This window comes from Solea senegalensis, linkage group LG10 (genome assembly GCF_019176455.1).
Source record: "Solea senegalensis isolate Sse05_10M linkage group LG10, IFAPA_SoseM_1, whole genome shotgun sequence".
NCBI classification, from domain to species: Eukaryota; Metazoa; Chordata; class Actinopteri; order Pleuronectiformes; family Soleidae; genus Solea; species Solea senegalensis.
The window spans coordinates 15,492,508-15,618,155 of NC_058030.1; the positions used below are offsets into that span (position 1 = coordinate 15,492,508).

Genomic DNA, 125,648 nt, shown 5'->3' on the forward strand with positions numbered 1-125,648 from the left:
ATTATTTCACTGTTCTGGTTCAGTGGCTGAATTTGATCGAAGAGAGAAAAATGAGCCCAACACAGATCTGATTTCACGGTAACTGATTTTTAATGTATATACTGCTTATTTGTCAGGTTGACACTCTACCTTATCATGCTGCGGTCAGCCATTATGTCTATAAATTGAGCGCTGAGCTTCCGTCAGTGTTGTCAACAAAGCGCATGGATACGAGGGTATTACCTTCTACTAACAAATATGAAAAGAAGGCTATTCAATTTGGGATGGTTATTGCGAAAAACCTGATTTTACATAATTGGAAAATGGACTTTGTGCTGACATATGACTTGTTGCTGGGCGAGGTATTTGATAAAACATGGGACCCTGTGTTGAGATACCTTAAGGGGTAAGACTTCCAATCTTAACACCTCACTGTGCAGTATAGGAGTTTGCATATACTTCATTTTATTCTCTTATTTACATATTTTTTTTCTTTTCTTCCTATGTTCTGTCTTTTGAAAAAGGATAAACATATTTTAAAAAAAAATAAAAAATCACATCAAAAGCCAACTGGTGCCACTTTATTTGAACCACGGTGCAGCTGTTGCCGCCGCTGATCTCAGCACACATCCACTCAAACGGACCGTCCCTTCCTGAGACCTGCCTTTCAGGAAATCCTACAATGCAAGCGAAACCCGCCTCTGTAGCCGCATGTCGTGCATGTGTGTGCGATGACAGAGTTGTACAAATAAACAAAAAGTGCAGCATTGTTCAAAGTCTCTCATTGATTGGATCTCATTTGACTGTTTTTTTAATTCATATCTCAGGACTCTGGACTTAATAAAGAAGGGGAAGTAAAGCAAAAGGCTTTGTGGCAAGCTTTATAAATAGTCCTGGATTAAAAACACTAATACAAAAACAAAAGCCAATTTCAATAAGTGCTGCAATTATGGAGTTCACCACCATTGTCTGGCTTTAATAACATGGTATTAAAAACCGCTCTCTGAAACTGTGCCCACAGACCTATGCCTTTTATTTGCAACTAACTGGAAATAATGCCTGATAATTGCCTCAGGCTTATTGAGGCAGCTAATTTCAGCTCTTTTCAGAAGGCTGAATGGTCTGTGGCATAGGGGCTGTGTAATGATTGATTTATATGTCAAATGACAGCTTTATCACATTGTCATTTCCTTGCTCTTAAATCTCTGTTTAATGTGCTTGTCTTACACAAACTGCACATAAATAATTGACCCGAGAAGTAACATAGAAGTTGTACATAGAATGTTACTTTACAGTGCATACAGATTATCAAAGTCTCTATGATTCATTTTGAGGAGGAACTGTGTTGTTTGTTGTTTGTCATTCAGCCTGTAACTTCTTTGCAGAAGAGGGCAATTGTTTTGCCCTTTAAAGTAATGCTAACATTCCGTCATATTTGGGTGTTTTTAAGCACCCTTGTCTTAAACCACTTGTTGTGTTTGCAGATTCCTACAAAATGGGTAGAGGTTGATCCACAGCCTTGTTTTTTGGGTTCCTGTCTTAGCTTGTTAGCATGTTAAACAGGCGACAAACTAGCAGCAGGTCAGATTAGCCTGACTAGATGTTTTATTTCTCTGGTTGCATTAAATACTCAAAAAAAAACTGAATGTCTGAGTTGAAATTACAACATGAATACACTCAGAGGGAGGAGAGCTGGGCTGGATATACTGCAGGAGAGTGGATGATGAGTCACAGGTGTGTAAAAACATGTGCGCACAAACAGGTTTTGCACCACCCCTTTTATGGTCACCGCATTGACTTCAATTCATTTGTACGGCCGCCTGACAAAAGCCTTATTTATCCCTAACCTTGACCTCACAACAATTCAAATGTTAGTTAAAGCAGTTCCTTAGAAATGAGGCTGTGCCTCATCAGGATCAGGTTTTGGTCTCCATGAGGACAACTGGTCCTGACAAGATCAGTGTAAATGCCAGAAAAGGTCCCAAAAAGCTAACAAATACAAATATACTCTGCTGAACATGCTACAATAACATTGTATTCCCTCAAAATGTTTGTTATCTGGTCGTTAGCAATTAGTAGCAAGCTCTTCAGCTAGTTTATACATTTTTCCTGGATTCAAACACATTTGCAGATATAAACCCTGCAGGTATCAGATTCCGAGGACACAGGATGAGATGTTATTATCCTTGGTGCAAGCATTTCCAAGAGTTCATGAACAGTGACCTTGCTAAAGAAGAAAATGATGGGATTCCTTAACTTAGTGTCCTGCTGGTTACCGCGGCAGCAAAATGCACTTCAGTAACATGTTGAAGATGACCATGGGTTTTGCGTTGATTGTGGATGAGAGAAGAGGAAGTGGCGTTGTTGATGTTGAAGATGAGTTTCATAAAATGTTGGGCACGCATCATCAGTAGTGAGATTCATAGTGTTTCCGCCTTTAACACTATACACTCTTATAGAGCATAATCAAACATAAGATATATACTACCATTTCTGGATGGTATATGAGATGTCCTATATATATTCTATATTTAGAGGACTGTAATTAACATGAACAGCAGGAGATAATGTTGAGCCGGAGATGAGTATGTCATTACTCTGACATATATGAAGCCATGGTTATTGATATAAGAGAATGGATTCACAAGCGAGGAGTGATACGTACGTCTCAGTCTGTTACGGCAATGCTGTTCCTACACCTTGCTTCTTGTTGTACCAATGTTGTTTTTATAGGATAAAGCAACTTTTGCTGCTAACTTGCCAGAGCTTTTTGTTCACAGCTCATACGCAAGTCAGCGCCGTGTGTAACTGTGTCATCATTTCCAGAGGTCTGAGTTTTTTGCCTGTCCAGATGAAAACACAGCCTCAGCTGGAGTGATGTGTCTGCACAGCCAAGTTTTATGGTTGTAGTCTTAGGCAGTGGGAGCTGATGCCGCTAAGCAAGCAATTGGCTGAGCTGTGTCTACTCAGTCGAGAATGTGATGAATGGTTAGCTGTGTGTACTTTTTCTTGTTCTCTGTAGGAAATTTGACCTTTAAACAAATAATCACATCAAACATCAAAAGGGCTAGAGCAACAAATGAGATCTTGCATTTCGATCACAGTGGGGGGAAATGATGCAGTTATTGCTATTGTTGTGTTTTTTTCTGGCTGTGGCAGCTAACTTTTAACTTCTTTGCCCCTCATTCTCTCTGCAGAGAGTCTTTGTTGTCTTTACCCAGTGGTACAGAATTGCAAAGCCTGCCCGCTGTCACATTCTAATAACCTTTGGCCACCAATTAGAGTTCTGATCACCATAGAAACAAGTAGAAAATTGCAGCGCCTTACGTCTATCTTTGTTGTGACTTCACTGGTAAGGATCAGGACATGATGAAAAGTACGATATTACTCTCAATTTGCTTGTTTTACTCTATTTAATGTCTTGTACGAAGAGTCAGCTTGGGCTCAAGTGAAAGTAAACTCATGTCCAACGTTAAATAAAGCAGCTTTTGGCAGACAACTTTTTGTATTCATAGCTAATACACCGGAGCCCATGGAGATTTAACTGATTTACAGCGAGTTGGTGAGCTTAGATGTGAGTCCTCTGCCTCCCTGCCAATAACACAAGTGTATTTAAGACATGAGAACTTACAAAAACAGAATAAATCTATCTTTGTCATCATATTTTCTCCGGAAAAATGTTTGCGTCATAGTGACATAATTCACCAGTGTTTGATGCTATTAAGAAAGACGATGACCCTTTTAGGTTTGGTAGCTGCACCTAATCTGCTTATCATCACTATTATGTCTCCAGAATGCCAACGCACACATCTACAAATTAAACTAGTCGTGTACCTTTGGTTCTGAAAGTGTTTTCCTTACTAAATGAAAGCAAGAAAGGAGTTTGTGTGTGTGGGAATGTATTTTTTTCTGTTATAAAGGTCCAAAATGACAGTTCAGTCACATTGTCAAAGATGAAAAAAAAAAGAGAGAGAGATAAAGGGATGCTGCGTCAACATAAAGCAGAGGCAACAAACTGTAATTGTATTGTAATATGTGCCCTTGAGGCTGTCAGAAGTGTTGGGTTTTTTTGACATCGAAAATTGAAGCACATGTCGAAATTTGTGCTTTTAACAAAACAGCCTTTCACACCCACATGTCCTCAGCAGAAGAACAACAGGACATGGGTTTGTTTTCATAAAACCACCTTGCAGCTGTGTGAAGAATCCCGGGACTGGATGTAGCATAACGCTGTTATGCACTCCAAAACCTATTTGATGGGGCTGCGAATAACAATTACTTTAACTATCACTCGATTGATTCTTTTCTCGATTAATCTTGAAAGATTCTCATCAGTGTTTCCTGAACTGAAAATGATGATAATCCCTTATTTTGTCCACAGACAAATTATTTAGTTTTAATGATTTATTTGTTACATGGAGCAAAGAAACCAGAAAGTTTTAGTCCCATTTGGCTTAAACTTGGCTAATTGTTTTGTCAGTTGCTACTGGTTAGCACTCAGACTGTGCAAACCTCCGCTAAAGGTACTTGGTTTCTCGTCCAAATCCAATGCAACGTATACCCCATTAGCACTGGTCAAAAATCGTATGAATGGGTTCTGACCAGTGGGAATCTAGCATCATTTTTATTCAATCACAAGTCAAATGACTCGGCAAGAAACATCGGCTTTGGCCCCAACTGGAATCATTGGAAACGCTTGACTCATGTGAGCTATGATACATTTATTTTGTCTGTTTCATTTTGAGCAGGAGTTTAAATTCTAGCGTAATTTCTGGTGCGATGCTAAGAGTTGCCTTCATCTTCCTCCCGTGAGCTATGACTATTTTTAGCAAAACTTACTTGGAACTGGAAGTTTAATCGAGGGATACCAAAGAATAATAATGGCTGTTGAGTGTGCAAACCTCCGCTAAAGGTACTTAGTTTCTCATCCAAATCCAAATCCTCCTTGGTGAAGGATAATAAGCATCTTATACCCAATTTGCACTGATCAAAAACCCATGTAATCATGGGTTTAAATGGGTTCTGACCAGTGGGAATCTGTTTAATTTTTATTCAATCCCAAGTCAAATGATTCGGCAAGAAACATCGGTTTTGGCCCCAACTGGAATCATTGGAAACGCTTGACTCATGTGAGCTATGATACATTTATTTTGTCTGATTCATTTTGAGCAGGAGTTTAAATTCTAGCGTAATTTCTGGTGCGATGCTAAGAGTTGCCTTCATCTTCCACCCAGTGAGCTATGACTATTTTTAGCAAAACTTACTTGGAACTGGAAGTTTAATCGAGGGATACCAAAGAATAATAATGGCTGTTGAGTGTGCAAACCTCCGCTAAAGGTACTTAGTTTCTCATTCAAATCCAAATCCTCCTTGGTGAAGGATAATAAGCATCTTATACCCAATTTGCACTGATCAAAAACCCATGTAATCATGAGTTTAAATGGGTTTCTGACCAGTGGGAATCTGTTTAATTTTTATTCAATCCCAAATCAAATGATTCGGCAAGAAACATCAGCTTTGGCTCCAACTTGAATAATTGGGAACGCTTGACCCATGTAAGCTATGCTACATTTACTTTGTCTGTTTCATTTTCGGCAGAAGTTATTTCTGCGTCATTTCTGGTGCGATGCTAAGACGTGCCTTCATCTTCCTCCCGTGAGCATAGCAGTGAGCTGTCCGTGTTTTTAGCAAAACTTGGAACTGGAAGGTTGATCAAGGGATACCAAAGAATAACAGCCAATAATAGATTGTCACTGAGCTCCACTGTGGTTTTTGTGACATCACATTTGTGACATCACAGGGGTGAAAAAGATCACTTAGGGTTCAAAAATACCCACTCATTTTAGTGTGACACAGACTGAAGAGGAATCTCTGAGGGGAATAGAGGCACTGCAACATCTGTCTTATTCATGTGCAGTTAAACTTTATAAATGTGCATATATGGTGAAAGGGGTACACAACTTAAAGGGTAGCTATTAAGAATGGACTCTACCGGTCCGCTTTCCTTCACACTGATCCTGAAACAGCCGTGCACATCTGAAAAATGACCCTTTCTCACTCAGGCTCCTCAGCTACCAACGCTCGACGCATTCCAGTCTGATTGGCTTAGCTGTTGGCCCAGAGCCCAAAGGGCGTTTCTATAAAACTCTCAATGTGCTGAAAGCCAGAGTCACAACGCAAAAGGGGCTCAGACTCAACGGTGTGTTCTAACAGGAAGACTGATTTCTATCTCAAGTACTGTGCCTAAAAGCTCTGGAAAATGTGTAAGGGATTAGCTGCCTTACCTCAAACCTGTCTTGAAAGGTGAGACCAGCATCATCATGTTACCTTTCCTGTTTTAACTGTGTGTGTTTTTTTTAGAATTCCAAAATGTTCTAATGTGTTTTGAACATCTTAAAACTTGCTCTGGTCTAAAATGTTGCCAAAGGGATAGAAAAAATATATGAATAATTTGTTTACTTGTTTGTTTATTCCATGCTAATGTCTGTCGCAGGTTAAATTTTCTCATTTAAGAGCCTGAGGGTTTCAAAATCTAAGCTCTGAAATTTTAAAATGAACTTCTGTTCCCTGTAAATGTTTTGACCTCAAGGACAATATTGCATCTGTTATGCCAACTTTTTTCATGTAAACTGATGTTTTATGCCTCTGAAAACAACAAAAGTATACAAACAAATATTTATTTTTAGCTGAAAAACAACATTATGACATAATGCAGTTATAACAGCATTAATTATTTTTGCTAAATGTATTTCTACCAGAGACAAAATTTAGAAAAGAAAAAAAATATGCTTTGTACCAGATTTAGCTAGTTTCATATAGACTTATGTTATACTGTGTTTGAAACATTATACAATTTAATCTTAAAGTTAAATTCACTTTTCCCTCCTTTTAGATTTTTTCGTTGAACCAAATCTTTAGTGAAGCAATTGAATTTATGTGGATTATGTAATAGATCAGCCAACGCACATGCTCGCAAATTCAAAGCTTAGTGTCTTATTTAAACAGAATAGAATAGAAAGAGGATGGTTAATGTCATGAATGTTTGACTAAATGTCATGACTGTGTTAAAAAAAACAAAAAACTTTTCTGCTTTTTGCCGTCCAGGGCAAAGGAGATCAAGACAAAGTTGGGTGTTTTACTGCAGAAGCCAGAAAATGCCATCGACCTCATCATTCCTTACTCGGAGAAGCCGGAGAAGAAGCCGGAGAAGCTGCAGAAGTGAGTGTTTCCCCTCAGAGAGATGAACTGTGTGGGGCGGGGTGGGCCGCTCGGTTGGTCAGTGTTAAGCAGATTGATTGATGGTAAATTGAGCGTAAATTGGCCGAGCAGAGCCCGGAGCAGGTACAACATCTGGGGATCAAAGGACGTTAAACCTCTCCATATGCCGGGCCTGGGCTTAGATGTTACCGCGAGATGGCACTTCCATTCTTATCAGACATTACCACATAAATCTGAGTCAGTGGTGAACTACACTTTCAGGGTAGAACTATTTTACTTTGGTTCGCTGTAATACAGCATTTGACATCTGCCTCGTGCCTTTTAGTCATGAAAAATGTCTTTGCAGAAATGCATTTGTATTAGTTTTTTATGCAACTTGCACCTCCCAAGTACATACACTACTAGTTCTGTCCTTTACAGAGATTTTACTCACTCACTCACTCACTCAGTCACCTGCCACTGGTCTGTCTTTGCAATTTGAAACACTTGAATAAAACATCAGGAAAGTTCTCCCAAAGGTGACAGAATGCTTATGCACATACTTTGTAAATGTTTACAGGCTAAACCCCGGCGTCAGAAAGCTCCACATGAGTGGTCTGACACGCAGCATCACATGCAATCTATTCCTGGAGGTTTTCCAGGCCTAAATCTTGCAGCAGTTAAGACGTGATCAAAGATACAGTCTGATTTGGCGAGACTTTGGCCTGACATCACATTTTTGAATATTTATAGCTTGTTGTTTGAAGCTTTTCAGATGCAGAGGATCACTCGCATCCTCCTCTGCGCTGAGCTTCACATAATGTTCCCCAATAATGAGTGAGCGCTGAAGGTTATATAACAAGACCTGTTTATGGCCAAATTTAAAAAGGTTACATTTGTCTGAGGCGTCTCTGCCGTCATTTATTTCCTCGTTTTTAAACCGGTAATGTATTGTGTTTGTGTATCAACCATGGCAGTTCTGCACAGTTGTATTGACTCATAATTGTATCCAGTTTTTCTAATTTGAGGTATTTTGTGCACAGGCCTACTCCGGAGGAGGCTGCTTTCTGGCGGGAGAGTCTGGAACGAGTCCTCAACAACAGCTGTAGGTCCAACTTTCTTATTCTTTCTTTAACTTGACCACACACACACTGTCAGGACCTAAACTCTTACCCTCGCTTTAACCCAATTACAGCCAAGTCCCCCTGTAATCTGATTTGATCTGATCTGTTTACACAAAATGAAAAAAATCAATCCGTGCAACACAATTACGCGCGCGTCATTGTTTCTTTTGTTTGTTCTCCGTGTCTTGGTGTTTTACATTAGTCGTTTCATTACCTTGCTTCCTTATTCTCAGTCTCTTGTGTTAAAGGGACAGTGTGCCAATAATGGCCCGAATGCTCCGAACATATAGGGGGCAGCATACAATCCCGAAATTTGAGGTATCATCACAAGAGACAAAGGAAAATAGGTCACAATACGATGGGCTGTACACACGGTTGCATTATCACAATTAAACGTTAAGCGTGCCATTATAGCAGAATACCGTCTTACAAAAGGAAAACAGGAAATGCTCTGGGGCACTTCCTGTTCCAAGGCACAAAACACAGTAACAGGTCACAGTAATTATAATGGGCTGTACACGAGGTTGCTTCATCACTGTTAAGCTTATACATTTATAGCAGAATCCTGTCTTAGAATAGAGGGTCCAAAAGTGTACATAACATGATTAAGATTAAGATAAATTATTATAAGACCAGAAAAAAATATAATATTACAACACAAGAACAAGCGAAGTGTGCATCCCGTCATGATGATCTGTTGTTCAGTCATTTCATTGGAAATAAACACTGACTGGAGAAGAGAGCTTAGCCTTTGTAATTTCCCCAGATCACAACAGACTTTAGAACATCTGCGAGAGAGTTTGAAGATTTAAGGAAGGTTTGTGTGAACATAAAAGATCCCAGCTGGGTGCATTTGTTTAATGACATATTTGAGCAATTTGTCCAATCAGAAGTGAAACTTTTGAAGAAGAAAAGAAAAACAAAACCCTCAGTCCAAACAAATAAAAATCCTTGCTGATGTCAAAGTTCACGTTCACTGGATTCTGCTTCAAAAAGTACTAATGCACAAAAATGGAACAACGCATCTCGCCTAAAAAGCAATGGGACAAATCCCATTGAAGGTGCGAGCAGAGAGAGCGTGCTGTGTACGGGCCCCGCTGGAAAATCACAGCCAGCCTTGGGGTTTGCCACACAGGTTTTTTAGGCGTTTACGTGACAGGTTGTTTTCCTTAGCTTGAGTGAGACTGATTTCACACCATTTTACAACAGCCATTTTAGTGGCAACAGGAGCGGGAAGACAAATGTTGCACTGATATGAACACCACCCTTTTAGGAAGAGACTCAGTTGCTTCACCGCAACGGGGCGCCTCCGTCTTAAAACACAAAGCATTAAGGTATTCATTAAAGGAATACTTCACAGATTTACATTTAGCTTTGTATTACTAGAATAGGGGTAGTATTTTTAAATAGGTGTGCTTCCCAACCTCAGTTTTCCCTGAGTTGAGAAATATCTTCATTCTTTTCTTTGTTATGTGCCCACCAGTGACACTTACAGTCCTGTAAGCGTAACTGTTAGCAAAGATGGCGGACACTGTTTACATTGTGGGAATGAGGTCCCGTTCCGTTGCAGTTTCAAGCCTCGGACCAAGGCTCAGACCATGTGTCACTGGTGGGCACCTAACAAAAAAAAATAAGGTTTGGGAAGCACCATTTTGTAAAAATACTACCCCTGTTCTAGTAATGCAAAGCTAAATGCAAATCGGTGAAGTATTCCTTTAAGACAGTGATTCTCAAACTTCTCAAAGTGGAGTAAATAGTCAGCTACAGAGGCAGATTTATTCCCAATAAGATAATTTGCTGGAGGGATTACATGTGTTATTTGTTTCATTTTCTACACACTCCGATCACATACCCTGATCTAAACAGTAAAACACTACTTTTACTTTTCCTCCAAGTGACACCAGACTGGACACGTACCACAGTTTGAGAACCATGGCTATGTACAGGCTTCAGAGCATTATTATTATTATTATTACCTATTAACTCCCTAGATTATTCAAAGATGTGGTCTAATTGGAGTAACATGCTCTCTCTATCTGTCAGGTACAATACACACAAGAATATGGTTTCCGTAACAGCCGAGCACCTCTGTTCGCTTGCTATTGTACGCCTATAACAAATACAGACATGCTTACGCTTTATTAGGTGACATAATCTGCTTTATTGCTTTGTTCCCATAAAATAACCTATGAAGATATAAAACGGTTGAAATACTTTTGACACAAAAACACTGGCTTCACCGCCAACATGCAGGACTGATGATTAACTCTAATGGTTAACGGCATTTAGCCGTACATGTAAACTCTGCTGCTAATAAGTGACTAAAGTAGTTCCCGGGCACGAAAACAGACGCATGTACAGATGTTACTGACCAGCTGTGGGTGGAGGAACAGTTTCCACTGCAGGGCTCAGTGGGTGGCACGGAAGCATTTCCAAGTAGCTCCTTCAGAGAACTGCAGCGCGGAGAAATGCACCGTACACGTCCCCTGCACCAATAATCTGTATCACTCTGCATGTGTGTGTGTGTGTGTGTGTGTGTGTGTTTATGTGCCCACTGAGGCCATGTGTGTTATGGTAACATCTCCAGGGAGAAATTTAAACGACGCTGATGTATTGCACGGTCGCCGCAAAGTGACGTGACAGGATGATTTACGGACACAGAAGTATCACATTAACATTATTCTTTATTGGTTCTGCCCTGTTAATTCACAGGAGACTCTCGCTGAGTTATTACCTCTCCCGTGTGGAGCCACCGCTCCTTTATTTCAAGTCAAAGGTTGCATAATAATGTCATGTACCAAAAAAAAACCAAACATGTAGTGTAATGAATTAGAATCTGACAACGCAGGACGCCCTGCAGTATCTTCTTATGTATCGCCTGTATTAATATTAATAATAATATGTATAATAATCGTCTGTCATAAACTTACCGTAAAAAAAGCTGTTAGATTGTGTTAACATTATTATAAAAAAGGAAATAGGCCTGACGGTGCATAACATATACAACGACTCCTATATTTACTAGTATAATTTGCAGTAGGCGCCCCTAGCCATTCATGTTCGTCTGTAAATGAGTAAAGGGTTTTTTAAAGTTGTCAAAGAAATCATGATGTTGTCTTTTCAGTTCTGTTTCCCTCACCTACGAGGAAAAGAGGCTACCGTCTCATTGTCACTGTGTTTTGTTTAGGTTTTTCTAGGAGAGGGGGTGTCTTCCCCTTCCTTTTTGTGTTTCCTTGTCGTGGTCTGTTAAGGACCAAAAAACAACAACAAAAGCAGCTTGATTGCAGCTCATTGCTATTTTGAACCACACCAGCCATTTAGATTAAAGATAAAAGCCTGAAGCACAATGCTTATCATCTGCAGCACATGTTCATTCAAGACAATGAGACCTTTCACAGACATTGTGTTAGAAAATAAAGGCTTTTTTTGTTGTTTTTTTCCTGAAATGAGTGGTTGAATACTTTTGAATATTTTTTTCACTTTACTTTTCGATCAATTTCTGGCTAAATTAGACATTTTCTTACCTTTTATTCAAGGAAATGGGGCCATTTTGTGATGTTTTTTCTCTCTTCACTGGTTTGACTCCACATGTAATGAGAGCTTTCAGGCACTGGCGGCGGGCGTGTTGAGATAATGTCCTCTTTGGCTTGGCGTGTGCTATAAATGCACTGTAATGGCTCATTTTATATATATTTATATTAATGGACTGTTATGGAACAGTGCCGCAGTGCCCTCGTGACATCTGACATCGAGTACGCTGCAGACAAACAGAGCGTCATCAATCCTCTCATGTTGTCTGATTAGTCGATACCGTAATGAAGACTCTCATGATTTATAAGAGTTTTAGGCAGACTAGAAATAGTAATAATAAAAGAAGAAAAGATTTGGTTGTGACTCACACTGAGGTAATTGGTGCTCTTTTGCTGTACGTGAAGCATTTTTCGTTTGGCACACGGTGAGGGCTGTTCATTTAGGGACAGATGGTGCGATGGTAATTGGTTTTCTCATTTAATTCAGCCATATTTTAAAATGCAGCGGAAAAGTTATTGTGACGGGGGTCTCAAACTAAAATCACCTCGGCCACGAAGTGTCTAGTCCGGTATGACCTGATAATATTTAATTGGGGGCCGTGGGTTTGAGACCTCTCCATTAGAACAATGCGGGGCACCAGAGAACCATTAGCTGCTCCCTACTTTATTTATTTTTACATCGCTTGATCCAACATCCTCCCTCCCTCTCTCCAGATGGCCAGGCCGCTTTCCGAAGCTTCCTGCAGTCGGAGTTCAGCGATGAGAACATCGAGTTCTGGATGGCCTGCGAGGACTTTAAAAAGACCAAGGACCCAGTGAAACTGTCGGCCAAGGCCAAGAAGATCTACGAGGACTACATCCAGTCGGAGGGACCGAGAGAGGTCAGGGACTCCTGTAACATTTTCACATCCGAGTCAAAATAAGTCCATTAGGTGACTCGCAGTTTGTGCGCTTCGCACGATGCATGCCAAGATTTCATTTACAAGCTCCCGCTTTAATATGAAATCAACGGTGCCGACAGTGGTTCGCACATTAGTTGGCACTTATGCACTGCCACAGCGACAAAGCAGCTTGTCAAATGTGGAGTCATGGACTGACTGTTTCTGAATTTGTAGATTTCCACACACTAAAATGATGAACAAGACATTATCATGAATTTATTGATCATGGATTTATACATTGAGTAACGTAGTCCCAATTTCATATATCGCAGTGTGTTTAAAACTGCAGTGCGTACATTTTCTGTTATATTCAAGCCGCTGTGAAATGACTTTACACAATTCTGACTAAGCGCCGAGCAACTCTCTGTATTCCTCAGCGTAGTAAAGATTAGATCTCATGTGGCGTGGTGAAAATGATTCATTATATGTCAAGACGGACGGAGGCAGCAGCGACATGGGGCTAGTAAAGCCATGCGGCTGCAAGTGGGTCGGCATATGAGTGAAAGCACAAAGAAATGCCCACATAAAGTTCTGCTTATCAAAAAAAAACCTGGTCATCCAGCAGCTTCTCAAGGCCTGGAGCTGCTGGTGTATACACACAAAGGCTCCCTCCGTCAGGTCTGATAGTACTGCTTGACACAGCCTATTTTGACATGGAAGTAGAAGAGCGCAGCTACGTCAGTTCCGCTCATAAAACGCCAAATTAACAACCACAAACATCTGCAGACGTCATGTTCTGCAGCTCTAGTACATGAATATGCATTCGTTTTTTTGTTGTTTTTTTTAAATAAGTGGTGGCCTTTACAGTTTTCATACGTTCATAAGCCGCTCTTCGGTATTCGTGGAGCGATTGTGTGGAGGAGAAATGCAGGCGTGCTTGAGTGTCGGCACATGAGCTTAGACACGGAGAATGTGAAGAGAAGACTCTGCACGTCAGCGGACAACACGAGCGCGCGCCAGGGACATGTAGTACACACATGCTTACCACGTTTCATGAGGTAATGTTATCCCGGCCCTGTAAGGTTGTTGCTGTATGGTTGTTGGTGCCAGACGGGTTTGTCTGAGTATTTGAGAAACTCGCTCTGCAGGGATTTTCTGATCTCTGGGGTTTACAGGGAATGTTCCAAAATCAGCGAGTAACCAGTTAGTGACAACTCTCTGGCAGGGGTCAGGGGAGAATCGTAAAGGCTGATTTGAAATGGCAGAAAGGCATTAAAACCTCACAGTAGACACTCAAATAACCACTCAACGTGACTGACCATGAAGCATAAATATTAGCTAAAAACATGTGAAGTTAGTTTTCTCTCCGTGGGATCGAAATTTATTTGGGCTCAGACTTTACAATCAGTCACTCGCTGTTTTCAAATCAGTTATTGTAAACATTTTTGGTCTCTGTAGCCCCCTTTTCTCGGAATAAACCTCCGGGACACAGGACGTGACGTACGCTATGTTTGCATTCATATGAAGTAAACAGTGATTAAGCCAATAGTGGCACAGGCTTTGCCGTTACGATGATGAATCATCGTCTTCTGCTTCGTCGCCCCCCTCAGTTCGCTCTTGCTTCTGAAGCCAGAGGTACTGTATATGTTTGACGTAACTGCACACTCGTGTTGACAAGTGGCTGCAGTCTGAACAGATCTTGCCTCGTGGGAAAACTTGGTGACACGCACCTACCGCACTGTCTTGTGGACATTCAGTCTCAGTGGACTGATGACTGAGAGGTCGGGCTTGTAAACAAAACACAGTAGTGGACACCAGCGTCTGGTAGCAAGGGGGACATCTTTGAATGTCTGTTTGTAAACCCTCAACTTGGCATCGGCACTCAAATCTTGCCGATTATGCATTTTGTTGGCATACAGCATCGTGAAAAGCAAGTTTATCTTCATCCTCAGTTGTTCCCTTGTCTTTGTGCCCCTGCAGGTGAACATTGACCACTTCACAAAGGATGTGACCCTGAGGAACCTGGTGGACCTCTCCCACGGGACCTTTGACTTGGCCCAGAAGAGGATCTTCGCCCTGATGGAGAAGGACTCCTTCGGCCGCTTCCTGCGGTCCGATCAGTACCAAGAGCTCCTGGTCAACTAAAGCCTGAGCGGGAGCCTGAGAGACTGGGGTGGGGAGGCAGTGCGGTTTCAAACAGCAGGACAAATATTGGGACTTTAAAAAAAAAAGTGTTTCAAATAAACTAGCATTGTGTACGAGCGCACACAAGAGCTGACAAAAAAAATACAAAAAAAAAGAATGTTTTGAAGCAAAGAGAAGGACTGCCTTTTGAAATAGCCCCACCTCCCCATCTCTGTCTTTCTGTAGTTGTGAGGACACTCAGACACAATCTCAACTCGGTGTGAGACATCAACCCATCTAATCCTAACTTCAAGTTTTTAACCTCCTCACAACTGTAGAAAGACACACACACACACACACAAACACACTCACTCCAAAATTACAGCAGACAACAATTAGTAACACAAGTCCAGTCAAATGACAACATGAACAGATTTGGATGCTTGTGCAAATGATGTAAATGTAACACAGCATCACAGTTACAGCTGGACCTTTTTTTTTCCACCGCGACACTTTGATGCTTCCGTATAAAATCAATTGTGCGACACTCTTTCCGGCCAATTGGGTGCACTTCCCCTGATGCCCAACAGGGGACACGTCAATAAGTGAATTTGCTCATATCTGACTCAGTGTTATGTCGTCCAAACCCCCGGGGCAAGATGAAATATGACTACATCGGCTTTTATTTTTTTTTAACCCAAAACGATTCCACATAATGCACAATGATGTTTGGATGTTTGAAGTAAAAAGCATGGCCCAGTTTTGTCTTTGTCCTTCGTGTCTTATGGAGACAGGGGGGATTTATTGTTTCTCCAGAAATGGAAAAAACTGTAAATGCCAACTATTTGCTCATGAATGTATTTGTTGATTAACTCCAGTAAGGACCAACATATTATTAAGGCATGATGATCACGTCACTGTCATTTTTTTTTGTTTTTTTTGTTTGTTTCTTTGTCTCTTCCACGCGCTCACACTCGCTCACACTCGCTCACACACACACACTGGTTTGGTTGTGAGGCGTCCTGTGAGAGCAGTTCCTTGAGAACAGTACAGACTAGTTGGCTCAGTGGTCGAGCTCCTTGGCTGCCACTTGACTGCACGTTGCTAAGATGGGAAAATCAAGTAGGAGGGAATCTGAGAAACGAAAAGTGAACTGAGCAGTAGTTTCAAACAAAGCATGGTCTTTTTCCCATGTGAAATACCAAAGCAGTCTGTATGCTAAAAATGTTAATAATAAAGGCCCAGACATGGTATTTATGTGATTTTATGCATGGGAAACTGAACTCACAGGTTGGTTTTCGGCACTATACACTGACGACACTGGTTCACTCATATTTAAAAACACCAACGTTAAAAAATCCTCTTTAAAGGAATACTTCACCGATTAGCATTTAGCTTTGTATTACTAGAATAGGGGTAGTATTTTTGAAAAATTCTGCTTCCCCGTCGAGGAATATCTTCATTCTTTTTTATGTTACGCGCCCACCAGTGACACTTGGTCCGAGGCTTGAAACTGCAACGCTAATTCCACACTTTTTCTTTTTAGACCCACTCGTAGGGGGGGCGGGACCTCATTTCCAGAATGTAAACAGTGTCCGCCATCTTTGCTAACAGTTATGCTAACAGGACAGAAGTGTCACTGGTGGGCACGTAACAAAGAAAAGAATGAAGGTGTTTCTCAACTCAGGGGAAACTCAGGTTGGGAAGCACAATTTTTTAAATACTACCCCTATTCTAGTAATACAAAGCAAATTGGTGAAGTATTCCTTTAAGTAGCTACAAAAACAGTCACATTCAATTCAATGTCATGCTTTTGATTTTTTTTTTTAATGTTAAAACCTTAAGTCACAAGTTGCTCACGTCACCGCATTGCACTACTATAACAAACACTGATATTCACCTCATTTCCATTCAGCTGAGTCACAGACTGATGTGAGGGTGGAGCGGGAGGAGGCGTGCAATGTTAACTATATACGCGTAGTTAAATGTATACATTACATACAGTAATTATACAGTATTTACTCATTTAAAGTGTTATGCCTTCACATTTAATGTGAGCATTATTGTGACCCATCTAGATATTCAGCATTCAGCAAGTCCTTATTGATGTGATTGCTAGGAAGCACTGGAGACGCGACAGGTCAGTGAGCGACGCCATTTTCAAATCATCAGTTGATCTATGTTTTGATGAACCCGAACAGGAAGCCGTCTACGATGACGATGAAATAATCCAAATATGGAACGGTATTGACGCAGGATTGCTACGACACAGATTGACCAGTCTGCTGTCGTAACATTTTAGTGTGGAAACACAACCCGGGGCAAATCAATAAGGGCTTCAAACGGTGCTGAGTATGCATTATTCTATGTAGCCTTGCATGTATGTTTTGTAGTCGATCACATAAAAAATACACGTGTGCATACAATTCCTGAAGATGTATTTATTTGTACGTGTTAATATCTGCTATGCTTACGATTGTGTTGCAAAGTTATTCTAAAAAAAGGACTATGTAATCCGTGATTCTTTGACCTAAGAGCTGGTAAAGACTCTGCCCGGAGTCTTTTCTCTTTGATAAAGGAGGAAGCATCTGACTCTATAATTGTCACCTTGTTTTTTTCTTCCCGAGATACCTGATGGTTTTGCTGTTCGGGGAAGTTTCATGAAAGTTGAAGCGACACTCTGTGTGCCAGCGAGTAGAAGAGGAATGGGTGAAAAGACTTGAATGTAAGGCAAACTGTCACGTTATGTCACTTGTGGTGAGTCTTGCCGGGAAATAAGTTGTGTTTACTCACCTGATGTAGACAAACAGCCCTTTGTCATCTCATTCAAATCTTTTTTACGGCGTCGTTTGCGTCACCTCTTATGAGTGACAGGCTTATTCTTTCGGAACAGGCTCCAGGCTATACTGCTCAAGAAGGAAACACCGTAATCACAAACTCGTATTTCAATTTAACAGACATCAGAAGAAGGGCTGGTTTTTAAAATCAAAGGCTGCACATTCAAGTGTTCCCTTGAGCAGGCAAGGTATGTGTTGCCGGACACATGGCGCTCGAGTCAAATGTTTTAATCAAAACCATCCACACGCATAAAGAGGAAGACAAAGAGGAAGTTGTGAATAAGAGCCCGTACCCTCATGTAAGCCCTCGAGGATAGCATCTAAGAAAAGACTTGAGTCATAAATCCGTTCCCTGTGCCGATTCTTCCTCCGAGTCAACAAATCAACAAAGATGCATGTGAAGCGCATGCGACTGAAAAGCGTCAGTGACGAGCGAAAAACATGAGTGGAAACAGATGCAGCTGACGGACCGGACCGGCTGCCAACACAAACATTGTCAGAGGCCTGCAACGGATGCGTTGCTGCCGCAGTCTCTGGAAAAAGACGGGGAGAGGTCAGATGCTTTCGGTCCCCGCAGATCGCTGGTGACATTTTCAGGCAAGCACTTTTTTTTTTGTTCAATGTCAGTTCTTGGCATTTGCATTTCCGAGTCGTCGTGCCATTTGCGCTCTCTTGTTCAACTTTACGTCGATGACGTCGCCCCATTTGTCCTGCGTAGGCCTTGTCTACATACATCAAGCAATGCAGGGCATGAAACAGTAGGCGGCGTTGTAACAAACAAGGGAGCCGTTTACCTAAATATCAATTTAACTGTACAAAATTCAAGCACTTTCAATGACCCATGTCTATTTAGGGTGATGTTCAAGAGCCTTGAAAGTAGTTTTCTTCAAATTCACACACTTTCAAGGATTTCAAGGACCTGTGGGAACCCTGTGTTCCTGACAGGACACATTTTAATGGGACCGGATCATTGCTAATACCAGGTTTGACCAGGGCCAGTATTTCATGATGCTATAACAATGTTACAGGTATCAAGACCTTGGGGGAAACGGAATATTATTCTCCAGAGGTAATTTGTGTTGCTGGATTACGACCATACGACCACTCAGAGGGTGCGAGTGCTGCAGCACCTGCGAGCAAACACAGGAAGCCGTGTGCCCACTTGGTCCCTCGTTAAAAAACGCCAGCGCTCAACAACACAGTGTTGGCAACACTGTAGTGCAGGCGAGTTCTCATGTCATCAGTGCTTTTTATACACTTCTGAGAATAAGGAAAGGAAAAAGAGAAATAACAGCGATCTGTCGCCATGTGAGACAAAACAAAACGCACAGAATGTCTTCATGTCTTGGTCCCAGTGAGATCTGTCGCTGGCAACAGGGACACACCCGGGGGGATTTCTGTGCGCAGTCGGCCCCGAACTTGGTCGAGCTCACAGCAATTTCAGCTGTCAGAAACGAGTGAAGCTGACATGTTACAGTGAATTTGAATTTACTTCAGTGTGCCATTATGTAAACTCTTTATATATATAGTATATATAGTATTTATATATATTTCTTTTTATTATATATATATATTATATATATATATATGTATATATATATATATATATATATATATATATATATATATATATATATATATATATTGTATTTATTAAGTAAGTTAAACCTTGTTTATCCTTTTGTCCCTGCTGGCAGTGCATGTGACTCAGGCTGGACTATCCCTATATAATTCTCTATATAATTGCAAATAATAATTGAGCAATTATATAAAATTCACTTTTACATTTCTTGACTAATCTGTTTTACAGATTGTACAACGTATTCCTGCACAAGTTATTACATGTGAAAAAACTCAGTCTGAGGTGAGCTTGCGCTGAAGAGCCATGAAAAATTATGTTAAAAAATATTGCCATTAATTACTAAACCAGCACGGGAAAAAAGACATGAGGTCATAGCTGAAGGTGGGTAATTGTTGGTGATCTTGAATCGAGGAAACTAAATTCAAAGCACGGACAGGGCCTCAGGAGGACGGAAGGAGCCACCTTTATAGCATCAGGCCCACGTGATCCTGAATGTATTGAGCCGACTGTTGACGAGTCTCTCAGTGAAATGACACATTAGTGGTTTGGCAAAATATTCAGAGGCAGTAAAACGCTGTCACTCAAGGAACTGTCGTCCCTGATTTCCTGCAGCTGTGTCCGCGCGGGGTCAAAGGTCACCCAGGCTGAGAGCTGCTGCGTGTTTGACTGGAGTCTTGAATAGGGGGGAGCGAGTATTACCCAACAGGGGTTTGCATGTCCTAATCTACACAACATACACACACGTAGGCCCGATCAATGACAAGATTAGATTGAAAAAAGATTAAAAAACAAAGAGAGTTCGTCAGCAGATGGGGTTTCACAACTCTCTCCGCTCTACCACGCCCCCTGCTGTTTTTCTGCTGAACTGCTCTCCTTGCATTTGCATGATCAGCTTCTGCGTGGAAATGCAAAAAGAGGCACGTGAAGCAGTCTTTAGTTTTGGTAAATTCCTTTATTTCTTGGCGTTTCCTGTCACTCTTCTTTCTCCTCCCCTCCCTGCACATGTGTCCACTCCTCATGACCACTCCCCCTCCCCTGTTTAGTCACTCATTCTCCTCACCTGTCCTCCTCCCTGCTCTGCACCTGAGTCTCATCCCTCGTTAGTCTCCATGCTTGTATTTAAGTTCAGTACCTCAGTTGTGTTGAGCGTCTGCTGGTTCAGTTTTAAAGCATAAGGGTCATGTTTGTTTTTTGTTTTTTTATGTGGCTGTTTGAGATGAGGAGGTCAGGCGGTCAACATCACTCCTTATGTTGGGTTCACCTGTGTGTGGGTGGCAAACAAGTAATAGCATTGTTCATTTAGAAATGTCATCTAAATCTGTTCCGTCTGTTCCGACAGTAGCTTACGTCCATGAAGTAATGCCTTCTTCTACGCAGTGTGTCACAGACTTCTCTCTTCCTGTCCCCGGTGGACGCTTCTCCTTATCTTTGAGTTTCCTCGTCCATATCGCTGTTGGCAATTTCTTCTTTCCACAGTCGACGTGTCGTCATCCATGTGTCGGTTAAAGTCCATGTTGTGAAAGCGACGTCCAGAGACCAAAATAAACATAACTGATTGTTGTGCACGCATGAGATATTTCCAAATCCAAATACCTTGCGTTAAAAACACGTGTCTGTTGTTCACCCACTTCTGACTCATGGCCCTTTTCCACTATGGTCCCGGCTCGCCTCGGCACGACACAGTTTAGGTTGCATTTCCACCACAAACCCGCCATAAGTCTATCAACTCCACACAACTCTCTGTGTTTCCCAGTATAACGTGGTTTGGATGTGAAATTTCCGCCTTACAGTGGATTTGTTTTTATGTCATGAGTGAACACATAGAGTTCCAGAAGTTGAATGCTCCCTCAGGTCAGGTCTGATAGTTTTGCTTGACAGAGCCAGTATACAGATACTGAGATATGATAATCAAAAATCCAAAGTACTTGTACTGCGTTACTTATCACCTCTGCCTGTGGTTTGCCACCTGCTCTCATTTTAAACATGTTTGCTTTCATGTCACAGCTCCTTTCTTCCTTTCTTTCTTTCTTTTTTTCCCCTTCAGTTGGACAACACAATGTAAAACCTCCGGCGATGAATGATTTCTGTGCACAGGAGGAGAGCGTGGCCCACGGTTTATTTCTCCTTTTCATTCCTCCTCGATGTGAAGTGGACTTCACAGCTGGGGCGATGATTTAATGCGGGCGCCGATGAGAGGGTCGTTTGTATTCCAGACCCGACATCTATCACCTGCCCAACCAACCGCAGCGTGACCTTCACACCTGCTCCTTATCAGCCGATCGACGCCTCGCTCGACGGATCCTTTTTCCAGGAGCTTGTATATGTATATATATATACATATATATATGAGAATTGGGCGAAATTTGAGAGAGACGCTGAAGAAACTATCTCTACATCATAAATAACCCAAAGACATGTTTTTCCGACACACGTTACACAAGGCTGTCTTTACTCGTGTCAACTCGATAAATCCTACATTGTCATCACAGGGTGCATAGGTCATGTTGTTGTAGAGCATGTTAGACAACTACCTTCAGTAGACTTCAAGTAAAATACCCGCACGGGGTGCAGCACCTTCTCTGACCTTGTGTCATCTCTTCAGTTTGTGAATTTTGCAAAAGCGGAGCTTCTCTCCCGGCGATGCCCCGAAACTCACTTCTTCTCTCTTGGTAGCATTTCATTAAAAAGGGAGGTCCAAAAAGGGTCAGAGCATTCATGACACATTTACACACACAGAAGACTTTTAGATTTACCTAGAAAAGGTGGCAGGAGCGGCATCTGCTGTAGCCCATCTGATGCTCGAATCAGGTCAGCCTTGTGTGGGTGTGCTGCGTGTTGTCTTCCTCAGGAATAGTCTCGACGATACCACGTAATTCCATTTTTGCGTTTACCAAGAAAGCCCTGATTTAGATTCTGGACGCTCATTCTGCAAAAGAAAGCAATAAGGATCATTCTCGTGTGTGTGTGTGTGGTTGTCTTTTTCAGTCCCAATAAAACAAAGGATCCAGCGCCGGTTGAATGCAGAATGTTGGGGAAATGTTGCAGGGTTTGTGGTTTCAGGGGAACCACAAAGGCTTTATGGATTGAGGTTAATAACTTAATTACAGAGCTAGAGCACTTACTTAAAACTGAAGTGATATGTGGAACCTTGAGGACGTCATGTAGACGTGGCAAAGTGGACTTGGTATGAATACATGAAGAGGACATATGAATGAATAAATGAAGAAAACATCTGCATGAAATCGGGTGATTAGTACACTTTAAAATTCTGCACCGTTTGCAAACAAAAGACACAAAAAAAAGGTCGGCATTCAACCCGTACCTACAGGTACCGATACTCTCTTGCCCTAAAATTCAAAACTACTGGATGGAGAAAAGTCTTTGTTATTGCTCTGCATATGGATCCTCTCTCTTTGCTCCTGGGCTACTCCAGCCTGGATTCTGTTGTGGCAGACAGTATAATATTCTTACTGTCAGCAAAAACATCTTTTTGCCCAGGATAGATGACACCCTCCCGCCCCTAGACTCAGATATTCATGGAACGTGTCAACCCCTTGAATAACTGACCTGTCTGCTTCATGCTTAAGGGCGACAGTTGGCGAAAATTTGGACCCGCCCATCTTCAGCCTCCATCTTCTACTGCTTTATCCCCATCCACTCTCACATATGGTCAATTTAGAGTGTCCAATTTGCCTAAAAATCGGCATAAACCTAATCTTAACTGCAAAAAAAGAAAACGTAAAATAAATGACACAGAAATTTACTTCACTAACTCAAAACAGGGGAAACGGAAGATGGAACACACATGGCTTCACTTTCCTGTTACTGTTACCTTTTACTCAAAAATGGACAATATCACAATTATTATTTATCTTAAATAAACGAAAAAGGGTGCGGGTTAGGGCGGGTTTTGTAGTCCTGGCCTCTTCTCTTCAACCACTCATGGTGAGCCAAACCAAACGTACTAAACAGACCAAGGGCCATAACAGGAAGAAAACCTGCTCGGTAAAATTGTGCTTGCAACCTTGTTATCTGAATTTCTCAGAATAGAGACCTGGGATATAATGTGTTTTCTTTCCTATGCACTGGAAGTGATAAGATGTCCATGTCGCAAAGGGCAGGGATCGGCCACAGCGACCGATGGAACTCAACTACAGCTGCAGGCTTTTATTTTGAAAACCTAACCACAGTCGTGATCTAGAAATTTGAAATGACATCATGTTCACCGCCTGCTCACCAGTGTCAAATCGTGACGAGGCTGTCACAACCGGTCACAGACAGAAAACCAGACTCCAAAGCTCAGCTAATATCCAAACTAAGACCCTAAACCAGAGATCCAGACACGCATATATGCCCGTGTTTGCATGTTAGAGATAACGTGTGTGTGTGTGTGTGTACGTGACTCCCGGCTCGCACGCGGTCACATTAGAACACCAGATCCTCCTGTTAGGTTTGAATTAGCAGAGCTGCCTGTCGGTGTCGGGAAGGCAGGAGAGAACAATGAGCGATAAGCAGGTTAGCGGCGAACCAGCCCTCACAGTCTGAGCCTGAACAGACTCCTGCTGGAGGTCTAGCTGCAGGCGGAGAACACAAACACAACCCCCTACACTATTTCATGGAGTGTTTTTTTTTTCCTTTCTGTAGAATTAAAACAAAATGCCTTGGAGGTTGGAAAATCTAAATTTGAAGGGTATCGTTTCTTTCTTCTTGTAAGCACTGCACTGGCTTGAATGGAATTTGATCTATTTAGTGTTTTAATCCATTGAAACGGACAGTTTAAGTGTTATAAAGAAACAAGTCCATTTGAATTTGAATTTGCTTCAGTTACAACCACCGGGTCTCCAACACATTCTGCTGCTGATCTCTTTTATGTAAACCTGCAAAACCCACTTTTCATTACAGCTGACGGACAAGAATTTACACAAGCGCGGCGCTCTTGTGGTTCTTATGCATTTGAGCCGCACAGTCCAAACATGCTGTCTGACACACAACACACATAAGACCTGACAAAAATGAAATCTGTGCCTGTGCAGACACGAGTTAATAGTTAATAGACACCACTGCGTGCATGTCTGCGTCACATCAGCATCATCATCCCCATTTAAGGTGTGTATGGGGGAAAAGTCACAGTATAGTATGTCGCCCAAAATCACTCAAAAACGTCATTGTATAGTAAGTCGTCCAAAATCACTCAAAAAAGTCATAGTATAGTATGTCGTCCACAATGTAAGAATTGCCTAATGTGTTACTTCCACAGCAAGTCCCAGTGGCTAATGAGTAAAACATTTGCCTCCGATGCCAGGGGTTGTGGGTTCAAGTCCCATCTAGAACAGTCTTATGTCGTCCAAAATCGGTCAAAAAAGTCAAAGTATAGTATGTCGTCCAAAATCACCCAAAAAAGTCATAGTATATATATCGCCCAAAAATCACCAAAATGTCATAGTATAGTATGTCAGTCCGGGTCAAAAAGTCAAAGTATAGTATGTCGCCCAAATCGGTCAGCCGTCATTGTATAGTATGTTGTCCAAAATGGGTCCAAAATGTCATAGTATAGCATGTCGTCCATAATCAGTTGAAAAAGTCATAGTATAGTTGTCCAAAATCACAAAAAGTCATAGTATAGTATGTCGTCCAAAATCACAAAAAAAAGTCATAGTATAGTATGTGGTCCAAAATCACTCAAAAAAGTCATAGTATAGTATATCATCCAAAATCACCCAAAAATGTCATAGTATAGTATGTCGTCCAAAATCGGTCAAAAATGTCATAGTATAGTATGTCGTCCAAAATCGGTCAAAAAAGTCATAGTATAGTATGTTGTCAAAAACATGACAAAAAAGTCATTTTTTAGTATGTCGTCTTAAATCGATCAAAAAAGTCATAGTTTAGTATGTTGTTCTGTTATTATGAAAAACCCAGTTCTTTCTTCTGCTGCATGAAAGTTCAGGTCATTAGTTTGCAACATATGGCAGGTTGTGGTGTGAAGTCATCGATGATCCCTTACACATATAATTGGTCTCTAAGGCACCGACGCTGCACAGCTTGAAAAACTGCATAGAAATTAACCCATGCATGATGATGATGGTGGTATTATATCTGTGACAGCTGACCACACACTGAAAGAACACAGAGACAGGGATCTGAATTTAATGGTTGATGTTAAAAGTCTGTGTGAACAAGTTGTTGTCAGTCCCTCATTTATTCATGTAATCTACTTGGATTTAATGTTTCATTAACTCACTTCATTGCGGTGAAGATGGTCTGTGCAGAATTGAGTCATCTTCCATGAAGTCTACGTACACCCCAGGGCGAGACACTAAACCAGAAAATGCTTGTGGATGTGGCATTAGTGTGTGAATGGGTATTTGAATTGTGTGTGACAGAAAAAGCGGCGCACACATAAAATGAATGAATGTGTCAGTGGACGTGAATGGGGCAAAAGTGCTCCTCAAAACTAGAAAAGGACAATATAAAACGTATGCTCTTTGAACATTTCTTATAAAAGGGCAGAATATAACCGGAGACAAGGAAATCAATAAGATGAGAGTGAGCTGAAGAGGCCGCTGACGTCCACGTCACTCATCGATACACTTGGTGGTTGTTTGACTCAGACACCAGGATATTCTCACTGCGACATCACGATGAACCAGCATCCTTCTTAAGCGTTGCTTTATCCGCATCAAAAATCTGTTTGAATGGTAATAATAAGCCATTAAAATGTATTTTGTAATGTCCCATTATTGTAATGTTTCCACAGAGAAACTCCCCAGGGAAAAGCAGCATGGGTGACAGGTTTCTTTCATTTGCGGGTACTTATTTGCTGTTCTGTTTTTTTATAAACTGGTTATTTACTTTGTTGTTTTGACCCTGATTTTGTGTCCAACCACTCAAGTGACCATTAGGCTTCAAACCTTTGTGCACTCAGATACTGACCACTCTTCTAGTAGCAAATTACCTTTGATGACTGAGTGGTCGTGACTGTTTTTTGCTTCTTCTTTTTTTCTTTTTTTTTCTAAAGTTGCAGCTGCAGTCGTGGTATAAGCTTTTCTTTTCACACAGTGGAGGTACAGTGTGAGGAATATTTTAAAGGGCCCGCAGGGGCAGATGCTGTAATTATAACCCTTCAACTCGCTGCTTGTACCGAGGAAATGAGACCTTTTATAGCATGAAAGTGAGACATGGTGTTCTTTTGACGTGGCAGTTGGGAGATTTATCAACTACCTATTTCTTTCTGGAAAGTCTTGAAAATGCACATGTTTACTGTATGTATAAATAACTGCCATGTACCTTTTCAACACCATACAGGCTTGTCATATCACAGTCAGTAAGAGCTCAATTCAAGGCCAATTTACAATGAAAGAGTGCTTAATTTTTCCAGCCACTGGCTTTTTGCAATTGGAGACACTAACCCATCCTCCTCCCCTAAGGCCTTTTTTTTTTCCTCCTCTCCCACTCGTGTTTGAATCCTTCCAACAAAAGGCTTCCATCTCCGCTCCTCCACTAATGATTAGTCTTTGTAGTTTTGCCCACACATAGCCTCCACAAAACAATACTCTGACATCAATCATTTTTTTGTAAAGCGTGACCTCTGCAAACCTTTAAAATGGAAATATGTTTTTCTTTTTAATGGTAATACTGGTTCAAAATGTTAACAGGTAATTCTAGTGCCAACGATAAAAACGGACTGTGTTTTCAGCGCATGTACATAATTCATCAGCACAATTATTTGTGGCACTTGCTGTTTTTATCTTAGCACATGGCCTGCTTTTTTAAGGTTAAGGGTTTCTTTTTGTTTTTTTAATGAGCAAAATACAGTAATACAGTACAGATAAGTATCCTCAGAATAGATGAATTAAAAAACATGCACTGATAATCCTCCACGGCCTCACATTGTGTTTAGTTGCATTGATATTCATTGCCTTTTTTTTTTTTTCCTCTGTGCAACTTCCCAGCTCATCACATGCTCACAGTTGGCAGCCCTTTCACCGCAACTCCCTCACAGATCTGGATGAGAGAGAAGTACATTTCTTTATTTATTACAACTTCCCTTTCCTGAGTGAGTGTGAGGCCGATCAGTGCCAGTTGTCTTTTGAAATGGACACTGTCAGGTCTTTCGCGCATGTGAGTCTGACCCCATGAGCTTTTGCCCCGGGAGACGGAATGTGGAGCAGTAATGCAGTGACACAATGCAGTGTGGATAATTGACCCTTCTACGTCCAGCTATTCACCCACTCTAATGTGAAAACGAGAGACACGTGACTTCACTGTGCAATGCAGAGAGTGATGTAAGTAAATACATATCTGCTCACAAATGACAGGCAGAATAAATATACACCAGGTCCGGCATGGTTCAAAAATGCTCTGATCTGCAAACTACTTTTGACAAAAGAGATGCCATTTTTTTTCTTTGGAAAACATATTTCCACCTACAGGTGGCAGTGTTCTATTTCAGATTTGAAAAATCCAAACCGTTTCAAGTCTACTTTGCTGTCACGTGTTGCCAGTAAAGGTACATTTTCTTAGACTGTGTTCTTGAGTAGATAATGGCGCGGTCACAGTCTGCGTTCTTCTGAAATCTGCCTGAGATTTGGCGTAAGCAATGGTCGTTTGTAGTTTTCCCCTCACTGAAAATGATGCTTGTATATCTGTTTTCACTTCTATTATCACCATTCCTTGACTTGTTATTGCCTGTGTTGCAGACCTCAAAGCAGGTAACATAGACTTAACTGTGCTGTGGTTCATCAACAGGCTTGGAAAATTACAGATCCAGGTTTCTACACTCACAGAGACATTTGACTGTTGAATTACATCCTCCATCTCCAAACAACAAATCATTCGATTCTTTCAGGGAGTAAGCTGGCTTTAAGTGTCACCAGTCAACTCACCCTGTAATTGGTTTACCTAGAAACCAGAAAGCAACGGTTATTTCAGGCTTTCTGATGCTAGATTGACTGGCTTCAGATCTTGGTTGAGACTAGTGTATCAGTTTGACATGGACAACTTAATGCGGAGGGTGTTTCTACCACTGAAGAATATTCTAGGGTATATAATTAACCCCTGATCTTCTTTTATTTATCTACATTTAAAGAATCTTCAACCCGGCCACAATCAGTCACAATAAAAAGGCATTTAACATCAAACAAATATAACCACATTTATTTTGAAAGTATAAAATTTCACACTATAAAGGCCACTTTTCAGGGTAGATCGACAACCTTTCTGTTAAGATTTACACAGAGAAATGACGTGTTGCTCTCAGCTGCTCTAGCATACGGTCCAGTTCTGTGGCAAAATAAAATAATGCTCGACTCCACCACAGAAGTAGTTGGCAAAATCGGAATAATTTACTCGATACAGGAAAATGGCAGGAGTGTGAGAATTCCTGATTTGTACATCCCACGGAGGAGCAGGTGTTTCTGAACAATTCTCTCTCTTTATTAAACCAGTGAACAGGCACAGCTTGACATTACAGGCACTGTTTGCCTTCAACTGGGAAAGTCAGAAAAAAGAAATCTGCAGTTGACATTCTTAACAATGGCACTAGTCAGGCCACAATAGCGTCCCCGTGGAGAGAGCATCCTCTGTTTGTACGAGCAGGACGACTCCAACAGCAGAGCTCGCAGTCTGAGGTTGATGGGCCGCACTCGAGTGTAGCGTTCACATTCCTACTCAATAACTGTGACATGGTGCCCGCTGAGGTAGAACAGTTGTACCAAAAAGACTTATTTATAAAGTATACAAATGAGTAACAGTCACATGAATGAACTTAAAAGTGGAGGGGGGCTGAGATAACATCACATTTCACCCACATTTTCAGCACAACAATATGAAGACCGTTGACATGTCTGGATATTTGAAAATACATCCTTCCAGCACTCGCACACCTGCAGCTCTTTCCCTTTCTAGCATCATGGCAGTTTGACAGACACTCAAACCGTATTATTGCATCTACAAACCAGTTGGAACTACTCACTTATGAAGTCACAAGCTCACTCGGCCTCAGCCAAGTCAAACACACACTATTCAAAAGTGCAAACGGAAAAAAAACAACCAAAAGTCAACAAAAGGGAACTTAAGCAGACACTTTGTCATGTGAGAGTGGGCACATTCCCCGCACAGAGAGTACAACGTGTTCGTCGATGCTCTTTCCACGTTTAAGAGGAAAGTGTCATGTCCCTTCTGAAGGCTACTGTCTCCCCTGAAGGCTGGAATGGGCGAAGCAAGCTGACTGGCTCCAGGCAAGGTGGGCAAGGCTAGACTGGGCTGTGCAGTGCAAATAGCTGGACACCCAGCCCTCTGTGTGGACTAGGACCAGCTGCTGTCCATCAAACCCTGTGTCTCCTTGCGGGTGATGATACTTTCTGTCGATTTAAGGAGCCTCTCCAGACAGGGCGCATTGATTTTGCCCGGCGGACGGCCTCGGGGCACCGCGTCTGTCTTAGTGTGCGTGTCCGTGCTAGAGGACACAGCGTTATCCTGGGTTAAGTCTCTGTCTCTGGGGGACAGCAGGTGTTTGGGGCTGGCCTGTGCCTGCTCTGCCGTGGGGGAGCAGATGGGTGACGTGTGGAGCCACTTCAGATTATTGGCAGAGTAAGCTGCTCCAGGAGTGAGGTCGGTGACTCTCAGAGCTTTGGCAGCGGCTGGAGGATCACTCATGGTGACAGGGCTTGTGGCTGCAGTGGTGGTCATTGGAGACAGCTGATGAGAAAGAAGGAAGGAAGGTTCAGTTTCATTCAGTCAGCAGTTTGTGCGGCAGGATATCGGTGCCCACTCATTGACAAAAAACTATAAGCTGGTCAGAGTTATCGGAGAAAGCATGGTCATCTGATGTTTCCATCATATATTCAAAGTGTGTAGTCCTTCCTGTCTGATAACAACACACCACTATCTTTATGCACAAATTGATAATTGTTTGTAATTAGATCACAAACACAGTCTTATTTAGAATAGAAGCAGACACAGAGAAACATGACTTTTCATGTAAAACTGTGTGTTTGACCCTCACTCACTACCTTCATTTTATTTCATGATTTATAGCTAAGAATGGCCATCTATATGCATCTCAGTCATAAAGTTGTGGGTTTGTTAACGTTCAAATGAAAAGCCAGAAGTGTCAAGGCAAAATTACTGTAAATCATTTTTCCTTAAGAAACAACCCTCTTCACATTTCATTTTAATTAAATTCAACGTTAACAAACTAACATAATAATAAATGGATGATGAAATGATTATGGCAGGTTTTAAGTTACTGTTCTGCTCTTGTCGTGTGACTAGTTACTAATCCACTTGTGTATTCGAGGGTGTGTCAGTATTACCCACTGAAATAAATCCTCACCACTATAAAAACACACAGGAATGTTCCAGAGTATTCTGACCTTTTTTTTTTTTTTTTTTATTTCCACAGAGACACTCCCCCAAAACTACCTTTTGTCATTTGTCAGTGTTCTTGGTGAACCCGATACTGCAGTAATACCTCCGTAAAAATAGCCCTTAATCCTCCTCTGTCCCAGGCCTGCCATTAAATAATAACAGATATTTCAGTCCCTTCTTTGCTGCATTGTCACCACATGTTCTTTGCAGTGGACCTCGTCTCATGGAGAAGTTCTTACACAACAGTTATGCTTTCATTTTCACAACTCTACCTTCGATCTCTTGGTGGGAACGGCTGTCTCTGTGTGTGCGACGGCCGGTTGGTTTTGGAGTTTTACGTTAGGGAACCAGCTCTTCAGCATTTCCTCCATTTTGAGAATGATATTAATATACTTCTCTCTGGAGAAAGAGAAAGAGAGAGAAGGAGGAGAGAAAAAGAAACCAGAAATAAATACTGAGACACACAATTACACGTGAGTAGACTGGCAAAAAAAAACATTTGAGAACCACTTCAAGGAAGTCTCTCTTGCAATTGCGAACAGAGCATGAACAGTTAAAGGCTGCACTCAGCCAGCGAAGGCCAGGAAACTGAAGCACATATCTCACATGTTTGCAGCTCACACGTGGCACAATGTGCAGTAGCACTGCCCGCCTCTAAATATACACGCTAAAGCCACAATGGTCTCCAACTGCATCATTGTGAAAATGAAGTAGCTGTGGTGACGCAGCTCTTGGCGGAGGAGGGCACAGAGTAGCGCACCATTAACTCCCTCTTTTTAAAAACCAGATGGTGGGCAGGGATTAGCTTGAGTCATATGATCAGGACCTTTCTGCCATACTCCATTCAGAGCATGTTAAATTCATGCGAAAGATTATCCACAACAGTGACTGCTCAAAAAGTCACTTTGATCCTATCTGCCATTGTGTCGCAGCAGGAGCTGCCAGCTGGCAACATGGAGCAGGCACAGGGAGGCAGGGAGGGAGGGGTGGGGGTGTAGTCCACCTTCCATCCTCTGCCCTGGCTGTCTACAGCGAGGCTACCACACCCACTCTTTGTCTCCCATATGAAGGCAGCAGCTGGTGGGTGCAAGGGCTTCAATTAGTTTGTGCCACACTCAACAGCCTTTCATTGCACATCAGTGTACATTAATGCAAAACCTCACAATGGGTAGGTTTCCATCACCCGGGTTTCTATGTGCATTTTCAATTTGCACATAAAGCACCAGAAAATTCTGATAAAATCTTAAAAAAAAAAAAAAAGGAGAAAACACAATGAATAAAAGCTTTTCATACGTGAGGGGATGTGGACAAGTTAGGGCAACAATAAAAGTAAAATAAGTGTGATGGATTCGGTGAAAAAAAGCTTCCGCTTCCACATTTCACTGCACTGTAAAAAGGGCAGAAAATGTGACTGAAAGAAGGTATGAATGTGTGAAATGATGAGCAAATATTACTGCAGAAATAGATGGGCACTAGTGACAAAAGGCCATTTAAGTCATCAAGGTGCACCTTCTTCCGTCTTCTGTGGTGACCCGGCCACCTACTGCTTATCTCAGTGAACACACTCTGTGCCAATATTGGCTAAAGGACAGTGGATCAAAAAACACTCAAATGTGCTTTTCCTGTTACTGAATGTTTTGAAGAATTTCTTTTATTTTTTTTAAATTTGCAATATTAACACAAACTAGATTGAGTTTCGTTCCACCAGAACACATGTAGCAAACCTCACAGTTATCAGAAGTGCTTTTCTGTTTAACGTTGTGTTGATATAATATTGTTCTAAGGACACAAAATGTCTTATTTTTATTTTTGTGGTTATTTATTCAATGCAAATATTTTGCTTGGCCATCATCACTGACAATTCTCTGTTTTTATATTATTGTAAATAAATTAACTGTAAGTTGGACTAAATAAATGTTTTGAACATGTAGCAGTGAGTGTGATGGCGACAAGACTAATCGACAAAGAGCATAATTATTGATCTAACATGTACAGTAAATAAAACAAGAACACTTTGTTTTAGTATTTCACATGAAATTGCCCAAGGAAATATTCTGACCCTGGCACCTGCATCCCGCGAAACACCAAAACCTTTACAAACGATCACATCACTGGGACTGAGGCTTTCACCTTCGCAGTGGTGATATCATACTACATTATACCGTCTGGCTAGTGGAGAGCTAATCAAGCAGACACAAGTGTGCTGCTCCCACAGTGGAGCCTGATACATTTTTAACAAGATGCCCAGCCTCCGTGAAACCCAGCCATCTCTGCAGTAAATTTATCCTGAACATGTGGAGGCAGCAGCTCCTCACAGAGCACCCTGCTGAGAACCATGTGTCGCAGACATATTGGGAGATCACATTGACCCGTGAATAGTAAATGACATTTCTTGCCGTTGTAATTCATTTTGTGTGCTATCGTGGCTTTCGGATATATTACATTCTGCTCTGTTTGAAAGAAGCTCCCGCGCAAAAGGGGAGGTTTTTCATTACAGTGAGCATAAAATATTTGTGAAAAATGCCAAAAATATCCGGAGCTGTAACGTGATGCATCTCATTTGTTGCATGGAGCAGAGTATGTGGGTCATGTGTGGGACGCTCACCCCATGCGTGGGTTCTGCAGGACACCCATGATCCTCTGAATCCTGTCCATTGCCACACTCTCCTGGAAACTGCTGAGTCCTGGAAATGAGGAAAGTTGTACCATCAGCCATATGAAGTGGATGACTCTGTGCAGCATATGGGCTCTGTGTGTGTGTGTGTGTGTGTGTGTGAGGGAACAAACTCCCTCTGTGGTCAGGAAGTGTTGGGTCACACAAGGTTTTGGTTTTGACAAAGATCCCAAACTAAGCAGTTGCACAGCCTGTCTGAACATGGCGCTTGCTGCCAGAGACCCGCATTATACAGTACCTCACTGTCGAGTCACAAACAGTGGCTGCTTTCCTGTAGTACATTATGTTCTCACTCACCTCTGCCAAGCATCTAATTTACAAGTATTTCACCATTGGTTCAAATTCATATTGGAACGGCTGAATAAACCATTACCTAAAAATATGCTCCATTCTAAAAGATGGGACACACAGGAAATACTTCAACAATGCATGTTTCAGGAGATCATGTTCTCAAATTTCAGGGACACCTAATGTGAAACGCTGTCCATTGTTTTATTTCTCTGAGACACAAAAAAGTCAGTAAAGACAAGAGAAGAATTGAGGCACACGTGTAGAACAATGGCTGCGTTATTCAGGGTCAACAACATAAAAATAAATACGGCTGACTTACGTTCTCTGTATCTCCCTGAACGAAGACCATTCAAGATTAACGACAGAGGATGAATGTAGCACTGTAGGTCCATGCACTGGAAACAACAACAGGTTAACTTGTAGACTCACTGTCAAACACCATTTGAAATGTTGCGTAAAGTCAGTGTAATTTGAACAGTCCTAAACTCCCCCCTACTATTCTGTGGTTACAGTTCTTCAGAAAAACACGACTACTTCTGCTTTTTGCCTGGAAATGACAGAGCAGGAGGCTCTATGTAAAACCAGCGTGTGGGGTCAGTCTAGGTGACAGGACATGCTCCAGTTATGCTGACACTATACACCACCTGCTGTGGGACAGGACATGAGTCGCAGTGGTGCTCACCTTACTTGTGAAGAATTGGTCTTTCTCTGTCATGTTGGAATTGAGCTGCTGTGCCTTGCGCTCCTCCTCCTCTGTGAAGCTGTGAGGTCTTTTTAGTGCTTGCTGAGTGTTTCTGCCATTTGTTTTCTCTCCGTGTGTTTTACACAATCCAATGGCGCCGTCGTACGTCTCCATGCGACCAGGAGGGGATCCCGCGCTGCAGGGCTCCCGGACCTCCCTCCACTTCCTGTCACCCTTCTTCACATCACAGTCAGTCGGGCCCAGGTGTGGCAGGGCTCTCGGGGTTGGAGGAGCTTCTGTCTGGCTGTGCGTTCTGGTACACGGGTCAGTCTCCCGTTCGCTCTCGCTGTCCTCATTGTCACTCGCCAGCCAGTCAATGGAGTTATCCGAATCTGTAGCAGACATCCTTTGCCGCAGGCTCTAACTAGCACTGACCATCACTGACCTGACAGGGAGAAAGCCATTGTTACTATAAATGTGGCAGCACATGAAGGAGTAAAAAGGATGAGAACAGGAGTCATCGAATCCTACTCCACCTTAAATATGACCAGAAGCAGTCAAAATTAAACGTATGGTACTGATTCTAGCAAAACAGGTTCCTGAGGAATAAAACAAATAAAAGACTGCAGCTGGGCTTCAACCACACCAATGAGAAATACAGGCAGAGACACAGCAGAGTGATCGGAGCAGATGGTGGCAGTGAAAGCAAAGTTGTTGAGACTATGATGACTGGTTTGTTTTTGCAGAGGCAACACCTGGGCCAGTAAACACAGACTGGCCAGCATCACAAGCTCACACCAAACACCCCAGTGTCCACAACAACCATGTGCAGCCCAACAACACTCAAGCACTCAAATCCTTCACTGCCATTTTAAATCTTTACATCACAACGTCACACAGGAACTGTTTTTTTTTTTTATCTACCGGCCGCCAGCTGCCACCACCACCACACTCATTCATAAACACTGTTGGGTTGTTTATTCAGAAGGGACACGGGTCTGCCTCCATGACGACCGGCGCTGCAGAGTGCAGACGTCCCATCGGCAAGTGACACTTGTGTTTGTGTGTGGGGAGGCAATTTTTTTAAAAATAAGACACTAGCACTGTCTGTCTTTTCCTGCTGAATACAAGATCTCTGCAATACATTTCCTGAGTGATTAGAAGATCATAAAAGAGAGCGCAGCATTTTCAGCTCAGAGCCTATTTTTGGTGTGTGGATGGTTAACGCCTGATAAGTCATTGGTTTCCTGAAAAATTTGGGGGTAGGAGAGTTAATTGCCCCCTGGTTCTTTGTCTCAAGACGGCCACGGTCTGATCTTATTGTTGCACAGAGGAGAGGAGGGTGGAGCAAAAGATGTGCTGGTTTCACATGCTATATAACATTTCACAAACACAGAGGAGAAAAATAATATTTGCAAGTGTCCAATTGCTGGTTATAATAGTTATAATACAGATAAAATGTCTCATGTTTAAAAAAAAGTGTTGTAGGCCCTATTATTTTAAAAAAAGAAAACATTGTGTACTTAACTTAAAAGACAATATTAATAAAGGAAGCAACATATATTCAAGTAAATCATTTATTAATTTACTTTCTACTATAATAAGTATATCCACATAGTCACATGTTACTCTATCAGATGACCTGTATAGACAACATATATAGATGCAGTGTTGACAGAAGAGCTGAAATAAAGACAACACAAACCACAGAGACCGGTGTTTTTAGATGACACACGTTCCTCTTTTAAGCTTTCTATCTACCTGTATGTATGTGAGGAAGCAGAAGATGCTCAACACATGTACACTCATTTTAGGAAAAAAATGCAGATGAATTGTGATTACATCTTCCGTCCTAAACGAGAGGTCGAATGAACTTTTATCAAGCTATCGATCTGCCTTAAATGCAGTTTTCAGATCAGTTACAAATACAATCGACTTCCTCATCAGTCAAAGTAGCACTCACTGTTACGCTTACATAAAACAAGGAAGACACTAAGCGGTAGACTACCTGGAAATTTAATATGATCATTCTCCAGAAACAACATAATTGTGATTCACTATATTATCGCAATACCTTTTTTTTTTTTTGATTCTGAAGTGGGAGCGTGTAAGAAAAACATGTTATCAAGGAGGCTGAAAATCAAGACTCTTTAACATTAACATTCTTTATGTATTAATGAGATCCTGGAATGACAAGAAAAATACAGACTCCCTCTTGCAGCACATTAAATTAAAAGACTATGACTGTATGTTGGCGAGCTGGCCAAAATCATCAAGTCACTCAGTGAAATATTAACAATTTTTCTGATTAGAATGAACTACAATCAACTTAAAGTGAGTGATTTTAAATGACTTTTAAATGATTGTTTATTTTAAGTGCTTTTTACCGCGATTCGCGATAATATTCGCGATAATATTGTATATCATCCAATCCCTAGGAGAGGGGACAGAATCACTGCAATATCATATCATTAATCCACAGAAATATCTGCCGGTCACAGACCATGACTTGAGCCGGAGTCAAATTCCTTTGGATGATTTTAAAAAACGACACCCACGTCAGTGTTTCACGGCCACACACACACGCGCGCGCGTACACACACACACAGCGGCGTTGATGATAAAGATTTGATAATATGAGTGAGTATATGAGTGAATGAGTGAAGGAGCTGCTTACTTTCCCAGGATGGAGCGGCTGTTCGTGCTCTTCCTTTGTTCGTGGGTAAATCCAGCAGTAGTGGCAGCGGCGGCGGCTCCGTGGCTCGGTCGGTCAGAGGAGAGCAGCTGATGTGTTAGACGTGCGGCGTGTGTGTGTGTGTGTGTGTGAGAGAGTGAGGAGGCGGTACAGCCAGAGATCGGCCCGTGTTGCTTCTCCCTAGGCAACGTGTCTGTGGGGGCGGGGCCTGAGTGCTCCGACTCTCCCATTGGCTCCTCGCTCTGCCCCGGTTGACCAATCAGCTCGTGGTGTGCGTGCAGCCGCGGAGCGATAGGCGAGGACGGTTTACATATGCAAATGTCATGGAAATGACACAAACACGTGGACACGCGGATCGCTCTTTTATTTCAGAAGACGGGCGAAAAGTCAACTGAGGACTAGTTTTGGTCATTGTGTTGGAATTCTTCCTCACTATATCATCTGGAGGACGAAGTCGATGAGGAGGAAGAGGATGACGACAGCTACCTGGATCGCAGCATGTCTGTAAGCTGAGCAGCCGGTAAAGGCGCAGTCAGCAAATTTCACAAGCGCGAGCCCTCATGGAAGAGTTTGTTCCAGGACAAACGAACGAGACTATATTTAAACAAAGAGCGTCCAGACACTTGGAAAAAAGCTGTATCATTCTATAAGAATAAAAATACACTGGAAAAAAAGAGCATCTGGACAAACTTGAAGTAATTACATGAAATGTTAACACACATATTATTTAAAGGTCCAGTGTGTAAGAATTATGGTGCTTTTCTACTATAGGCCTGGCTCTACTCTAATTTGCTTTTCCATTAACAATGGTACATGGTACTTTTTAATACCTGCTTTTTAATACTAAAAAAGTCTGGAACAATGTCTGACACACAAGACTTAAAAATCCTGAAATCATGCTTCAATCTTTGCCAGAACATTTCTAAAATTTCAATATTCAACCTGTTCACCTGTATTTCAGTTCAGTGACGAACTGAACTACTCTTTTTAATGAACTGATTGTAATGATTCAGTACGCTGAAAACAACTGCTTTGGTCGTCACTAGTTTGTGTGTTTGTGTCGCATATAAAACGACATCACTGCAGTCTCGTGCAGCCGTGCTGCGACGACCCCGCCCACATTGAGGAGGTACTATAGTAATGGAAAACGTGTAGTACTCTCGAGTAGTACTCTCCACTCAGCCCTGCCTTTTCCTGGCATGTCATGGAACTATTGTGGCCTTCACATAGTAGACAAAATGTTCTTTTATTTTCAAAAATGTGGAAAAAAATGCAAAATGCAAAGCACATGCTTGGACATGTTTGTCTATTCTGGCTGAAACATGGAGGAACACAATGGCGTCTGTAAAGCACTTGTATTGTAATCTAAATGTGTCGGTATCAAGTTAAATGAACATGATTTCATACAAGTTGTTTGTTCAAGTCAATTCTTAAACTAGTTTTCAAGTTCATTCAAACTAAGATTAATACGTTATATGAACACAATTTTCATCCAACCTGTTTATTTTATCTTTACATTTTTATTAAAATTAAAATACTGATACTTTATTGTCTGTCTGACCACTGATATGTGAAGCACATGAAGTATGAAGAAGCATCAAGCATAAATATTCAAGTAAAGTAGAAAGTACCACTGAAATGAAGAGTTCTACAAATTGTGATGTCTGTACATGTATATATATATACATAAATATAAATATAAGATTCTAAGATTAGATTATGCTTTGTTTGAAACTGGACGACATTGACCAACCTATATGTATGTATATATATATATATATATATACATATATATGTACAGTTTATATTAACCCCAATAAGTAATCCTGTCTGTGATGCCGACACTGAGTATGTCTCTTTATTTTTGCTCTTTTTTCGTGGACATAGTGACGGTAAATGCATGACTCACAGGACCTTTGTCTGCCTGAGAGGGTGGGTTTAGGAGCCCGCTGTCAGACGAGGATCCTGCGCCTGGAGCCAATGAGTCACAAACTCTCTCATAGCAAACAAGGTCACGTGCGCTCTGGAGACACCCACTCGAAAGATATAACCAGACTCCTCTCCCTGTCTCTCCCTCAACCCATGATGAGGACAAACGGAATGTAACACAACACTTTTTTTTCTTTTTTTTTGCAGAGTGAAGTCATCACATGCAAAAAAAAACAAAAAAAAAAACAAATATGAATAATAATAAGTTGTTTGGGTGCAAATCTGCCTGAGGAACTTCTTGGAGTGTCTTCTCTGCGTTCTATAATGGGCTCGTGCCATGGCAATTAGATGCTAAGAGCTTGTTGTGGTCAGGTGATCACAGAGGAGTGCACGTAGCTACTTTAGATTTATGTGCCACAACACGAGGACACCAGCTGACTGTGGTTTTCTACTTTAATCTTTCATTTTTGTGCTGGGTGAGGGTGTCGTGCCCACCAGCACAGTGGGCCACTAAAGTAAAACTGTAATTGTCCTGTAAGCTGCTCCAAAGAATTAAACATTCAACAAACCATCTCCTGTTGTTGTGCTCCTCGCATCCTTCAGTGACATCAGACGCTGTGACGACCAAGAGCTTCCTACAGCTTCCCAGCAATTTCTTGTTTCCCCTTTTTGTCTCCAAGGCTTGCATGCCACTGTGGGATACATTATATCCACTTCAAAGCACAGGAAACACAAATGTACTTTTTTTTTGTTAAATCAAAGAGATAGTTCAGGCACATGCATACAGTACTGCATTCAAAGCTGAAGTGACACAAACACTTTAAAACGCAGAGAAAGCAGTGGCTGTGTTTATGTAAGTGGCGGATTTTCACAGCTGCTTAAGTGTTTTTTCTGAGGTAAACCGCAGATTGTCTCGGCGATTCAACTGTGTGATCCTCCGGGAACCTCCATGTATTAACATTAATCTGACTCCATTGAGCTGAGCTACAATTTGTCAAGAAGAACAACTGCAGCAATTTCCTCACAAAGGATTTGGTCTCTTTGTGCATTCTGCCATCAGGAGCTCAGATGAGTCACGCAGCACAAACAGGCGCTGTGATTTTCAATTTGTCAAAAAGGCTGGCTGATCCTGTATCCCATAGGAGCTGCATGTCTCCCTCTCGCTCTCATTCATAAAAAAATGAAAGGCAAATCAGAGACCCACACCCACTTTATTATAGGGCACACACCGAGCATCTGCTCCCACACTCGCATACAAAAGATGCAGCACGTGTGCACATCAGTGGCAGACGACAAACTGAGAAAGTTTGGAAAGCTTGCGAGGGTTGCATGTCTGTGAGGACATTTCGTTGTATAAGACGTTGCAACAATTTGTTTCTCATTTCTCAGACAGAGTCTGTTGGCCAATAAAAAACTCTCCCTGGGGTGTGAAACACTTGCTGGTGGCCTCAGTTGACTTTCCACTGCAGTGAGAAAACGTGTCCTCTCCTGTGAGTGTGTGTGTGTGTGTGTGTGCGGCAAGTAGATATGGGTGTGTATATGAGAGCGTTTAGGTGCTGCTGGCAGGGGAACATGTTTGTGTGTCTTGTCTTACTAGCAGCTGTCCTGTACTGTGCATGAGCTGTGTGTATGACTCAGCTCAGTGTAACCTGGCCATTGACCGTATGCTGTCCTCTACCCAAATGTGGTACTACAGTGACGTGCATGTGTGTGTGTGTGTGTGTATGTGTGTGTGCAGGTACTAAATTGGGACAAAAACTCACACAGGCTTTCCACGCCATTATTCACATTATCACCGTTTGCCACGAATCGCTTACCCAGGCACGGGGTTTGGTTAGGGCTGGGAGGGAGGAGAAAAACGACTGGAATGTTCCTAACTCTGTGAACAGCAACTGAAACCGCTGCTGGGAACACAAACGTAAACACAAACATGTGAGCCGTGACGGCGCTGGATCAGACCTTCAAGACACATGCACAGACTGGATGTGCAGCGTGTGCCGTTGCAAAATATTAAGTCCATGTGGTGATTCATAGCTGTGTAATCACACTGTTACATAACTTTTCCTGTAAGATCTTCAAGGTCGTGGATAAGGATTAAAACCTTAATGCGTACAGTATTATCTATCTATCTACCTATCTACCTATCTATCTATCTATCTATCTATCTATCAACCGATATATTTTACTCAAGTAAAAGTACCACTATTTTGATAACATTTTACTTAAGTCCAAGTGAAAGCAGTGGTCTAACAAGTAGCTTGTATTAAGGTTAAAGTTACTTACTAACTTTTTAACAAGGTTGGGGTTCTTTCTTGTGTCGTGCAAAAATCTCACATGAATTGTTTTTAATTAAAGGCAAACCCTTACAAATGAATCTATCTATCTATCTATCTATCTATCTATCTATCTATCTATCAATCTATCTGGATGGAACGTTCCTCCCTCCCTTCACACTTTAGTAGTTTACTCCTCCAGACATGTCATCCTGTTACAGTAAATGTTAGTTCTGCCTAGTTAACCCCCCTCACACACCAGAAATGTGACTGCACGTAGTGTGGGCATGCAGCAGCAGCAGCAGCAGTGTATCAGTGCCAGTTGTGTGTGGTAGGGCTCAGTCAATAGCATTTAGAACTGGTGTTGGAGGTTATGCAGTCAGAGCAGAGGTTATACTGGGTGGGTTTTCTTTTCTTTTTTTGGGGGGTAACTTTAAAAGGCTGGACTTCCGGGCATAATGACATGCACTTTTCCACTCCCCCTTCTGTGGTTTCTCTCCCGTCCAGGCAGTTTCTGTCAGTCACATGCGCTTCAGTGGGAGAGAAAGCACTCTGACCATTTTCCACGCAGACACTGTAGTTCACATGCAGGAAGTTGAGTGTCTGGCAGTAAAACTCCCTCTGTCTCTTTGTCTCTGTTTCTCTCCATCTCCCTCTTTCCCTCTCTTTGCATGTGTGTGTGTGTGTGTGTGTGTGTGTGTGTGTAGATCCTCTAATGTTTGAATGGCTGCCAGAGCAGCTCTAGCAACAGTGGGACATCTATCTGCAGGGCTGAACGTTACATGTGACTGGGGTATATTTTAACTGGGTTATGTAAGTGCTCCATCACACACAGATGAGGAGGGCTAAGCGTGATGCAGAGGACTGTGAGCTCACCCCGAGCGTTGCCTTCGCAGCACAATGTGCAAACTGACCAAAGTTCCAGCTCAGTGAAGGAATTGTTCAGACTGTTCTCTGATGTGATCCACCATTGTTAAAGCGTCTCTCTTTTTTTTTCAATAAACATGTTGTTTTCATGTGATGTAACATTCTGAGTTGGGTGTAATGTCATCTTATTGTGAAGGTTGGATAGGAGAGAACTTGACAGAAACTGGTAGGTTCACTCTTGTTACATTCAAACCAGTGTCAAATTCACTCAATGCTGATCAAGCCTTGATGGATTTAACGATATTCCTGTGCTGCACACAGGTAGAGATTTGATTTATGTCAATAAAGATAGAGGAGACAGCGACATTGCGCTAGTAAAGCGAGACAGCTCCAAACAGGTTGGAGTATGACCGAAAACACAGGTTTTAAAAGTGAATTTCGCTGCTCAAAAAACCCCAGCCATTCAGCAATTTGATGGGGTTAAGGCTTCTTGCACCTGCCCCTGCAGCACTGTCAGTGTATATACACAAATGATCCCTCAGTCAGGCCTGTTTGCAGATGAATGAAGCAGCATACTAAAACCAAACAGAGGTAGAATAATATCAACAGTCTTGTGTAAAGTACCTAAAACGAATGCTTGAGTAAAAGTACAAGTGTCTTACCAGAAAATGACTTTGGTAGAAGTTGAAGTCCCTTTTTTTATAATAACTCTTAAGTAAAAGTCTTAAAGTATACAGTATGTATAGTACATTTACTGTGCTTAAGTAGCAAATGTAATTTTCTGATATAAAATGCACTTCAAGACACAACCCCATGCTGCAGAGTGTGTATGAGGCTCAGTGAAAAGTGAAAAGAACTACTCTATATAAATACAGACAATTACCAACACTTCTTCTTCTGATTCAATTTGGTAGTAACGAGTAACAAAGAGAGTTAGAGGAAATGTAGTGGAGTAAGAGTAAAAGTTGCTAGAAATATAAATAACAAAGTAAAGTACAGATGAATGTTGTACTTCAGTACATTCCATTACAACACTGAATATCAACAATAACAAATGTTATTAACGTGCCCAAAGACCTCCTGCTGGATTTTCTTGGTAGACTGACCAAGTCTGGGTGTGGGTCTTCATGTGGAGAGCTGATGAGATGGCTGACAACAGGCTGGCTGCCAATTCTATGTCCAATGTAGGACTACCCACGCTCCCTCTGCTCGCACTTTAATGGGATCATTATGTGGGTGTTTCAGCGCGAGATGGTATCTAGAAGTGGTGTGATATGGGCCGATAATTTTCTCTGAGTGAGCCATCCAACCTCACTCAGAGAGGAGCAGATAATCATAGCTAGTTAATAGCTACTTTTGACCTGACACTTCATCAGAGGCCTGCTCTTGCACGACAGAAGGTTTGTGGCGTTTTAATGGGTAAAGACAGTTGTTGCACCACAGACACATACATCGGCCTGTAGCCCGTACTATCGACAATGGAAATGCAAAATAACCGCGTCGTGCCGAGGCGAGGCATGCCCTGCTAGTGGAAAAGGGCCTTTATAACCAGCTACTTGTTTGTTTGTTTTTAGTTGTTTAGTTTGTTTAAATCATTATTTCTATGTAAAAAGCTTTAATTATGTAGATATGCAAGTGCATTTTATTGTTATCTTTCTTACTTATGTCTCAATCATGTCATCTATAATAAAAAGCCAGCGATAGTTGTTGAAAGTCATAAATAATATTAGTGATGTGAGCTATGAGGTGGATCACAGTCTATGTCACAGTGCAGCTGAAGAGTCAGAACTCAGAAATTTCCACTTGGAACAGATCTTCAGTCACGGAGTTTGTTTTGTGGGTAGCACGTGTCCTTGGTCACAGCCCAGGTGTGAGGTTTCTGCTTTCCATACCAACACGGAAAAGCTTTAACAAGAGCGTCATGGATTTTTTTTTTTTGTATTTTATTGCACTGCACTTGCATAACCTTGTGAGGCCCACATTAAGGTTACAGTTCTTTTCTTTGGCTGTCATCCCAACCTTTTAAAAGAACTACCTGGCACCTTATTCAATGCTGATCAACAAAGGCCAGAGAGGAGTTTGCTTCTCCTCCATTACTTCCTTTGCAACAGACACATCAAGATGGCACTTAAATTGACGGCTGCACCCTGTACTAGTGCACCTCTTTTTATGCATGAGCTGAAATGAGGCCGTGCATATATAATGGGCTTCAAATGTCGACAACACACACTGCACGTTCACAGTAACGTCTGAGAGCTCGTGTGCAGGGATGAAGTCTTGTCAGAAACATTCACTGGCGAATGATTGCAAACAGCATGGTTCAGGTCCGCGGTGACAGGGTGCACAAGGCGGCTGATTCTCAAAAGCGAGAGATGCAGAGTGAGAGAAGCTTGGAGGAGTGAAGTGAGATAAGGCGGCGGAGGAGGACAGGTGTCAGCGTGTGGTTGCTGCAGAAAGTACATGTGGAAGGAGCATGAGGAACCTGAGGGAATGAGGGTCTGACTTACTGCTGCTGCTGCTGCATCGCCCTGGTGCAGCTCTGTGCTTATTCTGGAATACACGTGACTCTCTCTCTCTCTCGCTCTCGCGCTCTCTCTGTCTGTCTCTCATTGTCTCTCTCACGCCTCTGCCCCCAGCAACGTTTTTCTCTCACACTCACACACAAATACCTCCTGTCACTCTACGCTCAGTACATACTGTATTTATACTCCTTCCGCTAATTCCTCGAGTCGTCTTTCAGTCAATCACCTCAGCCTTTTCACCCGCCCATCTGTCCCTTATGTCATCAGTTCTTTACCCATAAGTACTCACATGTGCACCAGCGTCATCATCACCATCATCATCATCATCGTCACTTCTCCACATCATGTTTCACTGAATCCTAATTTGAGTTGTTGTTTTTTAGGTATTTAAAAAAAGGACTTCATGTTTCACATATTGGTTATGTGTTTCTCTGCCATGACATGAAGACAGCACGTGGCCGATTATGAGAATTAACATGTTTTTTTCCCCCTCTTTTTTTTCCCCTGTGCTTCAGGAAAAAGTCACAGCTAGGAACAAGTGCTGGAAGACCCAGACAGCAATTTTAAACTGCCACTGACATCACAGCTAACATGATAATGAGGTGATATTTTTTTCTGTCACTGTCAGATTTCAGTTTCAGTCCTGAGGTGCAATGTTTCAGTTTGTTTACCTTTAGTATAAAACTGTGAGCACTGTGGCCAAATACTGCTGTAGTTTACCAGATCAGGTATTTGCCATTTTTATTATGTACACTTACAAACTATCAAGTCCTCTACAGACAATACGGATATTTTGACATAACTGGTAACATTGTGGAAGGTTTTGCTCTATGCAAGTGTTCCTGTGAGCCAATGCATGCTGGCTCACACATGCTGTGTTCATGGATTTAGATCCAGACCAAGGGATCCACAAAAAAACGGATGTCAGCTTTTTCATTTAGACAATTATAACATTCCAATGTCACCCGAATAGAATATTTTGAAACTACAGGCAAAAAAAAGCAATTTAATGACTTGTATGACAATATAAGTCATCTGAATATCAGGCATATGAAATGGTCAAATGTTTGGGATTTTCCCCTGCAGCGCTTCAGTCTTCTGTCTGTGGACACTGGCCCGGCCTGTGAACTGGGCGGGTGAAGTGTGGAAAATTCCACGTTTTCTGGAAAACAAGCAGTTGCGTGTGTTTACTCCTCCGTCTCTCCAGAGACATTAACTAGGTCAAGCACAAATGAATCTGCCAGCAGCCTAAAGAGTAGTGGTGATGGGGGGAGAGGGATTGGGGGGATGGGGGGCTGCTCTCTGGGCACAAACCTCGCAGTCAGGACAAAGTTGCTGTTATCAGATTTTGCTTCAAATTGGCACAAATTGAACCACTCAAGGACACTGATCATTACAGCTTTTTATTCTTTTGCTGCATACCTCAAGGCTTTCTATTCCCATGCAGTAAAATTGTTTTCATAAATGCATTTTTCTTTGTTCATGTGAAGCTCCTTGAACTTAGAATTCACGCCTGAGCTAAGCCTATATTCTTTTAATTTATTCAATAAGATGTGTCCATGTAGTGAGACTGTGGGTTATTTCATCAGATGAAGCTTCTCGGTTTCTCCAGTCATCAATATATGCAGACAATATACATTATGTTTCGGTAATAGCAATGCAAAACCCTTTTATGTGGGTATGCATATTTAAATAACTCTCTATCAGGGAGCAGAGACAGGGAGCCACATTATTGCGCAAGGAGGACACATGATGCAATGGAAAAAATATGGTTAATTTTAGTTCTGAACCTGTCAGACACTCGTGCATGTTGGTAAAGGGGTGTGAACTCGAGGGAATTGGCCTCAAAACAAAGCGAAGCACATGAGTTTGACATCTGATCCTCAGAAAAGGCTAATTTACACGTCTGCTTTTCCACAGGGTCAGTAGGTTCAGAGTGTCACAGATGGCTGAGCCTAGGAGCTGGTATTTCTTAGGAAAGAGAGGCGGGGGGATGTCCTTTCAGCAGGTCAGTGGGTTTGTGTAGTTTTGTGTGCGTACCTGCTGCCTGTATGTGTATGCGCACTGCGGTGTATGTTAGTGTGTTTGCATTAGTGTCCAAGATTTCTTTACAAGAAGCAAATTAGTGGATTAGTGCATATTTATGAATGGAAATTTTGATTTGAAATGCCGCTTTCCACCTTACACATATTAATTACCGAACCGGCAACAATGTAATCCAATTTCAGCTGCATCTCATTTATAGATGTATGTTATAGTGGAGGGGTCAATGTAACTGATGTAAGAAGAGTAATGAGATTCAACAGCTGAGAGAGGGAAGCAGGAAGCAGGAAGCAGAGCCACAAATTACCAGCTGGACCCAAAATGACAAATGACGCTTGTGTCTCTCAACAGTTTTTCTCTTGCACCTGATAAGGAAACACTCGAGAAGTGAAGTGACTGCACACTTACTGGTGACCTTTCATTTGTCCTTGTCCTCAGGAGCTGCCTGTGTGAGGCAGTCAGGGTTTATGATTACAATTTCAATAGGTAACAATAAGAAGTAAAACTGTATTTACTGGTGGACTGGTTTTTAAAGTTATGCAATAATGTGAAAGGAAAATGTTGCAGTGCACTGTAAATACCCATGTTTACCAGGTGTCACTTAAGATAATGCAAAACGATACATCTCCGTCCACCATTAAAGAGACTACATGTACGGTGTTGTGTGAATGCCACATTCAGTCAGTCTGGGACGAGGGACGTGTATTGTATGAGTTCCATTTTTAACTGTGGGAAAAAAGCGACATTTCTTGTTTCAGCTGTAACTGTCACTTAACACGTTTTAAATCACCAACTCAACCTCTGATTCACTGCAGGTTGTTGTTGGACTTGTTCTTCTTTTGGAAGTGTTCAGCCCCAGTGTTTTCCTCGCAGCCATATCACCCATACGAGCCTGACTTAATTTTGTGACACAATTGGAACATTACAGCTCTTATATAACCCGATTAACAAAAACAAAAACAAAAAAAAAAAACATTCAGAACAAATTGTACTTGTACAAGTCACATGACGTGAATACAGTCAACCCACAAGAAAAATGCCGTTTTTGAAATTGGATAGGCTCCAGCCCAACTTAGGAGTAAAAGTTTTCAGTCACTTGAGCAGGAAAGGTATGGAACAAAGACCTTCTGTCTAATTTTACCACACCTGACCTCACCTTTGACACTGCCTATTGAGTCAGAATGTAACAGGACACAAGAGGTATGAAATGTGAGGTCTCGCTTGACCTGTCAGAGAATACATTTTCTCAAACATTCAGAGAGATCCGGCTAAAATGTCACACCGGAGCCATATGTGACCCAGGGAATCATGTGAGTGAGGTCAGAGGACACAAGGTTCACTGTGAAACACTGTACGTCAGCTCAGGTGCATGTGCAGTGCAGTGCAGTGACGACATGTAGCCTAACAAAATACTTTTATTTATAAGTGTTCTACATAAACCCCATGCCTATAAAAGTTTGGACACTTTTTTAAACACAATTTTTAAACGTGTTAAATATAAATTAATACCTGCAACACACTAAAAATAAGCTGAAACAGAGCTTTTCCACTGGATCACATCACCAATTCCTTTAATTGCACTTTTTAATCGTTTAGCAGTTGCAGATACTAGCTGTTGCAGTCTTGCAAGTGGAATGTTTATTGTCTATTCTTTCCTTATACAGGACCTAATCTGCACATCAGTGTGTGGTTGTTGTTGTTGCACCGTGCATTTTCAATTGGTGACAGATCTGGAATGCAGGCAGGACAATCACGTACACACACTCCATGTCTGTGAGAAAAAAGCCATGTGGCATTGTGAGACTATTTATTGTCACATTTTCCCGAAAGTTGCTTTCAATGATGTCATCTTTCTGCTCACCCTAAGATGACCTCAGCAGAGAGGACTCATGGCTCCTGGTTAGATAAAGGGTTTTACTTTCAGACTCCTTTAAGACTGAGAGAATCACGACCCTGACCAAACACTCAGTGTATATTAAATGTGATTATTTAAAGAGTATAGGATCACAACATGTCTTTTGCGGCTGAAGATGACGGGGTTAATGACAAGGTAGGGACAGGGTTTTCAGTTTTTTTTTGTTTGTTAGCAAACTCCCATAAAAGTATGCATGCATGCATTCAGATCAAGGCTTCTTCATTTTGTTGCGTATAAAAACCTTTGCTGCCCGTGGCACACAAAGTTGAAGATTGGCCTGTTTGCTGCTTTCCTCTTGTTCCCATAGCTTAGAAACATTATTATGCAAATAAACAGGAGTTGAAAGCCTGTCATTGTGAGATGCACGCACACATGTGCCCATGCTGTGACTCACAAGCATGCCTCATTCAGCAGTGATCCATGTTCACGTCAGAGGCGGCTGGCTGTCCTCCTACACCCCCTGCAGACTGTGACCATTTGAGCAGGCAACCTGGAAGAAACCTTGCAGTAGCAAAGGCTGTGGTCGGTGTGTCTCATTACCTGGTCACATGGGGGGCAAACGACACATGCTGTACGATATCACGGCGGCAAGCTCTGATTCTGTCGTTGCCTGAAGCCCAGCCACGAAGCACCTTCACTAGCTTTAGTGCTCCAGTTACTCCTTCACATGCTCTCCGGTCGCAGCTCTGTGGCCCGTGTTGACGCCCCGGCTGACAGACACAGAAATAGCTCCACAAATAGAGCCGTCCTCTGTCTCACAGGGGAGCAGTAGCCCCACTTCTGTGTGCTCTCGCCTCCTATTTCATGTTCGCCTCGGGCCAAAATAAGTTAGAGGAGAACCACAGGGAAATCAAATTTGGAATTATTAGATAGTACAGAAAGTATCACAAAAGAAAGAGGACGAAATGTGCGCACAAATACATATTGTTGTAAAAAAAATAAATAAAAACTGGAGTTTGCCTGTCAATAACACATCCTGGGGCATCTTAATATAAAATAAAAGCAAAATTATGGTTGCATTTACCTCGCCATACATTACCTTTACAACAGATTTTCCATAACCTGCGTGCAATGTTATGTAGTGTTAAATAAATATACTGTTGTAGATATGGTATCCTCGTTTTAACAGGATGTATGTCAAATCTAGCTGAAAGAGGATTAATACTGAGCTATATAAACAAGGTTTGCATTTAAAACTGGAATGAAATATTGATATGGTTTTCCAGTGTGGGAAAAGACTGCCAACAACTGAGTCAAACCTCCATCTGTGAGGCATTTCCTAAGCCATGTCTATTTCTCCCCGTTTATGTTGGCTTTTTGGTGATCATGTTGTGACAGACACAAACAATGTCTCACCGTCTCCCTGGAATCTCTGTGTCCTCAAGCTGTCTCTGTCCCGCTCCCCTGGAGGAAGGATGCTGGACTACATCATGTCTCCTCGTCTCCATTTTCTCTGCTGTGTATCATTTGAAAAAGATATTGTGGAGCAGTTACTGGTAGAATTTGAATATACTACCCATATATAATGGCTTAACAATTGTTTGGTCTTCATATGAACCTTAGGCAAGGGCCTTGGTGTGTGGAGGCCACCATAATACTGCTATTATACTATTATAACACAGTGTGCGTGTGTGGCCGTCTGGAGTGCCTATGGACAGCTCGTTTTAATTTCTCTTAATCTACATACTTTTACTTGTGGTAGTACTGTGAGTTCCCTGGATTTGAGACATCATATCAAACAAGTTTTTTACATGAATAAAAAAAGACTTTGGCTTATAATACTGACTCCTGCTCCTGACACATACAGAGTAGACCAAAGCACAGGCTACTGTACATTATTAAATAGAATGTGCAGAATGGACCCTGAGGGCATGGCTCACACCTTCCACAGCAGGTGTGAGATCGCACAGAAGCACAGAAACTGAATCATCCCTGCATGGTGATAAAGTATTCCCGTATTTAACAGGGAGTTCTGCACAGACATCTCAGGTTCAGAGGTGTTAACACTTGTCACTTCATGCGTCTGAAAACCAGATAAGATTTCTCTGCATTCCAATGTGGTCACATCGAAATATCTCCCACAGACAGATTGGAATCCAACTGTATCTACTGTACACTGCGTTTTCAAATATGTGGCTGTGTGCTGGACAAAGAGGTGGGAGAACTTGTGTATGGGAACATGGTGAAACAGGACTTCATCCTTATCACAATCTCACTGGCATTACAAAAGTGCAACAACAGTAAGGGGATCGTATTACGCTTACATTAATATTAAACGAGCGATAATAGAAACTTACGAATTTACAACTTGTTTATGCGCTGTCTCGTTAAAGAGAAGATAACACATGCTCCACTGTCTCGGCTGCATTATTCATCGCCGTTGTAGAGTCAGTTTACAGGCAACAACTCACTGAGACTCTTTACAATACAAAGCTTTAGGTCACAAAAAGCAGCACAGCTACTGATTAATGGCTCTGTGTCGCACAGCTCACATGTCCTGCTCACATGTGGCAGATAGGATCAATACAAGCTCACAAATAGAACACGCACAAAAAAAAGAACAGAGAAGAAAACTCAGACTCTGCCTCGTTTTATCATTTCCGTGTGTCAAAGCCTCATCACCCCCCCCCCCCATCCATGGGTGAGTCGTCAGTGGATGGATACTGGAAATGCCTACCATGACTGACCTTATAAGGCTGTCAGGAAACTGCTGAATTTGGGTTTCAGGGCTTGTACAGCTGCCCCTTTTACCACCACTGCTTCAACCACCCCCCACACCCTCTATTACTGCCAGCATCCTGCCGTCATCCGCTCATATTTCACACAGGGAAAAGACCTGTGTTGCTAAAGCCTCACACCGGCTTTTTCGCGACATGAATCCCAAAAATAACACCCTGGATTTTTTACCTGCTGTCATTCTGAGAAAGAGCATCTTCTCATGACATGGGGGAATCTGCTCCTGCTCATGGCAGAATGCAGATTGCATGTTGTTTCCATCACAGATACATCGTGACACCAACTCTGTTAAGTTGCATACAAGTAAACAACTTCATTTAACAGACTCGTTTCATAATCATATAAACTTCCTCTTGCATCCATCACAGCGGCAGGAACAGTTATCAAATGGTTGATAAAACCTGACTGACAGGATGGTTTGAACATATCTGTACTGGGAATTTCCTGTTTTTGAAAAAGCAGCTTTGTCAGTGTTTTAAGGTCGTAACCACTGGCTCATTGGAACGTGTTTGAACCCACTGAGCAGCTGCAGCATTCTAGAACGCAGAACGCCTTGTTGCTCCACAAGTGTTGCACAAAATCTGATAGATTTCCTCGAGCAAGGCAGGATTGGCTGCGTCTGAAAATGACAGGCCTGAACATGAAAACCTCGGTGCGTGTGGGGGTGAAAGGAAAACGAGCTCACAAGACCTTTAAAGCCAGTCCATTATCTCTGTTTGAAGCTAGCAGCTTAACAGTAACATAGTACAGTAACAACATGGTTACAGTATAGCAGGGTTTCTCAATCCCTGGGAACCCACGTCCCTGCATATTTTAGAAGTTTCCTTGCTCCAACACACCTGATATAATAAATAGGTCGTCATCAGTCTTCTGTAGAGCTTACTGACAAGCTGACCATTTGAATCAGGTGTGTTGGAGCAGGGAAACCTCTAAAACATGGAGGCCAGTGGGTCACCAGGACCAGGATTGAGAAACCCTGCGGTATAGTAACAATTTCTACTGTATTTTCTACCTTGGTAATAATAATGAGATCATTTTACAGTAATACAGCTACTGCTACTATCAATGTAATATCTTCACAGACACATATAGACAATTTATATAGATTATTATTATCTGACAGCAACTGTGTTGTGTTGTGGATAAATTAAGGTGCCACAAGGTATATGCAAACAAGAAAAGGCAATGTTGTTGCTTGTTCCCTCAAAAACGGAAAGGAAAAATGATAATACATTTAATTAAATCAATGGTTAAATGGTTTACAATGGTAAATCAAAAACCAAACAAACATGGCAACTACTAGAGCTTGAGGAAATAAAATAAACAGTGTTTCTAAACGGCATCACACACAGCACACACATGGAACTGGGATTGTTTGTTCTCTGTTACTTTATATATTTTCACCTGCAAGAATCTGTTTGAGCACAAACCTGCTAATAGATCCAGACTTCTGTCTACCGTCGGGCTTTTTTTTCTTCTGCTTTTCACAAAGAAAAGCTGCTCAGCGTCACCACTGTGTGCAGGAAATGTGTAGGGACTCCGCACTGACTGACCTTCCCCTCCTGAATCAGGCCACATGCCAAGTTCTTCTTCAAGAGTAGACGTTGTTCCTCTCTGGTCATTCAGATTGACACCTGTTGAGACAGATTTAAAAAAAATATATATATTTATTCAGTATTCCATTGTATGTCTTCCTCTATGACACTATTATAACTTTTACAACATTTAATGTGCTGTTCCAGTGTGCAGTTTTGCTTAGATTTGGCTGATAATACTTTCGTGTGTAACACTGTGAGTGCTTGACATGTGATGGAATATTCCACGTGTGGTACTACTGGCACTTCCACTTTGGTGTATGATTTAAATGTTTCCTCCGGTCATGATGCACCTCTTCCAGGCTCAAACGACTTGGCGGGATTAGCTGACGTCTTGTGGAAAAGCACATCAGTACAAAACCTACTGATGCTGAATCAAAGCAATTTAGTGTTGTCTGTGGTTGAGTTGCACAGCTGACAAGAAACAGGAAAAAAAGGTATTCATCAAATACAGCATTTTCTGAATCACTTTCACAAAGAACCCCCTCATGTGGAGGATAAAGCAGTAGAAAATGAGATGAGTGAGTTTCATAGAAAAAAAAAAAAGAATCCTCTTGATTGTTACTTATAACCAGAGAAGTGCTGGCATAATATTAAACTTAAGCTGTTTTAGAACCCTCTGGCAGCCTCTTCTCATAAAGGAGGGATATAATTGCAAAGTGTGGTCTGTTTGAAGACACAGTTAGTGTCAACCACCGAACCCCGTCTATTCCACCTCAGGCAGAGTTTTTTTTTTTTTACCCTGCACAGTGTGTTCAGACACATGTGGAGGTCCATTTGATCCCGGTGGTTTTACATTACACAGCTCTTGCATGAACATGTCTCGGTGCAGGAAATAAGGTCGTTTTAATATCGACACGTAGAAAATGCTTGAATTTGACTGCTGTTTACTTTTCTTTGAATTTGCTTCAGGTCGTGCTGGAAAAATTCCATTCACCAATTTTTATAATTGGATATTTTGCATGAGTCAACCAACCTAAACTGTAGACTGGGACCATAGGTGGAAAGAGGGCTATACAGTGTGACATGAGACATCAGTATTGGTGTGGTGACAGAGACTGCAGCTGCCTCACGGTGGCTTGCACAGCAAAACACCATGATGGCCGCGCATCTGACTGCCATCTTGAAGATCACAGGACCATACAAAATAAACTGTGCCTCGTAGAAACAAGCAGGTGACAAAGCTGTGACGCTTTGACAATGTTGCATTGTTACATGTCTCTGGTCTGTAATTAATTGTCTTTGAGGTTTGTTGACAGGAATCTTCACACCTGGAACAACCTGGAGTGCTTTTCACACCGGCGTTGGAACAATAAACATGTTTTCTGGCTGTTAAACGTTGAAACTATTGAAAACAGCCAGAGTTATTCTTGGTTTTGGAAATATGTGTCAGATGCAGTGCATGTCATCCACCCTGCGGGAAGATACAACGTCTTAATATGTTAGATACTAACTAAGCATGTTTTCAAATCTTCAAATTTTCAAATCCATATATTTAGTGTTTTTTTTAATATTTATTATTAAATATTTTACAAAATAAGGTTGTCAGAAAAAGTGTCTACACACAAGTTACAATCATGGGTGACATAAATCTGCAGTAATATGAACATCAATGTGGAACTGTTTATAGCAGATTTCTACATGGAGTCATAATCATCATCAAGAGTGTCTGTGGGTTTCTGATAAAGGAGATCCGGAGAAGAACTTTAATGTCCGTCATAAAAAAAAAGGATAAAAAGAGAAAATTGATTTTGCCACGGGAAAAAAAAAATTGCCAGGACAGAAAATAACATAAAAGCACACGTTGACCTTTTGTGAGAACATATGGTCAGCCTTTAAACATAACCGGATGTGGAGCACTCTGTAGCAGAAGCCTGCAGTGGAATAGTCACATGGCAGTTAGATATACTCTCCCTGAATCAACCTATTTTCACATGTCTCACAGTCTTACGTGATATGATTCCAATCACAGCTCGTCCCTGTACCAACACGTCTTACCACAAGAGAAAAGAGTGCAACCGCATTACTTTTGTTCCTTTGTCCTGTGGAGGTGTGTAAACACTGTCTCAAGACCAGTGATTATTTCATCAAATTATCAAAGCTTTTAATAGCATGAGGTGAGATGATTGAGACCAGCCTGTCACCACCAATCAATAAGAACCTGGAGCAGGCTAAAGTTATGAAATGAACACAATTCACTTCATACACACACACACACACACACACACACAAACTATGTGGAAAACACAGATGATTTGTCATTTACAGGGAGACAATTTCTTCCTGGTTGCCTGGCAACTGCACTGGCCAATAAATAGTCCAGCACATAACCCCTTTTATAAAACAGAGCACTATTTGTAATTTTTTTATGGATGAAACAAACAGGATGTGCCATTTCTGTTAGTGGTGTAGTTGCACATGACAAATCAAATCATATAATAAATAAGTAAAAATAAAAATAATATGACCAAAATGCTATGTTAATTAATAAATAAATATACAATGTTAAGGTTTGATGAAGACCATTTTTTTTGGAATAAACTCCTTTGTTAGAGCAACATGGAATAGAGCTTCAAAATATTCATATTCAATGAGAAAATATGTGGTATAAAAAGGATAGAAGATAGCAAAAGAAAACTCAAACACAACAGAAATGTACATTAAAGAAACAAATACAGACAAATTAAAATGATGTCCACATGCTTTTTCTTGTCGTCCTTTTGAAATGAAGTGCAGCTCTTTGCTCAGGAGAACTGCAGGACTTTCTGCAGCGTCCTCCTAAGTGGCACCTTCTTCTCAGGCTTGCTGTCAGGGATGAGCTCAGCACTTCTCTCTGCGCTCAGCTGGATGCCCGGCCTCTTCTCCCTGACAGCCTGCAGCCCTGCCTTGGTGATGTTCCTGCAAAAGTCCACTTTCACCTCCTCCAGACTGTCTCCATGAGACGCCACACCTTCCAGGCTGCGGTCGGTGATGCGGACACAGTTCTCCAGGTGCAGAAAGCGTAGCCTCCTGCAGCTCTGCAGCACAGAGATCACATCCTGGTCAGTGATGTGTCCACAGCCGGACAGGGTTAACTCGAGCAGGGTGGGACACCTGTGGTAACAACAGCAGAGGTGACATTATTATCCGGTGACAGGATGACTCACATGATTATCAAACAGCAATTAATCATTAAAAAATTTTTGGCGTGTGACCTTGTTTTTGTAGGATTGAGTGTGAGAGTGGATGATTGTTTGTCTCTATGTGTGTCCCTGTGATGGACTGGTGACATGTGCAGGGCGTACCCCACCTTTCGCTCTATGTCAGCCGAGATTGGCACCCATCATATGGAGGATAAAGCGGTAATAGATGAGTAGAGGGTGAGTGAACAAAGACAGTATATAAAACATTATCTTCCATTTTCAAACGTGAAGCAGGACAGAAGCAGGGCAGAGGAAGCACTTGAAATGAAATGAGCCTAATTCTCATTTCATTTTCCAGAGGAGTTAGTTGGCTAGTTTCAGCTCTTCTTCAATAGAACATGATGTCAATTTTGTTAATTATGTTCCCATTCAGAGCTAAATATAGGATAAAGCACAGAACATGAGGGTACACCAGTTAGGTGCCCGACTGCAGGTGACGTCTTTCCTGTTTCTAAAACAGTCAACAGTCAAATCCTACTACATAGTGACAATACACTTAGAAGGGGGAGGGTGACGTGAGGCATGTTCAGCAGCAACATTCAGCTTCCTTCACCAGTACATGTTTGCAAAAAAAACATTGACACTTTAGGAAGATTTACATGTCTAAGAATTAGTGACATCTAATGGTGAGACTGAAGAGTGCAACAAATGCAGGACTCCTTCTGTCTGTCTCCCCTCCCATTCCTCTGAGCATGTCAGGGGACTGCAGTGGCCTTTGCATACCAGAAAGGATGTTGACACTCTCGTACAAGACCCTCCCACCCCTCTACCGTTCACTCTGTCTCGTTTGTGTCGGTGTATGCATCGCTTTGTGAAATGCACTGCTGTAGGAACAGGATGGTAGCCCGAACAAAAGTACAGCCTAAATATCCATGTGATATGAAGCCAATTCATATGTAGATCAAGGTATTTTTCTTCTGTGTCCCACTGTGTCCCACTGGACTTATCTGCCCTTTCACGTGCTTTTGTGAGGTGAAAACCATTGTCTCATTTTGAGTTTTGCAGGGAATTACTAGTTACAGTGAAAAAGCAGTTTCCACCCATTATCAGTGAGTGCAGAGCGGCCATACTGGCTGGCTGGCAGCACGGACCCGGCAGCCCGATGGCAGCAGGATGTCACTCACGTTTACTGATGCAGATTACATAAACACTTACGTAATCTTACCACTGTCCCACATGTGAGCCTCACGTAGTCCTGCTGCTTGCAAATGTCCCAGTAACCTCTGGACATGGGTTAGCACACGTCAGTCCACGTGTCCCGTTTCACTGGGATTTTATCAGTGGATGTGACAAAGTATTGACATTAATAAAAAAGAAAAAAGAAAAGAAGCAGCAGCAGCAGCAAGGTGCTGATACATGAGCTCAGCGCTGCTGGCATTTAGAGATTGGGTTGCTTTCTAATAATGGCAGCTAGTGTGAAGGCGAACATGATAGTTATTAAACTTTAATGAACCTTTGATAATCCTCCCTCTGAATGCACCTCTCTTTATTATATCTATCTATCTGTCGATCTTGATAGATCGTCACAGAATTGCACAGTCTGGTCTGGGTTGAGCACATGTGGAACACGGCACCACAAACCTGTAATCATCTCTCTAATTATCTATTTGGTTTCTTTCGTGGTGGTTATTCCATCTGATCAAATTATGTAGTGAACTCTGAGGGCAACTGTAAGACATGTATTTAACATTCCGCTCCTTTGGTTTGTTAAGAGCACGGGTTTCTTTCCTTCAAACATGCTCCATAAGCTTTGGGAATCTTTCACCGTTTGTGGATGCGTTGTAAAGCAGCCGGCAGGTGACACTTTGACGTGATTGTTCACCCATTTTCACAAGCTAAAAGCATCACTTTATTCAAATGTGAAGTGAAACCACACTGACAAATGTTTGACCATAAAAGTCAAAAGATTCCTGTGCTGCCCACACGACACGGCATGCTCAGCATGTTAATTCCTGTTGTATAATTCTAAAAAACATGACCTTGAGACTCTGAAAATTGAAACAACTGTGTCCTTGATCGTGGATTTACTGTAGTCATCTGGTGTGAGAGGAAAACTACACTGGAAATCGCACGATAAAGAGGCTGACTGATTATGTTTTATAGTTTTTTCCATGTGGACAAAAAAAAGAAAAAGAGCAAGACACGAGCTTGGCGTCAGAGTTTGCGTGGCTTCTTATCCAGGAAGAGGCAGGCAGAGACAGACGCACATGTTCATTCCTCCAACAGCAACAAAGAGCCAATTGTAGGCTCCACCTGCTTGTGTAAATCTCCAGTTTGCAGCTGACTGGGAGGGTCTGCGGCTAAATCACTCTTTATCACCCCCACAGCTTCTCCATGTCCCCTCCCACTGTGTCACGTGCACTTGCTTTCTTCTCTTCCCACTCAGACTATTTGGGAGGGTTTATCAGTATGCAGTCAGCGTGTCTTCCTCCCATTGCGATACCAGTCCCAGACAAAGTAGGTGGATCCAGTTTTGACTGGTCACAGAGCTCATGCATCTTAGTTTTCACAATACAGGAAATCCTCACATGGGTCATACTCTGAACCCTATGAGCCAGGCCCTCTTCTCCTCCACGCGGCTCCCTCGCATTGATGACTATTACTGGCTACAGTGAAGAAACTATCCAGGGACCTCATTATGTCTCTCCAGCCACGCAAACACGAGGCCAAACGCCAATAAAGCTACGTTTCACTGACCTTTCCAATCCAAGTGTCACATCACTTGATGAACATAATTTGATCTATCTGACCACAGTTATGTTAGTTAATAGAATCAGTCTTATGTCCCACAGATGTGTCATTTTTCTCTTTTTAGCTCCGGTTCCAGATACACCATCTGCTTCTAATGATTTTGTTCCCTGCTGCCCACTAACAGTTTCAGTAAGCCGTGTGCCATGTCAAGCAAAACAGTTTTCTTCCCTGTGGTCGATGTTAATGACCCTGGAAACCCTTGTTTGAGCCTCATTTGACCAAATGTTAATTATTTGCCTTCAAGACAACACATAACACATAACAGTGACACCTCAGGCACAAGCCTCCTCCTTCACATCCTCCTAAAAGAGGCTGCAGGGCCTGACTAAATGAGTGAATACGCTCTCGTGTACAGTTTTAAATGCATCAAACCATTTACTCCTCTCCTGGTCCGACATCTTATTTTGAGAAGTGGCTTCTCCATACTCTTACTGTCAGTGGGAGTGGGATGTTTTATATAACCTTGAATTTGAAAGAGCGAGGAAAAAAACAAGATGACATGAGCATGTGCTCTTTAACAGAGTATGTCTCTTTATACATGGTCAAGTCTATTGCACATTTTACTTTGTGGGCACTGGTTTGTTGTTTACTGTGTTTTAGTCTTAATATTCTACACTTTGTGTTTTTAGGGCAGATGCAATATCCACCTTTTTAGTCAGTTGTATTTTAATTGTATTTTATTATTATTATTTTATTTATTTTATTTTATTCTGTGTCATTTATATTCATTAAATGTATATTCTTCTCTCATGTCTGGCTGTGTATTATTCTGTAGCTGTTGTTAAACTGTTGTACAAGACAAATTTCCTCTGTGGGGGACAATTGAATATATTTGATTTAATCTGAAAAGTATTAGGTTTTGTTCATGTTCTCTTACTGTATGTCTTGTTTTTGTTGTGCCACTGATTTTGGTTGATTTGTCGTTGAGTTATACATACTGTACAGTACATACCATGCCACTACTGTATTTCTATGTTTTGGTGTAGTGTGAGATCAGAGGGCTCTTATAAAACCTAGGTCGGGGGTGTCAAACTCAGTTAGGTCCACAGATAATTTGATCTCAAGTGGGCCGGACCAGTAAAATAATAGCATAATAACCTATAAACAACAAGATCTCCCTAAGATCTCCCTAATTCCCTAAGTGCAAAATAAGTGCAATTTCAACAATATTATGCCTAAATGTACCATTTACACATGTGCATTACAGTGGATCGACAAAGGCACAAAACATTCAGTCACAGGTATCTGGAACTGAACAAAATATAGTGGATCACATTATGATTAGATTCATGGTCTAAAATAAGAAAAATCAATTCGACACTATTGACATTTTGACTGCAAGTCTGTTCTATTGTTATCATAATAATGAATGATGTGGGGGGGGGCAACAGTGTTCTATATCTATATTAAATCATCATGCATCAATGATCATAAAGTGAGAGGTGTTGAGGCTGTGGTTCCACTTCATCACTCGTCCCTGTATCTCTAAGCTGTTATTTTATTACAAAGTCTCAGGGCACAGACAGCTTTGTTCTTTTCATGTCTGTCAAATCCTCTGATCGTTGGTATTTGGATTGGAACAATGTGACTCAGAGTTGATTTAACCTGGTGAAACCTGTGAATTATGGGTCAGTTATAGTTTGAGTTTGTTCCCCCTTATGAACATTAAAATATCTTAAGTCGCAGTGAGTGCATTTGGAAGGAATGGACTAATGTTGGTTCAAAGCATCATTATCCTCTGAATAATGATTAAAATAACAACGTCACACATGTCACAGATCAAGTGAACTTCAGAAATCCCTCTTTGAACATGTCCTCTCTTTCTGTGTCGTAATTAGTGCCAGTATTTGTCAGTTATTACATGAATTGTGCATGCTTAGTCTCAGAGAAGTGGTTACATATTTATGTTTTCAGTCCCCTCATGTGTTTAGTTAGTCTCCTTCTGTCCTCTGTTGTCGGTTTTATCACAGCAGTGTCGTGTTCATAAACTCTTCACTTCCTTATGGGACTTGAGCGGATTCATGACATAAAATGAGCAGTGCGCCTCTTCTCCACTTCACCATCAGCAAGTTTGCATTATCTTCCAACATATAAAACTATTAACACTGAATCTGCACCTGAATGACTTAAAGCTGACATGAATTAGCCAAACCTAACTCGGTTTATGTGAAACAAAAGCCGGCATGGACTCGATCAAGCCTGGATTCCTCATGTAATCCTGGGTGTTTTTGAGATATAGCTGTATAGCTATATATTCATTTAAAATGGGCTTGAATAGGCATCAATGGGCATAATTGAGGTTGTTGCTGTGTGCTGATAACCTCATGCTCTGACCCCATCATCAGGTCATTAATCAACATCCCAACTTTTTTTTCAAAGGTTGTCACAGAGAACGGTTTTCACACAAAGGCGTCCTCAATTAAGTCTCCAGTTCTCTTGAATCTATTGAGCTAATCAACTGGTGATCACTGCATTGATAGTTTAACTATCAGACAAGATAAGCGCTTGATATTAACACTCACGTGTGGCAGACTTGGCCCAGGAAAGTGCTGACCAGGCGCTCATGTTTACTACAGATGTCCTTCTGAAACGAGGTCTTTAGCCAGTCCTCGATGTTGCACACTTGCAGGACTCTGCTGGAATACCAGCAAACAGTCAAGTAACGCAGTGAGGGTCCCAGCACAAAGTTGTCTCTCCTCAGCTGACACGGGGAGCTGAAGTGTAGTAGATCCCAGAGACAGGGGTCCAGGAAGATCTCATGCAGCCCATGACAGGTGAGGGACAAACTCTTGCGGCTATCCTTGTCCAGAAAGGAAAAGAGGTGGAGGAGGCACTCGTGATTGAGCTGGGTGAGGTGCATTGTGAGCAGTTCCAAGACAGACAGAGGCCTGAGGGAGTGATAGGCCTGCTGGTAGGCAGCAACAATGAGCCTGCAGCGTGTATTGTGTGGCCTAGATACATGATGCCTTCTCAGACACATGCTGGAGGCCTGCACATATAAGGCCGTGGAGTGTCGGCTATTTTGGGAAGACAACTGTTGGTACGGTCAAAGATGGTAGTGTTTGAGCCAAACGCTCCCCTTTTCCATCTGTCATGGCTCTCAACAGGCAGACAGATGTTTACACTATCCTGGCCCAGTTCTCAAATACAGACACACAGTGAATTACAAAAAGGACGCTCTACCTCTGCGATGCACTGCAATACAATAGTCCTGCAACTGCAATGAATATGTCCCGTGTTAAATTATGCAGCTGTTGCTGAGGCTTTAATCCACTAAAATGCATGTTTCATTGGCTGCTTTACTCTTTTGTTCTCTACTGTTTAATGTGCAAAATGATGTTTCTGCAGTTTGACACCAGAAGTCTGTTTTCACATCCCAGATTAGTCATAAAGGGAGGTGCAGATATTGTTTTTAATTAACTTCTAATGAGGTAATTAAACTTCATTTGCGGGGAAAACCCATATCAGACATAAATGTAACCTTAACTGTATGGAGGGGATGTTTGGATTCTACAGAATGATGGATAAAATAAAAAGATAGAGTGTTGTTAAAGAAAGTTCGGATTGTGAGATAAACTTCTCCAGCCTGTCCTTCACCCTTATTTAAAATTGAATGTGTAAACCAAACATTCAGTGACACAAATTGCTACTTCACCGCCACTCATTGCATGTTGCTCAAAGTCAAAAATCGTTAATAAGACTTTCAGATCTAGGTCATGAAGTTGAATGGCTGTTATTATCTTGATTCTTTAGAAAAGGCATTAGCACACAGGACTTCACGTGACGGTACACAGTGAACTCTGAGTCAGATGATAATGACAGAAGGAAAAGCACAATTATGTTGTATCTCTGGCATCACCCGATACCACATTACCAGCCATTTTGTTCTACTTATTATTTTGCAAGTCTTTAAAAAAAATTGCATGACACGTTGCGAAATAATGCAGTTGGGAGGCTGATCACACTGTGTACTGTGACTCATGGTGTCATGATGTCCTCTACCAAACCTGATGTGAAGAAAACCAATGGGAGCACTTCTGTCATTACTGGAGAAAAGAGTAGCAAGTCCACAACCACTTGTGAGGAAGGTGATGTGAAGAGCAGCAGCTGCACAGAGAAGAGCATGTTCCTGTCTGAGTCAGAGGGACGACAAGCTCGCACGTGTCCTGGAGGGAGCTCTTAGACGAGTGTGTGTGGGGGGGGTTATCCATTCTACAGGGATTGGAGAATAAAAAGATAGGATAAGAATGTTGCCCTCTCTTTGCTAAGGTTGTTCTTTGTTAAAATTCAGATGACAGATGCAGAAAAAATGTCAATACTTGAAGTTTGACATTTGTAAAATTGTGCTTCTGTCTTTATTCAAATTTTTATTTGCTATTCAATTTTGTCAAAGAATTAAAAAAAATGATATATAAAAACACAACATCCAGCAGCAAATATACGGAGAGATTTAAACAGTGAAAAGGAAGTGAAAAAATCAAGAACAAGGTTTTGCTGGTTTTAAAGGCTGCGACTGCAGATGTTTTACAATATCAGTAAAGAAACAGAGAAATTCAGTTCACATTTCTTGTTTTCTAGAGGTCTAGTGAACACTTTTTTGTAAATAAATGACTTGGATTTTAAATCCCATAATCCCATCTAACACCTATAAAATGTACTTAAAATGAGGTTCTTTAGAGGTGGGAAATATCAAGTTGGGAACTTTATAAAAGTAGAAAAAGTTTCCCACAGAGTCAAAACACTACCCTATCTTGCATGAATAACAATTGCTTGTTTTTGTTCTTTTGTTTTTATTGGAGTCTGGATCACCACTAATATTTAATCATTCCTTTCTTGGGCCATTACCTACACGCCCCAAAACTATCATCACAATCCATCCATTACTTTTTGAGTTATGCTGCTCAGAGTCAGACAAATGCAGAGAGTGATGACAATGCAGAATACCGTCAAAAAGACAGCACTCTCAACACAAAGCAGCTCATCAGTCTAGGAAACACATTGGACCAACTGAAGTTTTCCAAGGCCAAAGCTTCACTTCACTACTGAACGATCGCCTGTGTAATCTATCGGATATGAAGAAGTCTACCTCCATTGAAGAATACTGTACAACATCAAGAAAATAAAGGCAAAAAAGTAATTCTAAAAAATTAATAATCGAGCAGCAAATTATCAATGTTGTGATCAGGCAGATCATGAAACAGAAAAACAGATGCATATACATTAAACATACAACTTAATTATTATTATGATCAAGCATTGTGAGAGATGTGGCTGAGGTGAAGCCAGACTGGAGCTGGTCGTAGGCAGTTAAGTCTGACTGAATCATTGTGAAACTGTTTGTGGAGCTTGACTAGCTTCCTCTGAGGTACCACTATCTGCTGTGGCCTCCATGGACGCCGTGTCAGCGACATCCAGTGCCACCGTGTCTGTGCCCACGTTTGGTGCCCTGACATGATCTGAGGACTCCTCGTTCAGAGGATCAATGTGTGGTGTTGCTGCCTCGCTCAAAAAACTGTCTGCCACTGTATCTGCAGCAACTGCTTCTGTAGAGACACTGTCCGGGGCTGCTGTGTCCATCTCTGGTTTGTTTGTGGCTGTGGTGTGACTGGTAGTTTTGTCAGTGGGCGCCTGGACAGTCCTCTCCACGAAGAAGAGGATGTAGGCCTTGGCCTTCTTCACTGTGTCCTCGCTGGTCAGAGTTACTGTGCTGTCGTTGAAATGGTACCAGCGGCCCTCATGGCTGCCATATGCTGTGTAATGGCCTGATCCAACCCTGTGTACACAGACGCATGCATGAATTTCTGCTCGCTAGCTTCACACCGTGCAGCGGTACAACATCGCCACTCAGGGGCCAAATGTAGATTGTCAGCCTGATTGATGCTTTCGAGCATTAAAGGGTTTCAAGATGTATTTTTTTGCTTCAACTGTCCACAAGGCTTCCAAAATAAATGTCTGAAGATGCTACAGGTAGAGACTGCTATTTAATCAGCAAATTATAATGTATTATTTTTTTAAACATATACAATTTAAATCACAGAAACAATGATTATGAATTGTATCTTTCCTCATTTGTGTAGATATTGTTTCACAATTATTAAAACCTTTCCTCAAAAAGCATTTCTATGTCTTCCTACTTTACAAGCACTAAATTATTCATCTTAATACCAAGCCAGAAAAAATGCTGAACATCTACTCACCCAGAACCATGATGTACGACGACAGCCACAAGGTCATACAGGCAACTTCCTGGTAATGAGTTCTCTGGCTGCAAACATTAGTGCGAGACGAGAATTAACACAAAATAATCCAGGATTTTCCTTCTTTCAACCACTTCCCCCCCCTGACAGTCAGTTAACAGGGTGTGTTTTTTTCTTTTCACTGTTGCCATGCGTTTGATCATTATGCAGACTGTTCTGAGCATTTCTCTCTATAATCAGTTCACTTTATTGCCAGAATCAAGGTCCAATGAATGAAAGAGAAAAATACACGTAATACCATATAGCACTAAACCATCGTTTAGCACTGAGGTTGTTATGAGCAATATCCAGACAATCAATATAGGCAACATGACATTTATACATGCCGAATATACATAGAAGCAGTATAGAGGGAATTGAAATATGCCTTAAATAATATTGTATAATATGGTAAGGTCTAGCCTCTGGAGTTGGTTTCTACTGTTAAATCTACTACATATTTATTTGGTGTACACATGATTGCAGCCAGTCTGTTTTTTTTTCCCTTTCTTTTCTATTTTGAATTCAAAGACCTTTTTCAGTAAACATTTTGAAACAAAGAACCTGGACTTTGGATTTTTTGTTGAATTTGTTGTTAGACAGAGCCATAATAACAGTCAATTAAAAAAAAAGAAAAACCCTCATTATCTGCCTGGAGTAGAAGCTACGTGGAATCTCTCTGCAAGACATGTTTTATTTTCTTTGTGAATACAACTCAATCAGCAGCTGACTGTGAAAGGGTAAAATCCAGTGTCACTTAATCCAGTTTGGCAAAGAAGATATTATAATTTCTGTAAATAAACAAGACTTCTTCTATCTTCTCTATTCTTCATGCAGTCTGCAGTAGCTCTGTTGCTGCCCAACTCACTATGCTGTCATTATAGCTCACTGTTTTATACACATGTTTTACCAAACGTTTTGCTCATTATATTTCTAAAATATGACCTGTGGATCCTTTTTAAGTTACAAAGCCAAAAAGGACCAATTTGACACAAAAACAACGGTTCTTCTCTGTTGCATAACTGACGTATAAACCAATAACATTTCCAACGTGACATTCTCAGCAAAGTTTGGTCTCTTCATTATCATTATTATTCCTAACATGTTTAGGCATAGCCAGTATTTCTGGAATAGAAAGTGGACAGATTTAAAGGAGTACAGTTGACTTGACTGTAACACACATGTTGACTTTTTCCTGTTCAGTTGCAGGTGCATTTTCAAAAATGTATTATTATGTTTAATTTATTATTTTCGGACGTACAAATCTGACATGTAGACATTGCTACAAAGTGTTTACTATTCTGTCATGGTCGATGTAGTCGCCATATTGAGCATTACACTGTAATATTCCTATGACCAACATCTCATCTCTTTGGAGCTCACCTCCAGAAGATAACCTCTCATGTCCAGGCCTTTCAGTGGAAATTCCACATAGGTGTCAACCTTGTTTCTCAAAAAGGCTGTCCAGTGGAACCTTTTTAGGTGCAGACACAACACCTATAATTGGAAACAAAACATTTAGCCACACATGAAAAAAAAACTACTTTGACATAATAATCAATGAAATTGGTAAATTAACTTTCACCTCATACCTTAGGTAGCTTTTGAACCCAGAACTTCTTGGTAGATTTCTGTCTCTTTTTACACTTATGGCAATAATACAGTTCTGTTTCATCAAGTTCCTCCAGGTCTGTGAAGCTACGTAAACAGTCTTTTAAAAAAGAAGAAGAAAAAAACTGTCATTAATCCCACTGTCATTAATCATTGTCATTAATCATTGCCATTAACAGAAGAAAATTACCTCGCAAGGTGCATGTTGGCCCCGGCTCCTGGTCCTTACTTCTCTTTTGTCTGAACTGGCTGGGAATGTCTAGGGACAGATCTGTGAGTGAAAACAAGACAATAAATCATCTCATGTCTTGCGTCATTAAGATCATGCTTCATTTACTGCATTTGCATCAAAGCAACATGATTTACATTCCATCATTCACTCCTGTCGTGTATAGTAGAAAATGCTGTGTTTTGCTATTCACAAAAAAAATTGTCTTACCAAGAAATGGATCAAACTTCCGAGACTCAGTCCCACATATCAGACAGTTGACCTCATTCTGAAGTATTCCACCAAAAATGGATGTGACAACACTAGCACTCCCATTTCTGTAAAGAACCAAAAGACAAACATGAAGTGATTTTATTCCATAGATTAAAATCATCTTGTGCTCTAAAAGTGAATGTGAAAAATATGCCAAGAACCCTTAATTATGCATCAGTTAAGTGGATACTACTTGAACATACCCAGAAAATACCAAAACCTTCATGCAGTTTCAAAATCACTAAAACAAAAATACCTTTTCTACAGATTAAACTTTCATCTATTTAGTGCGACCTGGGGTGAAATGGTAGAGTCGCACCCTAATTAATGTTATTGGTAAAAACATGCGTTTGTACTACTATTTCATGTCAACAAATATCTGCTGTGACAAAAGCGCTATTGAAGACATGATTGAGCATTGACTACACAGTTCAACTCATTGACAGCTTGTTAATATATGAGACCAACTTTTAGTCACATCATTCCAATCCAAATGAAAATGATCACATAAATAGTCTGAAAGCATGACTATTACTGTGCTAGATGTGTGTATTTAATCAGTAGCTATACAGCTTTAAAACAGCAGATACATTTCCAACCACGGAACATGACTGGAAAACAAGACACAAACCACACAAAACGAATTATATTGATGGATAGACTTGCATGCAGCATTTGGTCTCAGCTGTGGAGAGTCTGACCCCATCCTGAGGTGAGACCGGGAATGAAGCACCATTGCAACTGTACTGGAGCTCTCTGTGGAGGTGATCCAGCAGATAGCGCATAAACTCATGGGCGTCCTGCTGCTGATAGCCCCTGGAAATACAAACACAGCTTTAAATGACACTAATACAATGTAACTAACAATCTTTACCCAAAAACTCATTGTGTTGTTGTTATGAATATCAAGACAACTCTGCAATTTAGACATACCTAAAGCTCGGCATGATTTTCCATATGGCATAAAATAAGGAGTCTGGACTGAAGGCAGTCTGGTTGCCCTGCCACAGGGAGCAAAGGGTTTTCCTGAACTCCTCCACTAAAGACCTGGTAAACAAGAAGAACACTGTCACCACACCGCAGGACCTTGCCCAATCTAAAGTATATCTGAACCAAAGCTCATCACCAAAAAAGCCTTATTACTTCTGAACACATAAACACACAATAATAAATGTTTGTGTCAGAGTATGTAGATGTAATATACAGTGATTTTTGTAGTCAATTCTTGTATTTCATGTACATATCTTCTGTTTAGTAATTATGCTTGGAGTCTACAGCAGAATTAAGACAATTATTGTTTTACGAACTTAAAAAGAGAAGACTGTTTTTATGATCACTCACCATTCTGTAATTTTTTTTAAACTCATCTGTAATCTCAGATCAGTGCACTGAGCCCACAAATCCCACCTCAAAAAAAAGGACCTTACACAGTGTTGTCCCCTTGGCTGCGGGTGTGGTACATCCTCCTTCCTGCTGTCTTACCACTGCGTAGAGCTACTGCAGGCAACTCTTTGAAATAACAGCTGAACTGCTTGATGTTGCTGTCAAAGACACGCACCAATTAAAATGTCAAAAAAATGTAACAGGCAAGAATAACAATTTTTAACTGTCAAAAGTATGATCTTGGTTAACTCTTACTCTTCTCGTGATACTGACTGTTATTTTTACATTCTAAATTTTGATGCTTATTTACTGCTAACCCCTCTTCTTAAACTTTTTAATCTATGACATGGTTTGACAGATTGACAGCAGTAAAACTAGATTTACTATATATAAAGGCATAGCGATATAATAACCTAGGATACAAGCAAATATTTGTAAATTGAAAAAATTTGGATTTTCACTGTCATGTTTCCAAGTAATCCCCCTGACTGTGCCTCAAACTGTACTAATAGGTGAGTGGACATGAGGCCCAGCAGAGCTACGGAACTATGCTGCAGAAAATCTTTTTTTTACCAGAGCACATACCTGAGGGACTGCAGAATGGCATTCATGAAGCATGTGTTACCCAAGTTACGCAGGCCTGTAGCACCTAAAGCTGCCCCATCCTGACAGAGAAAAGCAACATAGTATGTTTATTATATACTGTATACATACTTTTAGTTTTAAATGAACAATGTACGATATGGTAAAAGCTGTTGTGAATAATCAAAATTGAAGCCTGAATAATGCATAGTAATAGGAAAATCGGACCAAAGTTAGTATAAGCAGTTAGTGGTAGTACACAGTTTGTGACAGCACCTTTGCATCTTCATACAAGTCAAAACTATCGTACATGAAATAGGTTTAGTCACTTACATTGTCTTTTAACAATTTGCCATCTGAAGCTAGTCCTTCCTGGAATTTTCTTTTCCTCTGTCTGTCACCCATCAGTGCTGAGCTGGAAAGGAGAAAAACATCTAAACTCTGGTCTCTAATTGCCCATGTTGTAAAACATGTTTTGAGTGCATCAACCTAATGATATTTAACTTGGTGTTTTATGTCAAGTACTGTAAAAAATATCAGTTGTACAAAGAAATTAAATACAGAACAAAAAGGGTTGTAAGGAAAAAAGCAGGCATCACACACGTAATACATAAAATGGCAACAGCAACAGAAAATAAGATGTAAGTTTAGAAATTAGGACTTACTTTTCTAAACTCTGAAGCTGTTCCCTCACCTTCTGCACCTGCCCGAGTTTAGTGTCATTGACAACAAATTCGTCACATCTGTAACTATAAAATTCCACATTAGACATGGCACATACATGTATAAAAACAGTATAATTTTACTGAAAATGGAAACAATCAAAATATATGTGCAGATAAAGATTGTTAAAAAAACATTCTGATTACTGTAGACTAATCCCTTTACCGTTAAAACTTTCAAAGGCTTTTTCTGAGGAGATCCACAAACATGAGTCACAGATTTTAGATAAAAATAGGCTAGTCATGAAGTAAACTCACCAAAACACACTGAAGTTGCTGCAGTCCATGCAGACAGAGTGATGGGATTTCTCTTTCTCCTGTTTCTCCCCTTTCCTTTGACTGCTGCAAAGGAGTTGACTCTCTTCAAAGTGCTTCTTTGCATGTCCGTTAACATATCTAGATGAAAACAAAATAAATGTTCAACACAAATAAACAGGAACACACCGTTCCTACTTTAGTCATCCAAGAGAAAATGTGACCTTACTTATTATTGGATGACATAATTTAAGTAACTGATTATTTAGTTTAGAAGTTCAGAGTGAAAGCATTAGTGACAGATAACAGTAATAATGTAGACTGCAATAAACACAGGACTCCTTTTCCTGAGAATGTCACAGAAATATGGTGGCCAGAAAAGATGTCCTTGTCAAGAAGCATGTCAAGTTTATGTTTATCAGAAGAACAGCTTCCCATAGGTATAGATGTTGTGATGTCCCTCTTTGTTAATTTGATTACTTATAGGTAATATAAAAATGTTTGCCAATAAACCCTCCTAAACATTTCATACTGGATCTTTAATTATTTATTTCATTAAAAAAAGTTTTTTTTGGTTTTTTTACAATAAAATGTGGATAGTTAGTATCACCATTTGCAAAAAAAAGAGGAGACTGTTGATGAAATCACCAGGCGCCAAGTTGCAAACTCACCGTCCACAATGGACCATCATACAGGTGAGACAAATCCATGGGCTTTTGTTGGACCTGCAAACTGGAAATAAAAGAAGATACCGTTTTAATCCTGAGGTGAGACACATACTGCAGTGATTTGTGAATGGATAATTCGTGGATGTGTCACAGTCCTTAAAAAATGTGATTTGACATTGTGAGAGCTGTTTTGTAACCATAGTCCCCATATGGCCGACAAACGTACCAGTAGCTAGATGGGATCATATGAGTTAGGTTTACATGAGTGTTGTCCAGGCGTTAACTTTAAATGAAAGTGTGAACAGTCCACTACTTACCGGTGCAGCACCAGGAGGACGGAGTACCGTTAGGAAACCCGGGAGACTCGACAGCGCTGCTCACGCTTGAGTTAAGATGAGGACACTCCATCAGTTTACAGCAGTTGTGTGAGCTAACGCTATCCAATATTACAGTACCAGTGGTACCGGAAAACAGCGTAGTTAACAATACGCAGCCAATTAACCTGAACTAGTCAGCTAACGTTAGCCAACCAAGTACTCCTGCTTGCGGATACACGTTTTCCTGTCTTTGCTAACGCTAACACTCCGAGTAGCTGCTGGGTTTCGCGAACAATTTCGCAAAGTAAGGGTTTACGGCAAATAAGCAGTGATGCTTTTCAACCTGGCATACTTGTAATATTAACCCATTACTTTTTCTTGGGTGTATAAAGCACTAGACTGTCGTTTTCTACAAACTAATGGAAATAACGAGGAAATGACGTACTATCTGCCGGCTCGGCCGTTTACCGTGGAGGAAAACAACTCCAAGTACTACACAAAACTACTTCCGGTTTCCATTGTACACTGTGCGTCGCTGTTGGACCGTTATACGGGTCAACATGCATGTTAACGTACACATCTTGACACATAAGGGGATATTTAATATTATACATATTTATATTTAACATAAGTGTGAGGCTCTCGCATGATAGCGCGCATGCGTACTTTTCATTTGCTTTCAAATTTGATGAGTTGTAATTTACTCTTCTTTAACCTATAAATCCACTACATTTCTATTGAGGATCTTCCACCTTACACCAAATACATTTATTTGACAGTTTTATATATTATCTTAAAGAAGCAACATATATTGACCCACATTGACTTCAAGCGCATAGTAAACTTGTATTCTCTATTCTTTTTGTTTCAATATTGAGATTTACTATTGTTTTATTATACACAGCTGTTTTCATGTCATGTGAAACACACACACACACACACACACCAAACCTATACCAAATTGTATTGCTTCCTGTCTTGAGAAACTAGACTAGGGGTCACCAACCTTTTTCAGACCAAGAGCTACTTATGCAGTTTACCATTTAAATGATGAATATTATGCATTCAATTGCATACACATACATTGCAGTGCTTACTCCTAATGATTATCACAGTTTTTATAAACAATATCAGTGATATTTTACTGAGTAACCATATAGATATATGCAAGATAGGTGAAGTTAAGTGAACCCGCGGTCACCTTATTGGCTGCCCGCAGGCTACCAGGTGCTTGCGGGCACCGTGTTGGTGACCACTGAACTAGACACTAAACCAATGTCAAATTTCAGTGCTACCTTAAAGAAGTAATTCTCTATCTGAGCTTTTAGTTCTTCTTGTATTTCAAATGCTTATTAATACTCAATATGCAACATGTTTGAGCTTCCATTGCAAGTTAAGTGAACCATGGGTGCTGCTATATTTACTCCAGAATAATGCAGTTCTAAAGCCAAACACCAGTGCAACAAATCCTGGCATTAGAATATGTAGTTAGCTATTGTAAACTATAAATGCACACAATCAGTGCCATTACAATATTGGTACAATATGGACATAAACACTAGCAGACAGACCTCCTCCTTCTGCTTCTATCTCCCTTCTCTTAAGAAAGACCACTTTTATGGCACATCTTTTGCATTTTGGACATTACATTAATTTGAAGGAAGAAGACTACTTGTAGTGACTTGAAAACCACCCAGTTGTTTAAAAAAAATCTGTTGCGCTATAGGCAACTTAACTTGAAAACAAAGCACCTTGTTACACACCATTTTAGAATGTTTTAGTATTACAATCGAATTCCCATAGTTTAAACATTCAGCAAATTTTCGCTTCATTTTATACAGTGTATTTTATATACCAAATACAAAGCATATGAGCATTTTTTTTTATGTAGAAATCTTTATGGGGATTGACAAATGCTGTGAAGAAAAACATAACAACATAACATGTGCATACTGTCCTTCTGTACAGAAAGAATAAAAACAAAGCTGGACAAAAAGGTCTGAATATGTGTCGAATTTTGATGTGGCACAAGAATTCAGAAGACTTAATGCCATGTTTTAGTAAATCTGTGAGCCAGGTGACAAAGCAGACAATATTCTGTGAACACTGAAATGACTAAAATCATACAGTCAAACAACATTTAAATATCAGCACACAAGAAGATGAGTGTCAGAATTTGATGTGGTTATTTCTGCTCCTTCAAACCTTCATCTAAATCATAATTCATTTCATTAACAGATAGTTTTCTTTCTTTTTTTTCTTTATACAATGCCCAACATTTGCAAGGATTCACAATTTCTTAAATCAGTCAATGGCAAACACTGTGAGTGCAGAATTACATACATTAAATTTCCCACAAATGCAAAAGCTGAAACAAAGGCCTTACAAAATTAGTTCAGTCATGAGGGATTTGCTTATTCTATTACTGTCAATCACTTTATTGACAAACTCTTCCACCGTAAGAACATCACTTTGCACTTGTAGTCAAGATTCAACAAAACAACATGAAACATGAAACACAAATTACGTATGTCTGTAAAAAAAAAAGAAGCTTGAACCTAAATGTGATAACTCATTGATACATTTGGCATCAAGACTAGTATAGAAAAAAAAACATCTGGTAAAATGTACTGAGGTGACTTGATTGTTTATGCCATTTCAATTCCCTGATCCTGAAGAGGTGCATCAGTCCTAGCTTCTTTAACTTTCTTTGGTGCCTTCTTTGAGCTCTTTTTCCTAAAGTACAATAAACATAAAGACAATACATGAAGATCTGCTATTTATGTGTGCAGTGATATTGTGTTTGTTCTTGAAGTTTTAAAATTGTTAATCGAAAACTAAAGGCACAAACAAAAATGGACTCACTTTTTTGACTGAACGGTCAAGACGATCACTGTTGTTATGATGGCAACAATGATAAGAGCGAGCAGAACTCCACAGATGATTGCTGTTAAAGGTGATAAAAAGCAGATGCAGGTCAATCTAAATAAAACTGTAACTACTTAGAACCTGATACATAATATGTATCAGGTTCAGGGGCCCTGTTTACACTGTCACATTTACAAAAGAAAGTTATACTTAAAAGTAATTAAAAATAAAACCAGTGTAGCTCCTCATGGTTTTATAAGTTCTCACCAATAGGAGTGTCTGGCTCGTCCTCCTCTGGTTCATCACCATCAACTAGGAACCAGGAAAACACACAGTTTAACACACAGTCTACAATCACCAGCAGTGAAATGTATACAGAAGTGAGAGATCGGTGCTCACCATGAATGCCGTTACATGTAACATTGCAGATGTCCATGTCGGTAAACCGGTTTCCATTCCCGATGCAACCAGTCCAAATGAACTTTTTGCATTTGTCATGAGCAGAATCATAATAATATCTCAACAACTGACTTCCACATTCACCTGGGGCCTTTTTGAAGCTGCAAGCTTTTGATGCTGTGAAGAGAAAATGCCTCCCTCATTATCACCATCAAACACAGTCACAGCAGAGGCATAAATAATCAGAGCTATGAAAAACACAAATGTGTCTAAACAGTTCAGACATCAGACTATGGGTGTTATTGATGATATAAATACATGTAAAAACTTTATTAAGTCTTATTTGTTTTCCACACTTGTTTGTAGTCCTGCTCTTCCACCACTTGGTGGCGTACAGCTAATACTCAAGAGAGCAAATAATATGGGAAAAATCTGAAGTGGAACAGTAACACAACTTTGTTCAGAGCCATTAAATTAACTCACATAAAAGCTCCTCTTCCACAAAGTAATGTTTTCTTTCACAGTCCCTTTGGTCTTACACTTTTTTTAGCTGATGATCCAAAGTCCTCAAGAAACATTGCACTTACTTTATTTAGAGTATGACTTCCTAAAATTGTCTTACCATCCATGGGGTAGATATTCTCTGCATTGGCAGAGCAGTTTCTTATGCACTGCCTCTCATTTTCAAAACGGTTGGCGTTTCCTCCATTCCCTTTGTATATGAAGGGATTGCAGAGATCTCTAGCGGGATCATAAAAGAAAGCAAACAGGAAATGTGTGCCATCACCTTCATTTTCAGGCAAATTACAGAAATCTGTTGGAGGATAAAAAAAACAACAATAAACTTTTAGTCAGCTGAGAATGATTTGAACATATTGGTTTACAGGGTGTTTATATTCAATATTTACTTGATAGGTTGCTTTTGGTTTTGGTTTGCTGGTGAAGTGACTGTCTGAAAAATCATTGACAAATACAACTGTTTGACATAACTAATGCTTAACTAGCCTCATCAGCAGAGATCCACTCCCTTATTTTATGACAGCAATAAAAATGTGTCATTTATTTTCAGTCCACCCACACTATACATAGGGAAGGGTGTTTCAAATGGTTAGTTTACCCAAAACTCCATGTAATTTTGGAGGGAAATTAACTTCCTAGGTATTCTTGACTAGTTGACTATTTATATTTTCCAACACTTAACACACTTGTGAAATGAGAAAAAGTTGCATGCAGACATAGTTTTAGCTCATCGTGCTGATTAAGCATTAAGTTAACTCAGACAGAAATAATCTCAGAGTTTAAAAGTCTGGAATTATAGAGGAGGAATTGTCCAGTCAGCTTGGTTCAATCACTAGAGGTGTGTAACTAACATTTCCAGCGCAGTGAAAAAAGAGCAATACCCTCTTTTTGGCTAAAGACAATCATTGCTGGCTTCGGGTGCATGTTACAACATGTCTATAAAGTCAGTAAAAAGGTAAATTACAATTACATCCTGCTAAGACACACAACCTAATGAACTGAAAAAGCCTGTTTCTTCTAAAAGGAATATTTCCCCTTACATTACCCGCCCTTGCTAGGGCCCCACGTGAGAAAAAACGGCCAATGTATCCGCCATGTTGCTCTGAAGAGACTGAAGGTGAAGTCTAAAAGAAACTAAATCCTTGATTTAGTTTCAGTGAAACTAAAACATTACATATAAAAGAGAAACTTAAAACAAACTGTGTAAAACACAGTTGATTTGCGTTTCTGTTTTTTATTTTAAAGCAGCTTTGAAAACAAAAAGCTTAGGCTAAATATGCCCGCGTGTGTGGATCGTCAGGCCCATTCTTAAAAGTAAACCATGGGTCTATAAACTGAATTTTGGCTAAGGTTTTGTTTAGGTTTACTAAGGTTTTTAGAGTAATATAGAGTAAAAAACAAAGTGGTTTGATTTACCTGGAATGGAATAGCTGACGTGGACTGCAGCAAATATTATTCCCAAAAGCAGCAGGTGCTTCATCTTGGTGCTTGCCTTTGTCCTATCTCTGCTGGAGTGATGGTTGTAAAGTAGTGGGAGTGGGTTGTCACAGCTGACCTTTGGACAGTTATCTACCTTCAATCGAAACTAATCTCAATGGCAGTTAAGAACAGACATCTTCTTGTTTGTCTTACTCTAAAACCAGGTTGCAATTTCTAATATTTGGATGTGACCTAATATGCAGCACCACATTGCTTAGTATTAAATTTGAAACGTGTCTATGTTCATAAATAAGCGCTCAGTTTTCCAAGCCTCATTCAGGGAAAAATAAAACTCTAGGTTAACGTGACACCTACTGCACATAGATAGAATGAGGGCCAGAATATAAGTGTGTTGAGATCTCATGCATTCAAAACCAAAATGAAAATGCAGCCTAATCTTTTTTATCGACTTAAAATCCCCAGATATTTACGCTCATCTTTTATTGTCACTTTTATACCATGTGTCACAACTTTAATCTTCAATCTCCTCATCATGAGTCTGAAACTGGTGTTGTTTCCCGTTATCTTTACTATAACCTCATCCCAACTAGTTGTCTGTATTGTTTTTTAATCTTAAATTTCGGACACATTTAAACTTGGTCTTGTCTCAGGATTTGGTCGTGGTTAGGACGACCTGCTGAGGTTCATACCCAGCATCAGAATGAGTAGGAAAGGTGATTTAAGTGACTTTCAACATGGCGAGCTGGTCTATATGGAGTATTTCAGAAACTGTTGATTCACTTACACTTTACAGAGAAGTGTCCAAAGAAGAGAACATATCGATTGAGCAGTGGTTCTCTAGGCGAAAATGCAATGTCGATGCTAGAGGTCATAGGTCAATCACAAGACTGGTTCAAGATAAAAAAAAAGGTACTGTTCTCAGTCGAAACGCAAGCCTTCTCGAGGGCTTTACCGCTCCAAACCGCATCGTACTGTACCAAACCCAACTGTACTGTGATGGAAACACATCATTGGAAAATGTGGTATTGGTATATTTTGCTTTAGAGGCCACACATGAATGGCAGCCAGTAGTGCACTTCCTCATGCTCTTGTACTGTACTTCAGTGTGCATCTTTTTTATTTATCCTTTATTTAACCAGGTTAGTCTCCTTGAGATTAAAATCTCTTTTACAAGAGAGACCTGAGACCTTGCGACTCAAGAGGGCACTTTAACGTTTTTGTCCCTTAGTGGCACCAGGGGGCAGTTGCCCCCCTGCCCTTCCCATGCACACGCCACTGTCGCTCCATCATCACATTTCAAATCTGAATATTGAACTGAAGTAAACACATAGCAGTGGCAGTATCTGTCAGAAGAAATAGCGCCATGTTTAACCTTGAAGCAGATGAGCTACAGCAGCAGGTGCCACTGACACTTTATTATTGTGCAGCTAATAAACTGTTGGTGAGTGTAGTGAGCACAAACAGATTACTTGCACAGAAGGCTGCATGTGTCAGTGCTCATGATGCCATCAGTCTCTAGACTTACATGTTAACCTGCTTGGTCACAGTCAGCCTTTTTCTGCCGCGTGTGACATCATAGCAGCGCACGTGCGTGCCGCGTAACATTTCCCGCATCCGTCGGCATATCTGAGTTTGACTCCCTGGCTAAATGAGTGGCTTGGCATGAATGCGGTCTCTCCTCTGTTGAGTTGTCACTCTCCAGTGACCAGATGACTCCGGAGGCTGGTTTTGTTGTTGCTCTGACGTCAGTATGCGCGCTACAATGAAGCTGACAACATGAGTATAAAAGCTCCTGTTTGAAGGCTGGCGCTCCAAGCTCCTGGTCCGAGGCTGGTCTGACTCTGAGCCGGGTTCATCTAACATCATCAGGCTGTCACTGCAGTGTGAGCTGCGGGAATCAACATGCACTTTCTGAGCTTCACATCCATCATTTTAGTGCAGCTCACCGCACTGCACGGTAAGATGTTGGAAGAGTAAAATGTGGTATGGATACTGTAATGGCAGGTGCTTAATAAAGGTCATTTTAGTATTTACAAATGTAATTCTTCCATCCAACTACTTACTCATAATTATCTTAGAGGGAAACATTAAAAGTGACTGTTTTGTCTCTGAGTAAAGTGCTCTCTGTTTATTTTTTGTCTCTAAAAATGTTGCATACTGTGTGTGCAGTCATGTTCACATATTCCATATATAATATTGTATTTCTGTCTTTTTCAGGTGCTAAATGGTCATACAATGGTAAGTCTTAAACTTTCCTGTCATTTTTTCACACAAATTTAAAGATAATTTCAGTTACACCCGTCAACTACCAGTTTAAGTCATTTTTACTTTTTTATAAAATATTTATTCTATTTAGATGTCTTCCTTTATATTAACTGTACATTTGCCCTCTGCCTTACTATCATACGGAATCAAAATACAAGTCAGTTTCTAAAATTGTTTGCAATTTCAACAAATCAACATATTTGAACCAGAACAATATCACCCTTTGTTTTTTTCAGTTACTTGACAGCTCAACACTGCTCTTCAGCAAAATTACAGTTTTAAAGTAGTGTTGCTTCTATTGCATTGTTTTTTTTTTCCTTTTTGAAATAAATAACCCTGCAAGTGACAAATTAAAATGTAGTGTATGGTGTTCAGATGTCATCATAAGTGGTGTTAAAGATGAGCAATCATTTGACATAACTTAATTGGTCGTATCATATATTCCAGTGTACCTGAGCACTCTGACAGTCACATCAGTGCTTTAAGCTTACACAATACCAAATGACAGACGTGGTACCAGCATCAGATGTAGTGCTTTTGTATATGAAAAGAGAGAAAACCTCTTTAACCCCTAAAAGACACATTGTACTGACAACCCGACTGTCACCTCATGTAATTGCAGAGTACCTTATAGACTCTGCAATTACATCATGTCTTAAGTGGCTCACTGACTTTGTCTCATTTATGCTGGGACTTGAACGATCGCTTACATAAACACTGTCATTGTGTCATTGCCACTCAAAAGTCTGCTTCGTTTTCAAAGACTGAATGTTTTTCTTCATACATTTATTGACAGTTAATTTCATGTGGACTCCTTAAGTTGCTTCTTCTCACACCAAGATGTCAGGCATTAAAAAAAGGAGCTATTTTCTCTGCACAGTAATTTAGGGTCAAAAGCAGTGAGATGAAATGATTTAGGCCTCTGTAAAAAGGCGGATTTGGACAAGCCAAACAAAGACAATGAGGAATATCTCAATAATTGAGTGAAGGAAAAAAAATCCTTGGCAAATACATCAGTGATTCATCCTGTAATGCTCAGGGTGAAGAAATAAATATGATAATCATAAAGTAACAAATCTTCAATCCAACTGGAAGGTTTTTTATGATGACTTGTGAGGAAAAGAGTTGATGTAATGGTGATATGTTTTTTGGGGGCTGGATTTCATTCTCACTTAAAGTCAAACTCTGAGAGCCCTTCACATAGCAGTCCTGAAGTTTGGTAGCACTTCATGTTGACAAGGGCACGGCTGAGTCACGTGATTTATCTTCACCTCAACACGCCACCCTCTGTCAAAGGACCGTGAATGTTAATGACTGTTTTTCTCACCTTGCTCCACCTCTTTTTCTTTTCTTAATTATTCCTCTGTTCTTATAACCACATGAGTGTCTTTCTATCTTATTATAGGGAGGGTTTGCCTGAATTGAACCAAGAGGGTTGCTTCAAACAAGTATACAATAACACATCACATCTCGTGGAGCTGACAGTGGGGGGTTGGTGGGCAGGCTTCATATTTAAACACATTCAACTGCCACTAAGTGAATGGTGGATTTTCTGATAAATTCTGGGAAGTTAGTGAATCGGTGAGCAGATGTGATGAATGCACTGGTACATTAAGGAGCTTTTCATGCCTTTTTTTCTGTTTTGCATGTCATTTGCGTGCCATGATTGATATAAGATGATTACACACTGAATGAACACACCACTTGTGTTTTCATTTATGCCAAGCATTGTCCTCTCTCCCTTACATCACGTCAAAGCCAACGGTGATTCATTGTCTTCGCAGACGCCCCACTGAAAGACGCCGTCACTGCATGACTTTATTTGCAAATGTGGCCATGTTCGCTGTCCGGTGCTTTATAGAAACCTCTCATTTGGAGAGAGACGGCATTCTCATTGGCTCTTCCCGCAAACAACAGCCTGGTTCTCACTCTCACTACTTAAGAAAAGGCCAAAAGTGAAGCCGCGGGCCTCTCCCATGCTGCGTTGTATATAGATAATGATACTTCACTTTGATTACAGATAATATGTTCAGTAGCTCAGGACAAGGCTCAGTTCTCTTTGGAGCCACCCCCTATTAGATAGGGCCAATTCACGCTAGGGCTCATGTATTTGCTCATTTGACCTGAATAAATCTGAGATGAAACTTGTGACTTTGACTGTTTAGTGCCACTACATAGTAACCTGGAACAAGCAGCACGAGTCAGGGGTCAAGTGTTTTGGTGGCATTGGTTTACATTGGCGCTGTTACAGGGCCACAGGGCGAGCACCACTGGTCCAAGAATTATCCATACTGTGGTGGAGCTTTCCAGTCTCCAATAGACATCAAGACAGAGCTTCTGAGGTTTGACCCGACTCTGCATCCAATTGAGGTTCAGAACTACAACCTGTCGCCCAACGAGCAGCTCACGCTTGGAAACAATGGACATTCTGGTGAGTGTAAATCATCAAATTACACAACCTCATTTTGTGCACACACAACAAAATCCGAATCTATGCAAACTTATGACAACAATAAACTTAGTTTGGCTCACAATCAAAGCAGTAGTCAACATATTCATTAGAGGTAGCCCCACATAAACATGCAAGAGGCCGTTCTTGCCGAAGAGATCTCATTTCTGGGTCAACTTAAAGAAAATGATAGGAGGATCTACTCTCTACATTTGCCACAGCAATTTTCCATAATCACTCTCTTATTATCTTAACTGTCCTTTACACTCAAAGAAAGAACTCCATGGTTTGTTAGTCTGGGAAAATATGAGCAGACATTAGTCATCTGTTCTGCATACTGGGCCTGAGGCCTGCTAACAAAAGCACACACATTCATTTTTAATGTTTGATATCTATTTATAACACACTTTAACATGTGAATGATAAATGAGTAGTAGCAGGATGCTGTCCCATGGGAAAAAAAACATTTGGATGAATGTGATCATTCTGTTTTGTTTCTATATACAGTATGATAATGGCAGTATATTGTATTGACAGCTACTGTTTACCTCTGTGCTGGTGGTTGCTATAATTTCTGTACATGGACAGATAAACTGTTGCCATGTGCAGACTGCGAAAACCAGACAAAATGCTAATGAATGCATGTCTAAAGGGCTTCAACACCACAAGCTGAGTGGCATCGTCAGTGTCTGAAAAAGAAGCTGACAAAGGTCTTTTCCAATTGTGAGCTTTTGTTATACACTGATGAGCACGTCGAAAGTGACTCCATCATCACATGTCCTAATAGTAGCCACAAGAAGCGTGGCAGTACTGAGGGGCCCCAAAGATATTAATTAACTGATGTAACTTATGCCCTGCTGCTGTTTTTCTGATCCACAGTGCAGCTCTCTCTGCCCTCAAAGATGCACATCTCCAGCCTCCCGCATCGTTACACTGCCGCTCAGCTTCACTTCCACTGGGGCTCCTCCAGCAGAGCTGCTGGCTCTGAACACACGGTGAACAATAAGCAGTACGCAGCAGAGGTAAACAGTCAGCAGCACTTTTCACTAACATCATCATTCTTGTATTTTACTCCTTTGCACATCTACCCCACTAAATATCACTAGATATCACTGATACATATTGTAATTTTTACTGCATTATATATTTATCAGTCAGTTACAATTTATAAAGTTGTCAAACCACTGCACACACATCAGTTTATAAGTTAATGCACAGTAGGTTTGCTGAGTCGATTTATTCACTTCTCTGCATCACTGGACTAATATTTAACGCAACATTTGACCGCTGATGCTTAAAGATGCTCACAACTTCTGCATCTGCATCTTCCACCCTCTTGTCACTGACAGATATTCAGTTTGTCTACCCACCAGACGATTATTGTGTGCATATTTCACTTTATTATGTAGCCAATTGTAAAGTGCAACGATATAAAACTTTATATTTTGACAATGAACAAGGTTTGAGTCTTTAAAAATGAGATTGTGTTGAGTGTTAAACTTTTAGTTGTTTGTCAATGAAATCGTTAACTTTCCAGTCAAATTAGCAGGCGTTTGAACGAGTTGCCCACATTAAAAGACAAAGAGCTAATTTCAGTCAGCCTCAGTATGCCTCCTTTGTCAGGGTGACATAGTTGAAGGGGATTATAGTACCAGACTATTATATGCTTTGGTTTTCAACCATTTCTGAAAAGGCGCGGCTGTCTGTGCTATTTAATGTCAAGCCCTGTAAGCAATTTTCACACTAGTTAACTCTCTTTTTACTTTGCCATTTTCAAATAATGCAGAACCTTAGGCTCCAACTTCATAAGTGAAGATTTTTTTGATAACATAAATAAAATTGGGAGTCACAACAATGCGCTTTATGTGTAATTTGGTATTGAATTACAGTAAGACGAAGCTGTAATTTCTACGACCTGTGTGCGTTTTCGTGAGCCTGTACGACAGCTGCTGCAGAGCCACTTGTTAGGTGCTGTGGTTTGACCTGACTTTGAGAGTGGACAAGTCGAGGGCTTGGTTCTTTTTAAGTCTCTCCAGACTATAGAACCACAGTTCCTTGATGACATGTTGTTATTGAGGGATGATGGGAAATTGAACTTTTCCCAAAAGTGACCCACATTTCAACTTTATATAAAACAAGGTCTGTACATTTTTTAAAAAAAGTCTTATTTGGCTGGAATGACCAGCATTCCTTTCCGTTTCACCAAATACACGACATTGTCACCAAAACAACTGGCAGGCTGCTATTTACTGTTATGCTGTAACACCCACAGTAATAAATCTCCAGTGTTTTTCATGCACTTTTGTCATGCCCTTTTTTCAACAATATTACCATCTCCAAATACCTCAAGCCGTATCCAGTCCAGTGAACACCTGCTGTGAAAAACATGCTACAGTTAGCAGCAGCAAATTTGTTTTCATTTAAAAAGAAATTTAAATGTAAGATATATATATATATATATATATATATATATATATATATATATATATATATATATATATATACAGTATATAGATCTGTACTTACAAGCTTTTTCTTCCATTTGTTACTCAGTGTTTTGTTCTATTTCTCATTTAATTCACAGTTGCATGTAGTTCACTTCAATTCAGACAAGTACCGCAATATATCCATGGCTGCGGACAAATCTGATGGCCTGGCGGTGCTGGGTGTCCTGATTGAGGTGAGACATTTCGGTCTCTGTGCTCTGTGAATATCTGTGGAGCAGTGATGGTAACAAACTGCGGCATTTTCTTTACAGGTAGGCGAGTTTAATCCTGCCTTTGAACAGTTTCTGAAGTTCATCAACGGGATTAAATACAGAGGTACATTCAAAGTGATGTTTTTCTTCATCAGTGTTTTCTGAGGTTTAGTAAATTCTAATAAGTGCGAGTAGCTAACGACACTTCGTCAAGCACAGTCATTACTTGTGTTCAGGTTTTTTCTATGACACTTTATGTACACAAATAATTTAAATTACTTAAATTGTTTAAATTGTGTTAAATTGAAAGATCAATTTAACACAACACAGCTTTGATTGATGTCTTTTCTAAAAAGCTTTTCATCTTATTTGTCAAAATTGTCTTCATGTCATCATTATATTACGTTGTCTGGGCCTTGAAATAGTGTCGTAAACATGACTGATGATTTAAATCAGACCATCTGGAACAATTGGCTAGTGTGTACACCACTAAGGGAGAGATTATTGTCAAAATTACAAAACCCTATATATAATTAGTCACGAAAATATTTGTGTTATTAATTGAAATTCCTTAACCTACAGATCAGAAAGTGCAGGTGCCCGGTTTCAACATCCGAGCGCTGCTGCCTGCACGTCTGGATGAGTATTATCGCTATGACGGGTCACTGACGACTCCCCCGTGCTATCCTAGTGTACTGTGGACAATCTTCAAAAATCACGTCACGATATCTCGCAAACAGGTGCACCCTTAATTAAAGTTATTAATATAAACAAGCCGTTAAAACTATTGGTAAATTGGTTTTCCAGACATTGCAACTTTACTGGAAAAATCACGGTGCTTTTGTTTTGTTGTTTCCTTTCAGTTTCTGGCCTTGGCAACAGCCCTCTACTCCTCCCATGTCCAGGATTCAGCCCCTGTGCCACTGAACGGCAACTACAGGAAACCACAGGTCTCAGACAGTCGAGTTGTCCTGGTATCATTTAAAGGGGGTAAGTATGGCCTTTTAGAATGTCCTTGAGTTGTTGTTGGAGCATGAGTGCAAAGATCACACACATGATGTCGCCACTTTGCCTCACTGAGGAGGATGAAAGTCAGGTTCGGCTGACGCAAAGGCAAAGGCACTGGGCTGTCATGCCGTCATTGGCTTGTATGAGATTACCTTGCAGTTTGTGGCTGAGCTTGTATGTTGATGTCATTCTCAATTTTCCTTAAAGATGACTGACTTTGAATAAGTTGTTGGAAATCTTTTAAATCGATTAATAGTCCCTCAAACATCCTCAGAATGTCAACAGGCCTTAAATTAGTCTTTGATGACTTATTTTTCTGTGGCTGACTGGTTTACCACACTGTGTGGTGGTTAGGTCCATGTATTACAATACTAACATGCATGTTTTCTTCATTCCAAAGCTGCCCTCTCACAGCTATGCTTTTCTAATTGCACCTGTTTTTTGACATGCGTGTAGGATCCTCTGCTGTCAGCTTTCATGAGTGGTGTTTAGCAGGCGGTGGCTTTTAATGCATCACTACAGGCGGTGCAGTTGCATGCTGGGCACAAACACGGCCGTCATATTCCAGAGTCTCGCTCAGACTGGGATGATTAACAAGCTGTGATTGACTCTGTGTCTGATGCAGGCAGAGGACTGCACGGCACTCTTACAGTCACATCTCCACTCACGAGGAGGCGAATCGTTCAACAGCTGCTGGTTGGCGACCTTGCAGACTTGGCTGATGAAGGCCTCTATCAGCTCCTACCAAGTGGTTCAGAGAAGCTGCCTGCTGGCCTGAAGAGAAAACTCAAGAGAGAGCAGAGTGAGACGCTGTCCAAACACCAGGTGATGAAGCCATCGCTGCAGAAGAAGAGTCAGACCAACAGCTTGGTGGGAAAGTTAGGGCTGGCTGAAGAAGCACTCTGCTACGTCTCACTGGAACAGAGAATTTCACATCAGCTCAAACAGTCCCACACTGAGAACCAACTTGTTCACACCCTCAGAGATGCAGTTTTCCCTCAGCTCAACCTCAAGAGCTACCTGGACTGCAAATCAGATTTAGCCCTGCCCACCATCAGGCAAATCCTCCATGGACGGCCAACGGATGAGGCCTTTGAGTTGGATCGCTCTCTGACAAAGGCCTTGATGAATCAAAAGAAGACTCACACAGCAATCAAGGAAAATGTGCCTGTGACAAAATATGGTAATCTCCCCACTGCCAATGTTCCCAGGAAACCACACAGCCACGGCTACCCGCATCCTTGGCTTTTGCCAATGGAGTGGGAAGACTAGAGAGATTCCCGACATAGTTTAGACGCACTTTATGTCACTTTCAGAAGCACACGTCAGTAGATTGTCCCACAATGAAAGACTCTTTGAAGCCACGCCCTGCATTCCTTTGACCCAAGTTTCTCGCAAATGTATTTAATATTTAAGTTATTCCTTCCAGTACGTGCACATAATTATAGGCTCTACCAGACAATGACTGTAGTATGTCTTAATTTACTGTTGATTTTTTTTTTTTACTAACATATGCTTATGCATTACCAGTCTGTCGCAGATTCAGTAAAATGAAGCCAATCTCTATAAAACAATCTACACTTTTGTCATGCAAATTTGCAAAAGTGAGAAGCATTTGCGCTTTCACAAGGGTGTAGTTCTGTTAGCATATTTTGTGCTTGGATATTTATATGCATCAAGCCATATGTTGTACATAAATAGTCTGGCAAGGAGCTTTTATAAAAATGACTGTATGCCAGTTTCATTTCTATATAAGGGTAACTGTGGAGCTAACTAGTAATCACTGACTTGCAAAAAAATTTTGCCAGAGCTTTACAAGTGCTTTACATGACATGCCTGTCATCTGACAATTTGAATGTCTGTTCTAACGGCCATTTACAGCAAGTAAACAGCTACTGTCTAATAACTACTTTCAATAAAGCATTAAAACTTGACTCATATGTGGTACATTTATTCCCTATGCTGCATTTTTACTGTTCACTATAAATTGAGAGTGTGTGTGTGTGCGCGCACATGCGTGTGTGTGTGTGTTTCTTGCATGCACACTGATCTTGTCAGGATCAGTAGCCATATAGACATCATACTGCCTCATTAGGACCTAACGCAGAACCTCATTTCTGAGGAAGTTTGGAATTTAATTGTGGTTAGGTGAAGGTTAGAGTTAGCCTTACACAAACCTGTGTGTGTGTGTGTACAAACAGATGCCATCTTAAGTGTCCTTTCCTCAGCAGTTTAATTTTCACTTCGTCTTTTCTCATTTGTCTTTGCTGCTCAGCTGATCTATCTTGGATGGACACTGGTATGTTACTTTTCTGTACATGTCCTTGCCTTATAAGTACATATAAGTACATATACACATAGATCATCAATTTTTATTAACCCACTGGACCTTTAACTTTAAAGTAATACTTCACCGAGTAGCATTTAGCTTTCTATTACTAGAATAGGGGTAGCATTTTTGAAAAATTGTGCTTCCCAAACTCAGTTTCCCGAGTTGAGAAATATCTTAATTCTTTTCTTTGTGACGTGACCACCAGTGACACTTAGCCCTGTTAGCGTAACTGCTGGCAAAGATGGCGGACATTGTTTACATTATGGGAATGAGGTTTATGAGTGCGTCTAAAATTAGCTGTGGAATTAGCATTGCAGTTTCTGTCACTGGTGGGCACGTAACAACAAAAAGAGGGGGAAACTGAGGTTGGGAAGCACAATTTTCAAAAATACTACCCCTATTCTAGTAATACAAAGCTAAATGCAAATCAGTGAAGTATTCCTTTAAGAGGAAATGATATTTGCTAGTTAAAAAACAAACCTATTACTGGCATAAATGTATAGTCCATATTACACATAAAAGCTCACCTGGAGAAAAACACGTCACAGTTATCACATCATCTTCTGCTTGTGTTGACTATGTGTTCTGCAGGTTTACTGGCTCTCATTCTGCTGGGCTCTGCACTGGGACTTGTGCTCCTTTTCTCTTTACTATACTGTCTATTACGGCATAACAGGTAAACAAAGTGCAAAAATAATACAAGAACACATGTGTGTTTCCTGAAATCATTTCCTATATTATTGTCATTATTGTTTGTGACTACTTTTTTACATATAGAGAAAATAACTTTGTCACCATGTTTGACAGATGCTTAAACCTGGTATGTGACACATTACGATGTCTAAGATGGGCACAAACACGCCCATCTCCCCAAAAATGTAGCTGAAATAGTAAAACTATCTTGGGGGGGATCAAATTGTGCTCTAACCACAACACATTTTATAGGGCGAGGTATAAATATGTATGAATTGGACACATGCTGGGGATATTTACAGAATGGTTAGCCTTAACTGAACTGTACATCTAAGGTTCACAAAAAGAATGAAGGACTTCACAGGGGTTGTGTCCTCATTTGTTTCAGGAATGTAGACTCACTTGTGCCGTTCTTTGTCAGCCATGACAGTATGACGTGTAAATTATGAGCCCATTATGTATAATTGTGGTTTTCTATAAAAGATGAGTGGTGCCTTGGAGAACATTTTCCTCCGTTTGCTTTGTTGCTGTGTAATTTGACATTTTATTATGGCACACAGTGAAGACCACATATGAGATTTAACTTTAAGAAATGATTTTGAAGAATGCATAATAATCCAAATGAATCAGAGACAAAACAGAATCTGGAAAATGTTTGGGTCTGACTGAGCAAAGTCTTTCAAATGATCTTTGTTGTCAGGAGAAAACAGATGCATAGTGGATGAAATGACATGATTATGATTGCAGTATATACATTCAGTTGGATATCAGCTGAAATAAAATTAACCGAATCCTTAGTGACTCCTGTGGAGACATGATGACTTTGGTCAATACTGGTTTCTGATGATAAAATGAACAAACCTAAGTAAGTTATATGTGCTAATATCACTTATTTCGGACAGTAAAAAGCACTAAAAGTATTGACCATGAAGCAGTCACAACTGGGGACTTTTTACCTGTGGATTCCACTTCCCCAGTGATAGAAGTTTAAAGGCTAAGTGTGACAGTCTATTTGCATTTTTTAATGCTTTTTAACTGCTAATATCTTGTGCAAATGGAATGAGCAGCTGAAACAGAAAACATAAGGAGACAAAGAAGATACCCTAACCCTGAGCTGCATAAATCACCTTTTTCTTTTATCATATCATGTAAGATAAATAACAAACAAGACAATCTATAAACCATGAAATTAACAATGGAAACATACAATAAAACTGCATGTTTTAAATAATTTTTAAAATTCTGGCCGTCTTATGGTTCTATCATTTCTTTAGATCTGCTGCTGAACAGGACAAAGCCAAAGCGAGGGAGAGAGATGAGTATGACTCATGAGTGAAGTTCATCGCCCAGAACTTTGTCTCAAAGGAACTCACTTCACTGTCGTCCTATTGCACCACTCATGCCATGTGAAATTGTCCTGTGGGTCAGTCTGGACAGTGAAAGCAGGCCAGTTTTCAATAGATCACATTATAAGGTTTGCATGCTGCTCTGGTTTTTGGAAGCTCTTTTTTTCTCAAGCCACAGTCTGGATTTCCTTTGCTGTGTTGTGGCAGGAAGACCTTGATGGGCATTCATGCTGGACGTTAAAAAGGTTGTGAAATTGCTCTACAACTACTTCCTTAAAACAAGAGGAAAAGCTTGACTCTCTAATCCCTCTTCATTTATCTGTCCTGATGTGGTCAGTCTCTGAAGAGGAGAAGCCATGACGCTTCCAGGCCGACACAGCGAGGCCAAAGCTGAACTGGTGAGAACCTCAGGTCAAGTCAGACCATGGCACCCATTCCCTTGCGCCATCCTGGTACAGTGGAAACCCCAACCACAGTCCAAACAATAGGGGGATAAGGAGTCAACCATCATTCTTGATGGTAGGTTGCCCTGAGAGGGATGGGCTGTACCACGTTTCCACTAAGCCTGTATTTAGTGCTGCTTCATGGATTTTATTATAAAAGCTGGGTATAAACACAGAAACACACAGCTCCTTCCCTGTGAACAATGCGGTAATAAGAAAGGCTCTTGTCTGTTCAGGCTGCATGTGGGCTTTGCCCTTGACCTCGGCCTGTCAGTCCGATCACAAGACTAACTCCCCTGCACTCCTTCTCAGTTGGACTGTAGGCTGTGAAATTAACCACTCAAGTTATTACATCTGAGGCTGTTTTACGTTCTTTTATATCTTCACGCTGATTGTATTTGCATGCTTATGGCACAGAACCTGTTATTTTTACTTGAACATTAGACACTGTACACTGATTACACTGACTACTTGATAACATGAACTGTAAAGAAAGGTTGGAGTGACTGTGTTCACTACAAACCTTTGACCAGCTCTGAGCGCGGCCTCATTTCATGGTATATTTAATAACAGCAGCAATAATGCCACTCTTATGTTTGTACATATAATTTATTTATTTATTTTGTTTTATTTTATTCTTGCCATGGTTTTGCGTAAATAACTGGACAACCTCTGTCTCAATTAAAATTGAATACAATTTCAGGTTTCTCTTTTTGAGCAGCGACCTATTTTTTCTATGATATATTTGATTGCATTATTATTATTATTATGATTATTATTATTATTGTTATAACTACTACATCTAGGGAGAGTGTTAAGTACGTTTAAACCACATTCAGTTTGTAATTTGTTATAACTTAGGGACTTCATATGTCAATTTTGAATTTTAATACATGTTATAGAATTGTAGCAGAATTGTTGGCTCTGACATTGTCGTACGTCCGTCTACGATTGTCTGAATGGGGAATGTAAGACAATGTTCTGTGCAAAAGACAATAAAGTATATCTTATCTAATTATTATTATTATTACTACTACTATTACTACTGATACTACCACTACTACTACACATAATTTTCTCTGTTCTGTTCGGGTTTGAAGCAGGAGTGACGCTATTGCTAGTTGTTGAACAGCACTGCCATCTAGTGTTTTATTGCCTGCAGTGTAATAACAAGATGTTTTATTTCTTTCACTTCCGGGTCTTGGAGCGACCTGAGGGGATTTGAGTACACGTTGTTGTTATTGTTGTTGCTGCAGACACACAGTCGTGTGTGTGTTATAGTGTAAGTAATGTATCACCAGCCTGTGCTGAAGAACAGACGCACTCTCCTCGAGAGAGCGGAGAAGTTTGTCTCTGATATTTATTTCACTGACTGCAACTTAAGAGGACGGTAAGACTCATCCCAAACAAATGAACTATATATATAACTAAACGTTTATGCTGCTTCCAGTAGAGACGTATGTTGTGGAGGGTAGGAGGCATTATTATACTTAATAATATATATATATATATATATATATATATATATATATATATATATATATATATATATATATATATATATATATATATATATATATATATATACATATATAATGTCTAGGCTCTCGTATGTTACTAAAATGGGTCAATGTGTCTGATATTTAACTATATTAATAAACAAACTGTAAACATGTAAATAAACGCAGCAACAGCATTTTAAACCTAGTTGCGTGTTGTTGTTGAATTCTAAGTGGGAGCAGAATATTTGTTACACAGTTGGAGCATTGTTAAGTTTTTGAATGGCTGGCTACAAATGTGCTTCGTGAATGGATTTTTCAGTTCTTCCTCCTTCATTGAGGGTCTGACTGTTAAACCCTGTGTGTAAAAGTAAGATGAATTGAAGTCTTGACTCTGCTTTATGTTCTCTGTAGACTTTATGGAGACTCTTGGCCGCTGGAGTCCCTCTCCTGCTTCTTATCTCCTAAACGGATCACTTTTACAGAAGCCTCTCAGCAGACCTTTGAGCCTCATCAAGTTGGCGATACCTTTGGGCCAACGTGAGGATTATAACCTTGTATTTTATCACCCTTGTTCCTTTTACTCCCCCAATTCTTGGCACTAATCCAACCTCGATGCTTGTTCAAGGTGGTGGACATGTTGGTTTAAGGTGAACCTGAAAATCCCTGAGTCCTGGAGAGGGAAAGAGGTTCATCTTCTGTGGGAAAGTGATGGGGAAGCAATGGTGTGGAGAGATGGAGAACCAGTGCAGGTAATGTAGCAGTCAATACATCAGATTAAAAAACTAAATCCTCTGTGTAGCCTGTGTGCAGATTTGATTGTGATATATAATATGCTGTATGGACTGCAGGGGCTGACAAAAGACGGCGAGAAGACAAGTTACATCCTGTCTGAATGTCTAAAAGATGACCAGCCACATAGGTTGGTTACATTACATTTCACTGCTACTTCTGTAACCACCTCGGTGTTCTGAATGTTTGGGCACCTCTCTTTCATTTTTTTTCTTGTTCTTTAGCGTCACCCTCTTTATAGAGATGGCCTGTAATGGGCTTTTTGGAGCTGGTCAAGGGAACTTTATTGCAGCTCCAGACCCAAACAAGAAGTTTTCTGTACACAAAGCTGAGCTGGTGGTTTTTAACCGAGACGTAAGGGAGCTGCTGACTGATTTCGAGATGCTTATTGACATTGTGAAGGTACTGACACGCAACACTGTGTGCATCACTTTCTCTGAGAATGAATGAATTGGAGTCAAGTCAAGATTCTCAACTCTTTCCTCACAGGAACTAGGAGAAGGAGAGCAGCGAGGCTACCAGGCGCTCTTCACTGTGAATGAGATGGTCAACCTCTGCGACCCTTCTGATTCCAGCTCTTTCACCAAAGCACACGTTCTGGCTGACAAATTTTTCAGCCAAAGGAACGGAGACAGCCAGCACACTGTCCACGCAATGGGTCACTGCCACATAGACTCAGGTCTCAATTTATTTTACATTATTATGTGGAGCCGAGTGTCAGTTCACAGACTGAAATGTGCGTCATTATTAACGGTTGTCTAACACCACCATCTGGTGTTGACAGTGTGGTCAGAATCTTCTTACTTCATATTTATTGATTTCAACATGTCTAAAGTGACATGTTGTTAAACCTGGGAAAACAACTTGAAGAAGCTCATAGATTAACTCATTTTAATGGCTCTTCCTTCATTCAAAGCCTGGCTGTGGCCATATGAAGAGACCATTCGTAAATGTGGCCGGAGTTGGGTGACAGTGATCCGTTTGATGGAGAGGAACTCAGACTTTGTGTTTACCTGCTCTCAAGTAATTTCAAACATTCACACTATAGCTTTATACGAGCCATACATGTTGTACAGATCTGAGCAGACAACTGCAGTTCAAATCATTTCTCATCTTGTCAAGGCCCAGCAGTTTCAGTGGGTAAAGAGCTGGTACCCAGGACTCTTCTCCCAGATACAACATTACGTCAAGAGAGGCCAGTTCATTCCGGTTGGAGGAACATGGGTGGAAATGGTAACTATGATCTCAGAATAAGTCACACATCATCAACTATGTCTCATGACCTAATCATATATAATTTCCTTGATACTCTACATCATGTTCTCATGACACATTTGCCTTTCAGGATGGGAATCTGCCCTCAGGTGAGTCCATGGTCAGACAGTTCTTGCAAGGCCAACGCTTCTTTAACCAAGAGTTTGGGATCCATTGCAAAGAGGTGAGGAATCATAAAACACATTAATATAACTGGAGTTAATAACAATATCCTCCCTGATGAGTATGTGATATATGCCTCTTTTTAGTTCTGGCTTCCAGATACATTTGGCTACTCTGCTCAGCTTCCTCAAATCATGCAGGGTTTTGGCATTTCCAACTTTTTGACGCAGAAGCTCAGCTGGAATCTGGTCAACATATTTCCTGTGAGTGATGTGGGTATGGCCCACTCTAGCTGTAAAAGGTTGAAATGCATTGGTTTTCAGTTTTGATTTCTCTTTTCCGAAAGCACAACACATTTTTCTGGGAAGGTCTGGATGGGTCCAAGGTTTTAACACACTTCCCACCTGGGAATTCCTATGAAATGAAGGGCAAGATTGAAGACGTGAGTTTTGTCTCTTTTTCTGGACATGATAGTTTGAAGGTCGCTCCTGGGAAGAGATCATTTGTTGTTCTCCCAAAACTTGTGTTTTCTTCCTCTACCTACAGCTTGTCAAAACACTAAAGAACAACAAAGATAAAGGCAGAGCCAATCACAGTGCACTGTTGTTTGGTTTTGGTGACGGTGGCGGCGGACCCACACAACTGATGTTAGACAGACTGCACCGGGTCAAGGATACAGATGGGCTACCAAAGTCAGTTCTGGTTTTATCCTTACAATCAGCATCACTCAGCAACAATGACTAAGCCCACACTGGGCAGGAAACACTTCCCACAGTTAAATTAGTAGTTGTGTATTTACTTTATCGTCACTGTGGGATTTCAAAGGGGTGTGTCGGCACACAGGAAACATCCCAAGTTTACAAAATATGTAATGAGTTACTGTACTGTCTGCTGATGTCACGTCTACAGTATGTTACTACAAGTACATGTTAGTCAGAAGGAAAAGCAAAGGAGTGATACCAGAGAGGACATTGCTCACTTCCATCTACTATTCTTCTTACGTTTGTCTCAAGAGTCCTGACGTCATGTCCCGACAAGCTTTTCTCACGGCTTCAGTCTGACTCGGCTCTGCTGTGCACTTGGACTGGAGAGCTCTTTCTGGAGCTGCACAATGGCACATACACCACCCAGGCACAGGTAGAACAAATGTCTGGCCACAGTCCTCATTGTAAAATCCTGAAAAATACTTATTTGAACAAACACTAATGGGATTTCTCAGAGAAATATGAACAACAAAACAGAATGATAACATCAGTAGTCAACATTGTACAGCTATAAAAAGCATAAATATTTTTGAATTGTTAATATATTACAGCAATAGACAAACTGACTGGGACATTTTATTGATTTAGATGTTGTGTACAATATCTTACTAGTAGATACTGTACATATGTGAGTAGTAAAAGGAGAGAAATGTGCATATATTCAGATGTAGTATTGTGACCGGCACTCTGCAAAAGAAGTGTTGGACTCTAAAACTGAGTTAAAAGTTATGCTTCATAACAATATTAAAAGTGTGGAATTATATTCGCCTTTGCTTTGATGTTTCCAGATTAAACAAGGGAACCGTCGATGTGAGACTCTCCTTCATGATGTAGAGGTAGCCAGCAGCTTGGCACGGTGTCGGGACAACACATTTAAGTATCCCGTGGAAAAACTGCAAGAGCTGTGGAGGTCCAGACACCTGTTGTAGTTTCATGATTAGAATTATTAAATATCCACGTTATTCACTTCATTCAAATTTTTTATTTTCCTTTTCTCTTTCAGGCTACTTCTTCTAAACCAGTTCCATGATGTGATCCCCGGCAGCTGTATAGAGATGGTTGTGCAGGATGCTTTACGCTATTATGAAGGTACTGTTCTCATCACAGCAGCTGTCCATTAAAATCCGACCTGCATTGATATCAGGTTGTTTTTTTTGTTTTTTTAAAACTAACATCAACATATGTTTCAGACATCAGTAGTGATGGCACTGCACTGCTGCACGAGGCATGTGGAGCCCTGGGGTCAAAAGGAAACAGCAGTGGTGTGTTCAACTCTCTGCCCTGGGAACGACATGAAGTCATCGAGTTTGAAGATGGTGCTGGTAAACCTGATCTTGGTATGTTATTATTAGTATATATTTTTAGTATATATTATATTGTGTGTTGTTATCATTTATAAAACCACAGCCTCACATCTGATGCTGTGTTGTATCTGTGTCCCTGCAGCTCTGGTAACCGTTCCAAGTGTTGGTTTATCTCCTGTCAAAGACACACAGCCTGTGACTCCAGTCTCCGTCACTGTTCAGGTGCTTCCTGTGTGAAATTGAATTTATTTATTTCACTCATGCTGTAATTTCATTTCCTTGGCAACATTAGAGGAAAAAAAAGGATCCGCTCAGTCATTTACTGCCAGCGATAGATGGATGGATGGATGGATGGATAGATAGATCTGGCGCCTTCCTCTGCTGATACCTAGAGTTGACCTTGGGGAGGACCTGTAGTCACGTTATCGGTCCTTTGCCCCGGTTAGGTTAGGTTCAACAAAGATATAACGAGGGACACTCTGTAGACAAAGTATGGGTGCCAGGGTTACACAGAGGCCTTTGTGATTTGCCAGTTTCAGCTGGTGTATACTGAATTGTTAGGTTTGTGCTTCGGAACCTAAGTTGCTAATTTAAAGAAGGACGAATAATCAGTTTTTCTCTTACAACTATTAGTGGCGCCTCCAGTATATTGACTTATTAATAAGGGAATAACACCATATATCCAGTGATGATATTCATTCAGTCAATATTAATAGAGACAGCAGGTGTGTACATTGTGTGATTTTTAATTTTTTATAGTCTAAGGGACAAACTACTGTGCTTGAAAAGGTACTGGTAAAAAAAACAACATTCTTTTGAGTAGGAGTTCTGAAGTGTGTTGATCCTTTCCTGTTTTCTGTTATTAAGATGATTTAATTGGATGCGTGTCAATTTTTTGTTTGCTAACATTACAGACCCACGGCACTGTTGTCATGGAGAACGGGATTTTAAGGGCTGTTGTAAATGAAGATGGGACTTTGGCATCACTGTGTTTGATCAAAGCAAACAGGTAACCACATGAAACACCTGCTGCTGCAACACACACACACGAACACGTCTGACATCTGTCTCACGCTGTGTCGGTTTCAGAGAGTCCATCTCTGACGACTGCTCTGGGAACCAGTTTGTCATGTTTGATGACATCCCTCTGTACTGGGACGCCTGGGATGTAATGGACTACCATCTTCAGACAAGGTGCCACTCCTTGCTCTCTCATCGATATTATACCACCTTAAAGCATATCAGTGTGTTTGCAGATTCTCTACATGTCAAAACTGTGGCCCTACAGGAAGCCAGTGCTGCAGGTGGTGGAGCCTGTTCATGTGGTGTCCTCGGGTGGACTAAGAGGCGTCGTCCGCTTCACCCTCAGGATAAGTGATGAAAGCACCATCACACAGAACATTGTCATGGACGCCATGTGTCCTTTCATCAAATTCACAACAGAGGTACTTAACCCCCAGAGAAATCTAGAGGTCTTTTCTGCGACGCCCAAAAAATAACCAATGTTACATGATTCACTTTCAGGTGAAGTGGGCAGAGTCGCACAAGTTTCTGAAGGTGGAGTTCCCGGTGCGAGTGCACAGCCCCAATGCTACATATGAGATACAGTTTGGACATCTGCAGAGACCCACACACAGAAACACTTCATGGGACTGGGCCAGATTTGAGGTACACTGATCCCAATAGCATTTTTAGATGTCAGAGATGTTAGAAATTTGAGTAATAATTGGTTTTGTAAGTGCCTTGCATCACGGTTTCTCTCTCAGGTTTGGGGTCACAAGTGGGCCGACTTGTCAGAGCACAACTTTGGAGTTGCACTGCTGAACGACTGCAAATACGGCTACTCAGTCCACAAGAACACGATGACACTTTCCCTGTGAGGTTTACCATTGTTCATACACAGTTGCAGTGTAGTTCAGTTAAATCATGAGCCCATCTGACAAAGGTCTTCTTTGTCTTAGACTGAGAGCACCAAAGGCCCCAGATGCCAATGCTGACATGGGAACTCACCACTTCACCTATGCGATTATGCCACACACAGGTTTTACTAGTCCCTTTGTCTATCAATTTTTGATCATTCAACAGTGTGACAGTGCAACTCTTTACACAAATTTGTCTTATACAGGATCCTTCCAGGATGCCTCTGTAATCCAGTGCGCATACAACCTTAATTTCCCTTTAAGGTTAATGAAGTGCGCTACCGACGCTGTGCCCTGGAGTGCCTTTTCTGTCAGTACTGAAGCCGTGATCCTGGAAACCATTAAACAGGTATCCAATTAACACTGGTCTTAACCTTCTGATGTCACTTACTCAAATTTACTCAGTTTAGTGTTAATTTCTCCATTTACTCTAACAGGCCGAGGACAGGGAGGGAGGACTTGTAGTCCGACTCTATGAGTCACATGGGAGCAGCGTCACAGCAATTCTCTCCACCACCCTTCCAGTGAAGGAAGCCTGGCAGTGAGTCTCTTATTCCCTATTAAGTGCTCTTTGACAGGTGGTCACTGTCTGCTAATCCTTTTCTCCTCTTTCAGCTGTGACCTCTTGGAGAGACAGGATCCCACACAGCCAGCAAACATTACTTCAGGGCAAATCACTCTGACGTTTGGCCCCTTTCAAATCGTGTCACTGCTCCTCATCCTGTGAACACCCAGACTCAGGGTAATCATATGAAATATTGATAAAAATGTATGTGATATGATGTATTCATAGGTATAAGTATAGGCAATGTGACGATCAACATTCCAATAAAGAAGGTAAAATCATTGGCTCTGGTGTCAGATCTTTCACTGGCCTTGGCATTGTTTTCCTATTTGTTGACAACGTTCATAATTTCTTTCCAAATCAAACCCTTGCAGAATGTGGGTAGAAACATGGTTTTATTTAAAATATATAAAATGGTAAATTGTTATTTGCTGCTCTGTCTGGTAACTCTGCTGCTCCGCCTCTGTGACCCTGCAACAAAATGGATTTGTATATTTTTACTCTTTCGATATTACGATAATGGACTTTCTTTTTCATTTAGAGAGAATAGCAAAAGCCCACCTTCTGTTGACTCAACACTGCTGCTCTTCCGGCTACGTGCAGTCGAACTTATTTCACGCCGAGGTCTGTTTACTTTTGCAGGCTGTATCCTCTTGGGCCTGGCTTCCTTTGAACAGACGACTTTGTCTTTCTTTGGTGTATTGGTCACAATTTCCTTTTTCACCTCCTTTTTCTTTGCGGTGCCTTCAGAGCGACTCCTGGTCAACTAATGAAATCAAACCAGTTTTAAGAGTTACAGCTTTCGAGATTATTATAGTCCAAGCATAGAAAGACTATGAATCTACAAGTACCTTTTTCTTGTTTGTGTAATCGTGGTCGTCATCTGTCTTTGTTCTCTTTTTTGCCTTCTTTGACTTTGAATCTACAGGGATGACATGGAAGTTAGATTGTTGTCAGGTATATCTCAGCTCAGATTCTTAGTAATGTACTCAAAGTACTTCATACCTTTAGGTGCCATGGGGCCTGGATCTCCCTTAAATTAGAATGGTACAGTTATTATTAGTGACATAAAAGAAATCTTAATCCAGAGATAAAAAAATACAGAAATCCCCTTTAACTCACTGTGAACCACATAGTTCTCCCATTATGATCTCGGATGGACTTCATTCCATCCACATAGTAACACTTAAGCCACGCCTTAAAGTCAGAGTAGTCTGCCTTCTCGGGGTCATAGCCCTTTCCACCTAAAACCAAGAAAGCATTTAACTGGCAAATGAATCCGTGTCATCTCCACAAACTAACAAACTCTTTGAGTTGAGTTTTACAATAAACCTGCAAACAAACGCATGATGGCCTACCTAGGTGCACCACCTCCAGTGGTACTGTATGACAGAGTCTGAGCAGGTCGCCCATCTCCTCTTTCACCACTTTCCTTTTTGTTGTGTCTGATGTCTTGAGTAAAGATGCAGAGAATTTGTGTTAGAAAATGGAAATTGATAATGTTTTTAAGTGTCTGATAATCTCAAAAATGTGTCACCTTCGAGTGCTCAATCTCTTGTTTCACATGCTTGTCACTCTCGTATACATCTTCTGAACCAAGGCCTTCCAGGGCGGTCCTGGCTGGCACGAAGGGCGGAATGTTCAACCTTGAAAGAGGAAGAAAATAGACCTTGTTCTCTTGTAAAACAAAAAGACTCTGTCTTCAGTGTCTGAATCATAATAGCACTCCCACACCATGAGTGGTGAAAGAATTCATTCATTTATTCATTTCTTATCCGAGGAAAACCGACCTTGAGAGAATTGAGAGTTTTCGAGCAGTAATGGTGGTATTCGGGAATATCAAGATCATTTATAGTTTAACCACGATTCCTCACATAAACCAGCAATTAAACAACTCTAAATCTGCCAGTACCATGCTGCCTAACATATGCATGTGCCTGCCTGTGTTCTTTCAACCGCTAACCTTCCAGCTGCACGTGTTTCATCTTCAGAAAATTTTCAGTTTGACTAGAGCCTCTCTCAGCTGTTAACGTGTTCTTATGTCTCCATGGGATTTCACCACATGTGTTCTGCAGCCAAATGACTTACAGATAAGGGTTAGGGTTCGAAATTGTCTCTAATTTGATTGTCAATAAAATATTTTGGATTTATTAATTTTATATCATCATTTGTCAAACATATTACGATGACAGGGTGACACTTCAATTATTCAATAATTTCAATAAGATACAGCAGAATCATCTGTAAATAAACTTATCCACAGCACTATGTTTTACTGGATTGTTGCACCTGATTTTTCTTTGCATGTCTCTGTGTGTTAATCACCTGTAAAGGATTTCAGCCCTCAGGTAGTTGCCGATGCCATTGAAGTATTTCTGATTGAGGAGAACTTCACAGATGGGCCTGTCAAAGGCTCGGTCAGACAGATGAGACACAACATTCTCCCTGCAAAAGTAATTAACATGTAAGTGTGGCAGTGATACTGATTGAAAAGGAGGGGCACTCAGAATGTGACACACAGAATTACTAACCTGAAGCTTTTGTAATCGAACATGATGCAGGGCCCTCTGACAGGCTGCCATGTCCCATTGGGCTGCCAGCTGCCAAACCTACGTGTATCCACAAAGCTCAGCACTCTGCAGGGCTTCTCTTTGGAATGAAAACGCAAATGGGCATGTTTGGGAACCTCATCCTCTGAGGTGAAGCGGAAATAACCGGACATCCCAAAGCGAAAGACGATGTCCATGGGTAGGGCTGCCTGTCCTGCTTTCACCCTCTGTTTAGGAGCATCACTCTTGACGGGCGTCAGCGTGAGCTTCACTTCCTTCCCTCTGGAAGCAGCTGTGATGCGGTAGGCCTCACAGGTGAAGGGCACATCAGGACTTTTGCTGACCTCAGATTTTCTGACTGGTCCAGTAAAAACCACTCCATCGCACATTTTGTTCACGTAGAGGCTGGCGAGGTGGAGCTCTGGTCCCTCAGGCATTTTTGTTGGACGAGATGAAGGTTACAGCTGCACAAAATAAAAGTGTCTGAGTCAAGGCTGACACATCCAGGACCATAGCTGGCATTAACAACACTTAATGTAAGCAGAATTGTTGGTGCTATTGCTCATTAATGTAATTTTAACATTTCACATAAATCCCCACTGGTCTCTCTTTACAGCCTTACAACTAAATCTGAAGTGTCACATGAGGCTTTGATCAATCACTCAGGTACTCCCATCATGCTGCAAGGAAACTTAAAAATGAGAACAAGACATACAAATAAAAACACAACAAAATGTATATCAATATGGGCAGAGCTGAAATGGAGAGATTGTCTTGAGTCTGTGTGTCTGTCCTTGCTCATCTGATTAGAACATAGACCAGTGATATCAAAATGTAAGTACTACAACAACCTTCTGATAAATAGGCTAACGAGTTAAAGAGCTGCACAATGTCTAACGAAAGAAGAAGAAAAAAGGAACTGTTATGATTATTTTGGGTGAACATAATTCCCATAGAACTAAGATCCCAAATACATCAATACACTATAGTGACAAGGATGTTGTTTTTCTTTATTTGTGTAGTAAGCTTCCACTCCAAAATGTGAAACACATGTGCTGACTGGTTTGTCCCTACTACTGTAGGGCTACTGTAGAAACAGTGCAGCCAAAGATGGCAGCCACTGTAAAGCAAGGCCCTTGTCTAAAGTACATGTAAAAGACACATTCTAAGGCTGCAAACAAACTAACTTTGTGTTACAGCAACTATATACAAACATGTCTGTTGGTGATACATTCAAGTTCTATTAGTAAACCCCCAAATGCAACACTCTGAACCTTAAATGAATACACTTCTCTGTTCTAAACCCCCACCCCCACTCTGTTTTGTCTTCTAAATATGTTACTATTCAACACATAACAATATATAAGTTTTCTACAACACATTCTTTCACATTGACTCAACAAAACTGTACTGCTCAGACGAAAGTGTACACAAAAAGCTAAAGCTCACAGCTGTAGCCCAAACACAGACCATATGTTTGTATGTTTGACCAGATGACTCTGTGTGTGCTCATCCAGTGCTCAAACCACATCAAGGAAACCGAGTCTGGGTTTGGATAAAACATCACAGGAAACAGACCTCACCTTTGGTCAAATTACAAATATATCCCGCTGGTCGAACTGCTCATCCTCCCAAACCTCACACGGAATGATCATGGCTCTGACAAAAAAGCTTTACACAACACGAGTGTCGCCAAAGACGTTGTGTAACAAGAAAATTCAACGATTCATTCCGCCGGAAGTGGCGCGAGATCTCCATGTTTTCCGTACTCGTAATTTGAGGCCGACAACGACTTCTCCCGTCTATGACATATTAACAAACATAAATTACAAACAATAAAAACATTTCTCTGGTAAACCATGGAAACAAACGAACACGCGAGGGTGCTGCTCGATGCATGACGGGATATGTAGGCATTCTGAAACCGGAAACAGGACACGATCATGGCAGTGGTTGATATTTGTTTTCGTAACCATTTTTAATTCCAAATGTACGGGCCATTGAGAGTGAACAACCTTTTTCGAAAATTCGCACTGCAAAATCTCACATAAAACTATAACAAAGATAATGCATAGGGAAAATTATACATGATACAGAATTTACAAAACAGCAACAGCAAACATCAGGAAACAGTCAAGAAAAGCACATGCATTGAAATTAACACTACACGGCTGTTAATGTGTTTAAATTGATATAATACTAATATAAATAATGGTAATTATAATACATTGTTATGTATTAGCATATGAAGACAACACACAAATCGACAGCATTCAAATTTAATAAAAAAAGTTACATGATATGTATTATTTTACAAAACAGTGATCTATTGATTGATTTGTCTTCAGTGACAAATCACTTTGTACAGAAAAATCGACACAAGATTATTAATCCAACACAAGTTACATTAATGGCACTTTCAGCAGTCTCTCTGTTGATATTTTTTCAAGCTCTTGTTCAGACACCGAAGTCAGACTTCATTGTAATGCATTCATCATGGTCTGGCCTTGTTTTAGCTCTGTAGCAAATAAACAAGAGAGGTTTACCACAACATAATTTAAGCAAGTGAAAGCCATTTGAAAAAAGAGACTGAAAATGCATGATTCAACAAGATCCAAAACTGACCTGCAAGCAAGACTCTGAATTTTTCAGCAGAAACTGAAACAACCTTTGTCTCACTGGCACCTGACTCCGCTCCGTTTAACTGAAGTTTCAGCTGAATCGCTGGTTCATTCACCTCTCTCAGCTCACTCGAGCTCAGAGTGTAATCGACACGCCATGACACATCCTCAAGCTGTCCCACTAGAATGCATTACAGAGCAGAATCAATGGCTGCTTCAGTCCCAAATGGACATTGCTCATCATCTGTCTTTATTTTCCTTTCCTGTAACAAGGGCAGTACAGACAGTAATACTTACATCTTAGACTCGTCTCTCTTAGTTTGTCTTGCAGAGCAGAGTGCTTGTCTTCATATGATTTGCAGAGCCCCGTTGTGTGTTCTAAAAGCATAGGAGTGTCATGAATGGCCAAGATTTATTTTAAGCAAAGTCTCATAAAAGGCACCAAGTCTTAAGTTATAAAAAAAAAAAGAAAATCTAAAGCTGGCAGACAGTCAAATGTGGATGTTACACATTTCTGCACACTGCCCTCCCCACCTTCAAGATCAAACTGGACATTCTTCCCTTCAACACCAGCTGGAACATAAGTTTTACCACATATCATTTACACAATAGAAAATAATACAGTGCAATAAGCTTTGACAATAAAACAATAGGCGCAGCTGGTAACATGGACTCCCATGGCTATGACCAAGGGCATATTTCCAGATGAGGATATTTACATAATATATCTATCTATTGTGTTTTTGTGAAATGAGGCAATTGCTGATCACAGAAATCACCAAACAGAAAGTCCAGGAGACAAACCTTTAGGAAGACCAAGCTGCTGCAGCTCACTGGACAGAGATTCACTGTCGACATCATGCTTTGCTGCACTGGATAATATGAAGCTGAGTACTGCCACACTAGCTTTGATATCTCCACTCTCTGCAAAATGGATTAGTCATAATGCACGTTATGTTACAAGCATTACAACACAAGACAGAACCAAAAGAACATTCGTTATTTTATCTTATTATATAAGAACAACTTTGAACAACTTGTACTACATGACTATAAAACGTAGTAGTAAAAGTAGTTTTCTGTTGACTTCCTACATTAAAACAGAAAGAAAATATTAGGGCGCAAACATTATTACACCCAAAGCTGCCCTAAATTAACAGCATTGGTAATTATCAAAATATATATATTTTTTATGTTTCTGTAATGTTAATATACCGGTATGTAGAAGCTCTTTAACCTAAATGACATATTTTTAATGCTAAAATAAAATTATTATTGTTATCCATTAATTTTCAAATGTACTGTTTTACAAAAAATGGAGAAAAGTAAAGTACATTAATATTTCTTGATTGAGATGTTGAATTAAGATAAGATAAACTTTATTTATTACACATTGAGGAAATTCACTCATTACAAGCGTGGTCTAATGAATTTGTTAAGCACTGTATATCTGCTCTTGTAAATCAAACTCAAGTTTGATTTTGAATGCAATACTTCTATAATGGAGAACCTATATACTGGAGTTCGGGACCAAGTCAGAATTAAAGATGATAAAATACAACATAACATAACAGTAATAAGCAGTTAATATTAAAGTCCAGGTAAAAGGCTTAAAAGCACCTTATTAAATCTTAATTATTTGTCTTACCGGAGATCTGATAAAATGCAGAGACACAGGTGAAGGGGCACTTACCAAACTTCGCATCGGCAGTAAGCTTTGCAACTTTGTCATACTGTAAAACAGAGAGGGACACTGATCAGTGTGGTTAAGTGAAAATAATAGTGTATGAGATGAATTATTATAAATTAAACTCTTACATCTATTCCCTCTCCAAGCAAATCCTTAAGCACTTGAGCACACAGGAGTTTCATCTTGACACTTGACTGCCAGAAATGACATTCAACATTATATGTACATATATATATATATATATATATACATACATACATACAGTATATAAATATATATATATATATACATATATATATGAGTAGCGGAATATATATATGAGTAGCGGATGAGTAGCGGAAATACTCACAATTTTTGCCAGTGTACTAATTTCTGCGAGTACCCAGTCGGGACAGTCCAGATCCCCACAGAAACGGAACCGCTACAACAGAAAGCACATCATATATTTACTGTACAGCGTCAGTGGCAACAAACGACGGCGTTTACATTAGCCAATGGCTGCAAATAGGCTACTAGCTTTAGCCTACGAGCTAAACCTGTAAGCCGTAACATATTGACAGAGCCGAGTCACATTGGTAAGTAACACACTCATACATCGCGAAAACAGCATGTCCTCTAAATAATCTTAGTCCCACATCAGTAAACTTGTGCTAAAAATTAGATGTGTTTACCATGACTACGAGTCAGCTGAGCAGAGACAAACTGAACAGGAAGAAGTTTCTTCTGATTGGAGGGAAGGGGCGTGTTTTTTTTTGCACAAACTTTATTGATAACAAATATGCAGCACAGCACAGCATATAGTCCTTGTGTAGAACAGTCGGAAACTGTTACAGTAATGTATGACTGGAAACTATTACAAAAACAAATACTGCATAAAACCGCACAAAAATGAGAAACTAAAAAAAAAAACGAAAAGAGAAGTGAACATAAATAACCGTTTCACTTATATAGACATCTTTAATTTTTCTTCATAAAATGAGCCAAGCGAAATTTGGATTTATTAAAACAGTTTGTTGGTGATTTTTTTTTCCAGGTTGTGCTGAAAAAAGCACATAAGACACTCTATATTGCATATTCTTATAGTTAAAACATAGTGGAACAAAGAAAAAGCAGCCTAAATGCTCTTTGTTCTTAGGGTTTTAACTAGAAATGTTGTCTTCTTTTTATGATCAAATATATTAACTCTTCCATCTTTCAATCACCATTCATGTGCATGTTCGTTAACATTATATTTGATGACCTAAGGCTACAACACTCTTCGATTCACTGCTGCTGCTGCCTCTGTTCCACTGAACCTTTAAACTACTCCCAAAAAAAGTTGGATCAAAAGACTGGGCTTCTGCACTGAAACAACAAAGCTTCCTGCAGAGCAGATCACTATCCCAAAATAACCACCTGAATAATCCCTGACTCAACGCTGACGTTGTCAGCAGGTGGATCCACAAACCTCACCTCCACTGAAATTCTAGCTCGGCTTTGGGTGAACATTGTAGGATCTTTTTGGTTTAATTCCTGAGGAAATAAAATCACCGTTTCTCGGTGAAGAATAGTACAGGAGCAGCGGGTGTGGGTGGATGGATGAGAAAGGGGAGGAGGTGGTGGAGGAGGGATTTTTCTGCGCTATCCATGCTCAAACTAAATCAGCTCGCGAGCTGCCTGCACATATCACGGCTGGAAATCACAAGTGCTCAAAAATAATGGGATTTGTATGGATTTATAGTTTCCTTCCTGGATTACAGCTGGTCCTCAGTGTTGGTATGGAGGACACACCGACTCTTGGACGTGATTCTCCACGGCTTCTGAGCCTAGGTAATGCACCTCTCAAGTTCAGCTGTTTTAGACAGAGATTGTTCATATTTAGGGTTCGAACAACACGGTTGCAAGAACCCTATTGAAATGCAAAAGATTATTATTATTATTATTATTCCTAATGTTACGTTACTGTTGTGTAGCTGCCGATGCAAAGGGACTCCTGTTTTCAAATTTAAATTTAGCCTTTTCTTTTAATTGTAACACTATTCCACATGTCTGTGTGTTTATTTGGTTGTGAGGGCGTGTTGGTTAAAAAGGGCTTTTTACAACAACTTCTATTAAATTCTGATTACAATGACCTGCCTTTCCTCTTTCAAAGGAAACCACAGCTCACACTGATTGCTGACCCCTTGATGTTTCACTGGCATTGTTCAGGCTGAAACTTCAAACAATTTAATGTTAATTAGCCTTATTTTTTTACCCCCTCAGGTACAGTTAGGGTTGGGTTTGAACACCCAAACAACCAGAAACACAGTGTGTTCTACTTTGATGAAGACTCTGGAGAGATGTTTGTTGGAGTTAATGACCTTCTAATCAAACTGGACAGGGATGATCATCATGTCATAGAGGTTTGTGGTTTTTATTTGAACATTGCTTACGATACAGGCTGTGTGTACCTGTCTGTGTACCTAATACATAATTCATAAATTGATCTTGATTACAGTAAAACAGTGCAGCTGAGCATACAGTAACAGATGGCCTCCATAGCATTGTTCAGTCAGCGCCCACTGACAGCTGTGAAAGCAACCTATTATGTGGCTTCAAGCTGGTGATGAACACATGAACCCGTGATGTACAGTCTAATATACACCGAGTTTCATTGTTGTCCTTTAGACTATAGCAAGTGACAGCTCAGACTGTAAGACTTCACTTAAATCGTCATTTGACCGATGGATAACAGTCTGTGGCAGGAGCAGTCAAAGTGCGTCACTAGACTCATTAGTGAAGAACGTAAGAAAGTAAACCTGAGGAATGATCCAAGACGGGTGCCAGGTTTCTTTTCATTCTTATCTGTTCTTTTTGACAGTTTTGGGCAGGGTAACATTCCATAATGATTAGGAACTTTTAAGGACTGACTAAAATGTTCATTTACTGTTTGTAACTTTCAGACTGTTTCAATTTGTCCACAAATTGATTTCTCTTACAGAAATATCACCTAAACGCGACAGGGCAGCAGTCGTGCGAAAAAACGGTAATTATTATGATTTTTCATACCTGAAATGGCATTTAAACAAGTTTGATAAACAGACTTGACATCAATAACCTCTGTGTTGTAGAGCACTTGTGAAAATGTCATCACTGCCATTGAGAAGTTTGAGGGGAGCCTGTTCATCTGCGGAACTAATGGACAAAAACCACAGTGTTGGAAACTAGTGAGTGTTTGTTTACCTTGATGTCTCTTTGTCGCTATTGTGGAAAATGTTTTTTTTTTGTCTGTTTTGATTATAAAGCAGGACTCAATGCTATAAAAAAAGACTACATCTGTAAATCCTCGCTATTTTACGAGGATAAACATTTAAATTTAGCCTTTTCTTTTTATTGTAACACTATTCCACATGTCTGTGTGTTTTATTTGGTTGTGAGGGCGTGTTGGTTAAAAAGGGCTTTTTACAACAAGGTTAAAACTTGGTTTTTGGCTTAGGGACAGAATTAGGGTTAGTTAGGATTATAATAAGGACTGAAGTTACTTGAGATGGTTAGGTTAAGGGGCTAGGGAACGAATTATGTCGATGAGTGTCCTTACAGATGTAATTTAGAATGAAAAGTTTGTGTGTGTGAACTGCAAAGCACTCACAATTTAATATGAATACAAATTCCACAGCTTCCATTAAAACAAAGTGTAAAAAAATGGACCTTCAAAGCATGGCGTTGTTGAAGTGGCTGCTGATTAAACTTTAATCGAGCAACCCTGTTTTATAATTTAGGCAGGGTGATGGCTGGGTGGTGTAGGGTTTTTTCTCGTCACAGATATCAGATAGAAATACTCTTCTCCCTGTGGTTTCATAGGTTTCATCAACAAACAATCAATCTCATCAAATAGTGGAGAGTTATGATGGGAAAGGCATCTCTCCCCCCATGTACACCCAGAATTCCCTGACGCTCACTGTAGGTATGTACAGCTTAGTGCACCACTTCTTGCCATATTTTGGAAAGTTTCAGTAGTGGCTTACATTTAAACGTGTCACAACATTACGTCGTGTGTGACAGCTGAGGTTGGTAAGTATAATAAATAATAAATTATTTAACATTTTCTGCTCAATTTCCTGCTATTTTTAGAGGGAGACCTTTATGCTGCAGCACCTATGGATGTTGACAGAAGTTCATTGCAATTCCGAAGGAAAGCTGGCAGCAGAAGCAATTTGTGGATGAATGAAAAATTGGTCTTAGGTGAGTTCATGACTGAAATGTAGGATCTTACTGCACAGTATTAAAATGGGACAGCACACCGCATAAATACAAACATATAAACAGGAACATAGGAGAATTACTTTTACAATACTGTTTACATCATTATGAAGCTTGTCCTGCAACTGTTTGACCGTCACGTCACATTGTTTAGTGGACTCCTCCAGTGCAATGTACCTACCTTGTTTACCCTGAGCTTTCCTCATGCTTTGGGCTGACCTTTCATTGTACTGTAAACAGTGTAGTCTTGATGACATTATCCTCCTCTTCTCACAGAGCCCACATTTATTTCTGCGTCCTGGGTGAAACGAGAGGAAGACCCTGACAACGATAAAATTTACATCTTTCTTCGTGAAAAGAACTCAGACCCCAGTCCAGAGGCTGACCCCTGGATATCAAGGGTGGCCAGAGTGTGTAAGGTAATGCTGGACACTGGTTTAAAGCGCTTGTACTGCTAAGCTATCCAAATCTTTATAAGCACCTCTTCTTTAATCATGCTGATAGCAGCCAAGTCAAGTAACACTGAAGGGCAAGACCAGAGGACAATGTCGAAAATGTTGCTAGTAGTGAGGTTGTAACAGACTACATCAATACACGCAATTCCTGGATGACTGGAGGCTCAGGAAGGCAACGCCTAACTGTAAACATAAACCATTCCCAATCAAGAACATTCTTAAGAAAACTTGGTCTGGCATCTCGTACTTTATACACAACAATAGAGACAGTTTAAAACACACTAAGTCACAAATGTCCCTGGCATACCTGCGATATCTGGTGGTGGTAGTCAATATATTGAGCTCATAAAAAAACAGTCATCATTTTTTTTTAGCTCTTATCAGCGTTTCTCTTGTGTTTCCCACAATAATCCACTTGAGTTTGCAGACAAAATAGATTCAATAAAGGCCACCATCTATCAGACCAGTGTTGACATGAATCTTTGTTTCTTCCAGGAAAAGTGGTGAAGGTCAGCCACTATTTACATGTTTATCAGTCGAGTGTGATGTGTAGATAAGCTCATGTCACTGGTGCAGACTGACATTATGGACAATACGCTGTGATAATTATGTAGGAAATCAAAACTGTACTACAAAACAAAAGGTGATAGAAGGTGATGTGCCATGGTTTTGCAAATGTAACGCCTTAATCCCACGGCCTAAACCAAAGAATCACACATGGTCTTCTTTGATTACCCACAGTCAATCATTGTAATTTCACTGTTTGTGGAGAACAAGACTTGCTGAAAGCAGGCGAAAACCTTTTCTCATGTTTTTTTTTTTTTTTGCATAATTTTGCAGGTAGATGAAGGCGGATCAAAAAGATTATTGCAAAACAGGTGGACATCATTTCTCAAAGCCCGTCTTGTTTGTGGATATCCAGAGGAGTCACTGTATTTTAACCATCTCCAGGACATCTACATCATGCACAACAAAGACTGGCACAACACGAGGGTCTATGCCCTTTTCTCAAGCAGCTGGTTAGTCACTCTCCTTTATAATCAGTATCGGCATCTAATACTGAGGCAATGCAAAATAGACATTTTGAACATTAGCCTGTGAGATTTCATAAATTTTATTATGAACACTAAGGAGGTGGGTTTACCACATGTTGTGAGAATAAAGGGGCGAAAAAATGTTTAGATTAATGGTGACATGTGTTACTGTGCTAAGTATGATATATGATATGGATGCATTTGCTGCTTACTCTGTTAGATACTATGCATGCTGAATGGATGAATGTGCTATATTCATTCTGTATTCATTCTGTGCTAGCTAAAAAAAAATGTTTCATCATTTTCAGGATATTCACCTAGCAATTTTTAACCTCTGTTGTCTTTTTTTTTAAGGAACTCCACAGCAGTTTGCATCTATACTGTGCAAATGATTGAAAACATATTTGAGAACTCAACTTTCAAAGGCTATGACCAAGACATCCCCAAACCGAGACCAGGAACAGTAAGGATTTGTTTCATTATTATGACACTTTGCAGGCACAGAAACTTGCTCTTTAAGTGTTGACTTCTTTTATAGTGCATTTATTTTGGGCGGTAGAAAAAAGACAGGCATGATGCATATAAATGGGCAGAAACATGGAAACTACACCCATATTACATGTCCAGTGTTTCCATGTCTAGTTTTAGAGATGAGCCTATTTGTATTCAGTCCTGTTGCTAAGGAACTAAAGGGGCCCATAAACATAAATCTGCAGAATTTCTACTCTGTGCAGCAAAGAATTTAATTATGCACAGATGCGGCGATTACATTCTCTTGTCGGAGAACTTGTTGCTATGTCTTCCAAAGAGAAACACCCATTGTGCCACATGTCTTCATCTTACTAGAAGAAATGGTGTCTATATTTTGTCTTTATACAGCTTCAGATGTCTTTGGTGCTGTGCACTTTGATTACTGTCCTGTGTGGTTTTATTTCTTACCTGTGCAGACTGCTTCCGAATAAAAATATTGTTTTCATGTATCTCATATAGTGTGTAAAAGACAGCAAAAGACTCCCACTGGCCACAGTCAATATAGTGATGGATTACCCAGAAATGACTGACTGGGTTCACTCCATTCACTCCAAAGCTCCATTTTATGTAAGCAGCAACAACTACACCAAGATAGCTGTGGACCAAGTTCTAGGAGCGGACCAGTGCATGTACAACGTCCTGCTTTTAGCCACCGGTAAACTTTCCATTATAGAGACAATCTCAAATATTTCCCTCTGCTATTTGTGTCTCACGTTTCCCCCACTGACCATGTATTGTTTAGAATTGCTGTTGGAAACAATGAGCTAAAAATATTGTCTATGTGTAGCCCTCCGAAAATAAAAAGATTCCCAACATTCTGTTTGTGTGGCACTCCCACAGATTCCGGGAAGATCCATAAAGTACTAGAGTCTGGATCTGAGCCTTTCATCATCTCCGAAGCTCAAGTGTCCAACAGTTCAGCCATACAGTCAATGAAACTTGACTCCAAAAAGGTACCGCTCTGGTGATTTTCTTTAAATGACTGACATTTAAGCAAACATACCTTTTAATTTAGTGTAGTGGAATTGTTGTCCAGTCGATTTTTTCTATGTAGCTTCCTGTTTTGTAAGTCGCTTTGGATACAAGTGTCTGCTAAATGCTTGAATGTAAATGAAGGGGCAGAAAGACAGTTAATGACAAGCTGGTGTAAATGATGGTGCATTTAAAGGCTGAGTGAGTGAGCAAACACAGTGCTAAAAGGTGCATCACATTCTGTACCTTGGACATCATTCAAATGCAGGATGTTCCCCTCTACCGTGATAATATTAGTGCTATGTTTGCAGCATACTGCACTGCAGTCAAGGGGACAAACACACAGTCATTGACAATGTACTATTAAAAACAAAAGTGAAAAAGGAGACTTAACAGGAAATTGTGTTTGCTTTCCTTTGCTCAGAAAAAGTTAGTTGTGGGTTTCTCAGACAAAGTCTCCACCGTGGATCTCCAGATGTGCAAGAACTACAACAACTCCTGTGCTGAGTGTGTTCTGGCCCGGGACCCATACTGTGCCTGGACTAAGTTTGGATGCACACCGACTGTCCCGTAAGCACAAATGCTGTTCTTAACAAGATTCCTGAGACCCCAATAAGAGATACATTTCCTGTGTAAAACAGATTGTTAATAAAATGACAAAGTCCAGTATCTCTCATATTTAAAAAAAAAAGTGTTTTGTTTACAGTGGGGGCATTCAGAATGTCATGGATGGAACAACAGCAGTGTGCTCTTCATCAGCAGAAGGTAACGAATGATCACACTGTCATTTTTCATATTAAACGTTGCTATAGAACCACAAAATGATGGTAATCTATACTGAACATTTTTCTTTCTCTTAGAACAAAAGATAGTAAATCGGTCCAAACGGGAGATAGAAATATCGTCACCAGGGAGTTTGAGGACATTGCATTCAGTGTCCCTCGGTGTCCCCCTCTACCTGACATGTCCTATAGACTCTTACCACGCCGTCTACACATGGGAGCACGGAGGCCAGAGCAGCCCTTGTCTGCAAATGCAGTCAAACTGCCTGCACCTCATCCCAGCAATGGCACGGGACAACTATGGCATCTACGAGTGTGTCTCCATAGAGAGAGACTACTCAAAGGTGGTGAAACAATATCGGCTTGCAGAGCAAATGAGCCCAGAGACAAAGAAGAGGGAGAATACCGAGTTTAAACTAAATAATGCATCAGCTGTGGTGTCGCAGATAGTGTTGTGCCTTCTTGGAGTGGCTGTTGCAGTGTTGTGCTAGTGACTACTTAGCCACCAATTATACTGCTTTTTGCAAAATGTAGAATCAACTTTCTCAGACTCTTTGTCTCTGCCACAATTCAGGTCAGGATGCAGGCAGCACTAAAGGAAATCCACTGTTCCACCAACAAAGCTCAATGACTCGGACTGGAACACTGAACTTAAACCCTTTTCAGTGCAGTTTTCTTTGGCAGAGTCACTTTTCAAGTCAAATAGCCAGGTTGGTGGACTTTTAAAGAGAAGCCAGAACAGGAAAAGCCTGGTGTGATGGAAGGAGAAAACAAAACCAGTGGCCACCAACAGGATGCAACGTTCCTGAGAGGGCTCTTGATCGTTTGCACCTTGTGTGAAGGGCTGCTATGTTTCTGTTAGTGTGTTTCTCTCCTCGAAGACGAGGCAAAAAAAGTGAAGTTAAGTGACGCGATTTAAATTCAACACTCAAACCGAGCTGTGGTCCCCTAAAGGGTGGGGCAGAGGCACCAGAGACCTTCACTCAATGTCCTTGTTTTTTCCAGCCCCTCTCTGCATTTAAAGAGTGCCTGGGGGAAATGAAACTGCAATGAACACTGTTTGATGACACAGATACTGCTGCTGCTGTAAGGCACTGAAATACATGTACGTGGCTGTAGCATGAGCAATAAATTCATTAGTCATCGCACATGACACAAAACTAGTTGGAGACGGTTGTTGAAGGGAATGTCTTTGACTTTGTGTCTCACTGGATTTCCTAATTATTACGATATATTTGTAGTATTTATTTCAAGATAGAAATATATAACGTGACACTATTTTGGTTGACTAGTACACTCCAATGATGTCAACACGAACTGTAGAGGCACAGGTGAGGCTGTAGCAATAAAACACGTGGGTGTAAAAAAAGAAAGTCAGCTGTGACGCACTTTATCGCACTAAATCAAGTAAGAGAGTCATGGTTGAGATGGTTTGGTCACAGGAAATATTGATAATATAGTAATACTGATATTACTGAACAAAGGATGTTGAAGATGGATCTGCCGAGCAAGAGTAAAAGAGGAAGACCACAGAGAAGGTTCATGGATGTTGTGAAGGGGGACATGAGGACAGATGGTTAGACAGAAGGACACAAGGGAGAGGACAAGATGGAGGCAAATGAGCCGCTGTGGCGACCCCTAGAGGGAGAAGCCGAAAGAAGAAGTCAACCTTGTAAAACTGGGCACTTTTGCTAACTGTATATTATTTCAGCTTTTCCTTCTAAGACAGTTTCCCTGAAGAAGACATGTAAAAAAACAACAAAGCAACATATTTATGTATATACATATTAATTTATGTATTTATTCCTATTGAATATGTTTTGTCAATAAAAGCATATTTAAAAGAGAGCTATATTTAATTTTCCGGTTCTTCCCCTCTCTCTTCATAGATTGAATTTAATATGGATCATTTAAAGAAAGATCATTCCTGGTAATGTAGGTCCCTTTACCAGGCATAACACTAAAGACAACCATGTAAGATTCATCATAAGTGTAATCTGCCTTGTTCTGTAGAGCTCAGTCTCCAGTTGCCAAGGATTTGCACAAGGAAGGAGGAAACACACGCACACGCACTTCACCGCAGGGCCTTTTGTGGAGAAAATCCTGCATTCTAGTACAGATTAAGTAATGTGAGAATGCTGATGTTTATTTTTGATTTCTTCCGGCTGGAGTTCAAAGTGTTGCAGTACGAAGTACTACTACTACTCACAAAGTTACTGTGCTGTGTTGTGTTGTGATAGAGGCCTGTTTGAGTGGGCCGTCCTCTCTTTGGATAAATATTTGTGTTCAGCACATGAAATGACCACACAGGCCATGCAATAATGAGAGGGAGGTGCCTCTGTTGTGCACAACTGTGTTTGTGTTTGTCTCTGAAAGCTGAAATGGCTCTGCAGATGCTGCAATCTACACAGTGTGACTCACAACAGCTGTAGGAACAAAAACAACATGCATGGTTCCATGGCAACATTTGGCTTCATATCATATTCCCGGATTTGATTTTCCATAGGCCTACTTCTTTTAGTATCACTGGAATGTCAGCAGCTCCCATTATAATATTTGATCTTAACTGTGAGCTATTGTGAGTATGTCTTGTGATAAGGGAACAATTCAACCTTGCAAACAGTTCCTGTTGTGTCACTAAGGTCTAATGCTTAGTGGACGGAAGCCAAAATAACAAAAACACTAAACAAAACCATGATCATTCTTTCCTCGGCAAAGAAATCAAAGTCATGGTTCAAAACAATAATAATAATAGCAATAATAATGATAATAATAATAATAATAATGATGTTAATAATAAAACGTTAACAACAAAGTTAACATGAAATAAAACCACCACAGATAAATTAAATAGATATAATGATACAGCCTCAAAACTGGAAAGTGCACCAGCACATGGAAAATCAACAATCTTGTGCTCATTTTGTCTGTAATTCACTATTTCAAACAGCAGAGGTCACCGCCACCATGACTAATGTTAGATGAAGATAACTGTCAACAACTAGTAACTCCAAAACACAAGCCATTTCAAGCGGTGAATGAACGGGAGATGAGCTAGAGGCGTGCATGGCGATGTGGGCACAACCCGTTCAAAACCGCTTGCAGTACTAGTTTTTAAATTTCTTTGTTCGATATAACACAAATCATTAAAACCAATTCATTTTGTGGACAAAACAAGACATTTGAGAACATCAAAAAAATCAGCCCCCTTCTCCACAAAAGCATCATTACACAACCAAAATGTCGGACATCTCTTCTTCCTGTCTTGATGCCATAATGCACTGGATGCTGAGACTGGAAGAATCGTCTCCTCTCTCCATCTTGGGTCACCAGTGTTTGCAGCTTGCAACAAGCCACTGACTTCTTTGTCGACTGCTCGGTTGTCCCAGGTCTGATCTTTACTGTGGGAAACATCTTGTACATCTCTGACTCACACTTTGGTGTTTTATTTAACTGCTGAATATTTTCCTGCACTAGTGTGTGGAGCGTTATCTTTCTGTGATTCATCACATCACCTACCTGAGGGTGAGACTGTCAGAAATCCAAGCATTGCATGTGTAACTGCTCATATTGCTGCTGGTGTTAATGGTACTGCAACACTGTTCAAATAACTAATTGAATAGCACTTTTAAAAACAACTCTACAAAGTGTTTTCCACAGTAGAAAAATAAAACCTTGAAGCATAAAATGGTAAAGACAGAATTAAAAGATGAATGAAACACCAGATGAAATAAAATAGTAAAAATACATCTGTAGTTAAAAGAAGGCATTTTAAAGCAGAGTAGTCTAATGTTCAGAGGCATATTTTTTATACATTAGCCATATTTAGTGTTAGTGGCTAAAAGTTAGTAAGTTGTGAGATGGGGGCAAGTAGCAGCATCACCATCCACTGTAGAATTCTCTGCTTTAGAGTCCAATTTATTATATTCCCTTTAAAACCTTGTACAAATCTATATAGGGTTTGAGTTTTCTGGTTAAGATCAACCGAACACTTGGAGCAGTGTCAAAAGGTGCCAAGTCTACAGTAACAGATCAGTGCAATTCGTTTTAAAAGAATTCCACATCTTTAAGTTCAAAGCACTAACTTGTCAAAATAACACTCATCACAGAATCACTGAAAAAATACAAGTCAACCATAAAGTTAAGAACAAAAGTTTTACTTGATATAAAGAAGGCAATAAATACAAGTTTTCAATGTCAAACATTACAGGCTGAAAGTAGCAGTGTCTGTATATTAGTCTGGTGATGCATCACATGTAAAATGTTTTGTCATGTGTGGTTGTGGGTCAGTGGGGGGGTTAAAGTCCATTTTAAAAAAAAGAAAAAAATCTCAATGACCATGTCCTGTTGGGCAGAGTGACGTAGCAGCCATTGAGGCATGTGACCAGTTTGGCAAGGTCCAACATCTAACAAAAAAAATATAGAATAAATAAGAGTCAGCACATTTTAGTATTAAGTAAATATGGATTTAACATGTTGAGTACCATCTGAAAGAACGTACCTGAAGACTTCAGTGGAAAAGAGGCGGAAAAGGTTGGTTCATATTGGGCTAAGTCCTCGTCATAGAAGGGTCGTTTCATCTTGGGCGAGGTCATCACCGCAGCCATCCAGGACGGGACTTCTCCAGGCTGTGGTGTCCAACATGGAGTCCTCTGATCCAGGAATGTGCTGCAGCCTTCATCTCTTTAAAACAAGGAAGAATTTGATCAGTCACAAGAAAAAAAAAAAAGAAGTAAACAAATGACAAATCTTCAGGTAGCTCACCTGGTCAAGTGTGACAGGTCCTCACATCCAGTCAGAGCTCACCGATGGATGCCCTCCCTAACCTGTACCTGCCTTTCCTGTCCTACACTGACAGTTACAAGCTATCGTTGCCAGCCATTTGGGATGATGCTAACCCCAATGTCTTGGTTAGCTGCATGAAAAACTGTAAATCTCCCAGTTGCCCAGACAAACGTTCCTTCTGATTCTGGAGCCTCGCCACAAAAAGGTCCTCTGCTGAAACCCTGATTTTGCTAAGCATGAAATCAATTCCACTTTCCTGTCCTCAGATCTCCTTTTCTCTCCCTGCAGCCTTTCAACAGCCATTGCTGTTGTAACATCTGCAAGAGGCAGCAGTTTCACAATTCAGAGCTTCTCGTGTGTTTAGCAAGACGTGGCACCAGAGTATTGACAAAGCAGACACCTGAAAATGCTTGACCCCAATTCAAACAAATGCTTCACCATCTACAAGTGATGTGATGTGACTTACACTACAAACCTGTCCATTCAAATCCTTTGTTTCGGAGGAAGATAAATGCATATCATGACAGGCTGAGTCACAAAATCAGATGGATCCTTGTCTGATTTTGGAAACTGCACAGTCATGATATGCCACTCAGTCAGGATCCGTGGCCAGATTTCCTCACACACAGAGAAGAAGGGGAAGGACGAAATGCCTTACCATGTTACGAGTCGACTCAATTTACCTTGTTCTCTGTTGTGTGAAGAAGACCCAGCTCATAAAATCTTGACTGATTTAAAAACTGAGCAATTAAATCACTCAAACATCGATGCTGTTGGGTCATGCAGAGAGCTCACGATCTTTTGCATGGTTTCCCAAACATTTAGAGGTCAGGTTACTGACCCCAAGAATGTCAAATTCAATGATTTTCTGTCCTAAACTGATGAACCATTTGGGTAAATTAGATCAAGCATTTATAAGGTGTTTACATTGTTTGTAGTCTAATGACACTTCTTACCCAACACATGAAGATGCAGTGAATCAGGATACGGCTAGCTTTAGCAGATGCAACAGCAGCAGTGGGTGGTGGAAGGCTGCAGGGAGAAAAAAAGTGATATGGAGACAAGTTGGAGGAATCATTTAATGCATAGCTCAACAAGAGTTAAAGCGGAGAGAAACTTTAGGGCAAGTCTACAAAAATCAGAGGAACTTCGCCAACACATCCAAGAGACAGTAGTTTCTCATACAACCAACCAAGACATTGGGATTAAGCATCTTCCTAATGACTCTACAAGCTGCCTACATTGTGAAATTTAAAAGAAAGTCACGAGTAATAACGGACTACAGACACTTCGCTGAAATACCTAGTGCATGGTGAGGTGTTAACCCTATGCTCTATCAAAAATCCCACTTTGGGCAAGCCATAAAGTCCTATCATATCAACCAGCTGCCAGCTTCGCAAATAAGAGGCAAAAGATCATTTGTGTTTACACGTTTACATGATCACTGTTAACCACAAAGCTCAAATCCAAGAAACAAATCAAATAACGAAAAATAAATTAAAAAGCTGCAGCTGCTCACTCCTGCTACAAGAGGGTACTTACACAACAGTCTTGTCTGTCTGATTTCTGTCTGAATTCAGCCCACAGAATAAAGGTTTTATTTCAAGTCATTGTATCAAAAGATATAAAGTTAGAACATTTGGCGCAACTTTCATTTAAATAATCCGAGTTGTCTCTCTGCCAGGTTTCTGTCCTCCTAAAGAAAAGAAACGCGCTCTAATCCTGCAACCTACAATCTAATTCTTGAAAGAAACTATGCAGGATAGCCCTGCATCCCTAAGGCGAGTAACGCATAGTATTGCAGGGGAAGATAAACATCCCCTGCTGGGAGGCCTCCCAACATGACGCGCAAAAAGACTATGAACACAAAAAGGTTCAACTCCTTTAGAGGGAAATAAACTTGGCAGAGTGAGACAAGTCAGCATTAATATTGAATTCTATTTCAGTTAACGACAACAAAGGCTGACGGCAGTGCGTAAAGTTTAAGACTTCAATGGATATTAAAAGTGTGCCAACAAATGCCAGATTTAAAATATATCATAATATTATCCATGGGCTGAACAACACCTACAATCTAATGTGACTACACTTGCATATAAATCAAATGTTTAGCTTCATAATCAAATCAAGAACCAGTTATCTTATCAAAGCAATTACTAGTTGGGAATAAAGGAAGACCTGGTCTCGCTCATCATAATCAATTACTACATTTTTACAGCACTTTGAAAGAACTTTAGACAAGGTACAGTAAACTTTGATTTAAATAAGGTACCAGAATTTCCTTCAGAAATCAGACACCTCAAAACTAATCAACTTTAAAATCATCCATTTAAGTTGAGACTAAAAAGTGACTAAATCCGACACACAGGACAGACAGACAGGAAGAGAGACAGACAGAGACACACAGGACAGACAGACCAGACACAGACGAGACACAAGACAAGTGGAGACCAGACACACGAGACAGACAGAGAGTCAGACAGACAGCAAGAAAGTGACTAAATCTGACAGTGTTCAAGTTCATATTGTTACAGGTGTAAAATAACTAGGTAAGGTGTTCTAGAATGTGTTTGTATGAGGTACAAACATGGTTCACCCCGCCTGAGATATAAAGACTCACTTTCAGTGAAAACATTGCTGCCAGCACAAATTCTATTCTAACAGTGAAACAAAGAAATAAACATAATCACAAGTGATGTATAGAAATGTCAGTCCCTCATACAGCCACACTCTTTAAAAACACAAAAAACTATTATACATGTGTGATTAAATTAATATGACATACACATCAGTTAAATACATTATGAAAGTTAGCCATAACATTTTGAATGATGTAGTAAATTATCTCTAAAGTTGTCACTCACCTTTTTTTTTGACAGCCTCAGGCTTTTGTATATGGCGGGTCTGACCAGGTCTCCGTGAGCAGGAAGCAGGTTGTTCCTTTAAAAAAAAGAATAAGTTTGTATTTTAATGACTGCATTCAATGTTTAGAATTATAAAAGACATGTATAACCCTGAATCTGTTTTTAAACATTTAACATAAAAAAAACAAGTAAGTCTTTCCAGTGAAAAACTCAATAGTAATGAGTGGAACAGTGAGTTAACATAGCACAGCAGCCATTTTAACTTGTTTTTAATCTTGTTTTGTCTATTTTGATAATGGATTGGTTTAAGTGTTTGAGTTTCAGATTTTATTTATTTTTTGTTAAATGTGAATATTTCCTACTTTCTTTGCTCTACTTAAGCAATCATTGAAACCAAATAAATTTAGAGGAATATAACTGAATTTAGAAACAGTGAACAACATTTAACATTTTATGGACCAAACATGAAAATAAATCACAGGTTAATGAAAATAGAAATTAGTTGCAGCCCCATTTAAACCAATGATTTAACTGCTGTAACCTGACAAAACAGCTGCCAATTCAGATAACTAGCTCACAATGAAGCACAGCTTGAATATTGAGGTGAGGCTAATTTTTTATCAAATAATTAAGCTAACATTAAGCCAAAATTGACCATGTTCTGTTGGGCAGAGTGACGTAGCAGCCATTGAGGCATGTTTACAGTTTTTGGCAAGGTCCAACATCTAACAAAAAAATAAATAAATAAGAGTCAGCATACTTTAGTATCAAGTAAATATGGATTAAACATGTTAAGTACCATCTGAAAGAACGTACCTGAAGACTTCAGTGGAAGAGAGGCGTCATCGTAGAAGGGTCGATTCATCTTGGGCGAAGTCCTCGTTGTAGAATGGTCGGTTCATCATGAGCTAAGTCCTTGTCATAGAATGGTCGGTTCATCTTGGGCGAAGACTTCGTCGTAGAAGGGTCGGTTCATCTTGGGCGAGGTCATCACCGCAGCCATCCAGGACAGAACTTCTCCAGGCTGTGGTGTCCAACATGGAGTCCTCTGATCCAGGAATGTGCTGCAGCCTTCATCTCTTTAAAACAAGGAAGAATTTGATCAGTCACAAGAAAAAAAAAAAAAGAAGTAAACAAATGACAAATCTTCAGGTAGTTCACCTGGTCAAGTGTGACAGGTCCTCACATCCAGTCAGAGCTCACCGATGGATGCCCTCCCTAACCTGTACCTGCCTTTCCTGTCCTACACTGACAGTTACAAGCTATCGTTGCCAGCCATGTGGGATGATGCTAACCCCAATGTCTTGGTTAGCTGCATGAAAAACTGACAAACAAACGTTCCTTCTGATTCTGTAGCCTCGCCACAAAAAGGTCCTCTGCTGAAACCCTGATTTTGCTAAGCATGAAATCAATTCCACTTTCCTGTCCTCAGATCTCCTTTTCTCTCCCTGCAGCCTTTCAACAGCCATTGCTGTTGTAACATCTGCAAGAGGCAGCAGTTTCACAATTCAGAGCTTCTCGTGTGTTTAGCAAGACGTGGCACCAGAGTATTGACAAAGCAGACACCTGAAAATGCTTGACCCCAATTTAAACAAATGCTTCACCATCTACAAGTGATGTGATGTGACTTACACTACAAACCTGTCCATTCAAATCCTTTGTTTCGGAGGAAGATAAATGCATATCATGACAGGCTGAGTCACAAAATCAGATGGATCCTTGTCTGATTTTGGAAACTGCACAGTCATGATATGCCACTCAGTCAGGATCCGTGGCCAGATTTCCTCACACACAGAGAAGAAGGGGAAGGACGAAATGCCTTACCATGTTACGAGTCGACTCAATTTACCTTATTCTCTGCTGCGTGAAGAAGACCCAGCTCATAAAATCTTGACGGATTTAAAAACTGAGCAATTAAATCACTCAAACATCGATGCTGTTGGGTCATGCAGAGAGCTCACGATCTTTTGCATGGTTTCCCAAACATTTAGAGGTCAGGTTACTGACCCCAAGAATGTCAAATTCAATGATTTTCTGTCCTAAACTGATGAACCATTTAGGTAAATTAGATCAAGCATTTAAAAGGTGTTTACATTGTTAGTAGTCTAATGACACTTCTTACCCAACACATGAAGACGCAGTGAATCAGGATACGGCTAGCTTTAGCAGATGCAACAGCAGCAGTGGGTGGTGGAAGGCTGCAGGGAGAAAAAAAGTGATATGGAGACAAGTTGGAGGAATCATTTAATGCATAGCTCAACAAGAGTTAAAGCGGAGAGAAACTTTAGGGCAAGTCTACAGAAATCAGAGGAGGAACTTTGCCAACACATTTAAGAGACAGTAGTTTCTCATGCAACCAAGACATTGGGATTAAGCATCTTCCTAATGACTCTACAAGCTGCCTAAATTGTGGAATATCATAACATTATCCATCGGCTGAATAACACCTACAATCTAATGTGACTACACTTGCATATAAATCAAATGCTTAGCTTCATAATCAAATCAGGAACCAGTTATCTTATCAAAGCAATTACCAGTTGGGAATAAAGGAAGACCTGGTCTAGCTCATCATAATCAATTACTACATTTTTACAGCACTTTGAAAGAACTTTAGACAAGCTACAGTAAACTTTGATGCATTTACTACATGATTCATCAGCTTCCACGTTTGTCAACAGTCCAAGTTGCAGCTATGATAACTGAGATTCAAGACCAAAATTTAATTTAAATAAGGTACCAGAATTCCCTGCAGAAATCAGACACCTCAAGACTAATCAACTTTAAATTCATCCATTTAAGTTGAGACTAAAAACGACACAGGACAGATAGACGGAGACTAGACACACAAGACAGACAGACAGACAGAGACCAGACACACAAGACAGACAGAGACCAGACACATAAGACAGACAGACAGACAGACAGACACACAAGACAGACAGACAGACAGAGACCAGACACACAAGACAGACAGACAGACCAGATACACAAGACAGACACACAAGACAGACAGAGACCAGACACACAAGACAGACAGACACACAGACAGACAGACACACAAGACAGACAGACAGACAGACAGAGACCAGACACACAAGACAGACAGAGAGACCAGACACACAAGACAGACAGAGACAGAGACCAGACACACAAGACAGACAGAGACCAGACACACAAGGCAGACAGACAGACCAGACACAGACAGACAGACAGACAGAGACCAGACACAAAGACAGACAGACAGACAGAGAGACACACAAGACAGACAGAGACCAGACAGACAGACAGACAGAGACCACACACACACACACACACACACACAACCAGGAAAACTTAGTCGGAAAACAGATCAGAAATGATAGACTGGCATGAACACCAAGACCAAGTACAGTCATGACACAGTGGCCATGAAGAATCAAGATTCAGGTCAGAGCAGGTACAGTAATGGCACAGCGGCCAACCAAGAAAGAAAAACTGCACTAACCATTTGAAATTTTAACTAAAATAAAACGCGATCTAATTAAGATGGACATGCAGGGATGTCGGTGCTCCTCTTGAGTGATGCTAGAAGAAAAGTACAGGTTAGTTTACTTACTGTGCATGGACGCGGAAGGCACCCATGTTTGCCTATGTAAAATGACTATACGCGCAAGCCAGACGTACAATGACACAAGTAGGCTACGAAGGCGCGGGCACAGTTAGCGATCATGGCCTACTTGCATTAAGGGACGTATGGCCATACAAAGGCAATGGCAGGGCTGCCATCTAAAGCCAGGTACTGTAGATCACCAGGATCTATTTTAACGTTCTAGGGCTAACTGTAGATTAATGGCCACGATGGAAAAGAGAGAGAAAAAAAAGGCACAGCGGCCAGGAAGTCAAAGCCTTGTGACAGAGTGTACAAGGCACAACATTAATTTTATTCCTACCATCTAGCTTTAACTGTACGCCAACATCCATTTAAACCTCATTTAAGATCTGGTCCTCCAACATCACTATATTTAAGTGCTAAAGAAAACAGTTCAAGTTGTTTTTCCTTTTAGAAGTGAGGAAAGGCACGAGGAGGGCCAGGACAGATCGACACGGCGGCCGGAAGAGCGATGGCCCGCGGCCTGCGTGTGACTTACCGTCTTTAGAAACAGTTAGAAAGAAAAAGTGTTTAAGCGCACAGTGGCAAGGCAAGAAAACGCCTCCATAGAGAGGCGTGTTCTTACCTTTGCATGTAAATTGTCAGTGTGACTCGGTAGTTAGCTGTGGGCAGCTTGACTAGCAAGTCAGTTGCCAACACCTAAGTACATTCACTTTCAAAAAAACCCAACACACAAGTTTTCTTTTGTTTATTCCCCTACTCTGCAAACCCTACCACACATGGAGGCCAAGAACGTAGCCCCCAGAGAAGAAATAAAAAAATATGGACTCACCCTTTGTAGACGGACCTAAAAAGGAAACGTTAGTGCATTATAACTTATCAAGCATCTAAGCCCTTCAAGACACCATATCTACTTTAATGTGAACTGCTGAACATAATCATATTCTCAGACCATCTTGACTACTCAATCCAGGCATCTCAGTCACACACACAACCCAGAGAGAGAATTTCAAATACTCCATCAGTCACCTTCTTTCAAATCACTCGCTCAGCAGTTCCACAAAAATATAACAAGGACCAGATTTACATAATGACCAGACTTACAAATTCAGACAACCCAATAAAGTGGACAGGAACATACAAAACCAACCTGTGGCCAATGCTCCATGTACAACCCTCAGCTATTTGACAGATGGAAAGCAGGAGAATTGAAAGAACGTGGCCATGTTGGAGAATGAAGAGAGATGTAGGCACGGCGGCCAAGAAAGAGTGGGGACAGAGTGGGGACACAGCGGCCACCCATAATTAAATCATGACACCTACTATTTGACAGTCTTCATGAAGATCAATCTGGGGGGAAAAAACAAACAAACAAAAAAATGTTTGAGTCCAGTCTCCAGCCTTGACAATGTTCAAGTTCATATTGTTACAGGTGTAAAATAACTAGGTAAGGTGTTCTAGAATGTGTTTGTATGAGGTACCAACAGGGTTCACCCCGTCTGAGATATAAAGACTCACTTTCAGTGAAAACATTGCTGCCAGCACAAATTCTATTTTAACAGTGAAACAAAGAAATAAACATAATCACAAGTGATGTAGAATAAAGTTGATTAAGATTTAGGAATAAAGGAATGCCTTTTAAGTTAAAGTATAGAAATGTCAGTCCCTCATACAGCCACAATCTTTAAAAACACAAAAACCTTATTATACATGTGATTAAATTAGTATCATATATTGCCATCAGTTAAATACATTATGAAAATGTGACATAACATTTTGATTGATGTAGTAAATTATCTCTAAAGTTGTCACTCACCTTTTTTTTGACAGCCTCAGGCTTT

At 40.5% G+C, this 125,648-nt stretch overlaps 10 protein-coding genes across 10 annotated transcripts; 4 read left to right on the forward strand and 6 right to left on the reverse strand.

Annotated features, from left to right (window-relative positions):
* Positions 1 to 6,160: 6,160 nt before the first annotated feature.
* LOC122776359 (regulator of G-protein signaling 5-like) lies at positions 6,161 to 16,088 on the forward strand. Its single transcript, XM_044036851.1, has 5 exons — positions 6,161 to 6,282; positions 7,084 to 7,197; positions 8,220 to 8,281; positions 12,545 to 12,711; positions 14,692 to 16,088. Exons 1-5 carry the CDS (start codon positions 6,239 to 6,241, stop codon positions 14,854 to 14,856), a joined length of 552 nt encoding a protein of 183 aa, XP_043892786.1. The 5' UTR covers positions 6,161 to 6,238; the 3' UTR covers positions 14,857 to 16,088.
* Positions 16,089 to 28,951: 12,863 nt separating this feature from the next.
* On the reverse strand, positions 28,952 to 37,108 carry LOC122776211 (circadian-associated transcriptional repressor). Its single transcript, XM_044036624.1, has 6 exons — positions 36,949 to 37,108; positions 34,272 to 34,716; positions 33,909 to 33,984; positions 33,230 to 33,308; positions 30,897 to 31,023; positions 28,952 to 29,952 (listed from the first exon to the last, which is right to left on the reverse strand). Exons 2-6 carry the CDS (start codon positions 34,674 to 34,676, stop codon positions 29,560 to 29,562), a joined length of 1,080 nt encoding a protein of 359 aa, XP_043892559.1. The 5' UTR covers positions 34,677 to 34,716; positions 36,949 to 37,108; the 3' UTR covers positions 28,952 to 29,559.
* A 17,817-nt stretch (positions 37,109 to 54,925) lies between these two features.
* Positions 54,926 to 61,911, reverse strand: fbxl22 (F-box and leucine-rich repeat protein 22). The gene is made up of 2 exons (XM_044035510.1): positions 61,302 to 61,911; positions 54,926 to 55,939 (listed from the first exon to the last, which is right to left on the reverse strand). The coding sequence occupies exons 1-2, from the start codon at positions 61,757 to 61,759 to the stop codon at positions 55,591 to 55,593; spliced, it is 807 nt and encodes a 268-aa protein (XP_043891445.1). The 5' UTR covers positions 61,760 to 61,911; the 3' UTR covers positions 54,926 to 55,590.
* A 1,638-nt stretch (positions 61,912 to 63,549) lies between these two features.
* usp3 (ubiquitin specific peptidase 3) lies at positions 63,550 to 71,524 on the reverse strand. The gene is made up of 15 exons (XM_044037129.1): positions 71,035 to 71,524; positions 70,721 to 70,781; positions 70,053 to 70,190; positions 69,738 to 69,821; positions 69,406 to 69,487; positions 69,076 to 69,155; positions 68,535 to 68,648; positions 68,041 to 68,154; positions 67,774 to 67,923; positions 67,066 to 67,172; positions 66,817 to 66,897; positions 66,608 to 66,726; positions 66,399 to 66,512; positions 64,977 to 65,044; positions 63,550 to 64,552 (listed from the first exon to the last, which is right to left on the reverse strand). The coding sequence occupies exons 1-15, from the start codon at positions 71,123 to 71,125 to the stop codon at positions 64,102 to 64,104; spliced, it is 1,854 nt and encodes a 617-aa protein (XP_043893064.1). The 5' UTR covers positions 71,126 to 71,524; the 3' UTR covers positions 63,550 to 64,101.
* Positions 71,525 to 72,948: 1,424 nt separating this feature from the next.
* si:dkeyp-73b11.8 (BPTI/Kunitz domain-containing protein) lies at positions 72,949 to 76,343 on the reverse strand. The gene is made up of 6 exons (XM_044035429.1): positions 76,237 to 76,343; positions 74,924 to 75,115; positions 74,302 to 74,478; positions 74,170 to 74,214; positions 73,900 to 73,981; positions 72,949 to 73,770 (listed from the first exon to the last, which is right to left on the reverse strand). Exons 1-6 carry the CDS (start codon positions 76,298 to 76,300, stop codon positions 73,683 to 73,685), a joined length of 648 nt encoding a protein of 215 aa, XP_043891364.1. The 5' UTR covers positions 76,301 to 76,343; the 3' UTR covers positions 72,949 to 73,682.
* A 1,751-nt stretch (positions 76,344 to 78,094) lies between these two features.
* Positions 78,095 to 86,591, forward strand: ca12 (carbonic anhydrase XII). Its single transcript, XM_044036619.1, has 9 exons — positions 78,095 to 78,217; positions 78,478 to 78,498; positions 80,777 to 80,956; positions 81,854 to 81,996; positions 83,559 to 83,654; positions 83,733 to 83,796; positions 84,255 to 84,412; positions 84,536 to 84,662; positions 85,306 to 86,591. Exons 1-9 carry the CDS (start codon positions 78,163 to 78,165, stop codon positions 85,950 to 85,952), a joined length of 1,491 nt encoding a protein of 496 aa, XP_043892554.1. The 5' UTR covers positions 78,095 to 78,162; the 3' UTR covers positions 85,953 to 86,591.
* Positions 86,592 to 90,697: 4,106 nt separating this feature from the next.
* On the forward strand, positions 90,698 to 97,995 carry man2c1 (mannosidase, alpha, class 2C, member 1). The gene is made up of 26 exons (XM_044035838.1): positions 90,698 to 90,884; positions 91,408 to 91,533; positions 91,622 to 91,745; positions 91,845 to 91,915; positions 92,010 to 92,187; positions 92,275 to 92,464; positions 92,702 to 92,808; positions 92,908 to 93,018; positions 93,131 to 93,223; positions 93,309 to 93,425; positions 93,509 to 93,604; positions 93,709 to 93,854; positions 94,176 to 94,299; positions 94,715 to 94,836; positions 94,930 to 95,015; positions 95,117 to 95,263; positions 95,373 to 95,452; positions 96,145 to 96,239; positions 96,320 to 96,424; positions 96,519 to 96,675; positions 96,755 to 96,898; positions 96,997 to 97,106; positions 97,192 to 97,271; positions 97,356 to 97,498; positions 97,587 to 97,690; positions 97,765 to 97,995. Exons 1-26 carry the CDS (start codon positions 90,784 to 90,786, stop codon positions 97,874 to 97,876), a joined length of 3,069 nt encoding a protein of 1,022 aa, XP_043891773.1. The 5' UTR covers positions 90,698 to 90,783; the 3' UTR covers positions 97,877 to 97,995.
* A 95-nt stretch (positions 97,996 to 98,090) lies between these two features.
* On the reverse strand, positions 98,091 to 102,163 carry neil1 (nei-like DNA glycosylase 1). Its single transcript, XM_044035839.1, has 10 exons — positions 101,847 to 102,163; positions 100,246 to 100,727; positions 100,040 to 100,159; positions 99,252 to 99,360; positions 99,073 to 99,166; positions 98,837 to 98,958; positions 98,720 to 98,747; positions 98,566 to 98,636; positions 98,276 to 98,480; positions 98,091 to 98,185 (listed from the first exon to the last, which is right to left on the reverse strand). Exons 2-10 carry the CDS (start codon positions 100,698 to 100,700, stop codon positions 98,139 to 98,141), a joined length of 1,251 nt encoding a protein of 416 aa, XP_043891774.1. The 5' UTR covers positions 100,701 to 100,727; positions 101,847 to 102,163; the 3' UTR covers positions 98,091 to 98,138.
* Positions 102,164 to 102,216: 53 nt separating this feature from the next.
* commd4 (COMM domain containing 4) lies at positions 102,217 to 105,312 on the reverse strand. Its single transcript, XM_044035840.1, has 8 exons — positions 105,246 to 105,312; positions 104,924 to 104,995; positions 104,703 to 104,768; positions 104,578 to 104,617; positions 103,689 to 103,808; positions 103,182 to 103,262; positions 102,889 to 103,065; positions 102,217 to 102,781 (listed from the first exon to the last, which is right to left on the reverse strand). The coding sequence occupies exons 1-8, from the start codon at positions 105,246 to 105,248 to the stop codon at positions 102,741 to 102,743; spliced, it is 600 nt and encodes a 199-aa protein (XP_043891775.1). The 5' UTR covers positions 105,249 to 105,312; the 3' UTR covers positions 102,217 to 102,740.
* Positions 105,313 to 106,014: 702 nt separating this feature from the next.
* Positions 106,015 to 113,939, forward strand: sema7a (semaphorin 7A). The gene is made up of 14 exons (XM_044035278.1): positions 106,015 to 106,383; positions 106,816 to 106,955; positions 107,534 to 107,578; positions 107,664 to 107,759; positions 108,394 to 108,496; positions 108,664 to 108,774; positions 109,069 to 109,211; positions 110,088 to 110,266; positions 110,636 to 110,744; positions 111,272 to 111,467; positions 111,653 to 111,765; positions 112,209 to 112,354; positions 112,491 to 112,549; positions 112,645 to 113,939. Exons 1-14 carry the CDS (start codon positions 106,149 to 106,151, stop codon positions 113,055 to 113,057), a joined length of 2,088 nt encoding a protein of 695 aa, XP_043891213.1. The 5' UTR covers positions 106,015 to 106,148; the 3' UTR covers positions 113,058 to 113,939.
* Positions 113,940 to 125,648: the final 11,709 nt, after the last annotated feature.

Bases quoted from the DNA above. Each gene is read 5' to 3' on its own strand.
- LOC122776359 (XM_044036851.1), top strand. From the start codon at position 6,239: ATGTGTAAGGGATTAGCTGCCTTACCTCAAACCTGTCTTGAAAG. The intron at 6,283-7,083 runs GTGAGACCAGCA...TTTGCCGTCCAG, and splicing joins CCTCAAACCTGTCTTGAAAG to GGCAAAGGAGATCAAGACAA. The intron at 8,282-12,544 runs GTAGGTCCAACT...CCCTCTCTCCAG, and splicing joins ACGAGTCCTCAACAACAGCT to ATGGCCAGGCCGCTTTCCGA.
- LOC122776211 (XM_044036624.1), bottom strand. From the start codon at position 34,676: ATGTCTGCTACAGATTCGGATAACTCCATTGACTGGCTGGCGAGTGAC. The intron at 33,309-33,908 runs GTAAGTCAGCCG...CCTCATTTCCAG, and splicing joins TTCAGGGAGATACAGAGAAC to GACTCAGCAGTTTCCAGGAG. The intron at 29,953-30,896 runs GTAGAGTTGTGA...CTTTCTCATCAG, and splicing joins TTCCCACCAAGAGATCGAAG to CTGTCTCCAATGACCACCAC.
- fbxl22 (XM_044035510.1), bottom strand. From the start codon at position 61,759: ATGTGTCTGAGAAGGCATCATGTATCTAGGCCACACAATACACGCTGC. The intron at 55,940-61,301 runs GTGAGTGTTAAT...TTGTTACCACAG, and splicing joins CTGGGCCAAGTCTGCCACAC to GTGTCCCACCCTGCTCGAGT.
- usp3 (XM_044037129.1), bottom strand. From the start codon at position 71,125: ATGGAGTGTCCTCATCTTAACTCAAGCGTGAGCAGCGCTGTCGAGTCT. The intron at 70,191-70,720 runs GTGAGTTTGCAA...GTTTTCATCTAG, and splicing joins ATGATGGTCCATTGTGGACG to ATATGTTAACGGACATGCAA. The intron at 65,045-66,398 runs GTGAGCTCCAAA...TAATGTTTGCAG, and splicing joins TGAGAGGTTATCTTCTGGAG to CCAGAGAACTCATTACCAGG.
- si:dkeyp-73b11.8 (XM_044035429.1), bottom strand. From the start codon at position 76,300: ATGAAGCACCTGCTGCTTTTGGGAATAATATTTGCTGCAGTCCACGTC. The intron at 74,479-74,923 runs GTAAGACAATTT...TTCTCTTCACAG, and splicing joins GAATATCTACCCCATGGATG to CATCAAAAGCTTGCAGCTTC. The intron at 73,982-74,169 runs GTGAGAACTTAT...CACCTTTAACAG, and splicing joins CGAGCCAGACACTCCTATTG to CAATCATCTGTGGAGTTCTG.
- ca12 (XM_044036619.1), top strand. From the start codon at position 78,163: ATGCACTTTCTGAGCTTCACATCCATCATTTTAGTGCAGCTCACCGCA. The intron at 78,499-80,776 runs GTAAGTCTTAAA...GCGCTGTTACAG, and splicing joins TGCTAAATGGTCATACAATG to GGCCACAGGGCGAGCACCAC. The intron at 84,663-85,305 runs GTAAGTATGGCC...TGTCTGATGCAG, and splicing joins CCTGGTATCATTTAAAGGGG to GCAGAGGACTGCACGGCACT.
- man2c1 (XM_044035838.1), top strand. From the start codon at position 90,784: ATGTATCACCAGCCTGTGCTGAAGAACAGACGCACTCTCCTCGAGAGA. The intron at 91,916-92,009 runs GTTGGTTACATT...CTTGTTCTTTAG, and splicing joins AAAGATGACCAGCCACATAG to CGTCACCCTCTTTATAGAGA. The intron at 92,465-92,701 runs GTCTCAATTTAT...CTTCATTCAAAG, and splicing joins TCACTGCCACATAGACTCAG to CCTGGCTGTGGCCATATGAA.
- neil1 (XM_044035839.1), bottom strand. From the start codon at position 100,700: ATGCCTGAGGGACCAGAGCTCCACCTCGCCAGCCTCTACGTGAACAAA. The intron at 100,160-100,245 runs GTTAGTAATTCT...TTACTTTTGCAG, and splicing joins TTCGATTACAAAAGCTTCAG to GGAGAATGTTGTGTCTCATC. The intron at 98,481-98,565 runs GTACTTGTAGAT...TGATTTCATTAG, and splicing joins ATTACACAAACAAGAAAAAG to TTGACCAGGAGTCGCTCTGA.
- commd4 (XM_044035840.1), bottom strand. The intron at 103,809-104,577 runs GTAAGTGCCCCT...TCCATTTTGCAG, and splicing joins TACTGCCGATGCGAAGTTTG to AGAGTGGAGATATCAAAGCT. The intron at 103,263-103,688 runs GTTTGTCTCCTG...CTATGCTTTTAG, and splicing joins GCAGCTTGGTCTTCCTAAAG to AACACACAACGGGGCTCTGC.
- sema7a (XM_044035278.1), top strand. From the start codon at position 106,149: ATGGATGAGAAAGGGGAGGAGGTGGTGGAGGAGGGATTTTTCTGCGCT. The intron at 110,267-110,635 runs GTTAGTCACTCT...TTTTTTTTTAAG, and splicing joins GCCCTTTTCTCAAGCAGCTG to GAACTCCACAGCAGTTTGCA. The intron at 112,550-112,644 runs GTAACGAATGAT...TCTTTCTCTTAG, and splicing joins GTGCTCTTCATCAGCAGAAG to AACAAAAGATAGTAAATCGG.